Genomic DNA, 144,179 nt, shown 5'->3' with positions numbered 1-144,179 from the left:
CAAGCCATGGGAGGGTAATCAAATGGGCTCTTAACCACTGACATTGAACGTCAGGGTGAGCAGATCAAAAGGGTAATGAGGATAGGACCTCATAGCTCTTAACCCTGGACAGGGTGAGCTCATGAAAAAAAGTGGGGGTTCAGAAAGATGGAACCCTCTCCACTGACCGACCGGACAAGAGATCTGGGGTTTTTGTTCTGAAGCATCGACGCGTAGTGTGATCTTAAAGAACGACGCACTGAATAACGGGGGATTGACTATTGATCCCTTTTATCCGTCAATTGCCTCTTCATGGAGGTCTTTAGGCAAAAAGTAGTAAAATGCGGGAAAGATAAAGGGGGTTAAGAGATCTACCACACAGATAAAGATCCGAAGCAACAGCAAATAAAGGGGTAAGAAACCCAGAGATCTCTCAAGCTGACTGGAGAGATCGAATGAAATTGAATTGCCCGGTTGGGTTTGCAAAGCAATCTGAGGGTTTATATGAGATTGACTTGGCTCTTTGCAGATGAGTTCCCTTCAGTCTCTGGAGGTTGCTCTGAACTCTGTTAGCTCTTCTCTCACTATCTTTTTCCCAACCAGGGTAATAGGAATAGAATGAAATTTTGTTTCACTGAAACTCTAAATTTATAACCTGATTTTTGTGGACCTGTGGGCTCAAATGAGAGAGGCCCAAGTCCAAAAAATTTCGGTTATATTTTTTTTATTTATTTTTTCCTTTTTTCTTTTTTCTTTTTTTTTAAGGTTTTTTTTTCGTTTTTATTTATTTATTTATTTATTTATTTATTTATTTATTAACACGTGGGCTTCGCCTAGAGAGCATGACAGTTCAAGAAATTCCCCTGAGCGTAGGTGATTCTGGTGGCTTTTCTTGGGAGTCACTAGGCGACCCGTTCTACTCGCCTAGAGAGCATGACAGCTCATGAACAAACTTTTGCTCCTTCAAGATAGCGCTTTGACTGACGAATAGACCCCATTTGAACCTGTTGGAAGTAACTCAAGTCTTTCCCTTGTGTTGACTGATCATCTAAATAGAACCCACAAAGTGTCCTGGATGACGTTCAAGCTTCTTGGAGCTAATCCCGATTGACATGATGAAATGCAATGTATCTAATTCTGATTGATAATGATGAAATGCAATGTGAAATGTTAAATGACCTAAAAATGAATGCATGAATGAGGAGGGCAAATTTTGGGGTGTTACAGCTGGCCTTATTCAGTCATCAGCTAACCCGAGCAGGATGAAAGCGAACAGCTTATCAGACAAACAGGGTGAGCTGTGATTGAATACCAAAGACAAACCAAAAATTTACGCTCTAAGAACACCACAAAAATACTGAAATACACTGCGCTGTTTATTTCTCTTCCGATCCTCTGGTTGAATCTGAATCAGTCTTCTGACTTAATCTGGAGTTTCGATCCTCTGGCTGAATCTATACTCAATTTAGTCCTCTGGTTGGATGTTAATTTTGATCCTCGGGCTGGATACGATTTTGATCCTCGGGCTGGATACGATTTCGATCCTCGGGCTGGATCTACTTCGATCTTCAGGCTAGATCTACTCTTTGATTCTCTGGCTTAATCTATTCTCGGTCTTCGGGCTAGACCTGACTTCGATCTTCTGGCTAGATCTACTTCGATCTTCTGGCTAGATCTACTTTGTTGCGATTCTCTGGCTGAATCTATTTTTGGGCTTCGAGCTAGACCTGACTTTGATCTTCTGGCTAGATCTGGATTGATCTTCTGGCTAGATCTGTTCTTGGTTTCGATTCTCTGGCTGAATCTATTCTCGGTCTTCGGGCTAGACCTGACTTCGATCTTTTGGCTAGATCTGGATTGATCTTCTGGCTAGATCTGTTCTTGGTTTCGATTCTCTGGTTGAATCTATTCTCGGTCTTCGGGCTAGACCTGACTTCGATCTTCTGGCTATATCTACTTCTATCTTCTGGCTAGATCTGGATTGTTTTAATTATAAATTCCCATCATCAGGATCTCGCATCTGAGGCATGCGCTGGTTGACCCTCTTTCGAAATCTACACCCAATCTTCATGTTAGATGTGCAGCTCCGAGAATACTCCACTTTTGGGCTTCGTACATATTCTTCAGGCTAGAACATGCTGTAACGACCCTTCAATTAGACTTTTGTTTTTAAATTACGATCCGCGGGCTGGATCCTCTTGTAAATTGATTTTCTGTTGAACTGTCAATCTACTCCTCTAGCTGGTTTGCTGGGGAAATAACGCTTGTAGGCGATTCTCTGGCTGAATCTTCAAATTGAACCTCAGGCTGGCTCATTGGAAAACGATTCTCAGGCTGAATCTTCGAATTGACCCTCATGCTGGATCACACACACTTGATCCTCTGGCTGAATCTCATGACTTTGGTTGTAAAGCAATTCTTCGGTCTGCTTTGAAGAACCTGTTTATCAGCTTATGTGTATGCTTGATATGCATGCAAATGCAAATGCAAATGTTATGCATGGTGCAAAAAAGAAATCTGCTTGGGGAAGCAAGCTCCGGATCAATCCTTGAATGCGCTGTGGGGAACGATCCGTCTGCCGGGACCGGGGAGCCACCGAAAATAAATCGGCTTTTTTCTGGAAAGTTGACCTTGCTGGGGAAGTATCAACTATGGAAACTTTGTTTGGCGAGGCTCTGTGAGGAGAGTCTGTGGGGAAAGCACTTCCTGGGGAAATGTCGTAGGAATCGACCTTTGCTGGGGATATGAACTTGCTAATCGTCCTCAAGCTGGGGATTAAAACAAATCTGTTAAGAATATCTGCTGGGGAATGAGATGAACACTGGGAGCACCACCCTCTTGACTGTTGGGTATGCAACTACTCCGCTGTTGCCGGTGATACAAGGTGCAACTCTACTGGGGGACATGCTCTGCTGAGGAGAGACTTTATCAACCGCTTGGGGATGAGGATTCATGACTTGGCATCCGGTTCCTGTGACCAGCAACCAAAAAATACATGTATGCCCCGGGGGAATCACTCGGTTTGAATTCACCATCCGGGATTAAGCACATTCAAAGCAATTTTAAATGTTTTCCTATGCAAATCATCTGCAAAAACCACCATTATATTCATATGCAATATGTTTCATCAAGAATTCAAACATCTTCTGCAAACAAACTGATAAATGAAAAATAAAAAGGCTCTTTAACTGAAAAATTTGTGCCAGGAATAGGCGAGTACATCCGGAAGCTGATCCCTGAAAAGAGGCGATCGCTATAAATTGAACGAAAGAAACTATCCTAATGGCGATGTGGATACGGGGTCCCACTGGGTTTCGGCTTTGCTATGGATCGTATGACCTCAAGACGCTCTGCTCATCTTGCTTTCTGAAGTGGATGATTAGTCGCTCTTTAACCTTCGAAGATTGTCGGATTGAATGAAACGGTGATATAACACGGATGAACTCAGATCGCAGTCATTCGCTTATTCCCTCTTTTGCGTGGATCGCCCTTTTGGGTTTTCAATCCATCGGGATACCCTTTTTTGCCTGAGCCGCCCTTTCGGGTTTTCGACTCACCGGGTGTACATTTTTTATTTTTATATCCCTAATTTTTGCCCGAACCTCTTTATTCTATTTTTTGGTTCGTCGGGATGCCCTTTTTTGCCTGGACTATTCTTTTTACTGTCCAGCGGGTCTATTTTATGCGAAGTATTTTTTAACTGCGTCTGAGTTGACAAGGGATGGGAAGTCTTCGCCATCCATGGTTGTTAGCATCAGAGCTCCGCCAGAGAAAACTCTTTTAACCACGTATGGACCCTCATAGTTCGGTGTCCATTTGCCCATGTGATCTGTGTTGGGAGGAAGAATTCTTTTGAGTACCAATTCACCAACTTGATACTCCTGAGGGCGCACTTTCTGATCAAACGCTCTCTTCATTCGTCTCTGATATAGTTGGCCATGGCATATAGCTGCTAGTCTCTTTTCCTCAACTACATCCAGGGTTTAAATCCGTAGGTTGATGGCTTCCTCAAGTCCTAGGAAACAAGCTTCGTATTCGGCTTCATTGTTGGTGCAGGGAAAAGTTATTCTGGCACAAAATGGCATATGAACCCCCTCCGGCGTGATCAACACTGCACCAACTCCGCGACCATTGACGTTGACCGCCCCATCAAACATCATAATCCATTTGGATTCAGGGTCAGGCCCCTCCTCCGGGAGTGGTTCCTCACAATCTTTCGATTTGAGAAACATGATGTCCTCATCAGGAAAGTCAAACCTCATAGGTTGGTAATCATCAATCGGTTGCTCTGCAAGATAGTCTGACAGGACACTTCCTTTAATGGCCTTCTGTGAAGTGTATTGGATGTCATACTCTGTCAGTATCATTTGCCACCTAGCAACCCTTCAAGTAAGCGCTGGCTTTTCAAAAATATACTTGACTGGATCCATCTTTGATATCAATAGACTTGTGTGAGTCAACATATACTGTCTTAGTCGGCGAGCAGCCCATGCCAAAGCGCAGCAAGTTTTCTCGAGCAGTGAGTATCTTTGTTCACAGTTGGTAAACTTTTTGCTAAGGTAGTATATTGCATGCTCTTTTCGACCTGACTCATCATGCTGACCGAGCACACAACCCATTGACCTTTCTAACACAGTTAAGTACATGATCAACGGTCTTCCCTTTACTGGAGGCATTAGAATCGGGGCTCCTGCAAATACTCTTTTATTCTTTCAAAGGCTTTTTGACAATCATCATTCCAACTGACCTCTTGCTCTTTTCTCAGCATTTTGAACAATGGCTCGCATGTGGCAGTAAGATTAGATATGAACCTTGAAATGTAGTTCAATCTTCCCAGGAAGCCACGAACCTCTCTTTCTGCCGTCTTCGGTACCAATGTTGATAGTCTCAATCACCTCCTGATAAGGTGTAAAAGCTCGGTCCTCCTGTTTCAACAACCTGGCTAACTCTTCAGGCAATTCACAATCTTTCTAAACCCCTTCTCCGGCTTGATAGATAGGACTGTCGAAGTCATACTTGGCCATAGCAGTGTCGTTAGCGGTGAGATCCCGGTGATCATGCTTTACTTTAGAACGAGATTTTTTGGAAAGAAGAAAAAACGAAAAAGAAACATTGCCATTTTCTGTAAAAGTAAAAATAATTGAAAGAAAGAGAACACAAAATTGTTTGCAAAAGCTGTCCTTTATTGATGATGAAAATAATTGTGAAATGTAAGTAAATGGATGGCCCTACAGATGAGTCATTACACCTTGGGCAAAGTGTAAGAATTTATTATGCATGTAATAAAAGGAAAAAAATAAAAATTACTCTTTCAGTAGAGTAACCTGGACGACTTTTTCGGACGACCAATAGTTGAGCTTTTCTCCCGGGACACACGGGAGAATCTAGCGATCTAAGTCACAGTCGCTGTCAGCCTTGTCCTCATCTGCAGCATTGACGATGTGGGGAGAAACCAAACCCCCACTGGAGAAAGTACCAGCTTCATTCTTCTGAGACCCCGGAGTAAACCCCAATCCAAACTTGTCTTCTTTGATGATTGGCTCCACAAGTTTGCCCCAGCCTTGGGCATTACCAGCTTTAACCACTTCAACGGCTTGCTTGTATGAAGAGATAGAAGTCCCGACCTTCTCAGGTTTAGGTGAAAAGACAGCTTCGGGCGCGACCTCACTGATGTTTATGGCTTTGAAGCCCTGACACAGCATCTCATGCATCTCGCCATCCATCTCCACATACTTAAATGTAGACAGGTGGCTAACAAAAATATCCTCTTCGCCACAGACAGTGACGACTTGACCTTCTAGCCCATATTTGAGCTTCTGGTGGAGAGTAGAAGTAACAGCGCCGACAGCATGAATCCAGGGCCGACCTAGCAGACAGCTATAGGCAGGCTGGATATCCATCACATAAAAGGTACTCTTGAACACCTGCGGTCCAATCTTAACTGGCAACTCAACTTCGCCACAGACAGCTCTCTTAGAGCCATCAACAGCCCTCACAACTAAATTACTTGGCTTCAGGATGGTGTCATCGCACTCCAACTTCATTAAGGCTTTCTTTGGAAGAACATTCAGAGAAGAGCCTGTATCAACCAAAACATGGGAAAGCATCGTCCCTTTGCATTCCATTGTGATGTGCAAGGCTTTGTTGTGATTCCTGCCCTCAGATGTCAGGTCATAATCGGTGAAACCTAACCCATGGCTAGCGTTTACATTTGAAACTACCGACTCCATCTGGTTAACGGTTATCTCTAGTGGAACATAGGCCATATTCAGTACTTTCAACAAGGCTGCTTTGTGCGCCTCAGAGCACATCAATAATGAGAGAATGGAGATCTTTGAGGGTGTCTGATTTAGCTGGTCGACTACCTTGTAGTCACTTTTCTTGATAATCCTCATAAACTCATCCACTTCCTTCTCGAATGCGGTCTTAGGAGGAGCTTCCTCAGTAGTAACCTCTTCGGTGGCTACCTGTTTTCCTTTAGCCTTGGAAGCTGCCTCAGCTTCAGTATTCGTGCGCAATATTGATGGTGCAAATAGGCGTCCACTGCGAGTGAAGCCACCGAATCCTCCAACATTGTCTACAGCGGAGCTACCAATGTCAAAGTCTTCTTCATTAACTTTCTGCCCCTGGAAATAGATATCAGCCCCATAGTACCACGGGATAGCACTGTCTTTCTCATACGGAACAGGTCCTGGTACCGTGATGGTGACCGAACTAACCAAAACCGGTTGAGGGCTGTCAAAGTGAAATGTAACTGGTGTTGGACTTTCGATGTTCACCGTCGCTGGTTCTGTACTTTCTGGGAAATATATTGTTGTCGGAGCGGGTCTCTCGGGAACATATATTTCTTCAGGAGTGAAATAAAACGTCACTGTCGACACATCATTCTTCACTCGACGGGTTTGATCGAATTGAAGACAACCTTCATCTATCAGTTGCTGGATACCCCTTCTCAAACTGTCACATCCGTTCTCGGCAGCTTGACAATTTCTGCACTCTTCCCCACAGCCCGGGAAAATCCGTCCTTTCAAAAGTCGGTCTTTAACCACCGCTAGCGAAGTCTTCACTTCAGTCACATCAGAAACCAAATTCAAAGTTTCCCCACCATCAACAGCGTTAATCCTCTGCCCGCTGTGGGCTGGCATCGGGTTTTGGATAAGATTAGGCGCTGGAGAAAAATTGATAGCCTGGGCATCTCTCAAATCTTGTACCTTTAGCTGGAGAGCCTTGCAATTATCTGTGGTATGGCCAGGTGCGTTGGAGTGAAAAGCACATCTGGCGTTGACATCATAACCTCTAGGCAAATTATTGGGATCGTTTGGTGGAGCCAGAGTTCTCAATGTAACCAGATTCATGTCAATCAGCTTGGTAAGTAATACAGAATAAGGCATTTGGATTGGCTCAATGACCCGGTCCGTCTACCTTGGACGTTGTTGATAGTGTCTCTATTGACCCGGATTACCTCCTTGTTGTTGATTGTTGTACCTGGGTTGTTGTTGCAGATGATACTGCGGTTGTTGTTGTTGTTGAGGAGCAGGTGTTGGAATAGTGATTGCGGCCACTTGATCTTGATAATAATTAGGGCGTCCTCTGCCCTTGCCTCTGCCGGCATACACAGCGCTTGTCTCGCCTTCTCTTCTTCACTGACCGTTACCAGTAAATGGTTTCTTGGAAGCACTATTGTCTTGAATTCGGCCCATCTTCAATAGACTCTCGATTCTTTCTCCAGCAATTACTATCTCTACAAAGCTGATTGACGGGCAAGCAGCCAATCTCTCAATATAATTGCCTTGAAGAGTGTTCATGAACATGTTCGCCATCTCCCTTTCAGACATAGGGGGTTGGACGGACGCAACAATTTGTCTCCAACGCTGAGCATATTCTCTAAAGGTCTCCTTGGCAGTCTGAGACATTCCTTGCAACAAGGTCCGATTCGGAGCCAAGTCCAAGTTGTATTGATATTGCTTGACAAAAGCCTCTGCGAAGTCTTTCCAGCTCTTGATGGTAGTACGAGACAAATGAGAAAACCATTCGCGAGAAGCTCCAGTTAGACTGTCTTCAAAATAGTACATCCACAGCTTTTCATCTTCAGTGTGAGCTCCCAACCTTCCCAGATAAGATTAGAGATGAGTGTGTGTGCAAGAAGCCCCATTGTATTTCTCAAAAGTAGGGGGTTTGAACTTGTGAGGGATCCTTACTCCCTGAACCAAGCCAAGATTTGTGACATCAAAACCTAAGGATTTTTGAGACTCCAAAGATTTGAGCTTCTCAGCAAGCTCATCCATACGGTGAGTGGTCTCGTGAGCTTCTTCGTGCACAGAGAATTGATCATACTGATAATCTTCAGTAACAGGGCGGCCGTTAATCCGAATTCCTTGATTCACATTGTACCTTTCGCCAATACCATTTCCAACATTCCCCGTGTTGCCAACATCACCCGGGTTTCCATCAGCATTTGCGTTACCCGCGTTACCAGTGTTCACAGGGTTATCAGCATTCTCAGGGTTACCAGGGTTCCCCTCAGCATTTGGTATCTCTACCTCTGGATCGGGCCTTGGTTGCTCAACCAAAACCCTCAGCTTTTCCTGGCCTTCTGCCATACCAGTCATCAGTGTCATGAACCGATCCATCCTTTCACGCATATCAGCCAGATCTTTCTGTACCTGGTCCATCGCTAGTCGCGGACGATTTTCCTTGGTCGGGTACCTGTGGACTCGCTTGGGACCAATACTGCCTGAAACAGGGAACAAACATTAGACACTGCGGTGACACCTGCAAAACAAACAAGGGTTAGTATGCATGGTATGCGATGCACTGCTTATTCAATTTTAAGGCACCCCCCTTTTGAAAGGGAATACCCTGCAAATGAATAAGCATGAGATGTTGGATGCAAATATGCAGATGATGTTATACAATGCAAAGGCATGTCAATCAGGATTGCTGGACCCGCTTGAACATTTGTCAGGTTGCACTATCTGAAGAGAAACCCACTGAGTAATATAATACAGGATCGACACTTCGGCATGAATTCAGATCCGGGAACCATAGAACACAGTCATCAACTCAGAACCAACGGTCACCAATAAGAACCGAATAATAGTCACCAACATAACAAGTCACCATCAGTACCTGTAAATGATTCATTCCCACCCCACTCGCGGGTGTAGTCTAGGTCAGGGTAAGGTCAAGAGAAACGCAGGATAAACAATCCTTTCAAGAATATCATCATATGCACACCAGGTGTATGCAACGATAATACCCCATCAGAATCTGAACTGCTCGTGATACCATGTTCCGCTAAGTGGCGCCATACCACCCGCTTCCCATGAATCACTCTATTCCTAGGTGTCCTAAAGTTCACTCATAGCCTGTGTATTGGGCCTTTTACCTCTTGTAGAACATCCCATCCCAACAAACAAACCAACAGAGCCAACAGATACAGCAATGATATGTACACAATGCAATAAAGCAGGTAAATGCTGAAAAATAAATAACTGTACAAAAGAATGAACACCCAAGAAACAAGCAACCTACAAAAGCTAGGAGGGACTCGCTTAAGGAAACCGGGTCCCCAGCAGAGTCGCCAATTGTCGTAACCTGAAAAATACAGTGTGCGAAAAAACACCCGGCGAAGAAGGAAATGACAGAAGAGTCGCCACCGTGCGTTATTTATCCTAAAGGAGAGAAAGGAAACGCTCGAAGTAAACCTGAAAAGAGGAAAGGAAAGGACAAGGTCTCGCAACCAAATCTTGGGTTCGGGAGTCGGTTATGCGAAGGGAAGGTATTAGCACCCCTACGCATCCGTAGTACTCTACGGGATCCACTTTTGTTGTTCTTGTCTAAAGGGTGTGGGTTTATCTAATGTGCTATTTACTAAAAAGGGTCAAAAGAAAATGACTCGCACGGATGTCGCATCCACTACATACGTATCTCATCTGAACATGAGAATCAGAGTCTTCGTAGCTCGGCTGACCTATGGGTTTGGAGGATGTATGCTCGCTAAGACATCGCGTCTTATGCCTACGTATCTCATCTGGAATGAGAATCAGAGCAAGCCGTAGTTCGGCTAACTACGGGTTAAGGGTTGTGTTTTGGGCGAACGACGTTACTACGCAATCTACCGGATGCTCGACCTTTGGAGACTTACTCGTCTGTAGTAGAAGGAGTAAACGTGTGTTTAGGAGAAGAAAAATCAATGAGTGTGTGTTTTGGGGATGCTCATGCAAGAGGGCAGTCCTATGGGGAGAAGATCACATCACACAAAACATGCATCTTGAAGTAAACACACCAACAAGGGGGGCTCAAACATACATAGGTAGGGCTTTAGTCAAGAGGGGTCATATCAACCTCGACAAACAAGCCATGGGAGGGTAATCAAATGAGCTCTTAACCACTGACATTGAACGTCAGGGTGAGCAGATCAAAAGGGTAATGAGGATAGGACCTCATAGCTCTTAACCCTGGACAGGGTGAGCTCATGACAAAAAGTGGGGGTTCAGAAAGATGGAACCCTCTCCACTGACCGACCGGACAAGAGATCTGGGGTTTTTGTTCTGAAGCATCGATGCGTAGTGTGATCTTAAAGAATGACGCACTGAATAACGGGGGATTGACTATTGATCCCTTTTATCCGTCAATTGCCTCTTCATGGAGGTCTTTAGGCAAAAAGTAGTAAAATGCGGGAAAGATAAAGGGGGTTAAGAGATCTACCACACGGATAAAGATCCGAAGCAACAGCAAATAAAGGGGTAAGAAATCCAGAGATCTCTCAAGCTGACTGGAGAGATCGAATGAAATTGAATTGCCCGGTTGGGTTTGCAAAGCAATCTGAGGGTTTATATGATATGGAATTGGCTCTTTGCAGATGAGTTCCCTTCAGTCTCTGGAGGTTGCTCTGAACTCTGTTAGCTCTTCTCTCACTATCTTTTTCCCAGCCAGGGTAATAGGAATAGAATGAAATTTTGTTTCACTGAAACTCTGAATTTATAACCTGATTTTTGTGGACCTGTAGGCTCAAATTAGAGAGGCCCAAGTCCAAAAAATTTCTGTTATATTTTATTTATTTATTTATTTATTTTATTTTTTTAACACGTGGGCTTCGCCTAGCGAGCATGACAGTTCAAGAAATTGATTCTGGTGGCTTTTCTTTGGACTCACTAGGCGACCCGTTCTGCTCGCCTAGAGAGCATGACAGCTCATGAACAAACTTTTGCTCCTTCAAGATTAGCGTTTTGACTGACGAATAGACCCCATTTGAACCTGTTGGAAGTAACTCAAGTCTTTCCCTTGTGTTGACTGATCATCTAAATAGAACCCACAAAGTGTCCTGGATGACGTTCAAGCTTCTTGGAGCTAATCCCGATTGACATGATGAAATGCAATGTATCAAATTCTGATTGATAATGATGAAATGCAACGTGAAATGTTAAATGACCTAAAAATGAATGCATGAATGAGGAGGGAAAATTTTGGGGTGTTACACCCAATAATACATAACCAATAAAACACCAGACAATAATTATGACGGAATAATAATAACAGAATAAATAACAAACAAATAAACAAGATTAACACACAATACATCAACTGAACTAAATTAGGCTTCACTCTCTTTTGCTTGGAGCTAGTCCCCAACAGAGTCGCCATCTGTCGCATCTCGAAAAATACGATTCCTCGCAATGGTCGGGGAAATAATTACGTTCAAACAGAGTCGCCATCGAACTTTATTTATTCCAAAGAAGGAATAGAAAAATATCGATAAAACCTTTGGAAAATAGAATAATGGTCGTCGCAACCATATTCGGGTTCGGGAGTTAATTACGCAAGGGGAAGGTATTAGCACCCCTCACGTCCGTTGTACTCAACGGAAACCTTTTAGTTCTAATTTGAGATTGAATGCTAGTTAATGTTGTTCGTTATCTTCGGGTTATAAATATATTGTAAATAGAAATTGATGGGAACCTTAGAAGGGGGAAAAGGGAGGTTTTTTATTAGTGTGCTCGCGAAGATACAACAATCTTTTGCCTACGTATCCTTATGGTGTAATAAGGAAATCAGAGCATTCGTAGTTCGGGGAACTACGGTTGGTTGATGTCTTTAAATGAACAACTGTTTAGATCGCGTTCTAAAGGCTAAATGTTGGCTTGTCTACTCTCGGCGGAGGCTTAAGCACTAGTTTGTTATGCGCCTTAGAAAGGATTAAACAATGTTCTTTTTGAAAAGAGTTTTGGTCACACGGGGTGACAAGTTCGATTAATGTGTTGGATGTTTTTGATTGGTTGAGATGTTTTGTTAGATGATGATTACTCGGATATTCGAGTAAGACAACTCGTATCCTAACAGTCGGGAAAGGGAATAGAAGACTCTAGACCGCTTTCTTTTTCATCCTTAATTCTAAAAGGATTTAATAATGATTAAGGTGTTTTGACTGGATGACGATTACTCGGATAGTCGAGTAAGACAACTCGTATCCTAATAGTCGGGAAAGAGAATAGAAGACTCTAGACCGCTTTCCTTTTTTATCTGAAAAATAGGTTTATGTATGGTCGATGTATTTTAGATAACCGACAAGTACTTGAATGGCTGAGTAAGACAACTCATACCCAAGCATTTGAGAAGAGGAATTGAAAACTCAAGAACATCTCCCTTTTCGTATAGTTTGATAATGATTTGACTTACGATATAAGTTGGAGAAATAATGACAATTGTTCGACTGACCGAGTAATAGAACTCGTATTCAAACAATTGAGGAGAGAAGTTGAAAACTCAAAGTCATCTCCTTTTTCATTTACCTTATTATGAAAGTGTTTTGATTTAATCGGGGCTTGGAAGTTTGTGGAAGAACGACAATCATTTGACTAACCAAGTATGAGAACTTGTATTCAAATAATCGAGGAGAGAAATTGAAGACTCAAAGTCATCTCCCTTTTCGTTTCTTATTATAAAATGATTTGATTTGTTTGTGCTTAGGTTAATAGAAGTGACGACCATTTGACTAACCGAGTAAGAGAACTCGTATTCAAATAATCGAGGAGAGGAATTGAAAACTCAAAGCCATCTCCCTTTTCATTTCCAAATGAAACAGTATTTGATTGTGATTAAGTGTTTTGAATTGATTTGGAAAAGGCGCACTCGATATTGACCGAGGTTTGTATTTACATGTGCATATGAATTGAATTATGAAAATGGTCTCGAAATGAGATTGATTATGAATGAAATCGAATTGATGGTTTGCAAATGATTTGTGAAACTGATAGTGGAATAAATCGATGCTTATCTAATTAAGGAAATTAATTAATAAAAATTTGGTTAAATCGATTAAAGAAGTTAATTAAGATTAATTCTCAGAAATTATTTAATTAAGTCAAATAATCAAATAAATTAAAATTAATTAATCAAAATTATCTAATTAGACAAAACTTTAATTAATTTAATTAAAACATAAAAAATGAAATAAACAACAAAATAAATACAAAATGGTTGAATCAAAGAATTGATCGTAAAACAAAACAACCTATGATACTTTATCAATAGCAACATATATAAAAACTAATTTGTCTGCATAAGAAAAAAAATTGTGAAACCTTGGAGTACTTATGCACCTTGGAATAACTTGAATGTATTTAGAAAAACAAATTTTTATACTTTCAAATTCTATACTTTATAACTTTGAATGTATTTAAAAATATATATATTTCCATACTTTATAACTTGAATGCTTTAAAATTAAAAAATTTATATACTTTATAACAACAAGCAAGAAAAGAAAAAAATTATATATTTTAAAATTCTCTATTATATGATTTAAATATATTTAGAAAAGAATAACTTCTATACTTTTAAAATTGAACAACAGCAGCATGTATGCATTTAGAAAAGGATCACTTTCTATACACTTAAAGATCCAACAGCAGCAACATGTATGTATGATTTAGAAAAGATCACTTTATATGCATTTAAAATCCAGTAGCAGCAACATGTATGCATTGCTACAGTGCTCAAAGCAACAAATTCAGTACCACAAAATTCAAACATACACAATGTAAAACAGAGATTCCAATGTAAATAAATTGAGAATTTAATTATAATACACATCAATCATGTAAACAATACAATTTCAAAAAGATCGAAAAGATTTGAAGTCATTAACTTTATCATACCAGATTACATAGCTATTATTGCTATTGCTAATGCTCATTAACACCATGAGTTCAAACGTGACACACTCTCACTTTTAGGATACTTTTTCCTCAACAGAATAAATCATCATAATAAAAGAAATCCAAATGATAAGCCTCTCTCTTTCAATAACTTCATGAACACAAACTAATCTTCATGTTTTAGTCATCAATTTTGCAAAATAGGAACAAAAATGCTAATCTCTATAATAACCCAAACATAATTAGAAAATACAGCACAAACGAAACTCAATCAAACCGAAACCGCATAAACAATCAACAATAATTCACGCACTAGAGTTCAAAAAGCGGAAATTGCCGAAACCAGATTGCTGTCAATTCTAATACTGTTGCGAAATTAGAGTATCATCACTTCCCCTCTCTTTAGAAGAAGACTTGAATTCCGACAAGAAATCCCTCTTGACATTTAGACAGCCTCTCCGCTTCAGCATTCCTCACTGCTTTTTTTCTGAAAACCTGCATAACACAAACGAAATCCAAACGAAATATCAAAAACGAAATTCACAATTTCGAAACCGATAAAAACAGAATAGAAATGGAGGCGCGAATTCGGCCGTTTGTTGTCGGTACAGTAGAGGTTTGGACAAAGGATGAGGTGTTGATGGTTGAAACGGTATTTCACGGCAAGTTAAAATCGAACGGTTTTAGAGGAAAGGTATGAAGTGGTTTGGATGTGTGACCGGGTTGAGCGGCGGCTGCATGACGGTGAAGGAGGACGCTTTTGGTGGTGTTTCGGTGTTTGGTTGTCGTGCACTGTGTAGAAGAGGAAGGGTTGTGGTCGGTGAACAGTGAGACGGCGTGGAGATGTTTGGGGGTTGGGTCGCGGTGAGGATGGGTTTTTGCCGGTGAAAGGAACTTTTCGGCGGAAAACAGAGGGAGTACCGTGAGAGGTTTGGCGTTGGAAAGAAGAAGAGTAAATAAATCATTCATTTTTTATTTTCCTCTGTCTTTTGAGAGACAGAAGGGAGAGTTTATTACTTTTTCTTTTCTTTTTTTAATGCCTATTTTTTTAGAGAGAAATTGATAGAGTGGAGTGTGATGATGGAAATGAGGGTAACGTGTTTCCGAAAAATGGGGCGGCCATTTACTGTTGTTAGTAGTGATGGAAAATGAGTGTGGTAGGTGAGTGTGTAGGTACCAGCTGTAAAAAATAGGAATCCAATGCTAATTTCATTTTTTTTTGTTGAAAATAATTATTATTATTTAAAATTTCCTATTTAAAATTTCTAATAAATATTTTGATTTGAATAAATTCTAATTATTTTAGTTGAATAAAACCTAACAAAAATAGTGATCGATTATAAATATAAGTCGGATAAAAATTTGCTCGAAAAATTAAATCAGGCACACTAAAATGATCAGCACAAAATATACTTATTGAAAAAATACAGCGTTTCTTCAAATTCTGAAATAAATTTGCACCGGTTAAAAGGCTCAGGCGGGCCAAAATGCAACCGAACAGTCGCTGAAAAATATAATGGCCACACTAGTTTAAACTACATGAACCGTAGATTAATAATACTGGCGTCTGCAATTTTAATTTCGAAACTTTTTATCTGTTGATTTTGTCCGTACTTGAGGAAAGATTCAACCGATTTGTCTGTATTTTCAATAAGTTTATCCTGACTGAGATTTCAGGTATTATTAATGATAAAATGCATGTTATGCGGTACATATGATGTAAATTAAAAATTAAATCGAATTTATGAAAATTTAAAATGCCCGGACAAAATTGGGGTTTGACAGCGCCTGAACTCATATCTTAAGGCATAAAGTTTGGTTTTTAGTTAAGTTGTAAAACTTTGTTCCAAGATACTAACTATATAAGCTTGAGAACACAATATTTGTGTTAATTGTACACCACGTTATTGCTTCATTCATAAGGCATAATAATTTGTTTGCTTAGTTGATCTGTATTTAACTTTCATCATTGTGTTTATTGATGTTGATCACTTGGATTAGTGATTGAGAGAAAGTGAGACGGGGTTCTCATATTTATGGGGATCCTAAAAATAAATGCACTAGGGTAGAATTAAGAAGAGAGACATTGAATAATGGATTTGTTCATCTAAGAAACTTTGTACTAATTCTATAAAATAATGGATTTTCTTTCTTGGGTAGAGTGCCCCCTAGATGTAGATGTGGTTTACACTTAACTGGGGTAACAATTATTGTGTTATTTATTACTTTTTTGCTTCATCATCTTGTATAAGTTAATCTATTATAACATGGTTGTGTAACTGGTTTTTACTATCTGGTATACAATATCCCAGACATCATGTTTGACATTTGTCACCGGAATCTGTTATCTGTCATAAACTGGTTGTACACGTTGTCCCAGGTATCTGGTCCAACATTTATCCTCCTTAGAACATAATTTCATATCCCTTCTTATCGCCTTATTATTTATGACATAAACATTATACACTTTCTTGATATTTGAAATATTTTTGGGTCTTTTAAGTTTCAAAGTTGAAAGTATGTTTTTGGGCTACACCATGTTCAATGTCATGTCAAAAACGATTTCCTTCTCTTCGAGCATAAGACAACATGCGATTGGATGACCGACTAACTTGTGACACATGTCATGATTATATGTACCACAAATCATATTAAATCTCAATTTATTATTTGTCAAAAGATATTCACACAATTTAAAAGGACAGACACATTTCCTCGAACCATTATCATCTTGTTTCAATTTCAGGAGAGGAGTTGTGTAATTGCCACTTCTTTGCATCTCAGTGTCAAAAATGCAAGTCTTATATCTAAACCATTATTTGACCTTCCGATTATAACGTTGAACCTCAATTTGGATGCCTCTGTTCGAATCCATTGGATCATATGATCATGAGCATCAAACTTTTGTCCATTCGTAAATTCGTTGCCAACATCTACCTTGACATCAACAGGTTTTGCATTCTTAGACACAATAGGTTCAGGATAACATCATGGTACACCATATCTAAGGCAAACAATAATAGAAAATATTCAACAGCAACAACAAAATTGTCCAAACTATATTCTGAACTATTATGAAAATACACTTCAATATGAACTCACCTAGAATCCGGAAGTGTATTTTTGAACGCAACATATATTTTTTTCATCTCAAAAACCAGATTAATGTGAGCAATGAGGAATGAAATCCATGAACTTTACCTTAAGTTCCAACTTCTTTTAATCTTTTTGATGTGATGAAACACAAAAACGAAGTTTTTGAATGCAAAATTTGATTGAGAACGGAATGATGTTTTTAAGGGTTTTGAGAGAGAAAAATGGTATTTTATCATTAGTAAGAAGAACACGCATGATCTTGTTTTATTAAATTTTCCTCTTTGACATTTTCGAAAATGAACTTTCGAAATTGTGACTGACATGCAAATGTGGTATTTTTCAAATTCCTATCTAACAAATCCATAAATATACATTATCTTTATTAATAGACATTTCCGAACTTAGTGGTATTTTTCTGACTGTCACTAAGTTGTTAAATCAGAAAAATCATTCGTGTGGTGGATCCGAGAAAACATTTCCGAACTAAATTTTTTATTAATAGACATTATCTTTATTTGAGTTTCATCCTTCCATCTACCGGGTACTAACGGTTCTAGAACCAAATCATATGACAAATAAACCGAATCGAAACTGAAACCGAGTCAAATCAAAACTAAAAATAAATAAAAAAATATTAAAACAAGGTTTAATTTTTTTTTATTTTTAAATTTAACGGTTCAGTTCTTTAACAAATGATTCGATTTAAAAAAAAATATTTTCTAATGATTCAATACGGTTCATAATTTTTAAATGGTATATCAAACCAATAATTTTGATTCGATTTAATTCTGAATAAATTGAAATAGTTTGATTCAATTCGAACGAACTTTAAGTTCAATTCAGTTTGATTTTAAAAAAAAACACCATGATCGGCCATACATGTGTTCAACCTAGTATTTGTATTCATAGATATCATGCTATCAAGATCTTCATTACATAAGCCTTCATGATTTTGTGATTGACTTTATCTCTTTCTTCGTTAGATATACTGTTGGTACATATAGATATTTTTTTACTATAAATGAAAGTATCCATTCCTTCTTTAAATGACATGCTAGTTGTTTGAGTTATGTTGTTGGGATACTTTATATCCTTGGTTCTTTTTTCTTGTTGTGACTTAAAGTGTTATTTCTATGGGCTTTATTGTTGTTTTGATTACTTTTATAATTTTTGTTGCCTTCATTCGGCCCATCTATATGACAGTATGAGTATGACTGTATATGACATGTCATATGGAGATGTCAATAGGGACAGTATTTCCATCATAGATTTCTTTATATCAAGTCTACCATATACTAGAAATAACAACAATAATATGGTTTATAGTGTTCGCCATTTCCTTAGTAATAATATCCCAAGAACAATCCCTTATAACATGTGAGTTCTATATGTTCCTAAAAATTTAAGTTTAAAAAAAAAATCGGATTAAAATTAAAGTTTAAAATCATTTTAAAAATAATTTAAATATTAAGTAATAGAAAATAAATTGCAGTCGCAGAAAATAAAGAATTGAGGGAAAGAGGAAAACACCAAAAATTATACAGGTTCAATTAAGAAATGACTTAATTATGTCAACAAGAATCGATCTTGAGAGTATTTAATAAATTTTGAGAGATTTTATAATAGGTAATATTCACGAACCCTCTTATATAAGGAAAATGGTTGACTTCCAACCTAAACACTAAGGCTTGGAGTTTAGTAGTTTGAGTATTATCTTCCAAACGGTGAATTGGTGTGGTTAGTCCTCTTTCCACATAGTAGATCGAAGTGGTTAATCTTATTTCCATGAGAATCTTGGAGCGGTTATTCTTTAAACTTCTAAACAAACTTTGCAAGTTTTTACCACGGGGTGAGCTCACGAACCTTAAACCATAGTTTTAGACGGGCTAGCCAATAACCTAAGAGATTTTAATATCGGACTAATCTCAAACATTATCTAAAAATTTATCATTGACTAAGCTTTAACCTAACCTTGATTTTACCATGATCTAACTAAGAACCTATAAGATTTTACCATGGGTTGATCTCGTACCTATCAAACTTTTAATGTCGGGTTGAGTTTGAGTCTGGACAATGTTTGATCACACAATCCCCAAGTCAAAAAAAAATTTGGGTTTAATTTCTAACCTAAACAATCTCTAAATGGATAATATTCAACCAAGGTGTAAACAAAAATTCCCTTTGTGAATTTTATAATTCTACCCTTCCAGATTTACAAGTTATCCTCACTCACAAAAAAAATTCTCGCATAAGCACTTAGGCTAAAATATTAAGGAGATAAAGTAAAATAAAGTTTAGAGAGACAGGGAGAAAGTGAGAGGTTTTAAAACACGATCCTGGATGTTTTGAAATGAGGGAAGAGACCTCTATTTATAGGCTATATGTTGGCTCAAAAAGGAAATTTATTTTAATGCTTTTTAAGACAATTTAATTGATTAGAACTTAATTCCAATCGATTAGATACTTAAAATACAAACGACTATAAGTTCAAAATAGGAAATAATAGATATCTAGTTGTTGCACATCATTAAGATGTTGTCCTAATTGTTCAAGAGTCAATTTTGAATTGAGCTAACCGATTAGACAAATGTCCCAATCGATTAGAAAAGACAAAACTTTGCCCATAACAATTCTGACAGCTCCCAATTCATCTGAAACAAATTCAAGACATTTTTGAGAAAATTTAGTTTAAAATATGTTTTAGTGTGTGTGTGTGTGTGTGTGATTTAGCCATGCACTTTACGAGAATGCCCTTATGTTTTACAAAATACTCACTCGGACTAATCAGGGTAGGGCTTTCTTGTACTTCAAGACTTTGTCAGATGCTTTCTTTTATAGACACTTGCTTAAGTTCACTTGAGATGGGGCTTGAGCTTATATTCTATTTAATTTCCATCATTAAATAGTTAAGACCATCAAACCTTAATACTTAGGTTTGCATCTTTATCTGCTTAATCGCTTATGTTTGACTTTTCATAAGACATTAGTTGTTATCATTAGTTATCATCGTCAAAAGTTGATGTCATTGTTAAAAATATAGCACTTGTAAAACAAGGTTCCACAATTAGGATTATGAGAGAAATTGATGGATAGGCTCGAGCCAAATCAGATATATACCGACCAAATGCAATTTTTGAAAATGTGATCTAACATTTTAACATTTTAGAATATATGGAAATTAATACCCTTTTTCTTAGTTCAGTTCTAGAAGGGACCGCCTCATTTAGGGTACGCCAAATCAGAGCCTTAATTCTCGGTTGCATCTTGATCTTCCAAAACTTGTTCCGCGTCTTATCATTAAGATTTCTTTTTTTTTATGATTTTGGATATGTATTAAATTTTATTTCATGGATAAAGTGGTATCTAGCTTTAATAATATATATTCCATCTTTAGTTCCCATCCATACGAGGGAGTCATCTTCATTAGGGCTACCTATAGGCATTTGGTTTTTCTTTATGGCATCATATGAACCGAAAAAATACCATTAATAAGGTATTAGTGAAGGTAGAGAAAAACAAGAAAGGGGATTTGAATTATTTTAGGAAAATAAAAACTTTTGAGAACTAAGACACACGCAGAATAAAATGAATTCAACACAGAATTTTATATTGGTTCGCTTGAAATTCAAAGCTACTCCAGTCCACCCGGCCAAAGTGATTTCACCTTCAAAAAGGACTTAATCCACTAATCTTGAAAGATTACACAAACAACCGTCTAAGAGAAAAATAATCCCTTAGCCCTCTCAAGTAATCAGACTTCACATAGTCACTTGAGGAAATATCTAAGCAATGATATGATTATAATAATGAATAGTGCTTCTAACAATAAGCAGATATTGCACAAGATAACAACAAGAGATGTTCTCACGTTATAGCAGCAGCTCGTGAGAGAATAAAGAGTGATGGAAGTATTGTATTCTCGTGTGTTTCAGGTTATTCTTAGGGAAGCGTTTCACCCTTTTTATAAGAGGGCGAGAAGACCGTTGGGTGATGTTAATGTCAGAATCTTGGGCATTGAAGAATGATTAACGTCATTAATCTCCGTGTTCTTTCCAAAGCAGTATTTGGAGCGCCTTAACTTCCTTCTAAAAAAGTTTCTTTCCATAAGTAGGTTTCTTCAACGTTAAGCTTTCTTGAATGAGCGGATCTTAGTCAGAGTCTTCGTTTAGCAATTTGCGACTTCAGAGGATGCTTGTTTCTGACTGTCTTCAGAGTTTCTCTTTAATTGACTTCTTCAGAGCGCACGTCTTCAGAGTCTAGAGTCATTCTTCTCCTTCAGAGTGTCTGACTTCTTTGGTTTTGCTAGCGCCTGTGTTGGATCAGAGTCAGAGCTTCTGGTTACGTATCTTTTAAGTAGCATCTTAGCGCTTGATTCTGTATCTGATGATTGTCTATCTGATTGTTTTGATCAGAGTCTTGCACACTTAGAAAAAATTTGTTAGGGTACCATTTTTGTTTCATCCTTTATTATCATCAAAATCTTAGAGATACATTGTAGAACTAAGTTTGTTCTTACAATCTCCCCCTTTTTGATGATGACAAAACAAGTCAGAGTAATGATGAAACAACACGTAATATCTAAGAAACAGATAAAGGGAATGGACTCCCCTTGAGTTAGATCATCAGATTTAATAGAAGTTCTTACCGGACCTTCCTTGTGTGGAGTTGGTTTTGTACCTTAGTTATTATCCTGCATAACTTTAGTTGTCATAAGTCATTAAGATTTTATAATGTTCGTAGTGCCTTGAGAGTTTTTAGATATATGTTTTCATCAGAGTTGTTTTAATTCTCCCATTTTTTGTCATAATAAAAAAGACATAGAAAATTAAGCTGGAAATGGATATTCATATATATAAGAGAAAAATAGGTACAGATAGGCAGCAATGAAAGCATAGATCAGAAAGCATAAAAAAACATCAGAGGAAAAACAACAAACAAAGAGCCTAAGTGCCTAAGGGTTTAGGGGTGGAGGCATCCTTTGGAGCAGCTGAGTCAACAGGTTCTGAATGTTGGTGTTGACGGAATCCTGGTGATCCAACCTAGCTCGTACCACTTGTTGTTCCTTTTGCAGTTCCTCCAGAGTCTTTAATACCAGAGGGGCAAAACCGGAGGGAGATTGCTCCTCATGAGTCAAAGCATCAGCATTTCCCTTGGCAACTTCCTCTGCAGCAATGTGTGTTGCTTCTTCCACTTCAGCTTTTTCTTTTGCCTCAGCCTCAGCAGCAACCGCAACAGCAACAGCTTCAGCAACAACCTTTTCTTCAGCTTCTCTGATCCTTTTCTCTTCTTCCAGACGAACTTTCTCTTTTGCTTCCTTCCTAGCCTTTTCCTCAGCCTCTCTGGCCAAGCGAGCCTGTAGCCTAATTCCAACATCTTTGATGAAGTCGTTGCGGACTTGTTCAGAGAGGCCTTTCAGTTTGAAGGCTTCAGAGGTCATCCATCCGATCACTCTGTTCCAGTGGATCCTTACTGCAGAGGGATCATCACTGATGCCAGAGTTGACAGACAGAGACTTGATCTTCTCTACTGAAGACTCTGCAAAAACAGTTATTACTTATTCTAATATGGGAAAGGCAGTTTCTGGTTCAGAGTTAGAGGCTGGAGAGGATGGTGGAGTTTAATTGGTGTCATCTAGATTTTGAATATGAGTGATGACGGCAGCGGAGGCTGGTGGTGGGGGAATATCAGAGGGAGATGGCGTTGTTTGTTCAGGTTGTGGATTTGGTTGAGGTTCAGATGGTGAGGGTATTGGTTATTCAGAAGGTGGATTAGTTTATTCTGCAGGTGGTGGTGTTTGAGGTTGATCAGATGGAGGTGGATTTTGTTGTTCAGGGGTGGGGAAGTGACTTCAGGTTCAGGTTCAGTTTGTGATGGTTATTGAGAGACCACTAGACGTGCTTGAAGCTTAGCTAGAGTGGGGGATTAGGGGTCAGAAGGTTCGTTGTCAGATGAAAGAATATAGTATGGTGGGGATGAAGGTGAGGAAGAGGATGGTGAGGTAGTTTCGTTCAACATTTCTGCTTCAGAAACTAGTAGTGTAGTGGTTGCGAGGTTGAATTTGAGAGATGGTGTGTTTGAGGTTCTGGTGGTTTAGGGGGGTGTTTCGGATGAGACGTAGACGGGAGTGGTTTGGGGAAGAGAAGAAGCAATAGACTTAAGTTTTACAGAGCGGGAATGAGGTATAGACTTACTTGGAGAATCAGCCAGAGGGACTAGAGGTCTTGACCCAGAAGTTTCTCCCAGCTTTGCCTTCTTCGCCTTCTTGGACTTGCCAGATGGATCTCATTGTCTCTTCGTGAAATTTGGTGGATGCTCAGGTATCCAGTCCACTGAGGACTCAGAAATGTACACCCCTTGGTTTGCCAAATCCTGCAAATAGTGAGCCACCACTTCTGGAGGGTCAATCTTGGAGAACAGATAGAGACCGTTGGGGATATTCCTTCAGTCCTTTAATGCTTCCCAGGAAGTGTCTAGAGTGGGTTTAGCTTTGGCCTGCTCAATCATCCCCATACTCTTTAGATTTCGAGCATTCATAGGTCTTCCAATGTCAACAGTGACATCCTCCATCATATTATGATGGATCAGATGATCCACCAAACCACTCTCGATCAGAACATCCGAGATAAGTCTTCCTAGAGGAATGTAGTTTCTGGTCTTCATGTTATTTCTGGTATCTTTGACAGAGTCTCTAAGATACTTGAAGAGCAGTGCTGGCAGATTCAGTTTCATCCCCTTGTGGATGCAGTAAAGGGTGCACTTCTGATCTGTGTTGATGTAGTCAGAAGAGTTTGATGTTGGACGGTGATGAATGGTGCCCAGGATGAGCTTCAGCCAGACGCGGAGATTCTGATGAAGTTCTTTGTTCTTGGAGTGTTTGCCCTCAGCGTTCTATTGAAAGATGGTGGGGGCTATTTCCTGGGACAAGTATTTTTCCCTAGGATTGATGTTGTAGATCCTTCTTCCTCCTGTCTTTTCCATATTCAAAAGGGAGGCTATTGATTTCTCAGTGATGACTATTTTAACTCCCAGAACGTCAGAGACGATATAGTGATCATCTGAGTCTGCGAAACGCCAGAACTCCTTCACCATATATGTGTACACATGGCCATAGAGTCTTTGAAAGTAGGTCTCCCACCCTTACATTCTTAACTCCTCAGTGAGGTCGACGCCATTTCTCTTCATATTTTCGAAATCCACCAGCGATTCGCACAGTACCTCAAGCTTCTCAAATGGTGTTGCAAGATGGATGTGAGGTTCACGGTCAAGAATATGGGGTTCCCTGTAGATGGGGGTTGAGACAATGTCCGTAGTTGCAGTTGTTTGTTGAAAATAAATGGGTGTTTGATCCGTTGAATCCATTTGTTGTGAGTAGTTGTAGACAGATTGTTGTTGAGCATCCATGTAGAACAATGTTGAAGAAGGTTTGAATGATGAAGAACTTGTTGAAGATGAAGAAAACCTTGATGAAGATGATGAAGAACTGAGAGAGAAAAAGGGTTTGTGTAGGGCGTGAGTGTAAAGTGTGAGCTTGTGATGAGTGAAAAGTATATCTACCCAAATAGATGCATGCAAAATGACGGTGTTAGAGGTAGTTTAGAGGTTATGAATTAAATGATGCACGTTATCCAAGTTTACAAGCTTAGGGGAGAAATGATTACAGCCCATGATGGAGGTCTAATCCCCAAAACAGCATATTGCTCTAGGAGATTTCAAGAGTCGGTCTCTTGATTTCTGCTAGACAGTTATCTAGAAGATTCAAGGTCAGACGCATGATGCCCCACGTGTTGATCTATCTGATCTTCAAGAATACCAAAGGGTTGGATCCTGAGGATTTCTGATTTAGATGACTCCTAACTAGTAGAAGTATCAGAGTCAAATCCAGATACCAGGTGTTTAATTCAGAGTCTTATTTGCTATTACAGAGAAACACATGTATTCTGGACAAGCTTGAATGTTTAAAATTTTCAAAATAAAAGAGAATTTGTCTTCAGCGAAGGGTTTAGTAAAGATGTCGGCCCATTGATGGTTTGTATCAATAAATTTTAATGATATTACCCCTTTCTGAACATAGTCTCTAATGAAATGATGTTTTATTTCTATGTGCTTAGCTCTGGAATGCAAAATAGGATTCTTACTTAAACAGATGGCATCAGTATTATCACAGAAGATAGGAATGTTACTCTCAAAGATCAGAAGGTCTTCAAGTTGATTTTTCATCCAGAGCATTTGAGTAGTGCAGAGTGACGCTGATATATATTCTGCTTCTGCAATGGACAGGGCTATGGTTGACTATCTTTTGCTGGCCCACGACATAAGATTATTTCCTAAGAACTGACAGTTCCCAGATGTACTTTTACATTCCATTTTGCCCCCTGCATAATCTGCATCACAATAACCAGAAAGCCTATACTATGATGTTTTCTCATACATCAGGCCAAGGTTAGGGTTCCTTTCAGATACATGGGGATTCTTTTAACAGCTGTTAAATGAGATTCCCTAGGGTCTGTTTGGAATCTGGCACAGAGACACACACTAAAAAGAATATCAGAGCATGTGGCTGTCAGATAGAGAAGATAGCCTATCATACCACGATAGAGCTTCTGACAAACCTTCTGGCTGGTTTCTTCCTTCTCTAGAAAGCAGGTTGGATGCATTGGTGTCTTAGAAGGTTTGCATTTAGCCATTTCAAATTTCTTCAGAATGTCTTTTATGTACTTACTTTGATATACGTAGGTAGCTTCTGAAGCTTGATTGATTTGAATTCCCAAAAAGAACTTTAGTTCTTGCATTAAGCTCATTTCAAATTCTGCCTGCATTAGCTCAGAGAATTCTTGACATACATAGGGGTTAGCTGAACCAAAAATAATGTCATCAACATATCTCTGGCATATCATGAGATAATTTCTAATGTTTTTACAGAAGAGTGTAGAGTCAACATTTCCTCTAATAAAATCATGTTCCAGAAGAAAGTTACTTAATCTTTCATACCAAGCTCTAGGAGCTTGTTTTAGTACATACAGTAATTTCTTTAGTTTAAAAACGTGTTCTGGACATTTAGAGTTTTCAAATCTTGGAGGTTGATTGACATATACTTCTTCTGATATATAACCATTAAGGAATGCACTCTTGACATCCATTTGATATAGTTTGATGGAATGATTTACAGCAAATGAAACAAGTAAGCGAATAGACTCTAACCTGGAGACTGGGGAAAAGGTTTCATTTTAGTCAATGCCTTCTTATTGATTATAACCCTGTGTCACCAGTCGTGCTTTGTTTCTGACTACTTCTCCCTTTTCGTTCAGTTTGTTTCTGAACAACCATCTGGTTCCAATAATGTGAGTTCCTTTAGGCTTTGGGACGAGATCCCAGACGTCATTCTTTGAGAATTGATCTAGCTCTTCTTTCATAGTTAGAACCCAGTCATTATCTTGAAGTGCCTCATCACAGGAAGTGGGCTCGATTAGAGATACTAATCTTAGAGGAGTTTCTTCAGATACTTTGAATGTTGACCTAGTTCTGACAGGTTCATCCTTGTTTCCCAGAATCAAATCTTCAGAGATGTTAGGGCGACTTTTTGATCTTTTCTGGGTAGTTGAGACTTCAGTTGCATTTGGACTTTGTTTCTTAAATTCTTCTGATGCTTTAGTCTTTTCGTCAGAGCCTGCAAGAGTTATCTCCCAATCTGCAAGTTTCTCAACTAACTTTGACTTTTTAGGGTCAAGCTTATCATCAAATATAACATGTATTGATTCTTCCACAATTTTTGTTTTTGTGTTGTATACTCTGTAGCCTTTAGAGCGTTCTGAGTATCCTAACATAATACGTTTTTGTGCTTTTGAATCAAACTTGTTCAGATGTTCTTTAGTATTGAGAATAAAACAAGAGCATCCTAAAGGATGGAAATAAGAAATGTTGGGTTTTCTTCCCTTACACAGTTCATAGGGAGTCTTTTCCAAAATAGGTCTTATAGAGATTCTGTTCTGAATATAACACGTTGTATTTACTGCTTCTGCCCAAAAGTGCTTGGCCATGTTTGTTTCATTGATCATGGTTCTGGCCATTTCTTGGAGTGTCCTATTCTTCCTTTCTACAACTCCATTTTGTTGTGGAGTTCTAGAGCAGGAGAAATCATGGGATATTCCATTAGAGTCAAACAGTTCTTCAAAGAACTTATTTTCGAATTCGCCACCATGATCACTTCTAACTCTGACAATTTTAGAGTTAAATTCATTTTGCACTTTAGAACAGAAGCTAGTGAATACAGAGTGAGACTTACTCTTGTGCTTTAGGAATTCTACCCATGTCCAGCGACTAAAATCATCAACAATGACTAGTCCATACTTCTTTCCATTGACTGACGTTGTCTTAACAGGCCCAAAAAGGTCAATGTGAAGAAGTTCTAGAGGCTTTGAGGTGGAAACAACATTTTTCTTTTAAAAAGATGTTTTAGAAAATTTTCCTTTCTGACATGCCTCACACAGAGCATCTAAAGAAAACTTCAGTTTAGGTAGACCTCTGACTAACTCGTGTTTATTTAGCTGAGAAAGTTTTCTCATGCTAATGTGGCCCAGACGTCTATGCCATGCCCATTGCTCTTCGTGAACAGACGTCAAACATTTTACATTTTGATCTTTTAGATCTGAAAGATTTATTTTGTAAATGTTGTTTTTCCTCTTGCCAGTGAATAGAACTGTTCCATTGTTCTGATTAATTGTTTTACATGTTTTTTGATTGAAGATTACATCATAACCGTTATCAGTTAATTGACTTATTGATAACAAGTTATGCATTAATCCTTCTACATAGAGAACATCAGATATAGAGGGAAGAGTTCCATTACCAATAGTTCTGGAGCCTCTGATTCTTCCTTTATGAGTTCCTCCAAGACCTACGAAGCCAACATCTTTAAGTTTCAGGCTTTGGAACATATACTTTCTTCCCATCATGTGTCGCGAGCATCCAGAGTCCAGGTACCATAATTGGTGTCTTAACTCTGCTGCATAAGATACCTGCAACATAAACAAGCTTATCCTTTGGTACCCATAATCTTTTGGGTCCTTTGTGATTCGTTTTCCCAGAGTTTCTTAGAACTTTGGGTTTTCTAGCATTGTCAAAACGTTGGGCTTGTGCATATGTATAATGATAAGAAAAAGGAGATTTGGGTTTGTCATCTGTGGAAGTTTTATCTTCACTAGGATCATACCTTATTCCTCTTTTATTATTCTGACTGACTCCATAAATCATGGATGCGATTCTGCTTCTTTCTATCCCATTTTTCAGAAACTTTTGAAAAGATTTTTCATATTTATATATGATTGTGTTAGAAGTTTGTGGGGCTTGAGATAAAGCTTCTTCAAGTTTTAAACATTGTTTATTTGTGGAGTCTCTTTCTTTTGTCAAAGTTAGATTTTCATCTTTCAGTTCTGAAACTGTTATTTCAAGCTTATCACATTCTTCGATGGTTCCTTCAAGAACCCTTTTTAGTGCTTTAAATTTTTGTTTAAGTTTCTGATATGAGTTCAAAGATTCAGAAAGGCATGATTCAAGTTCAGAGCGATAAAGATCAGAAAATACCTCTTCAGGATCAGATTCTGCATCTGATGTGTTTCTAGAGGTGGGAGCCATGAATGCAACATTTTCCTGTTCTTCAGAGTCTGATTCAGAGGAATCAGATCCACTGTCGTCCCAGGTGGCCATCAGTCCCTTTTGGGTCTTGAAGAAGCTTTTCTTGAAACTTTCTCTTCTGGAGCTTTCCTTCATCAGCTTTGGACATTCGTTTTTGTAATGACTTGTTTCCTTACATTCATAGGATGTTATTTCTTTGTTAGATTTACCTCTGGAAGTTTATTCTGAGCGATCTCCATTGGGTCTTGGTCTTCTGAAGTTGTTGTTCCTTTTTCTCCAGAGTTGTTTTACTCTTCTGGTCAAAAGGGATAACTCTTCTTCATCTTCAGAGTCTTCCTCTTCAAAGTCGTCATTGTCTTCCTCTTTAGCTTGGAAGGCTTTTTTCCTTTCTGGTTTGCGTCTTTCAGATCTGGACTTTGGTGCTACATATTTGATCTTCCTTTGAGGCTCATCTTCCTCAAGTTCTATCTCGTGACTTCTGAGTGAACTAACAAGTTCTTCAAGGCTAATATTGTTCAGATCCTTTGATAATTTTAATGTTGTGACCATGGGTCTCCACTTATTTGGCAAGCTTCTGACTATCTTTTTGACATGATCTGCAGTTGTGTAGCCTTTGTCTAGAACCTTGAGTCCTACAATTAAAGTTTGAAATCTAGAGAACATTACCTCTATAGCTTCATCATCCTCCATCTTGAAGTCTTCGTACTTCTGAATTAGAGCCAGAGCCTTTGTCTCTTTGACTTGAGAATTTCCTTCGTAAGTCATCCTCAGAGAGTCAAGTATTTCTTTATTTGTTTCCCTATTGGTGATCTTTTCATATTCATTGTAGGAAATGGCATTCAGCAGTATTGTTCTGGATTTGTGATGGTTTTTGAAGTCGCGCTTCTGATCATCTATCATTTTGCTTCTGGTAATGGCAACGCCAGTGTCAGACATAAGAGGTGTGTAGCCGATTGTGCCTATGTCCCATAAATCAGCATCATAGCCCAGAAAGAAACTCTCAATTCTATCTTTCCAGTAATTAATTTTTTCTCCACCAAAGATTGGAGGTTTAGCATTGTAACTATCTCTTTCATTGGTGTTGGCCATAGTGTTTTTCTCACGCTGGATCTCTCTACAATGTTAAGTGTTTGATTAGAAAATCAACAACATAGCCGAAGTTCTAATAACAACTAAAGATAGAGAAAAACAAGAAAGGGGGTTTGAATTGTTTTAGGAAAATAAAAACTTTTAAGAACTAAGACACACGCAGAATAAAAATGAATTCAACACAGAATTTTATATTGGTTCGCTTGAAATTCAAAGCTACTCCAGTCCACCCAGCCAAGGTGATTTTGCCTTCAAAAAGGACTTAATCCACTAATCTTGAAAGATCACACAAACAATCGTCTAAGAGAAAAATAATCCCTTAGCCCTCTCAAGTAATCAAACTTCACAGAGTCACTTGAGGAAATATCTAAGCAATGATATGATTATAGTAATGAATAGTGCTTCTAACAATAAGCAGATATTACACAAGATAACAACAAGAGATGTTCTCACGTTATAGCAGTAACTCGTGAGAGAATAAAGAGTGATGGAAGTATTGTATTCTTGTGTGTTTTAGGTTCTTCTTAGGGAAGCGTTTCACCCTTTTTATAGGAGGGTGAGAAGACCGTTGGGTGATGTTAATGTCAGAATCTTGGACATTGAAGAATGATTAATGTCATTAATCTCCGTGTTCTTTTCAAAGCAGTATTTGGAGCGCCTTAACTTCCTTCTAAAAAAGTTTCTTTCCATAAGTAGGTTTCTTCAACGTTAAGCTTTCTTGAATGAGCGAATCTTAGTCAGAGTCTTCGTTTAGCAATTTGCGACTTCAGAGGATGCTTATTTCTGACTGTCTTCAGAGTTTCTCTTTAATTGACTTCTTCAAAGCGCACGTCTTCAGAGTCTAGAGTCATTCTTCTCCTTCAGAGTGTCTGACTTCTTTGGTTTTGCTAGCGCCTCCGTTGGATCAGAGTCAGAGCTTCTGGTTACGTATCTTCTAAGTAGCATCTTAGCGCTTGATTTTGTATCTGATGATTGTCTATCTGATTGTTTTGATCAGAGTCCTGCACACTTAGAAAATTTTTGTTAGGGTACCATTTTTGTTTCATCCTTTGTTATCATCAGAATCTTAGAGATACATTGTAGAACTAAGTTTGTTCTTGCAATGAGTTCCACTTATTACTACTTTGATAAATTAGGTCCCCTAACCCAAAATATATTAGATTCCAAAGGTTTCCAAGATACGAATTTAAACCAAACTTGATAGGATAGCCACTGTTTATCCTAATCTTTAGTAGACTCGCCATTGTCAATCTTCCAAAAAATATTCTTTCGTAAGGATCTATTTATAATGCTCAATACTTTTTCATAGGTAGCTCGTTAGGCTTGCAGCTAGCTTCAAGCAAAGAGGAATTGGGAAAGTGTTTAGTTTTGATACATTTTTGGATTAAAGTTTCTTAGTTAATCAGTAAGCTCCATAATTGTTCAGTAGATAAAAACTTAGTAAAGTCCTTAGTGTTTAGAAAGCTTAGTCCATCCCCGATTTTTTATTTGGAACAAGTTGTCCCAAATGATCCAATGGATATGTCTATCCTTTTCCTTATGATCCATCCAATAGCTTTTGATCAGTTTTTCAATGTCGTTACATAAAGTTTTCGGAAATCTAAAGTACCTCATAGCATATTAATGAATATCTTGGACAACAGATTTTATAATAATAGTTGTACATGTATAAGAAAGTTTTTTCTCATTCCAACCACTAAGTTTTTTTCCAGATCTTGTCTTTGATGTATCAGAACTCGTTATTCTTAGATATCCCCATGCGAGTAGGAAGGCCTAACAATACTTAATCTTGTTAGTAGTTGACAAAGGCATCAAATGCATAAAAATCATCTCTATCGTGATCGATAAACCTGCCATTGAAAACCATCTTTAATTTTTCATAGTTGATAAGTTAGCCAGGCGTTTTTTTTAAAAATGGTAAAAAATATTATGAACCACTTTTGATTCCCCTTCTTAGCTCAATAATAAATCAAACTATAGTTAACAAAAAAAAAATAGGCGAGTTAAAGTTAAGGCCTTCTCGAGTAATGCAAAACCATGGATATGGTCCAGTTCTTGGCTTATGCTAAGCATGCCTGAAAGCACCTCAACATGTAATATAAAAAGATAAAAGGATACAGTCCCTTTGTCTCATCCCCCTCGGTGGATCATCTCATGTTATTTCTCTAATGTTGTTCGCTATAATGTATTTTTCAAGTGCTCGAATTTTAAAATTAGTATAAATATCGAAAGTTTAAAAAATATGATATTGGTTCTACAATTCGAATAATATTTTTAATAAAATGTAAAGTCTCTCTCTCTCTCTCTCTCTCTCTCTCTCTCTCTCTCTCTCTCTCTCTCTCTCTCTCTCTCTCTCTCTCTCTCTCTCTCTCTCTCTCTCTCTCTCTCTCTCTCTCTCTCTCTCTCTCTCTCTCTCTATCTCTATATATATATATATATAATATATATATATATATATATATATATATATATATATATATATATATTATATATATATATATATATATATATATATATATATATATATATATATATATATATATATATATATATATATATATATATATATATTCCCCCTAAAATTAATGAGTCCCCAGATATATAAGCTTTCTAAATTAAAGTTGGGTCAATAGACTCTAATTTTTTCACTCAAATTTTTGGTTAAAAATAATTTTGTTTTAAAAAAAATATTTTTCAAAACAAAATAATTTAAAAATTTATTTTCCCCCCAAAGAAGTGAACATCATAAACACCCGAGTGTCATCCTTCAAGGACTCTTCCACTTGCTTAGCAGACATAAATAGCAGATATTCACCTTCTCCGAACTCTAGAAATAACACAGACTTGTCAAAATACTCGATATGAACACAGTTGAACTCCAACTAGTTTATCCCCAGGATAACATCAAGTTGACTTAACGGTAAGCAAACTAAGTCAAAACCAAAGTCCTTACCTTAGATAGTCAGAGGGAAATTCAAACAAACGCATGAAGCAATCACCGAACCATTAGTTAGGGTATCAATGACCATACTCCCAACCATAGAAAAATACACTTCAATATTCAACTTTCTAGCACAATCAAGAGATATGAACGAATTTGTCACACCCGTGCCAATCATAGCAATCAGGGAAACACCATTAATAAAGCACGAACCTCGAATCAAGTTATTAGATCTAGTAGTCTCCGCTCTACTCAAAACAAAAACTTTCCTCCAGAGTGAGCTTTCATTGGTTTTTGGAAGTGGGTACTAATGAGACTTGGTTCACCATAGTTTAAGAAATTCAAAACATTGATTTTACAATCAGTAATATGATTCCTGGCTTCCCAGACTTGAAACATTTCTAACCATAACTCTTGCATTAATTATCATGATCACTCATTCCTCCACAACTAAAACATATGATAAAAGCAGGAATGCCTCCCCACTTGTCTCTTTCCCACCTGAAGCATTTTGATTCCCTTTATCGGCTGGAAACCTCTAAGGTTTTCCCAGGTTTTTATTTCCATTTTTCTTCTCACTAATACTCTTATAGTGAGAAAATATAGCATGATTATCTTCATTGTGGATTCTACACTTATTAACCAACACGTACAACTGACGAATCTTGTGGTACGTGGTGAATTATTTGATCTCTGGACGCAAGACACTTTCAAACTTGATACACTTGGAACATTCAGCTCCTACCCCATTGTAATGCAAGCAGAACCAAGACAACTACTCAAATTTTGCAGCATAATCTTCGTGTTTCCTTATTTCAACCCAAGGAACTCAATCTCCTTTCTACTACGGACATCAGCAGGAAAGTACTTCTCAAGGAACTCATTCTTGAAATTTTCCCAGGTAACCTCAGTACCTGCAACTTCAAGCCTTTTACGAGCATTATCCCATCAATACTTTGCTTACTCTACCAGCATATAAGTACCAAACAGAACCTTATATGCATCGATGCAAGCCATCACCTTGAAGATCTTTTCAATCTCTTGAAACCAAATTTGAACACCCTCTGGGTCATACCTCCCCTTAAAATTCGGAGATTTGTTCCTATGAAACTTACCCATCCCACGAAATTCATCTTCCATCCCATGTTGGTTCTACAAAGCCTAGGTCTCCTAACCCAGCACGTGAGCTATATCCTCAAAATCACCATAAATTGCACAATAATTCCTTTCATTCATTTCTATGCACACCAGTAAATAATAATTAGAAGAAACATTGCATCGACATTGTTTATACATCTGTCACATACTAGGGAATAAATGTTATCTCAAAACCTGCCCGGATAGACCGACCTACTCTAATACCACTATTGTAACACCCTAACAATCCTGACTCATAATTAAAAAATAAAGCCATCATTTTAGGATGTTACTCAAACATAACATGCGTATTTTTCAATTTAATTTTTCAAAACTCGCAGTGGAATTCAAAATAATTAACATAAACTTCCAATATCTCTTCAAATGAAGTACTTAACGAAATTAACAAAATTCAACCATGACTCAAAACAACTCAAATGAATTGTTCCCCGATGTTACAGATCAGAGCAATAATTTCGACTAAATGACGATAAAACAAAAAAGAAAATGAAGAGCTTCATAGTTCTCTTCCAACTCACAGCAACACTTACTCCTCATGAGTATTTGTACAATAATGTACACAAAAACACAAAACAAACAACAAAGGGGTATAATACGCTCAAATATATTAATGGTGTAAAAGAATGAAAGGTAGCTTAAATTACACACTTAACATCACACATTCAATTTGCATAACAACACAACAATTCAACTCACATAGCCTTTATGTATGCAATGTGACTCACAACTCGAATCAATGCATGTGGTGTCAATTTGGACATTGAAGGTTTGTTACTGATCTCATCCACTCACTAATGGTTCTCCATTCGAACCGAGTCCCCACTTTTAAACCTGAGATAATCATTGATCCCCAATTCTGAACCCGTGACTTGCCTCTTTCAACACACTGACACAAAATGATGCATTACATACAAATTAATGCAACAATAACAACATGTATGGTTCCACTTCTAATCATAAAGAACATGCAATACATCATTCACAATAGTTCCCGCTCCCCTTCACAACCCGTCACCCATGTGACGATCAGTAGGAGAAATACCGCCTAGAGACCATGACGGTCTCCCCACCACCATGCTTCCGAACATCAGTTGCCTCAAACGCATGACGGACAGCCTGTCATGCTCATGATGACCGTCACGCTGTTGTAGAAACCAAAACCTGCGTTTTTACCGAGCTCATTCAAAGCTTCAATTTCTACCTCCAACATCCCAAATCACACCGAAAATAATAGATACATATTATACAACAACCAAAACGTCATATATACACCAATTACATCCAAGTCCATTAATTAACCATGAATTCAAGACTTTATTCATAAAATCAAATACACAACAATGGTGATCATAACATTCAGATTCATATTCATTCATCAAACATAAAATTCAGCAACGCACATGGCACAAATTTTATATCACATGCATTGATTACCATAGATTTCACATGATTATATTTCAAAAACTTATCAAACACATCAATAGAGATAATCTAGAGGGGGTGAGGATCCGTCTCTATCCTTCATGCAATAACACCTACATATTCAAGTAGCCCCCTACCTGAATTTCTAGCTGCTAATCAAATTTTGTTATGGTGTTTTTCTTCTCCCTCAAGCCCTTGTTCTCCTTCTCTCACGCTTGCCTCTTTTGTATAATTCTATGTACTGACAAGTTTGGCTATCCTCACTTCACTCTTTATTTTAACCTAAATATATAATTAACTCACTTACAGGCTTTTGCCCCTCCACTCATCTCTATCACAATTTCCCTTATTTTTTTTAATAATTCTAATTTATGCCCCAATATCACTACTCCTCCTATTTTATTATTATTCTATTATTTTAATCATTTAAATTAACTAAAATTTTATTTAATTCTTACTACTCTCTATCACTCCCACCAAATCACTCACAATGTGCCAAATGATCTCACATATCACATATTATTACTAAAATAAATAATTTAAAAGTATTTTAGATCACTTAAACAGTTAAATAAAAGCAACAAAATTCAATTAAGTAAATTAATTGAATTTGGAGTGTTACAGAATGCATCCCATAGGACGGAAAGAGCATTTTCCTATTTTTTTTAAAGAATATAATCCATATTTTATTAACACAATATTTTGTATCATACAAATAACACCGGACCTTTGATTGATGGCTATTAAAACAATGCTCTTCGTTCTCTGAGTATAATAGCAAGATAGACTAATTAGCTTTGATAATAATAATATACACTTATGTCTATTTGGTTCAAACGAAAGGGAGGGGAGGGAGGGGGAGGTGAGGATTTTTTTTTAATTATAGATATGTTTGGTTCAAAAGAGGAGAGGGGAGAAAAATGGATGAATTTTAATTAAAAATATGTTTGGTTCAGAAGGGGATGAGAGAAATTTTATTAATAATTTATATTTTTATCCTTATGATCTTATATAAGTGATATGATATTCAAAATGTAAAAAATTTAAACATCTTTGTATAATAAATTTTTTAACATCGACTGATTAAAAAAGTTATAATTTATCAAATAATATTTAAAAAATTGACTACACTTGATCCAGATTAAAACTCTCTGACACAAATTATATTATTTGTTGATAACAACTTTTAAATCGGGATGAATTATCTAACAAAATAAATACATGAAATAATTTATTATTAAATATTAATGATTTGAATTTTTTAATAAAATGAATAAATAATACGAATGATCTAAAATTTGATATAAAAAAAAGAATAGAATACATAACAAAAATAGAAATTAAAAAAGAGAACATAAATAAGCATAAAAAATTATTTAAAGAAACAAAAAAAAATGCAGTATTATAATTATATTTAGGATAAAAATTCAAAAATAATTTAAAGATGAAGAGCAATTATATTAAGTTGATGAAAACAATAAAAAAAATTACATAAAACATAAACAATAAGTAGAAAGTAAATGAATAATTTTAAAATACTAAAATTAAATTAAGTATATTTTAGTAAATATAATATATTTTTTAAATATAAAAAATCATATTTTCTCTCCTTCCCTCTAAATTCTCTCAATTCGGAAGAACCCAAATAATATGTTTTGTAGGGGTGTTGTTCCCCTGGTCCCCCTTCTTAAAATTTGAATCAAACACATCCCCCTTCTTAAAATTTGAATCAAACACATTTAATTAGATATTTTTTCTGCCCTCCATTCGATCTACTCCAAACCAAACATATTTGGATAATGCACGATTAAATAATCCAATTGTAATTTTTTTTATAAAGTATGCAGGGAGAAATAACCTTCATATATGAAAATCCACCATAAATTTGACGGAAAAAATCTATTTTTGATTTTTTTTTTCAATTACAACACATGAAGATTGTTTGGGTAATAAGGATATTAATAGTTTAATACTCATCTCGAATCCGTCACATTTATTATATTATATACTTTATTAATTAATTTTAATAATTTAGAATATTAAATATCAATGTTTTAATATTTTTATTAGTATTTATTATTTAAAATATTTAAAATATATGTATGAAATTTTTTTAAATTATTTTATTTTATTATTTGTAATGTAATTTAATATTGAAAAAAATGTACAGATTTTTGAAAAAATTTATATACGATTTTTGCTATTTTTTCAAAATAATCGATAAAAATACTCGGATTTTTAAATTATCTAATAAAAATGCACTAGAAACATTTTTACCGAATTTTTTAAATATCAAATAAAAATTATACTAACTAATTTGAATTGATTTCATTTCAAGGTATATAAAGTATACATTAGACTTAGAAAACTTTTACTACTCTCAACACTCAAATTAGTTTGACAGCTATTGAATTAAACCAAGGATAAATACTTCATCAATCGTCAAATATGAATATCACATTTTATTTTATATCATGTTACAGTGAAAGTATAATTAAAAAAAAAAACATTTATCTTTTATATAGTCGTAAAAAGAATATCACATTTTACACTTGTATTCATGTGAACAAATTCAAACATTCTTTTTATCAACAATGATAAAAACTAACATTCAACTTGGACCAAATTTAATTTATTGGGCCTAAACATATATACAAACTAGATAAGCCCATCTTTTCTTTAGGAATATATGGACTCCCACGAGACTTTTACCTGCACCCCATTATCCATACTTGCCACTCCCCAAGCGATGTAATTTTTTTTATATTATCCTTGCCTATTAAAAATCCATTTTCCTATTTATTAGTAACATTTCAAAAAATTTAAAAAGTTGTGTGTATAAAATTAGATTTTTCGAACTAGCTACGGCATGTTTCCAAGTAAGAATACAATTTACCCAACATTTTAGTTTTTCCATTGGATTTTTCGAAGAAAAAAAAGATGTATTTTTAATGACATTTTTAAAAAAATCGATAAAAATGCATGTTTCTCTTGCATTTTTATTGGATATTTTGAAATTTTCAGTAAAAATGCATGCGTTTCTACTTATCATTTCAAAAAAATTGGTAAAATTGCATACAAGCATACCAAATTTTTCAACAAAAAAAAAGGTAGAAGAAAAATTGAGATGGATAACTAGATATTTCGAAAAATCAGGGAAAACCATGTTGATTTCCATAATTTTAAAAAACCTGATAGTTCATATTTCATCATTTTTATTTTTATAGTGAGGACCAGAGGATCAGAGGATGATTGCTTCTAAGTAGCGTGACAGAACTGCAGCGAGAGCTCATGCGAGGACCGAGAACGTCGAGGTTTAGCATATCCGGGGGGAGAGAGTAGTCTCGGTTGGTTCTCATAGGAGGTAGATGGCCGAGCAGGCTCGCATACCCCGTAGTATCCGACATATAGGAGCTGAAGTTGATGGATGGACAAGAGATCTTGCTGATGAGCCTGATGTTATAGTTGTTGATGATGTCTAGATTGCAACTGAGGAGGGGGAGGGCCAGAATGAAATGCAGATGGTGGTCGAGATAGAGGTGGCCCATCATATTGAGACATGGGATGTGGATAATAAGGAGGTGACTCCTACAGTTGATACATAGGTAACTCCTCAGACCGATACGGAGGTGTGCTCAGGCATATACAGAGGCACCTGATATGGGTGATATAGAGGTTACTCATTTGGCGGATACGAAGGTAATTGCTCCAACTTTAATAGAGTCGTCTGTACACGCTGATGGAGGGCTACCTGTAGGGCTCACTCACTGTTCCGTGCTCATTGGATATGCTTATCATGCAATACTGAGATCATGGCAGTGATATATATATATATATATATATATATATATATATATATATATATATATATATATATATATATATATATATATATATATATATTATGTTGAACTTGCTTTTATTTATTATTGATACGTTGAAATAACTAATACTTTCTACTTTGTTTGTTACATGACCTCCTGCAGTTGAAGATGCCCATTTATGGGGTGAAGCTGAAAAAGTTCTTAGATGTCCTGATGCCAGGGAGGCTAGGGAGATTATGGATGATTGAAGTCTCTTTTCATTGGTGCACTGTTCGCTGAAGATGCTTGACATTGCACTACTGTCAACATTTATTGAGCAATGGCATAAGAATACATATTTCTTTCATCTTTCATTTGGTGAGATGATGATTACTTTGGATGATGTCTCCTATCTATTCCATTTCCCCCTACCAAGTAGTTTCTTCACCGCTCCTCTCATTATCCAGGAGCTTTGCATGTATTTCTGCTATACATGACTTGGGGCTTACTAAGGCGCATGTAAGAAATGAATTTAAGGTTAATAAGGGTGCTCACTTTCTCGTATCTTGGCTCTATGATAAGTATGCAGAGCTTATGCACCAGTCTATGTATGAGGTAGCCGCTAAGGTATACATGATACATCTTGTAGGATGTACTATCTTAGCGGATAAGTCTCATGTATATATCAATGTGACGTAAATGTGGTTGTTTAATAACCTTGACCATGTCATTTGGGCATGAGGGTGTGTTGCATTGACAATTCCATATTCTGCACTGGGAGAGGTGATTGTATTTGAGACGAGGCAACTTGTCAGTTATATGAGTTTATTTCAAGTATTAAAATTTATCATTTCTAATTAATTTAGTTCTTATTTATGAAATTTGATGATTTACCAATGTTCTTGTACAATGTTGGATGTATGAGTGCTTCTCGTTCATTTGTGACAAGCGGGTTACTTCTACCACTACTGGCTCCACATAGACCAAGATATGGAAGTCTAAGCATGCACACCAGACGGTCTTTTGGAGTACATGAAGAGGATTAATGCGTTGACTATAAACAATGTCATTTGGACACCATATGCAAACCATATAGTGTATCGAGAGTTTGATGACACTTCCTTTTTCTTATTATATGTGATGGCATACCTTAGTGGCTACACACTTACTTGAGAGGTGCATGCGCCATTTTGGGTATGTCTAGGACATCCCACGACCAGTCCCTCCTGTGCCAACTGAAGGCATTCATATATGGTTTATGGATAATGTTGTCAGCTTTGTCTGTGCCATTACAGATCATGCAATGGAGGTTCAGTTCTTTGCGCAGTGTGTGGATGGTTATTTAGAGTGGTATCTTACTGTATCACACCTTCACATTATTCCACCAGTTGAACATGCAATTGATGAGGGACCTTCTGATGACGTACCACCGCCTCCATGGCCTCCATCTGTTGTGGTTGACCAATAATGTCTTCAAATAATAGCAGTAATTATGGATAACCTCATGGGTTTAGTAATCCCAAATGATGGGGTTTATACTTTGGCATCACAAACAGCCCATATACCCCGTGGGAGACCTGTGTAGACATTATTATTGTTTTTGCATTATTTGTATATTATTTGTATTATTACTCATATATTTTCATCGTGCATTTTACTAGATAACATTTTTTCTCTTTTATTATTGTATGATTAACATAACTTAATATTTAGTAACAATAACATAACTTAACACATCACCATTAACATAACTTAACACAGACAATTACCTAACTTAACAAAACAATAACAAATAAACAAAACTTAGATACTACTATATGATTCTAGATGTTTCAACATCTTGATTATATCATCGATAGATCTAGCAATTGTCACGTCAAACTCGACCAATCCCTTTATTTGCCTACAATGATATGTTATCCGCGTAACCTTCAAATATTTATCAGTCTTTAGTTCAATATTGTTGTACTTCACATTTCCTTAAGTATCAATCTGTAGTGCCCGAAAGTCGATCTTACCCACCTTCTATTTTCAGCGTAGGGTAACAAATTATCCAATAAGGACCTTTGAATAGAGAGACTGGTGGGGTCCTCGGGTAGTCAAAAATCAACACGAGATTTCACACCGTTGAAGGACACAACTTCCATAAAAAATATTGAGTCATTCTAAGATGTTTTTTTAAACAACATAAGATCCCTATCTATACAAGTTTAGATTTATTATGGACCACACACAAGTGTTAGTGCAATCACAATCGTACAAAACTGTCAGAAAAGTCTCAACCATTGAAAATAACACTACCAAATTTTTTGAAGCCCATCTAAAAGTGTGACAAATGCATGAGCTTTTTTTAAAATGGTGATTTTACTCTACCGTAGATCTACTTAGAGAAGACATTGTTCATCATCCTTTAATAGGTCGCTCTGATGTTCTTTAGGTCGAACAACATGAATTCATAATAGAAGTTGTTAAGGTTGGTCATGAAATTCATTTTTGGTGCACCATTAGGGTTCATATTATATTTTATTATAACCCAAGTATGCATTCATGAAACAAGTTGAGTATTTGATTTCTTATATAAATACAGTATCTTTCAATTTCTTTATCTTCTCGGCAATAGTTGCTTTACCGCCTTCTCTATCTTTGCGCTTCCTCTAGGTAATGAGTTTGAACCCAGGATTGATTACAAGATGATGGAATTCTATGTCAGGGTCTATATTTGCGCTTCCTCTTGAGAAATTAATCATAATCAATACAATTGTTTTTTCCATGAGTGGGGTGATGGCGATGTGCATTACTTGACTATAATATATCTTTCTTGATGAACTCGACTCTCTACCTCTTGCCAAGACTCCTACAATCACATTCAATGTGTGATTTTCTTGGATATGATCATGCTTTTCTTCATAGATCTGACCCCTTATGGGTTAGGGGGTTCTTTCGAAATCTGTTATAGTATATGGTACTCTCCTTTTTTATCTCTCAGAATTTCCCCGCATGTATATCTTTAGGCGGCCTTTCTGGATTACCCGTTTAATCTCTCTTTTCAAATAGTGGCATTCATCTGTGTGATTGCCTCTAATTCTATGATACTTACACCATTTAATTTTATCATTCCTCATTATGTCTCCCTTGGGGGCCAAAGGTTCGAGAATGGCCTTAGTATGATAAATCTCTTGAAGAATTTGATCTCTCGTTTTTAATGGTGTAAACTACTTTCAAGGTATAGTGGCAGGTTTGAATAGGGCCTTCTCTCAAACTTGTATCGTGTTATGGTTCCTTTGTTGGCCAGATACTTAAGATTTTTTACTACCCCGTTCTCTTATATCTTAGGTAATCTTTTCTACATTGTTTTTTTTCTCCTTTAACATAACATTCCTTTCTTGCCATGATCTCTTCAATCGAGAATGTCGACTTCTGAGCCACAAACTCATTGAAGTTCTCCCCCTTAAGGTTGTTCTAGAAATTCTCAATGAATATCTCTTGGTTTGGGTTAGCGACTTTGATAGTCTCTTCGTTAAACCTAGCCAAATATTCACGCAAGGACCCATAATAGCCTTGGCGAACATTGTACATGCTCTTCGTGGAAACATTTATGTGTTTGTTGTCCCAGAAGTGTTGGCTCATATATCCCGAGGGATGCCTCCTTTAAAGTCATGGCCATCAATTTGCACTTCACCGAGTCAGTTTTCCTAATGATATCCATCTGAGTGTTGATGGAGATTATATGCCCACGGGGGTTGTTTTTGCTTTCAAATGATACTAGAAATCTTGGTTTGAGATTGTCGGAGACTGAAGCGTCCCAGATTTCAGTAATGAAAGGTTAAGGATATACAGACTCTTCATGTTTGATTACATTTGGATGTGCTTGTTGTTGCTGCATGTCACATATATTATCCTGCAACGATTCATTTTGGCGACGTAATTCTTACATGGTGGCTAGCATCTTCTCTATGACATCTCGATGATCGTTGCAACTACTGGTGACAACCCTCACCATTGTGAGATCGGATCAGTCTATTATTGGGAATTGTTTGGACTATCCACATTAATTTTACCGGCCCCAAGATGGGTGTCAAATGTACTAGAAAAGTACATCAATGTAACTTAACTAGAGAAGACTAGTAAAGTCTCAGTCGTTTATCAATAAATTGTGTATGAATTACCTGGTTATTCTTCAAGGGTCACCCCTTTATATATTCCTTTCAATGTCCCGAACATTTAAGACACATTAAGAGCCATTAAAATAGTTATCCCCATATTGATCACTGCCTTTAATTACTATATAAATGGCAAGTCTCGTTCATATGTACTTGACCCATAACACTTAGCAATCTGCCCTAAATCTATACATTTAAGTCTCTTTATTAGATTATACTTATGCCTGTTTCTGGTGGGATTGACCGAAGTGTTCTTCTATCTCGTTTGATTCACCCTTGTTATCTAGGACAAATCTATAATTAACTCGGAACGGGAACTTCGTTAATCCGGATCAGACACTATTTTATGTGGACCAGCCTCTCAATAATTAATCAAAGTTGAACATTCGATAAACTATATTAATTATCTACTAATCCATTAACCCGTTGGTCCCCGAAATAGGCCTTAATATTACATATTTATTGTGTAAAACTAAAGCGAAAGAAAATAGTAAATACTTTCGAATTCCTATTCATGTTATATAAATGTTTAACCTTATTATAATGTAACATACCTAGGGAGGGTATAAATTTGTAATAAAATTGGATACAAATTTTTTTTATCCATCATGGACCAATACATGAATTTGACCATTCTAAAACGACCCTTAATTAATTATGACGACAAGTAGGAAACATTCCACGAGAGAGAGAGAGGCTGCACCTAACACAGTCAATTAAATTCTCATGGAAGATGCTCTAAGATATTATACAGTCAATGGTTTCAATTAAGCCATCAATGAGTCTTTCCTTATCACATTATGGTTTTAGAGTGATATCATAAGCTTGTGGTTCCATTCCAAAATGTTGTTGAAACCAACTACACACATAAATAAATGATGATTATATAAAAAAAATTGTTTTTCTAATATAAATTAAATATTTTCATGAATAACAACGTGTTCATTTTTAATTAGGAATGTCACCTTGAATTTGTTAGCGGAGATTTTCAAAAAAATCATTCCTAAAATATTATATTATTAATTAATATATAATTTTAAATTTATTTATAAATTTATCTCTCATTTCATATAATTTATTTATAAAAAATATTTTTTTTAATATATATAAAATGCTCATCTAAATCATTTATTACGAAACAAATTAAATATTAAATTAGCCAACGAATCTCTGGTTTCAATATAAAAAAATATGGGCAATAAGCTCTTCAATCAAGAATTTATCATTGTGGAAATTGATTCAAACTCAATACTATTGAGTAATATACAAGGGTCTTCGACTATGTTGAGTAAAATAAAATTAAGGTTGTGTAAGCAATAAACAAACAAAACAAAGATATTAGTAATAAAGATCTCCACATATATTGACTCAACTATTGAAAAAGGTACTATGGCATATTCCGAGTATCAGATCACATTAGTCTATTTATTCTCATTTTCTTTTTATCTTCCACTATAACTAATTATTTAACATCATTATTAATCATTTGACAGTGACTAAAATTCTTCAACAATTAAAAAAGATATGATGTAAAATATAATAGATAATATATCAAAAATTAATATTAGAGAATGAGTATTATGGATTACGTTTAAAGTATATGAAATGGTAAAAAATTATTTAGTTAAAATTAAAAGTAATATTAAGAAAAAATTAAAAACTAACAAAGACTAAATTAATGTGATGTATTATACTAATAAAAAAATTATTAAAATATGTATGTAATTTGATTCTGTTTTTAAATTTTAATTTGATTAACATTCAAAATACATTTAATAATATTTGATTTTTAATTTTTTTAAGGATTAATCTAAACTTAAGCTCATATGTATATGAATGGTTATGATTTACCAAAATAAAATAAAATTTACCATGATAATTTTGAAAATGCCTCATATTTATATATATTATTATTGTATAAGAATATTTAATATACATATGTTTCTAAATATTTGTGATAAGCATGTTGAGACATATAATATAATCTAAGTTGTGTGAGGCCCAAACTCAAAGATAATTAGGGTTCATGATTTTTTATTTAATTTATTATATTTGTTACTTAATAGTCAAGCAAATTTGTATATAAATATATATATATATATATATATATATATATATATATATATATATATATATATATATATATAAAAATCAGTTTCTAACATAATCATTCTTCAATAATAGAATCCTTATTTTCATATTCTCTCTCTTTTATCTCCTCATAAAAGTGTCTCACACACTAACAAATTGGTATCTAAAACTCCGGTTAGATTCTTGATCGTGTTTTCAAGAATCACACGTCAGTGATCGTGTTTCCGGGATTGTGGATTGTTAATCGTGTTTGTTGCAAAGATGAATGGCACCGACGATATTCTGGATTCTCTTCCAATTCTTGACGGCAATAATTGAATTCAATGGAGAAAACAGATGCAGTCCTTGTTCGACTTTCATGAAACCCTAGAAGTGGTTACTGATGACGTCCCTGAGCTTGCTGAGAATTCAACTGATGTTGAGAGTGTTGTGCACAAGAAGGCTAAAAAGAAAGATTACAAGGCTGCATTTTGCATTCAATCGACAGTAGATTCGACAAATTTTGACAAAATATCTCATGCTGAATCGGCGAAGGAGACATGAGATATTCTTGCCAAGTACTATGAAGAAGGTGAGAAAGTCAAATTCTTCAAATTGTAGACTTTGCAATGACAATATGAATTGTTGTAGATGGGAGAAGATGAAAAGATTGAAGGTTATGTGTCAAAGGTGCAAAATCTCGTCCATATCATGAAGAGTTGTGGTGAAACCCTAAATAATAAGATGATAGTTGAGAAGGTAAGCCATACGTTGACCTCTCACTTTAATCTCGTTATCGTAGCTATTCAAGAATCCAACAATATTGAAACCATAAAATTGGAAGATTTGGTTGGTTCATTGGAGGCACATGAGATTAGGATTGTCGAAAGGAAAGGGGTTCAAGATTCGATACAAGCACTGCAGGCTCAGGCTTGGAAGAAGCATGATGGTTCCGAAAAGTTCAAAGGCAAAGGAGACGAGACTCAGAGCAAAAATTCTTAGTTGAACCTTCAAAAGCACATGGTCGATGATATGGCTTATGAATCCTCGAAAAGAGGAGGAGGAAACTCATATCAGAAAGACAAAGAGAAAAAAGGTGTGCGGTGTTATAACTTTGAAAAATGGGGTCACTTGGCCAAGCGTTATTGGTACAATAAAGACAAGGGATCGACAAAAGGAAAAGAGGAAGAAACGAACCTTACACGCCAGGATTCAAATGATTCTGAAGATATGATGGTTATGTATGTAGTTGCAGATGACCATATCAAATCCAAGATCTTATTCCTCGACTCGGGTTACTCGAATCACATAATTGGTCAAAAAGTGTGGTTAGCAGATTTCGACTCGTCAAAGAAGAGCAAGGTCAAACTTACTGATAATAATTCATTGCAAGCAGAAGGTACTGGCGACATAGTTATTCAAAGGAGAAATTGAGGAAAAGCTACGATAAAAAATGTACTCTACGTACCTCGAATGAAGTGCAATTTGCTAAGTGTTGGAAAATTGGTCGAAAAAGGTTTCTCAATGATTATGAAATATAGAGCCTTGGAACGGTTCGACACTCAAAATAATTTGATTTTGAAATCCCCTTTGTCGAAGAATAGGACATTCAAGACCATGATCAGTTCGACTGAAGTACAATGTCTAAAAACTATTGTTAACCACAAGCGTAGTTAGATGTGGCATTTAAGGTTTTGACATTTGAACTTTAGATCACTCAAGGTATGGTAATTTCTATACCAAGTCTTAAGATGCCCGACAAATTCTGTGAAGGCTGTCTAGTTGGGAAGCAATCTGTAAAGTCTTTCGTTTTGACTATGCCAATGAGATCCTCCTGCATACTCGAAGTTGTACATTCAAATGTATGTGAACCTTTTGAAGAGCATACCATTGGTGGAAACATGTATTTTGTTTCATTTGTTAATGAGATTCAAGATGGTTGTCAAAAACCAGAGTGAAAAGAAGATCAAGGTTCTATGAATAGATGGAGGTGGCGAATACACATCCAAGATGTTTGAAAAGTTATGTGCAAAACATGGTATTGATCATGAGGTAATTGTCCTTATACACCTCATCATAATGTAGTAGCAGAAAAAAGAAACAGAACCATATTAAACATGGCGAGATGCATACTAAAGCAAAAGAATTTGCCAAAATCCTTATGGGATGAAGTTATTTCCACTACTGTTTATATTCTGAATAGGTGCCCTACCAAGAAGTTGAAGAACAAGGTTCCTGAAGAAGTTTGGAGTGGCAATTGACCATCAGTGAGTCATCTGAAGGTGTTTGGCTCTATTTCTTACAAGCATGTTCCTGATGCTAGAAGAAGGAAGCTTGATAACAAGAATGAACCTATGATTCTGGTAGGATATTATAAAACAGGTGCATACAAATTGTTCAATCCAATTAATAAGAAGATTGTGATAAGTCGAGATATTGTGATTGATGAAAAATCTTCCTGGGATTGGAAGTCTAGTGATGCAATTGATAAGCCATTGATGAATTATGATTTCGACGAAGCAAGTAATAATGTCGATGTAGAAGATATTATCGATATTCCATACAAAGTCGAAGCATTTGCTGACATGCACGGCACAGTCGAAGTCGAAGATAGTGTAGTTAGTATTATTTAAAGACCTCAAAGAACTAGATCTCGCCCATCAAGACTTCAAGACTATGAAGTGACTGGTGATGATGAAGTCACACCAGATGGATAATTAGTTCATTTCGCCTTACTTGCAGGTGTTAAACCAATCAACTATATCGAAACCTAAAACGATAAACAATGGAAGTCAGTTATGTTCGAAGAGTTACAAGCAATCAAAAGAAATAACACATGGGAGTTAGTCTAATTTCCAGCATATACAAAAGCTATTAAAGTGAAATGGGTGTTCAAGTTGAAGCACAATGTTGATGGATCGATAGCAAGACATAAGGCGAGATTGTTAGCTCTGGGTTTTCTTCATAGATCAAGAGTCGACTATTCTGAAGTATACACACCAACATCAGTATTGAAGACTATTTGACTAGTAAAGAAGCTATGATTACTAGTTATTCAAATGCTGATTGGTATGGAGATAAGGAAGATTGAAGAAGCACACATTGTTATTTTTTTTCAAGTATTTGGTGCCCCAATCTCATTGTGCTCGAGAAAGCAACATGTGGTGGCATTATTATCGTGTGAGACTGAATATATAACAGGATCTTATACTGTGTGTCAAACAATTTGGATCAGATATGTGCTTGAAGAAATGGAGGTCGAAGTGAAGAAACCCCTAGTGTTGCAGACCGACAATAAGTCAACCATAAATCTTGCAAAGAATCCAGTTTTGCATTGAAGGAGTAAGCATATCGAAGCTAGATTTCACTTTCTTAGGGAGAAGGTAAATCGAGGTGAACTCGAAGTGAGACATTGCTCAAGTGAAGCACAGTTGACCGATATTTTCATCAAAGGGTTAAAGATCGACAAATTCCTAAATTTGAGAAAGAAATTAAGAATAGTTTAGATCGACTATGATTAATGTATGTTCGATAACTTAGATTATTTGGGGTATGTTGAGATATAAGATATAATTCAAGTTGTGCGAGACGCAAGTTCAAAGATAATTAGAGTTTAGAATTTGTTACTTAGTTTGTTATATTTATTACTTAGTAGTCAAATAAATTTGTATATAGATGCATATACATATGTATATCAGTTTGTAACACAATCATTCTTCAATAATAGAATCCTTACTTTCATATTCTCTCTTTTCTCTTCTCACAAAAATGTCCCACACACTAACAACTAATCTATTATTTGAATTATTTGAAGTAATGATTAGGTATTAGTTTATTATGATAAGTGTTAAGAGTGGTTTAAAAGTATTTAATTTAAGAAATAAAAATATCAAATTAAAATGAAGTTACAAACCACTTTAATGTAACAATATTATACTTTTCATATATTTAATGCTTTCAATTTTTAATTTAAAATTTGAAATTCAAGTAGAAGTTAAACACTCTCAATGATGATTTATTTACAGTAATTATATTTTAAAAAATTGTATAACTTAATTATGAGTTTTTTTACGGGTCATGCTAACGAGTGCTAGAAGGGTATTCTTTATAAATAAAAAATATTTTTAAAATATTTTTTTTTCAATTTTAATATATAATATTTAAAAAATACCTTTTTTAAATTTTTAAAGAGTGTTACACTTGTTAATATATATATATATATATATATATATATATATATATATATATATATATATATATATATATATATATATATATTAAAACTATCTTTAAATTGATGGTATGTAATGAAATTAAATGAAGTGAGAAATATTTAGATTAAAGTGGTTTGTAACTTCAATTGTATTTAAATTAAAGTGGTTTGACTTGAGATTAAAGTGGTTTGTAACTTCAATTATAATATTGTTATAATATTTAGATTAAAGTGGTTTGTAACTTCATTTTATTTCATCAAATATTCTATTTTTTTGTCTTATTGATTTCCGCAATAAAATAATATTTTATAAATAAAATATTTAAAAATAGAATGAAATTTCAATTTTGTACATCTATATTTTCTCAATTATGTTTAATCCACCTCAAGTCATTTATGGTCCATTCATTCAAAATTCATAAAAATTAAGTAAAATAAAACAATAAAACTTAAAAGATGTGTACAAAATTGATTTTATCGGTTGTTTGTGTTTTTTACAAAATTCAAAAGTGTAGTATTTGTAGCCGAACATTAGTTTTATTGAAAAAAAAGTGATCTATAGAATTTAATCTTGCTTACTTACTGTACTTATTATGGCGTCTCATTTTTAGCTTATACTAATTGTTTGACCAATATCTCAAGTCAAAGATACAAGATAAATAAGACAGAATCATCGTTAGGGGTGTTCAAAACCAAACCAACCCAATAGAAAACCGCAAACCAAACCAAACCAAACCGAAACCGCAAAAAATCGCATTTGGTTCGGATTCGTTTGGGTCATTTTTTAACAAAACCGCACGGTTTGGTTTGGTTTGCGGTTTGTATTTTGCAAACCGAACTAAACCAAACCAAACCGCATTATGTTACAATCCAAATTTTACTTATCTCACATCCAACCAAAACATCAAACCTAGTATGCCTTAACCTTACAATTACAAACGATTTTCTCTTACTCACGCTTAGGGTTTCAATTTCAACCTTCTTAAATCTCTCGTAGTAGTATCACACATTCTTCTCATCTTCTTTTTCATGTAGGTTTCGCCTATTCTACTCTAATAAGTCATCTCTTATGTTCTTTCTTTTTCATCTTTTATGTTACTATTTTCTCTTTTAATTACATTTTTATCGCACATTTCTTCTCAATCTCGCATCTCTTATGTTCTTTTTTTCATCTTCTCTAATCTCTCATCTCATATGTTTTTTTATGTTTTATTATAGTGTCTTCGATATTATTTTATGCTACTATTTATATATGTATTTTATTCCACTTTTGTCTAATCTAATTTTTTGTATATTGAATGAAACATTTTTTTCTAAATATGATGAGTTTTGATGTTATTTAGTCATGTATGAATGACTAAATATAAAGTTATGTTGTTCTCTATAGGTGTATGTATGGCACAATAAAAATATTATAAAAAACCGAATCAACCGAACCAACCCAAACCGCATTGGTTTGGTTTGGTTTGGTTTTATTTCTAAAAGTCAACTGAACCAAACCAAACCACATGTTTTTTTCTCTTGCGGTTCGGATGATTTTTATCGCCAAAACCGCCCAAACCGCACCGCGAGCACCCCTAATCATCGTTACTCTCTCCGTCCAAATAAATGATTCAGTTGACCATTTCACACATATTAAAAAAATTGAATAACTGAAAGAGAGAAAATGGTATTTTACTAAAGTACCCTTATTATGTATTGGAAATGATAAAAATAATATTAATTAGAGGGTAAAATTGGAAAATATGTTTTGGAGATTGAAATAGATCATTCATTTTGGGGCATTGTTTTATTCCAAATAAGTCACTCATTCTGGGACGGATGAAGTACAATGTAATGACTATCTCCTTAATTATTGCAATCATCAATTTATTTTATTTTCTCATTCATTATAATTACTAATGTTAATTTTTGTTACCTAATTTCTGTCAAACAGATCCACTCTTGTACAACCTTAATTCATACTCCATCCGTTCCTTTTTAAGTGTTATTTTTTATATTTTTTATGTATATCAAGAAAGTTAATCATTATTATTACTTTTCAAATAATAATTCTACTTTTATCTATAATACCCTTAATTATTTTTTTTATTTTTTTTTATTTTTTTTCTCTATGTAATAATTACCTAGGGGTAATTTTGACAAAAGTGTATTTAATGCTACTTTAAATTTTGTAAGTGACAATTAAAAAATAACAATTTTTTCTTCAAGAAAGTGACACTTAAAAATGAATGGAGGGAGTACTTATTGTTAGTATAAATGTAAATCTTATCATATCAAATAAATCAAGCATTCAGTATAGTTGTCTTTACATGATATCATCCTTTGCCTTTGCCTAACAACATCTGTCGATCTAAAATTCTTTTACCATGGCAGTCACCACAAATCCATAAAAAACAACTCTTCTTATCCATGCTTCCATCACTCTTAAGCTCTCTCGAGCCAGTTATCATGCCTGAAAACATTATGCTATCTTTCTTCTCTCTGACATCTAAGTCACTGGTCATATTGATGGAACTACACCCTCTCAAACTCCCACCATTATTATAGATGGTGTCTCAAAGCCAAATCTAAATAATAAACCACAAGATGTTTGTCGTCTAAGAAAATCCATATATGGTTTTAAACAAGCACCACATGCTTGGTATCAAACTTTGCGTAAGTTTCTTTGTAATTATGGCTTTGTTAATTCAAAATCTGATACATCTCTCTTTTTTCTCCAAAACCATGGCACAATATTATATATACCTGTGTATGTAAATGATATAATTGTTATAGGAAACTCTAATGTCATGGTTAGTGAATGCATCAAAATGGATTTATTTGTTGAAATAACAAAATAAATGGTCAGAAGTTACACCTGCCAACAATTTAACTTGAGACCTCTTTTGGTTATGGTTAGATGGGCGTAGGCTGCATCTATTACCACCAGACCATCACTGCATTTCGTGAAGTAATATACTTATATTGATAAATAATTGTTTACAAATGACCATGTTGAAACCCCTTCAAACATTATTTCTCTCCGTCAATTAATACAAGTTTTTCTATAAATAGAAATACTTGTTAGACATAAAATGACACAAGAGAAATTATTTGTTTCAAGTGCTAAAAATCATATTTAAGTCATTCTTTTATTTTTCTAGTGCACGAGAATAAATGAGAGAACTCTATTATATCGTTGATCGATATGTTTAATATGAATGTGTGCTTAATATGAATATGATTAATATGAATATGATTAATATGAATATGCTTGATATGCTTAACATACGCTTTGGAATTTACTCGTGCCACTTTTATCATACCATTTTCATCTTCTTCTTATTCATGTTTTGCAGCAGACCTTCAAAACAAGATCTAACAATCTTTAGGTACAATTTTCAATTTTCAATTTTTTATTTTGATTCATACTTTATTTATGGTTAATATTAAAGTATGCAACTTTAAAGAAGATGATAACAATTAATTTATGTATTGTTAAAATTATGAAATATTGATTTATGATTTTTTGTGATTAATTTATTATTGAAACTTTGATAGAGAGATAAACATAGCTGTTTATTTATTTATAACCATAGTGAAAGTTATATTATTATTTTAAATAAATATATATTATATCATGTTCTAAATCTTTGTAAAATAAGTTGAAAATAATATTTATTTATGTTAAGTTTAACATGTGCAACAAATTTATATATGCATGATTTATAAATTATTTAAGTATATGAATTTGAATCATTAATAATATATTTGATTTATGGTGTTTACTTGAATGTAAATTACATATTAAATATTATTTTTTGGTGGAAGTAATTTATTTTAATTAATAATGCATTATTTCTAGATGAAATGATTTGATACAAAAAAAATCATGAATTTAAATTTTTGGTGCATTTATTGGTAGTAAAATGATGTAAATAAAATGTTAAAAACATCAAGGACATGTTTACAATGTATTTTAGTTTGTGCAAGAGTATATTAAATTTAAAATGATTTATCTCATATTATGTGTATTATAATATAAAAATATTATTTCTTGTTCATCTTGATATTAAAAGTACTTTGAGTATATTTTAGATTATTGTAAGTTGAAGGATATTTATGGAGAATATTAATGATATGAATTCATTATTTATTTTATATTGTGATTTTTGTTAAATATGAAACATGAATTTATCACATGGTGTTATATTTATAATTTATATGGAGTTTATGAGTTACATGTTTGAACTCACTTCGTGAAATAAAAATTAGTCTTGATAAATTTGTATGATCAATGTAATCAATTGCTATAAATGTTTAATGCATTAAATATATTTTGGATATATTTAATTGGAAGTAAAATTTCAAATTAAAAAGGTTAGCAAATGAAGAATGACATAAACTCTGTGAATGTGACAAAATGAATGACAAAAGTGTCATGATAAGAGTTTATCGAAACTATCAAGCATATATAATATATTTTGTATATGATGATTGCATATGACAAAAGTGTCATGGTTTGATGATAGATGATCAATACTATCAAGAGTCCATAAAGTAATCATGTGCATGATTAGTTGAAAACCTGAATATTCAAAATTTATTAAAGTTTGGAAACTCTTGTCATTCTTTGACGAAATGATTGAAAATGATATGATGTCTTTGGATATATTTAAAGACAATGAAGACATTATTAGGGATGTGGAACAAGCTCATATCTAATCATTCATCGATAGTGGAAACTCAACTCACACTCGATTAACATTAAGTCTTGAGTTTAATGATGAAAGTACATTATTAGAGTGATTGAAGTACTTGACGATAGATACATCCCAAGGAGTAAAAGTACTTGGACCATAAGAATAAATGTGGTAGGATGATGTTTTTCTCTTAATAGACACATAACATATGCTTGCTGGAATGCATAATTATAGGTGCATTTTTGATAAAGTCTACCTACATGAGAATGAAGTGGTGCTGCTTCATAGAGTTCAAGGGCTTGACTCTTAAATTCTCATGGAAAGGATATGAGACACATTGCCTTATTAAATGTGTCATATTAATAATTCGACCAATGGTACCGAGATTTCATGTGTGAGTTATGCACACTTGTTCTAATGAATAATTGGTTCAAATCTTGTCTATCAATCTATTCGGAGATGAGTGAAAACTTAACTTACTAAGTAATGATTCAAATGTAAGATACCTTTATCTGAACCGTGAAATTTCCTGAATAATAGATTTAGATATATTTTGAAAATTGTTGGGGATTGTTGGAGGATTTCCAAAATATGCTAAATATATATTTATATATGTTTTGATGAATGAGAAAGAAAAATATATGTGGTGTAGTGGTTGTGACTTTTGTTATAGAGTTAAAGGTCATAAGTTAGAATTTTTTGGATTTATTTGTTGAAATAACAAAATAAATGGCCAAAAGTTGCACCCGTCAAGAATTGAACTAAGACCTCTTAGTTAGGGGGTGCAAATTGCTTATATTACCACAAAACTATTACAACATTTCATGAAACAATATATAGATAGTTGTTCACGAATGACCATGTTGAAACCATTCAAACGTTGTTTCTCCCTATCAATTGGTACAAGTTTTTTTATATATAGCTATAATTGTTAGGCTAAAATGACACACGGAAAATTACTTGTTTCAAGTGCCAAAAATTATATCTAAGTCATTCTTTTATTTTTCTAATGCACGAGAATAAATGAGAGAACTTCATTATGTAAAATATCGTTGATCGATATGTTTAATGTGAATGTGCGATTCATGTTAAAGTTATTAAAGTATCCCTAAGGGGATTCACCAATTTGCATCCAATTTGCCTAAATTGGTGGGAGTGGAGGAAATCGAACCTAAAGTTTACTGTAAACACGCGCTTTGAAATTTATTTTGTGCAACTTTCATCATATCATTTTCTAACACAAAATCTAACAGGTTGCTAATAATGTAAGTAAACCAAAGTTGTTAGCAGGTAGTGTTGACCTCATCGACTCTAATGTTATTTATAAAATAGGTAATGTCAGTCTAATCGTGTATAACTAATAGAATAAAAATAATTTAAAAATGAGAAAAAACGTAGCGTTGGCTAAATCAAATCTATATAATCATCTGAAAATAATTTTAAAAAGGAAGAATATGTAGACTTGGCTAGATCTTGTCTAATTAATCAAATAAAATTAATCTAAAAAATGAAAATGAAAAATAACTTCTAGCATGGGCGTAGCATAGGTTAGCTTACGTTACATATATAGCATTGGTGTCAGTGGTCGACGTTAAATTAAAAGCTAAAATATAATTTTCTAGTAATTGATATTCATTTTCTCAGTGACTTAATGCAACAAAGTCAAATAAAAGATCAACATGTTATTACTACGTATCAACTTGTGGATTCTATGACCAAACCCCTCTCTAAAACTTGTTAGAAAATTCGGTAAAATTAAATGGATCCAGGACTGAATCGTGATTGAGAATCACTTTCCTTAAAAGTATTTCAAGCACTCTTTTATTATGTCTTAGAGTTGGAAAATGCAAGAACACTCAGGATAATGTCAGCCTTATTTCGAGTCTGCACAAGACAAGTGAAGAACCCGAAATGCAAGGAAGGTTTTCTGGAATTTGGAAGAGAAATTCGTTTTTAGTTCTTGTATTATTTTTCTGAATAGAATCATATATTTATAGGAGATATGGATGTTGTTTCAAAAGTTTGCAACCTTTGATGAAACAACACCATTTCACCATAAAACACAATGTTTCATATATGACACTATTTCATGAAAAGATATGAAAATTGAATTCAAAATTCAAACAAAACAATAACTAAAAAATTGAATTCAAAGCATTAAATGCTATTTAACTCTTTTGTCATTTTGGAACTAATATTGCAAAACAATTTCCAACAATCCCCCACTAGTTCTAATAATGACAAAAATCATTCCAGATAGTGAAATATAAAAAGTGTTAATACAGTTAGGTATCTTTCGATTTTAAACTTAACCTTAGTGAGGATAACGCAAAGTTTAATCGGAATGTTTGGTAGCAAAGCTTTTAAACCATTAATCCATGGGATTAGACCGGCGTTACCTTACACACACTCTTTAAAGGTTCTTCCTTTACATATCTCGCTTAGCACTTATTTATGGCCATATGCTATCCTTTTCATGAATTTTTCATGAGAGAAACTCCAACTCTCACTTTGAGACGGCACCATCTCAAAATTCACATAGGTGAGGTTCATATAGCATCCTATCCAATAGATACTCTTCTTCGTTAATGAACTTCATTAAGAGGTTTTGGAAACCTCAACCCTCAATTCAACACAGTCAACCTTATTTCCCAAATTCTTGACTTACATCCAATTCAACGACTTGTTGTTACCCATTGAATCTTGAAGTTAATGTTTTGTTAACATAAGATTGGGTTGCTGCCGCTGTCGGAACCTTTATTTAAGGAGTTTCAACCCCATTCCTCTCGAGGTTGTTCGTACTAAGTCTCTGGCCAGTGGCTTAGTAAACGGATCTGCTAAGTTATAGCATGTTCGTATGTAGGTGAGTGAAATGATTCCATCCTTAATCAATTTTCTTACGAACGAATGTCTAAGTCCTATATGTCTAGACTTTCCATTATACACTTCGCTGAATGCTCTTGCTAATGTGGCTTGGCTATCGCAATGTATCATCACTTTTGAGACATTGTCTTTAGCCAATGGAACTTCCAACAGAAGATCCCTCAACCATTCCGCTTCTTGACCGGCGGAAGCGAGAGCCACAAACTCTGATTCCATGGTCGAAAGTGTAATGCATGTTTGTTTCTTGCTCTTCCAAGAAATTGCTCCACCAGCAAGTGTAAATATCCATCCAGTTGTAGATTTATGGTCTCCAATATTAGATATCCAACTCGCATCAGTGTATCCTTCTAATATGGCAGGGAACCTTCCATAGTGAAGACCAAGGTCCTTGGTTTTCAGTAGATAGCCAAAAATCCTTGTAATTGCCTTCCAATGTTCATTACTTGGATTACTAGTAAATCGACTCATTTTACTGACTGCAAATGATATGTCGGGTCTGGTACATTGCATTAGGTACATTAGACACCCTATTGCACTTGCATATTCCAATTGAGCCACTGATCTTCCATTATTCTTTTGAAGTTTGTTGGCATGATCAAATGGAGTGGTTACTTCCTTAAAGTTTAGATGTTTAAACTTATCAAGCATTTTCTCAATATAGTAGGTTTGACTAAGTTCATAACCCCCACTATTTCGCTTAACCTTAATCCCTAAAATTGTGTCAACAAGTCCAAGATCTTTCATCTTGAAAGTGGATGTTAGAAACTTCTTTGTTTCTAAGATTCCTTTTAAATCATTACTAATGATCAACATATCGTCGACATAGAGACAAAGGAATATTACAGTGGTTTTGCACGTCTTTGTGTATAAACACTTGTCACAAGAATTAGGAATAAATCCATTTGAGAGTATTACAGAGTCAAATTTTTGATGCCACTGTTTTGGTGCTTGTTTTAGTCCGTATAAGGATTTGACAAGTTTACACACCTTTTGTTCATTTCCAGGAAGCAGGTAGCCTTCCGGTTGTTCCATGTAGATTTCCTCATCGAGATCTCCATTTAGGAACGCTGTTTTAACATCCATCTGATGGATTATAAGATCATTCAAAGATGCTAAGGCAAACAACAATCTAATAGTAGTTGTTCTTGCTACTGGTGCGTATGTGTCGAAGTAATCTATGCCTTCTTTCTGTCTAAATCCCTTTGCCACTAATCTGGCTTTATAAGTGTTTAGAGTACCATCGCTATGGTATTTCTTCTTAAACACCCACTTGCATCCAATGGGCCTTGATCCCTTAGGTAAGTCAACAAGTTCCCAAGTGTGGTTTGATACAATTGAATCCATTTCATCTTGGATAGCATCTTTCCAAAAAGTGGAGTCCCTTGAAGTTATTTCTTCCTTATAAGTTTTTGGATCATCTTCCACTTGAAGAATAATCGGAATGCGTTGAACAAAGTTCTTACAATTTCCCTCAACAAGATAAAAGGAAATAGATTGAGAATCAATCTCATCTGGTCCTAGATTCTTTGTTTTCCGAATTCTCTTGCTTATCCTAGGCTCGGGTTGTGGTTCAATGATTATAGGAGTGCCTTCAGTTTGTATTTCTACAATCCGAGAAGAGTTATCTTCATGAGATTCTTTATTAGTGGCCGACTCCGATCCTTTATCCTTTGTGATAAGGTTTTCAAAGAATTCTACATCCCGGGATTCAACAATTACATTAGATTCTAGATTTAAGAGTCTATATGCTTTACTGTGTTGTGCATATCCTACAAAAGCACATCTTATTCCTCGAGGACCCAACTTGGTTCTTTTAGGGTCCATGTTTTTGTAGTATGCCACACACCCCCACACTTTAAAGTAATCGATATTTGGCGCTCTGCCTTTCCATGACTCATATGGAGATATACCAGTTTTCTTTAACGGAATTCTATTGATTATATGACAGGCGCACAATAATGCCTCACCCCACAAGTTAAGGGGTAATTTAGAATGCATCAACATGGCATTCATCATCTCTTGATATGTTCGATTCTTTCTTTCTGCCATGCCATTTTGTTGCGGTGTTCGTGGTGCCGAACATTCATGTATTATACCGTGCTCTTCACAGAATGCATCAAATTCAATTGAAAAATATTCGCCGCCCCTATCACTTCTAAGGACCTTTATACTTTTATTTAATTGATTTTCGACTTCTGCTTTATAAGTCTTAAAGGCATTAAATGCATCATCTTTATGCTTTAAGAGATATACATGAGTGTATCTAGAGGAATCGTCTATGAATGTAATAAAGTATCTATTCCCTCCACGTGTCAACATGCCATTAAATTCGCACAAATCTGAGTGCACAAGATCAAGTAATTTCGTTTTCCTTTCAACACTTTTGAAAGGCTTCTTAATCATTTTTGATTCAACACATAATTCACATTTTTTGAAATCCTTTATATTACATGAAATTAGTCCAGATTTAATTAGTCTCTTCATAGAACTAATACCACAATGTGCTAATCTATTATGCCATAAAGAAACGGAATCAAGCATGTAAACGGAATTAGAAATTTCATTAATAATATTATCATTAGTACATAGTTTGATCATTCCCTCTGCGGAATATCCTTTTCCAATGAATACACCATTACGGGTCAAAATAAGTTTGCCCGATTCATATACAGATTTAATACCCGGTTTTCCCAATAAATCCCCACTAACAAGATTCCTATTCATGTCTGGAACATGAAGCACATTTACAAGTGTAACTTTCTTTCCAGAAGTGAAGTTAAGTTCGACCGAACCGGTTCCAACAACTTTAGAGCGGACTTCATTTCCCATTTGTACCTCTTGTCCATCAATTGCTTCAGAATAGGTTTTGAATGCAGCCTTGTCATAAGTAACATGCACTGTAGCACAAGTGTCATACCACCAACCTTGAACTTTTCCTTTGATTGCCATAATTTCGCTCACTGTAGCAATTATGTCATCATCTGATCGAATTGCATTGATCTCATTTTTTGCTTTATTTTGTCTGCAATCTCGAGCATAGTGTCCAGGTTTACCGCATACGAAACATCCGTTCTTTGGACCTTTATGACCGCCAGAGTTCTTGAACTTGTTATGTTCTTTCTTTGGTCCAAGATGACTCTTTATGCCATCATGTCTCTTCTTTCCCTTGTTGGTCACAGCGTTTGTTTTGAAATGAGTAGGGGGTTCTGATTTCTCCCTCTCCTTCGATTCCTCCTCGATTCGAAGATGTTTCTGAATTTTCTCCAAGGAGAAGTCCTCGGAACTGTGCAACAATTTCTTTCGGTAGCCTTTCCATGAAGGTGGTAATTTTGCAATAATTGCACCGACTTGGAAGGTCTCAGGGATGTCTATTTTTACTGCCTTTATTTTATTGACCAGAACTTGCAATTCATGCACTTGGGGAAGAATGGGCTTAGAATCTAAGAATTTAAAATCGAAATATTTAGATATTAAGAACTTCTTCGTACCTTCCTCTTCAGCCTTGAACTTGAATTCTAGTGCCTTCCATATTTTTGTTGCCGATGGATTGTCTGTGTAGAGGTCGTAGAGACGATCAGATAAAGTATTCAGAATGTGTCCACGGCAAAGCAGTTCGTCCTCCTTGCGTTTCTTGCGCTCCTTCTTGAGTTCTTCCGAATCATTTTCTGTTGGTTCAGGTATTGGTTGTAGGTCGGGATCAAGAACATAGTGAACCTTCAGGGCAGTCAATAGGAATGTCATCTTGTCTTGCCATCTTGTGTAATTTGTTCCATCAAATCGATCTAACTTGACAAGATCCTGGTTCATCACTTTGATGCTTGAAACAACAGCGTCTGAAGCCATTATGTTACTAATACTTTTAAGATTGTTAGAAAATTCGGTAAAATTAAATGGATCCAGGACTGAATCGTGATTGAGAATCACTTTCCTTAAAAGTATTTCAAGCACTCTTTTATTATGTCTTAGAGTTGGAAAATGCAAGAACACTCAGGATAATGTCAGCCTTATTTCGAGTCTGCACAAGACAAGTGAAGAACCCGAAATGCAAGGAAGGTTTTCTGGAATTTGGAAGAGAAATTCGTTTTTAGTTCTTGTATTATTTTTCTGAATAGAATCATATATTTATAGGAGATATGGATGTTGTTTCAAAAGTTTGCAACCTTTGATGAAACAACACCATTTCACCATAAAACACAATGTTTCATATATGACACTATTTCATGAAAAGATATGAAAATTGAATTCAAAATTCAAACAAAACAATAACTAAAAAATTGAATTCAAAGCATTAAATGCTATTTAACTCTTTTGTCATTTTGGAACTAATATTGCAAAACAATTTCCAACAAAACTTGTCATAATTATCTAAGAAATAATATTGACATTTCTGATAGCACCCCAATCTTGCGTGGGCATGTTAGACCAATATCTCAAGTCTAAGCAGTTTCATCATTATAATGCAAAGCTAATTTCCTTAATTATTACAATCCATTCGTTATAATTACTAGTATTGGTTTTCGTTTCTTAATTTATGTCAAATGGATAAACTCTTATACAATCTTAATATATACTTATTGTTAGTATAAATGTAAACCTTGACATATCAAAAGAAACAAATACTGTTAATATATATTAGTATTTTTTTAAAGGAAATTGTTGGTAATACTTTATGTATTTAGTCAATATAAAAAAGCAAAACTTTACGTAGTTTAGATTAGAGAGATTAGAAGAAGTAACATTTGATTAATTTATAATGTAGGAGGTACATCACATCAAGAAATTGGAGTGTATACAGCAGTATGATCTGGATTCATTGCTGGCATAATAAAATGGCAGGTTACTCAAACAAGTATATAATTAATTGGAATAAAAGGCTATCAGCACGTGAATATTGGAGTGATTTTGGCCTTGAAATGAAAGCATTTTCCATAATATATGACAGCTTTTCTGGGTCATGTGCAGGGGACGTTTAATTGCACATTATTTCCACACCAACCCCAAATCACACTATGCTCACATAACAGGCAGATTGATAACAGGACATTATATTCAGGTTTTTATGTTGAAATATTATACCACTCTTAACGATAATTTTAACATGATAGCCCGGAAATGTAATATATATATATATATATATATATATATATATATATATATATATATATATATATATATATATATATATATATAAAACAAGATCAAATTTTATTGATTTAAGTTGTTTGTGAGATCGATAACGAAAGGTCTAAGAGCAACATCAACGGAAAGAGAGTATGGAGTAGGTGGTCCTTCATTCGATCAAGGACGGCTGATTACATCCTCCTGATGCATCAATCAACGTCTAATTAGATCCAACGGTCGTCCGCACAATGAGTTTCCACTCACACGAACAATTTTAACTGCTCACATTATATAAGAAAGAAAGTGTGTCATTTCAGATATTCAAATTCATTACCATTCTCACATAACTTCTTATTTCTCTCACTTACTTGGTCGTTGAAGTGCTAACATTGTAGGTCAGTCCTCTCTCCGCTGCATTCGAGGTACAAATTCACTGCAAAAAGACATTACCTCATCCTTTCACCGATCATTTCTAGTTCTGATTTTAACAGTGTCGGCGTATGTGAGATTCGACTTCTAATTTCTACGAATTCCACAAAGAACCTTCATTTATCTATCATATATTTAGATCTCCAATCCTCTTCCCTCAAACAGTGATTTCTTCCCCAACAATATAATACTAAACTCCTAAAGCAATGGTGATTTTGAAAATCACTCGATCTACCAAAGCTGCTACTGAAGGTACCAAAGCTTATCCTCCTCCACCGGAGATGGGAGATACAATCTTAGACACCTCCCCCTCTATTTCAAAGTTGTGGGATTTAGCGCATCTGATAGTCAACGAAAGAGCATTCCAAGCTTTTCCTACCCAACCTTCTCATTCTCCTTATTAAGGAGAACCTTCGAATCGACCTCACTTGCAAGCTTTGGTACAAGGACAAGAGATGATTCCAAGTCTCCAACAAGTGCAAGTCAATCTAAGCATGCACAAAGCCATTAAATTATTGAACAACGGGTAATACTTGGTTCACTAGTAAAACTCATAATTCCTTGTAGGCAAGATCTTTAGAATTGAAGAAAACTTATAATATGCCTCTCCCAAATATAGCAACATACGATAAGTGGTTTCACACGAAACCCCTGCTGCGATACCAGAGCCAATCCCCAGCAGAGCAACCAAGCCACATGAAGTTACTCCATGATCTCCAAGTTGTCACTGAAGTAGGGGATACCATATTCCTCCTCCCAGCTATGAGGGAATTTGAGGGAGTCCTAATCCACTTGAGGCTCACAACTGTTGTCGGTCACTGACACACTATTCTCGAAGGAGAGAAAGGAACAACGCACATGCTCCTACTGTAGGACGAAAAAGGAACATGTTATCTACGCGCAGGGTCGGTCCTGTGCATGTGCTGCAGCATATGCCTCCAAATTTTAGAGGCCCCAAAATTTGGTTTTTTTTTCATAAATGTTAATAAAAATAAATAAAATGTTATTAAAAAAACTCTATAATTGAAAGAAATGTTATCATAAATGTTATCATAAAAACTCAATACATACAAAAGTCAAGATTGATCAAAACTCAAAATAATTATAATTAAATTTATTTTTAATTAATACATAATTATATTTTTAATATATTTTTTTAATTATTATAATTGTGTTTTTTTAAAATTTGGGCCCATTTTTAAAATTAGAACGTGGCCTCCTATATGATTGGGTCGGCCCTATCTACACGCATCCTTGATAGCATAATCCCTAGGTTCTTGGAGATACCATTGAAAGTGGCAAACTATGATGGAACTAAGGACCCTGGAGAACATGTAGAGCACGTCGATAACATGTTGGACTACTACCACGCGCATGAGGTTGTAAAGTGTAAGATATTTTCGCTAACCCTCACTAGAGTTTCCATGACGTGGTATAAGACTCTTCCGCGTGGAAGCATTAACTCATGGAAGATACGTAGGAGTAAGTTTCATCATCTTGTCAAGCACCCTAATAAAAAAAACTTATTTTTATTCCTTTTCCTTTTCAGATCAACATTTTAATAAGTAGAAGAAAACAAATAACTTAACCTAACACTCTTATTCTCAAAACTAACTAAACAGTTTCCGTTGAGTACAATAGATGTGAAGGGTGTTAATACCTTCGCCTCACATAACCGACTCCCGAACCCGAATTTGGTTGCGATGACCATATTTTTGTTCTTTTAAGGTTTTATCCATGTTTTCCTAATAAAAAATAAACTTTAGTGGCGACTCTGTTGTTATTTCGAATGTTCGTATGCTCAGATATATTTTGTGCTGCGAAAATAATGTGTAAAGATATGATAGTATATCATCATGTGAGAATGCAGAAGATCAATCGAATTCGGTAAAGATGTGAAGCCCAAGGTACTAGTAAGAGACGATCACAAAGGAACAAGGAGGTAAAACACGTTTAACTTTTGACTTTATTTGAGTTAGTATGCTAAAATATTTTCTTTTAAAAGTTGTTTGAGGACAAGAAACAAGTTAAGTTTGAGTTGTGATTAATCATTATTTTACTATACTTTATCCTTAAGTTTACATTGAAATTGTTAACCATTTAGTGTTTTTGAATAATAAATTTAGTAAGTTTTGAAAGTTTATCAACATATTAGTTTTATAAGAATTCAGAAATATCATCTTAATAATATGATGTTTTGGGAAAGGATTAAAGTGTTTTGTAAGTCGGAGGAAGTCAAAAAAATGAACAGAAAAGAAACGTGACAAATGTTCAGAAGGATTCAGGAAGTCTATTTTCAACATATTTTACATGATGATGTATGTGTGATATTTTGATCATATCTATAACATCATAACTCAGAAGAACGTGGGACTATCGCAAAATAAAAGGCTAAATATGAGATTTTCATGTCTGTCCAAACATGTTTCCAAACGCGTATGCCATAGTCAAATTTCCAAAAACGTATAAATTCGTTTTTAAATGAAGGAAACCTAATTTTCTTGGGCATATGGATTTTGACGGCAAGTTGCTAATTAAGAGCTAAAGAACATAATAGGAGCAAAGTGGAACATCAAATTAAAGGGATTTCTCTATTGAAGATTCTCCATTTGTGATCGTTGTGTAATATTAAACATCTTTGTAATGTTTTTGCAAGGAACCACCAAAAAAGGTTTATAGTTGGGTCAACTATAGATGTTTTTGCAAGGAACTACCAAAATTGTAAGTTGACCATCGTGGTGTCTCTTCCTTCGCTTAGGATGACATTCAGTTTAACATACCCTCATAGGTGGCTTATTGTGCCATTTAAATCTTATAACTAAAATCCTCCATAGGGTTGTAACTTTTCCTTCTTCAGCCCAAACTTTTCAAAGAGGTATGAGTACATGATATCGTAAGAGCTTCCGCCATCAATGATTCAAGAGAGATCAAAATTGGCGATGGTAGCCGTTATCGCCAGAGGAAAGATCTCGTCTAAATTTATTCTACCTTTTCATTATCACAGAATCTAAGGACAAGACTTTCTAGTTCATCAATTGAAGTTTCCCCCTCTTATTTGTTTACAACCATCAACTTAATAATTTTTTTCTTCATTGTCCCTTTTGAGGGATTACTTGCTCTTGGAAGACCACCTATAATGGATGCGATGTATTGGTGTTTCCCTTTCTTGTCTACCTCTTCTTCAATACTAGTGTATTTTTCTCCTTTAGCTCCAATGATAACTTCAATATCCTTCTTGGAGGATTCTTCTATGCGAGGGGAGAATTTCTTCTTTGGAGAATATTCTCGGCTTCTACCTCCTCTCTTATTTTCTCGTCCTTCCTTCCGATCACCATCCCGGGTGTACCTTAATAAGGCTCCCTTTCTTAACCAACCCCTCTATTACATCCTTCATATGGATGCAATCATCTGTGTTATGATTGCGTCTCTTGTGGAAATGATAGTATTTATACTTGTCTGTCTTGGATGATTGTTTGATTGGGTAGGGATCCTTGATCTTGGCTTCCTTGAACTTAGTGTTCGAACATTTTCTAGATATTCTCCCATGAAGTATTCATGGGAGTGTAAGTTTTGAAGCTGGAACAGGGTCTGGGATCATTGTCCACTCTACGACAATTGTTATCTCTTTCTAGTTTCCGATTGTGTCTAATGTTCCATGTTTCTCGACATCTCTCTCTTTCTTTGCCCAGGAGCTCTTCTTCCTAATTTATATAGAATTTTGCCATATTCAAAAAATCACTTAAGTTATAAACTCCCTGAACCTTAGCTTTTCTAGGAACATGCATTCCGACCTTAATCCCTTTTTAAATATTCATCACTTATATCCGATATGTGCACCTTTAACTCGAAATGTACCTTTACCAAATAAATTATCTTAAGTTCATTAAAGTTTTGTTAAAAAAATCGAGGAAAAAGAATAAAAAGATTTAAGTAGGAAGGGTTTTTAGAATTTATTTTTTTTCAAAAATTTAAATTTTTTAAAAGTTATATTAAAAAAATAATTTAGAGGACTTTAAAAGATTTAAACCAATAGTTCAAATATAATTTTATTTATTATAATATTTCAAAAATTAAAAATAAACACTATTTTATCATTCTAAAAAAAATCTAAAAAAATATTTTTTAAAGTAAATTATTTTTTGAAATCTTCTATTTCCTCTTCAAACTCTCAAATAAAGCTTGCCAAAAAAGAGTATTTAAAACATGAAATTCAGAAAGCCCATGAAATGCTAAAGCTAGGAAGGCAATATGCACTTCCATTAATTTGTTATTTTCTTGGAAACTTAATAGGATATACCATTTGAGTAACTTTCCTATTTGCACGAGTATCATAGTCTATGATATTGTGTCCTACTTAATTTGGTAAACAAATAAAATAAAACATTTTCTTACAGTAAATAAATAAACTAAAACTAGAAAGAAAAAAAAAAGGAAATTTCGAGCACAACTGTATTGTACTACTACCAATCTGTTCACGCAAGAGAGAGAGGCAAAGAAATCACACTTTTTGTGACATGACATGTGTAGCACAATCGTAATAGGTAAGTGAAAAAAGGAGCAAACACAAGAAGTGGCCACAATCAGAAACAACGTAGGAAGCATCACCGACACCGTAATATATGGGAAAACTCTTTGCCCACAGATTCTTATTTGAATAATACCAAATTCATTTATGTCAAAATCCACTCATAATGAATAAATAACTCATATTCTCTAAAGTTGTTCAATTTTTTAATTAAAAAAAAGTTATTCAATTTTTTTAATATTATTACTATTCTAATACGTCCAAATATAATACTTGTATGTCAAACTTTTCTTCTTATTTATGACACTTTTAAATTATTTGTATGTCTTAGAAATTATCCCAAAATAGGAAAATAAATTTTTTATTCACGTTTATAAAATATTATTCGAAATATAAAAAATAAAAATTTAAAAATGTACATTTGCATATATTATTTAAATAATTATTAAAAAAATTATTTCAACAAATAATTATTATCAGTGTCGTCTTCGAAACTACGACATATTATCATACAAGATTTAAAAATTAATATAATTAATCTATAATTAAATAAAAATTTAAAAAATATTTGTCACAGACAAATCGTGTTAAAATAAATATTTATTTATTTTTTTATAGTTAAATCGTGATTAATTTGATATTCTAAAATTTTAAAGCAGTTTTATTTATGGATTAATTTTAAAAATATTAAATAGAAATTTAATATGTGTTTAATTTTGTGATAACATAAATTATTTTTAAATATATTAATTGTATAAAATTTATTTTGACTAATAGTTAATGTAAAGTAATTTATATTAAAATATATTTATGTAAAAGTGAGTTCAACATAAATTTTATTATAAAAGCTAATTTTAAAATTAAAATATTAGTTTCTAATTTTAAATAGAACTAGTTTTAATAATAAAATCAATTATATCTTAAAAAGAACTAAATATATAAAAAACAATTTCTACATTTATACTTTCTTTTTGACTTCTTTAAAATAAAATTAAACATAAACTTGATTTGTATATATTAAAGTAGAATTGATTTAATATATACTTTTAATACAAATATATTTTACATTGTCTATTATAACTTCTGATTTTTTAAAATATTTTAGTTTTTATTTTATTTTTTAAAATTAACACATTTGAATAAATACAATTGATTGATGATGTAAATTTTTTTACATTAATTATATTTAACAATTAAATCTATTAAAAATAAAGAATTTAATGTAAAATAATAATACTCTGTATTGTATATACAATTAATCAAAAAATTTATATTTATTATTTTATATTAATATTTTAACAATAAAAATGTAATTTATTAAAAGACACGACCTTCATTTATTAGTGTAAATTTTTACACTTTAAGTGCATATTTCATTTCTTTAAAGTAAATTACATGGTATAATATTTATAAAAATATTTTAAAAATAACAATAAGAAAAATATATTAAAGTGTAAATTGACTGGAAGAATGAGTAACAAATTATTACTACACTTTTAGAGGATAAATTAAAAAATAAATAAAAAATTAATCTCTTTAATGAATGGATAAATAAGAAAAGGTAGTTAATAAAATGGTTGGCGCGTGCGTTTTGTTGTATATAAAAAGACAATGATGTATCAGACGAAATTGAGGGATTTTCTTCGAAATCTAATTCTTCTTCTTCTTCTTCTAGTTCTAGATTCCGACTCGCCGTGTTGACTCGGTCCGGGTCGGGGTTTTACTACGACTCATTTCTGAATCTTGATTTTCAATTCTCACGCGGATCTAACTCCTCCACAACCGAGGTAATTCTCATGATTCTCATTATGTAATTTTCGTTTTGCTTCGTGTTACACACTTTCCCGCAAATTTTCGAATTCGGATTACGTAATCACAATGGTTGAGTTGACGATTTTTTTTTGGTTTTTTTTTATAGAAGTGTGATCTAACTTGGATTTTCTTTAGATCTGATTCTGTGCTGTGTTGTTGAAGTCTCTGTTTTTTTTTTTTTTGCTTTATGTTTATTGATTTATTTACCTGTTTAGTAGTTTCGTACTTCAATGTTCATGGATTTGTATTTTGATTTTCTACTGAAAATTATGAATGAAGTCCCTATACATGTAATGAAAAAATTGAACTTATGTGTAGGATCAATTTGTGCTTTTTCCAGAAGTTTAATTGATTCTCTTAAAGACTATGTTTGGATTACCTTAATAGTTTATGGAGTTTTCTCAATTGAAGAAATAATTATGGTTTATAGGTGTGTATAGGTGTTTTTACCAATGAAACACAAACACCCCGAACACGACCTGACAGTGACACGGCGGCACTGATAATAATTTGAGAAAATGAATAAATTAAACATAATCACAAAGATTGGTGCAGGTGTCGGTGCTACATATGTGTTTACAGGTTAAATGAGAAACCTTGCGAAAAGTTGAGGTTCACATGTTAATTTCAACTTATAGAAGAAGTCATTGGTTTAGTACTTTTATTTATTACAAGATTCTTTTAATATTTCTTCCCCTGCACGTTTGTGGAGAAATTTATTCAAACTGACTTGAAGCAATGTGATTTACTTAAAGGATTGTGAAACAATTTTTGAAGTAAAGAAGATATATGAAATGTTTCTTCATTTTGAAAGAAGGAAACAGATGGATATATACTTTAAATTGCGTGTAGATTACGGTATGTTTATCTTACCGTGCACCTTAATTGATGCATTTATTTGACACCAATTATGGTGCAATAACCTGCGTCAGAATTCAATCCTCTTTTGTTTTTCTCATTGAAAACTTGTGGCTTATATTAGCTGGATTGTCTTTGTTTTTCATATCTAGATAAATTTTGTTATTAGTGAGGTGACGCATAACTTGATCCGTGTCACACTCAATAGGACACCCGTCTGCTCATGATCAACTTACTTTCCAGTTGTTTTGTTTAAGTATTATGTGCAAGTCATTCTTTCTATACTGGAATTGGTATATATAGGACTTGGTAGAATCTATCTGCTCATATTTCAGATTGCATTCTCCGTTGGTTTATATTGATTTGCATCTAATTTTATAAACTTGCAGGAAAACAAAGGACTTATCACAATGAAGGCATTGATTCTGGTTGGAGGGTTTGGAACTAGGTTGAGGCCATTGACACTCAGTGTCCCTAAGCCTCTTGTTGATTTTGCTAACAAACCCATGATTTTGCATCAGGTAAAGCTATTCTTAACTTTCTTTTCCTATAAATTTTATACATGTTATGTTTTAGAATACATTAGGGATATGCTTTATTGTTGAATGCTTTCTTAATGCAGCATATGATGCCTTTCTTTTTACATGACAGGGACGCGTCAAATTTTATATAACTCCTTAGTTTCATACATTAGGAAAACCACTTTTTTATTTGTGCATGTATGAGCATGCTGCATTTATATATGAGCATATTTTATTTCGCCTTCCCTCAATATGGCATAATAAACTATCTTACTGATTTGCATTCTTAATTTTTGATCTGGCTTGCTTTTCAGATAGAGGCTCTTAAGGCCACTGGAGTTACTGAAGTGGTACTGGCCATCAATTACCAACCAGAGGTAAAAAGGACTGCGCCTCTTTTTAAAACATTGTTCTAATCAATGCTTCATGAGATTTTTGTGTGGCTCAAGTTTCTTTATTCTGACTTTGGTAATACTTCTTACTTCAGGTTATGTTGAATTTCTTGAAGGATTTTGAAGCAAAGCTAGGCATTAAGATTAGTTGTTCACAAGAAACTGAACCACTAGGAACTGCAGGTCCCCTGGCTCTTGCTAGGGATAAGCTGATAGATGAATCTGGAGAGCCATTTTTTGTTCTCAACAGTGATGTTATCAGTGAGTACCCACTTAAAGAAATGATTGAATTCCACAAATCCCATGGAGGGGAGGCTTCCATAATGGTTACAAAGGTAAATAAGTTAACAAAAAAGTTATTGCAAATATGTGATACTGTATATGGTAGACTAGTTAGATCATCTAATCATATTGTTTTTCATTAACTTTTGTAGGTTGACGAGCCATCAAAATATGGTGTTGTTGTAACAGAGGAGACCACGGGACAGGTTGAGAAATTTGTTGAAAAACCTAAGTTGTTTGTTGGTAACAAAATCAATGCTGGAATTTACCTATTGAACCCATCTGTTTTGGATCGAATTGAACTGAGGCCCACCTCTATCGAAAAAGAAATTTTTCCAAAGATTGCTGCAGAGAAAAAGCTATATGCAATGGTCCTTCCTGGATTCTGGATGGACATCGGACAACCGAGGGACTATATTACTGGCTTGAGGCTTTACCTGGACTCATTGAGGAAGAAGTCTTCTTCTAAGCTGGCCATTGGCTCTAACATTGTGGGGAATGTCATTGTTGATGAAACAGCCAAAATTGGCGAGGGATGTCTCATTGGACCTGATGTCGCCATCGGTCCCGGCTGCATTGTTGAGTCTGGTGTGAGGCTCTCACGCTGCACAGTAATGCGAGGAGTCCGGATTAAGAAACATGCTTGCATTTCCAGCAGTATCATTGGGTGGCATTCCACCGTTGGTCAATGGGCTCGAGTGGAGAATATGACTATCCTTGGAGAAGATGTTCATGTTTGTGATGAGATTTACAGCAATGGAGGTGTTGTTTTGCCCCACAAGGAGATTAAGACAAATATTCTGAAACCCGAAATTGTCATGTGAGGTCAATGTTTCCTCGGCATGTGGTATGGAGGTAGCAACTAGTAACTTATTGAGTCTGAAATATGTTTGTTCTGTTCACTTCATTTTTTCTTCATCCCATTGCTTTTCTTTCTCCTTGTAGTGTACAAGTCAGTTTTTGGATTAGAATGAGTGATGCCATTACAATGTTGAAAGGTCATAATCGTTGTAAAGGGCATAAGTTTGATCTTCTGTGCAATAGTTGTGTAATTTAAAGTTATGTATAGAAATAAATTATCAATTGTAGTTGTTTCTCTCAAGTCTTTGCAACTCACTAGCAAGAAACCAAGTTTTTCTATTTAAATTTATTGGGCATTATTTAATTCATGAATAATTGTTTGATACATGTTGTTGCTACTCTCTGGTATCAACAGGATTCAAAATCCTGAGATCTCCTACCCTCTTTTTATTATCTATACTAATTTGCTAAATTAAGGACTATTAGACTAACAAAATCAAAGTGGCTTGATGCAATAATCAAGATGTGTGCTTCCTATCAAAAACTCAGCTAGTGTTTGAATGATGTATGCTTCCCATCAAGTCCACGTCTTTAGGCAATTATTGTACATTACTTCTATTTAAATTTTATGGTCGAATGATGTATTCTAAGACAATTAGATGAGTTTGCATAGTATTATGGGTTGATGATTGGGATGACAATTTGTCCCATATTCAATGTTACCCACAAAATATTTACACCAGATAGGATTAGATTAAAACATGGTCTTAGTCTTGAATAAAATATTATAATAAAAATTGATTTATATCAAAACAACGCAATTACACAATGAAATAAGTTGACAGTCTATTGGTTAAGAATTATTTTTTGGATATATATTTAAATTTAACAAAAATATTGAAATGGTCTTTTCAATAGTGCATTTAAATAGAACAATCCTTCTTATAGTCCCTCCATAGTTTTAGAGAGTAGATTGAAAATTTTCCAAAACTTTCTTTACTCTTCACATTTCTAAAAATTCATATATGACTAAGAAGTGATTTAGCTGTAAAAAAAGCTGTTGCAAAATATTTATGAGCTACTTTTTGCTGTTTCTAATGACTAGACCTTGTGACTAAGGTCTCCATTACACAACAAAAATTGGTTACTTTCCAACCACTACAAAGAAATAATTGGAGATAGTGGATAACATATCATAATAGAGTACTAAATACCAATCACCCTTATCTTCAAGTTTTATCCGTTAGCTTGAACTGATTTTTTTTTGGGAAATTGTGATGGATTTATTGGGATTATAATTTTTTTATTATAATGACATAGTAGTAAGTTATCCTAAAATCTAATATAGGATCAATTAAGATATTTGCGATACGGTTTGAACGATTTTGATGTTAAAAGTCATTCGAATCCTAAGAGAAAAAAGTGTGTAGTTTATTCGATTGACTTTTATAAATAAAATCGAATCAACCCTTGACGCTAAAAGTCATCCGAACCGTAAGAGAAAAAACGTATGGTTTGTTCGATTGACTTTTATAAATAAAGCCGAATCAAACTAAACCAAATCAATACGGTTTGATTCGGTTAGGTTGGTTTGATTTTTTACAAAAAAAATATTGGGTCATACATACACATATATATGACAATATAACTTTGTATTTAGTCATTCATACACTACCAAATAATAACAAAACTCATCATATTTAAATAACAACCTCTCATTTAATATGTAAAAATCAAATTAGACAAAAGTGGAATAATAAACATAAAATAAAGTATCAAATTAGACAAAAGTGGAATAATAAACATAAAATAATAGCATAAAACAATGTCAAAAAAAATTAAAATAAAGAAGAAAAAAATAGAGGAGATGAGAGATTAGTGAAGATGAAAAATAAAGAACAAAAGAGAGTAGAAATTAGAGAAGAAGAAGTGTGATAAAAACGAAATTGAAAGAGAGAATAGTAACATAAACTGAGAAAGTGAAAAAGAAAGAATATAAGAGAGTAGAGATTAGAGAAGAAGAGAAAAGATGTATCTGAAAAAGAAGGCGCGATACTTCTAAAAGATATTTGAGAAGTCTGAAAATGAAACACTAAGTGTGATGAAGAAAAAAAATCGTTCATAATCGTAAGGTTAATGCATACTAGGTTAAGTTTGGGTTGGATGTGACTTATGTGAGAATAGTTTCTAACATTGAGGTGATAATTTGAGAACATATCATCAAATTTTTTATATGAAATGCACCTGATTCGCTGTCGCGCACGGGTCAAAATGAGTAATTAGAAAGCTGTAATTTAGCGGAAGCGATAACTCGAGTATTGTATCGCAAGGATTCTTGAATTATTATTAACCTACTGAAATCGATTTGGGGGGTTTTATGGTTTAGGATCGATTAAGAAAACAAAATAAATAAGTGATTAAAATAAGCGATTATAAAATAAGTCAATCTACTATTTTCGGTTTTCGGCTAATCACTGGTTTTTACCTACCAATTTTCTAAGCGGCTTCGATATCTATTCGATTCAATCTCGATTGACAAGCGCAATAGATATATGATAGATTGATATTCCTATATTCCGAATTAAGCAAACAGATTAATACAATCGTGAATTAAGCAAACACGATTTACAAACGCGATTTAACAACAAAGCGACGTAAGCGGTGATTAACCATTAGGAATGCAATCATACGAATTTAATTAAAACAATTCCATAAAATACAGATTAAGCAAATGAATTTTCATAGAATACAATTGAAAGAGAACAAAATTTAATTGATAGGATAAAAACCTTAAAGCCTTGGAAACTCGATTACAGTAGATCAACCCTGGAAGATTAGTTTCTCTTCATAATCGTATAGAGCAAAAAGTTATCATGAATGACGTGTAATGTGCTACAATACATAGACTGCTCCTTTTAAACAAAATAAGGATTGCACTTATAATTCAAACTGGGCCGAAAAACATAAACTCGACCCAAAAATGACTCAAAACAAATTATTTCCTAAAGTACGGAACTTAACGTATTATGTGAGACTCTTTTACTCTGAATCTGATTTTGGCTTCAACACGAAAGTTATAGCTCTTTCTCTTAGCTTTCGAGCGCATATCAGAACGCGTAAAACGACATCCCTTAGCTCTAGTTATGATCCGAACAGTGAACTGGTATCAAATAACCACTAAAACTGAAAATCAACAAACGAAAATAGATTAAAGACAAACATGAACTTAAATCTTAAAACATTCTAAAATAGTAAAATAAGCTAAACAAACTAGGGAAATACCTAAGTACAGTTATAGAAGAATGTGCATCAAATGCACTGATCAAATTTCCCCACACTTAAACTTTTACACCTCAAGCAAAATTACAATTTCAAAACAAAAGGAAAAAAATAAAGCATGGACTTCCAAAAGTTTTCAAGATACAAGGTACAAGTAGAATTATAAGTCTAAGCTTCAAAATCTGATGTTAGTGAGCAAATTTTTTGTGACATTCAAAGCAGATAGGAAAAAAATTACCAAAGAGTACATCAAAAGCAGTAAGATCCCCACAGGATAAAATTAACTCAACTCTCAAGTGTTTGGTTTAACTGTTTACACTCAAAATACAATATGGAAGTTAGTACTATCATAAACTTGAAAAGACTCTAACATCCACAATTGAAATACATGCACACAAAGATCAAAATAACTTTTATTTGATTGTAACGTGGTCAACGTAAGGGTGAGATAAATTCTAAGGGGGTACTAGGATAAAATTCAAATAGATAAAAGAGACTTGAAAGAAACTACAAAAGTTGAGTTTACAAAATATTTAATTCACTTGAACAACTCTATAGCAATTATTTTCTCTTCTCATTTCTCTTTTTATTCTTTTTATTTTTATTTTTCAGAAGGAGTATGTATTGAAATCCCTCTATTTTTTTTCATTCATTTTTTTTATTTTCTATTTTTCTTTTCTTTTTCTATTTTTCTTTTCTTTTTCTGCCAACTTCTGAAATATTACAAACATAATTATTCAACCCCATACAATTCCAAACAAGACTCTTTCAACCCTTTGAATAGGGTGATAACATTGTTTTTCACTTTTCAGCTTGTAATGAGTTTTAAACAAAAAAAAGGATAATAGGCTCAATGAGGTTTCAAATAAGAGATGAAATTATTTCAGGGTTGACTTTTTGGCTAACTGGCTAAAAAACAAAAAAAAAACCGTCTTTATCATATCAGTGTGCACAAGTAAACAACAACATCAACAAGAGTCAATTCAAGTTCTAGAGACTAACAGACATGAGTAAATCACACAAGAAATAAAGAGATGAAGTTTTGTATGTTATCCATATAAGACTCAAAGCTCACCAGGGTTAATGATCTACTGCTAAAGATGTACAATTTAGAGTTTAGTCATAACTATCATACTAAAAATGCACATCAAATTCTTCATATCACACCACAAGACTTTAGTCAAGATAACTAAGAAAAATACTCATAAATGTAAATAAAAAACCAAAGGAAAAAGCATGCATTTATTTTAGGGTTAAATACACTTTTCCCCCCTGTAATGTTAGCGAGTTTAGGATTACCCCCCTGTAAAAATATTTTTTGTAAACCCCCCCTTATGTTATGTAGATTCCTTCATAGAACCCCCTAATATCCAGGTGGCATGGAATCTAATAAGAGGTCCTACACCTGGCATATTTTTAATTTTGTTAAAGTGATTATGTGTCATTTTACACTTTTTAATTTCAAATACCCCCTTAGAAAATTAGGGTTCTGAACATAGCAGGGAAGACGAAGACGAAATTTCCAAGGGAAGACGAAGACGAAGAAGAAGAATGCAGGGAACGAAGCAAACGAGAAAGACGACCGCAGTGAAGACGAAGATGAAGACAACCTCAGCGAATACGAAGAAGCGATCCAGCTCAGTGAAGACGAGCTCAGTGAAGTGTCCAAAGTCCGAGGTTAGTAAAAATTTGAAGTTCATCAATGTCGTAGGGTAAAATTTTGAAATCAACAATCTTTGACATGTGGGTATAATATATTGACAGGATTCACAACACTTTAGTGTTACACTCCACCATGGGGGTGAATTTTACAGGGTTTTTGAAGAAGAAATTATATACAGAGGGGGTACGGATACGACAGTTAATGGGATACATGTTTCAAATTGGAACATGGATAACATTGAGAAGTTGTTGAGTAGGTTAGGGTATAAGGCTGATTGTGTTAGGGTATGGACAAAAGTTTTAGAAATTCAAGATGGTTTTTTTCTGATTAGGAAAGATGATGCTGTTGATGATTTTGCTCTATACTTTAGTGCAATGAATGTGAAAGGAGATTTGTATGTTGAACATAGTACTGGGAACATGGACCCTGCTGATAGGGAACCTAAATGTGTGAATGATGATGACCACCCCCCTGATAATGGAATTGATGGGTTAGATGAGGAGAAGGTAGAGGGGTTAGATGACAGTGAAGATGAAAGAGCTACTGCTTACTTTGATGATTTTGAAGGAATAGATGTTACTAAGCCTATTAGGTGGGAGCCCAATAACAGTATGGAGGAGCCCAATAAGAGTATGGATTCAGATGATGTATACTATAGTGATGAGTTGAATAGTTCTGACCCAAATGATTCTTGTGATGAAGAAAGGCCCAAGTATGCTAGGTTTAGGAAAGAGCATCTAAACAAAGACTTTATATTCAAGTGGGGTATGGAATTCAACACACTTGATGACTTTAGGGCAGCTATCCGTGAGTGGTCAGTGCTTAATGGGAGGGAAATTTCTTTTGTGAAAAATGAGGGAGATAGGGTAAGGGTGGTGTGTAAGCATAAATGTGGGTTTTTAGTCTTATGCTCTAAGGTGGGCCACAAGGAGACTTTTGCTATAAAAACACTTGTACATAAGCACACATGTGCTAGGGTTTTGAGCAACAAGTCTGCTAGCTCAAAGTGGGTGGCCAAGCATGTGGTAAAGAGGATGCAAACTTCTGATACAGTCAGGATAAGAGACATCATCCAAGATATGAGGCAAACATATTCTGTGGGTATTACTGTTGCAAAAGCATGGAGGGCTAAGCTAATTGCCAAGAAGATAATTGAAGGTGATGCTGACAATCAGTATGCTTCCATTTGGAGGTATGCAGAAGAACTAAGAAGGGTAAACCATGGCAACACTGTGAAGATAAATGTAGAAAGACCTAGTCCATCCATACAACCAAGGTTTGGGTCATTTTATTTCTGTTTTGATGGCTGTAAGAAAGGCTTTATTCATGGATGCAGACCATTTGTGGGGGTTGATGGATGTCACTTAAAGACCAAGTATGGTGGACAGTTACTTATTGCTGTAGGCAGGGATGGTAATGATCAATACTTCCCTTTGGCATTTGGTGTGGTTGAAAATGAAACAAAGGAGAGTTGGAGATGGTTTATACAACTACTAATGGAGGACATTGGTCAGGATAGAAGATATGTATTTATCTCTGATCAACAGAAGGTATGTATTTAACTCTATCTTTCTGTTGCAAATTATTCTATTCTCTAAATGTTGAAAAAATTTCTATTTTGTATCAGGGACTTGTGGCTGTATTTGAAGAATTGTCTGATACTATTGAGCATAGATTATGTCTTAGGCACTGTCGCATCACGCGAAAAACCGGCGGGAAAAGAAAGAAACAACAGAGCCGCCACCGTGCGTTATTTATCCCAAAAGAGGGAAAGGAAACGCTCAGAGTAAACCTAGGAAAAGAACATGGTCTCGCGACCAAAGAGAATGGGTTCGGGAGTCGGTTATGCGAAGGGAAGGTATTAGCACCCCTACGCATCCGTAGTACTCTACGGGATCCACGCACAAAAGGAAGGAAAATTGGTTGCTAAAATGCTGCTCACACTCACACACACACTGGCTGAAAGAGACACAAGGAAACAGACTGAAACGGACTCGGCAGGATGTCGCATCCTGGGCCTACTTAGTCTATCAGGCATAGACATCAGAGTCGAAGTAGTTCGGACTGGGGAAACGACACATGCTCGCTAGGATATCGCATCCTATGCATACGTATCTTCTCGGACGAGAGAAGAATCAGAGCATTCGTAGCTCGGCTGACACGCACACAAACAAAACAAGACACAGGCAAACGTGGAGCCCGACTGCCAATCTCTGGACTTACATCAGCATCCGAACCAACACACACAAGAAAGCAAACATGGAGCCTGAATGCCAATCACTGGGCTTACATCAGCATCCGAACCTAAACACACACAAAGAAGGCAAACACGGAGCCTGAATGCCAATCACTGGGCTTACATCAGCATCCGAACCTAAACACACACAAGGGTGGTTAAGACACAAAGGTGGAAAAAGAAAAAGGGCGCCCGGAGAGATCAGCTCAATCTCCTGCCTACATACTTCATCTGGTATGAAGATCAGGGCGATGTAGTTCCCCTACGCAGGGATAAAGGGCTAGCCTAACCAGATAACAGAGGGAGACACAACTAGGGAGACTACGACTCGAGCCTAGATGTTATCATGCAAATTCATCCCTAAGTTAAGGTTTCTAGCTAAATGGCACAAGGGCCAACCTATCCTAAGTATGGCTCACACAGGGAGCAAGCCACACATACTTAACTTGCACAGGAAGCAAGCCAAGCAAAACCTAACTTGCACAGGAAGCAAGTCTAAACTAATCCTAACTTGCACAGGAAGCAAGTCAAACTATCCTAACTTGCACGGGAAGCAAGTCAAACAATCCTATCTTGCACAGGAAGCAAGTCAAACTATCCTAACTTGCACAGGAAGCAAGTCAAACTATCCTAACTTGCACAGGAAGCAAGTCAAACTATCCTAACTTGCACAGGAAGCAAGTCAAACTATCCTATCTTGCACAGGAAGCAAGTCAAACTATCCTAACTTGCACAGGAAGCAAGTCAAACTATCCTAACTTGCACAGGAAGCAAGTCAAACTATCCTAACTTGCACAGGAAGCAAGTCAAACTATCCTACAAGCATAGATAACACACACTATACACAAGCAAGTGGCTCAAACAAGGGTTAGGTTTTAGTCAAGGGGTCATATCAACCTCAACAAACAAACCTCTGGAATGGGGTGAGTGTTGCTCTTAACCTTGGCATTGAGGGGATAAGGTGAAGCAGATGAAAGGATGAAGTGAGGATGAGACCTCACAGCTCTTATCCCTGGCCTGGGAGAGCTCAAGACAAGAATGTGTGGGTTCAGAAAGTGGGAACCCTTCTACACATTTGAAACTGACTCAACTGTACAATTGTACAAGATCTTGGGTTTGTATCTGCAATGCATCAACACAGTGGTGTGAGCAAAGCAAATGACACACTGAATAGTGGGGGATAGATTGCATATCCCTACCTTCCACCAATTGCCTCTTCACTTAGGAGGTCTTTGACTCTATGCAAGGACAAAAGTAAACACCCACAAACATTGCCTCTTAAGGAGGACTTCAGACAGTTGCCTGGCCAAGTAACAGGCCAGGTCTTCCAGACTACATGAAGTAGAAGAGACATACCTCAATGCAAATTGCTTATACAAGCAAAGCAAAGCAAAAAGTTCACAAGGAATTAAGCAACTAAAGCACCTGAAACAGTCAAGCAGATGTTAGTATGCAACTTCAAACAAAACAAACAAAAACAAGCACCAACAGTCAATTGGAGGCACATGGATGTGCAAGGCACAAGGCTTAAGGCATGTGAGCCAAGCCCCCTACAAAACACACAAGGTTAGACAATGATATTTGAGCAAGCTCAATCAAAAAGAATTGGTCACAATGGCCATTTGGTGGTCAACCTGAAAACATAAGCTCAAAAGTGAGTACCAGGATCACTAGGGCAAGCCTAGGGTCAAAAGTGAATGAGAAAGTCAAGACAGCAAGGGATATCCAATCAAAGTCAAGTTTAAACATTCAAGAAACACAACCAATTGGGTTCACATTCATATCAATCATCATCATCATTTCATGAACCATTTAGGTCAAAGTATGGCAAACAGAAGCTCACAGAAGTCAACAGCAAGACTTAACTCAAAAGCAATCTAAACATTTTTCAAAAATCACCAAATAAATCATGATCAACCCTAACACATAGCATGGTAAGCATGTCAAATTTCATCCCATTTGGACAAGTGGAAGGCAGTCAATGAAAATCAGAAAGGCAAGGCAATTTTGAACATGCTCAATGAAGTCAACCAAACATGCATCAACTTAGAAAAATCATAAGTCAAGAATGGTGTATAATAAATGAATGGGACTAAAGCCATGGCAAAGATGAGGATGTCTAGTTATCTCATGTAAAATTTCATGTCCATCTAATAAAGTATGAGAATTTCACAAATGAAATGGGAACATGTGTCACACAAAGTCAACATTTGACTAGGCAGGGAAGGAAAATCTCAAACAAATGGAAAATAGTTCAAATAAATCCAAGAAAATTCACAAGTCAACTAGACATTCAAGAGTAAGCTCATGCAAAAAATCAAGTCATTTGGAGGCCAAGAAGCATGGCAATGAAAATCATGAAGTTGGTCATCAATGGTGTGACACAAATTGTCACACCCTAATTCAAAAAATCATAACTCACAAACCACAAATGATAAATTCACAAACTCTACACCAAAATCACCATGAGTGTGTCTAGTTTAAACACAAAAAATTTGGGAGCCATTGGATAAAGTATCACCATTTCACAAATGATTTGGCAAAGTGCACAAAATTTGGTCACATGTCCCAAACCCTAAGGCCATTTAAAAACCACTCATCCAAAAATTCTGGAAAAATAATGATAAAAAAGTAGAGATCATGATGAACACAACACAAAAAATCCCATTGAATTTGGATCAAGAATGAGCAAGTTATGATTTTTTACAAGATGGGCATCAAAAATGAAATAATTATTGAAATTAACATTGAAAGAATGGCATTTGGGTAATATTGGAATCCACTAATCAAAACACAGTCGTTTTGGGCAAGGATTGGAATGTTTCTATTGGTTGTTGGGGGAAAAAACCATGCACGTGAGAAATGGGACAGAAAATTCTGGAAAAATACAATTGGGGATTAGGGTTCATGTCCAAAAATCATGATTTCACAATCTTGCCCAGAAATCAAAATTGTATACATGGAAATGATCAGCAAGCAGTGGCAAACAAGAATCTACCATTGATTTTCATTAAAACACTACACAAGTCAAGAATCGAGCAAAAACAACTTTCAAAACCAAACTTGTTTTCCAAACAACTTCATGCACACACAACCATTTTCAAAAATAGGGACATCATGATGCTCAGCATAGAAGGACCTTTTAAAATCATATATCAATTTGACAAAAGGGGAGGGTCGAAATCCATACCTATTTTGAAGGGCAATTGTGTTCTTGGAGTTGTTTGATGTTACTGAAGTGAGACAGTTGCTCAATGGCCCTCCTGATGATGAATGGATGAAAAATCCTTTGACTTGTGGAGGCTTTCAATGTTCAACTTTGATGTTTTGGACTGGTTTGGTAAAATGCCAAAAGCAAAGTGGATAGGTGATTTGCATCAGTGAAGTTTTCTTGGTTTTTCTGTTTGGATGTGGTGACAGGATTTTTGAAATGCAAAGCAAAATGGCCAGGTGAGGTTTTGGAGTGAGTGTGCATCCATGAAGTTCTACTGGTTTGGTTGGTTTAACATGATGAAAATGATGGTGACATAACAATGCCAGGTCTAAGTTTGGTTCATGGTGAGTTTGGACTGAGAGATTTGGAATGCCAAAGCAGCAAGGTGATTTGAGAGAGTGTATGAAGTTGGTTTTGGTTTTGGTAAATGCAAGTGGGAGGGGCTTTTGTTGGTCTGCTACTGCAGGGTTTGACAGGAAATGTAGTTGTTTGATGTTCCTTGTTTAAAGCCAGGCCAGAGTTAGGTTACCTTGGAAGCCTGGGCAGAAAAGTGGAAAATGCAAAGCAAGGCCAAAAAAAACAGTTCTTTGGATCAGTGCTTTTTTCTGCAATATGTTTGATTGTGTTTGATGCTGCTAGTTTGGGGGCAGAAAATGGTGAGGAAACGTTGGGTTGAGCAGGGCCAGGCTAGGTTATTTCACTTGGTGTTTTTTTTTGAATAGGTCTTGAAGAAGTGCAAGAAGAGTTTTGAGAATACAAGGTTTTGTTGGTTAGCAGGTTTTATGTCATGTTAGCAAGGCAAGGTAAGGTTGGCTCTGCTACTGGTTTTTCATGGCAGGGTTAGTGAGCAAAATCAATTTCCATATGCCAATCCCTTTTCTGATGGATGCTGTTGTCTACCAATGGTAGGAAAATGATACCGGATCTTTTTTAAGCCAGCCTTAGTTTGTTATGTTTTTTGACAGCAAAGTGAGGGCAAGGTTTATCCTTTTGACCGAAATTGCAAACAAAATGCCAACCCTGTCTCAATGAATGTGTTCTGTTATGTAGTTGTGGTCAGGCCATTGCCATTCCAAAAAAGGACAGCAGGAACATGTACAAGGTATGGTTGGTTTGTGGCTGCCACTGCCTTTTGTTGACAGGAAAATGGGAATGGCCAATGTGCTGTTCTATGTGATTTTGCCAGATTTTGTTCTTTTGGTATTTTGGACCAGGTTTTGACAGAAAAATGCAAGGCAAGGTTTGGTGCTGCTTGAGTTTAGACAGATGAATCTTGGCCAAGAATGAAGTGTTTTAGAGAATGGAAAGTCTGTTGGTCTTTTGCTGCAGTTGGAGGTGGTTAGTTGTTGCTATTGGCTTTTTCATGACAGAAAAATGAATGTATCATTTACTGTTTCTTTGTATTGTTTGTAATGGCCAAAGTGGTTTTTTGAGCATGAGTCAATTTTTGTTTTTTGTGTGATGGCTGCTCTTAGAATTGTTTTGACAGAAAAAGATCAAGTTCCTGCTGTCTTGTGGTAACAACATGGCTTATGGGATGTGTTGGTTACATTTTGTCCTTTTTCTTCCCAATTCCAAGCAAACAAGCATGGCCTTGGTTTTTGCTGATTTTTGGCTGCAAAATGAGGCTCTAAATGACAGAGAATGGCCTCTAAAAACTCTGTTTTGATGAGTACAAGGCATGGCTAAAATGCAAGTATGGATGGCATGGTGTAATTGTACTTTTATCCAAATTTCAAGCAAGTTGAAGAATGGCTTCATGTACTGCATAATTGAGCTTGCAAACACACTTAAAATGATATTTCTGAGCTGTCCCAATTGGCCAAATGTTGAAAAAATGTTTAAATCAAAAAGTCAACTCTTGGTCAAACTTACATTTAAATGAGAAATGTCAAAATATGCCATTTTGATTGGTGAAGTTTTGGCTCATGAAATTTATATTTTTGGAAAGAGGGGATCAAATGTGACTTGTAGGAAAAAACCCCACCAAAATTGGCCAAACGGTTTGAGAGATATGGCCCTTTGAAGTTCAAGATTTTCTGAAATCGATTCGATCATAACTTGCCAACCACACATGGGAATTGAGAGTTCTAGGACTTTTTGGAAATGGGAGAACAAGATCTTCAACTTTCATGTTGGGCAAAAATTCATTTGAGGCTTGTATCAAAATGTAAGTTTGAGGATCAAGACTTTCCATTTATGGCAGGTTTCAGTTACAGGCCCAGTTTCCATTTTGGGAAATTTATGATCTGGCTTCAAATTCTTCCATGATGGTGTTTGGCATGATATATGATGACTATTTGGCCATGAATGAACTCTCACAAACCAATTCCAATCATCCAATCACTGATTAAATGGACAGTTGACCAACAGTTGACTTTTAGGGTTTCTGACTGATTATGCATTGACTGATGACTTCCAAACCCTAATTCCTTGAGGACTTGAATTCAAATGATGTCCCAAGTTGCATGAACTCTTGATTATTGATCATGGTGCCCAAATTCCACAAGAATGACCACCATCCACTGCTTTGACTGACAGTTGACTTTTTTAGGGTTTTTGACTGCCTGTGTATGAGCTGCTGACTTCTGAGCCTTCAACCCTTGACCAAAATACTTCAAATAGACCTCCAAGCCATGTGAACTTGTTGGACAAACCCCAAGGCCTTGGTTCAATGAGAAATTCCTTTGCTTGCTTGGTTGACTGATCAGGAGATTAGTTTGACCTGATTCTTGATTGCTTGCTCTTGAGGCAACTGAGGGACAATGCAAATGCTATGCAATGGATCATGATATGCTATGACCTAATATGAAAATGTATGCATAATGATAGGTGCAAATTTGAGGTGCTACAGCTGCCCCTATTCAATCAGCTGGGAACCCGAACGGATGATAGCAACGGCTGTCAGACTTTCAGGGTAAACAGGGATTGAATACCAAAGAACCGTAGAATTTGCACAGTACTGGATATGATACAAGAGGAACCACGTCATTTACCGATGACGCCTGCAATTGACAACTTCAGAAAAGCGAAACCATTTACCGATGGTTGAAGAACTGGAATCTTGATATTTACCGATATCAACTTCAACACGACCATTTACCGATGGCGGCTGGGGAAAACAAACTTCCGAAAAAACAAAACCATTTACCGATGGTTAGAACTGGAACCTTGATATTTACCGATATCAACTTCAGCAGGACCATTTACCGATGGCTGCTGGGAAACAGATTTTGAAAAGCAAAACCATTTACCGATGGTTAGAACTTGATATTTACCGATATCAACTTCAGCCAGACCATTTACCGATGGCTGCTGGGAAACAGATTTGATGTAGAAAGGAAACCAGACCATTTACCGATGGTGGCTTTAAAGAAACTCGACATTTACCGATGTCAACCCTAGCAAGACCATTTACCGATGGCATGCTGCAACTGGGAATTCGATATTTACCGATATCGAAGAAAACTGGGCCATTTACCGATGGCATCTCCACTTGGGGAGGAACAAAATCTTTGTGGTGTAATCAGATAAGACGTTTACCGACGACTTCTAGGGATTTTGATTTTATTGACCAGACATTTACCGATGACTGGGATGAGACTCGATGTTTACCGACATCGAAAGATGATGTTTACCGACATCAAAAGAAATGACCAGACATTTACCGATGACTGGGAATGAGAAATTAATTGGGGAGATACAAACAAATATTCGCAACTGGAAACCAGATAGGACATTTACAGATGACTCTACTGGGGATTGCTAGCTGGGAATTATCAGACATTTACCGATGACTGAGGAAAAGACTCGATGTTTACCGACATCGAAAGATGATGTTTACCGATATCAAAAATGACCAGACATTTACCGATGACTGGAGTGAGACTCGATGTTTACAGACACCGAAACAATGGTGTTTACCGACACCAAGAATGATGACCAGACATTTACTGATGACTGGAGAGAATACTCGATGTTTACAGACACCGAAACAATGGTGTTTACCGACACCAAGAATGATGACCAGACATTTACTGATGACTGGGGAGAATACCGATGTTTACAGACACCGAAATAATGGTGTTTACCGACACCAAAAATGATGACCAGACATTTACTGATGACTGGAGAAAATACTCGATGTTTACCGACACCGAAACAATGGTGTTTACCGACACCAAATGAAGAAGCACACGCGGGTGCTGGCATGACACTTACTGGTATCACAAGAACGACATCTGAGATATGTCAAGGCAAGGTTGACCACTTGCTGGGGGTCTTACTGAGGAGAAACAAACTTTCTGTCACCATCGGGTGAGGAAATAAACCTCTGTGGGGAATAAACAATTCTGAATGCTGTCAAGAGCAACTGTAGCAGTCTTGCTGTGCTGATGTTGAATGAAATGATCCGCCTCTGCCGGGGATACGGTCTGGTGAAGTTAACACATGAATGCATATGTTTGAATTTTTCTATGGCGTAATGCTCCATATTGGATGGGAATGCTACGCAATTTTTGAGGATGCAATGATTACTACATGCAAAATGCAAATGAACCCTGACTAGGGAGCCGAAATGATCAGATACTCTGACTCTGTGGGGAGACTCTTCTTGGGGAAATATTCTGCGGAGAACTCTGCTTGGGGAATGGTAAAGCGACTTCTCTGGGAGGAAGACTCAACCAATCTTCAGGTAGGATAAACCCTGCTTGGAGAATATCTGTTACTTCGCTGGGGATAACCCATGCAGTCCATAGGTAGAATCAACTCAGCTGGGGATGCAGATACCAGTCTGCTACAGAAACTCGTCCAATCCACTGGTAGGATGAACTCTGCTGGAGAAATAAATGCTACTCCATTAGGGACGACCCAACCAATCCATATGTAGGAGAATCACTGCTTGGAGATGTATTTCATGAGACCCGCTCCACTCGGGGAACTTGCTGAGGAAAAAAAAACCAACACCATTCTGCTGAGGAGAACGATCCTGGTGGAGAGAACAACAACCGTAGCAGTGAGAGTAACAACTCTGTCGAGGATGATAGCACGTCATATCATACTGGAGATGAATTCCCACAAACCTGCTTGGGATAAGCACTCACGGCCACACTGGAGATGATAGTATCACAAAACCAATTGTTGGGGAACACACCAACGGTCTACAGATAAACTCCACTAGGGGGATCTATCTGAGGGAATGTCGGATTACGGGGATGTCGATCCACCAGGTACTGAATCTTCAAAGAAAAACACCCACGTTGGGGGAGAGAGGAAGACTGCTCTGCTGGAGAGGCGAAAGTTGAAGTCTTCAGTAAACACTCTGCTAGGGGAGCTGCCCCACAATAATGTCCGAAACAGCAAACTTGCTGGGGATGTCCCACGATAGGGCTAACAGGGATTTGGAGGAAGAATATGTACTGCCGGGAACATGAAGATGAACAACTTCAAACGACACTGCATCGGGCAAATTCACTGAGGAGAGACCATACGAGGTTCTGCAGGACAAAGATACAGTCATGCTCGAGATACGAACAATTGTCTTACCTGTTGGTAATCATACCACCCCCGGGAGAGCACTGTGGGTCTCCTAAGTATCCTTCCATCATTGTGAACGTTCACTTTGTTTAAGAACAATTTTTTTGAAAAATTTGTTTACTTTGAAAACAATGATACTTTATCAATTAAAAACATGCAAAACATTTGTTGAGTTGAAACAAATAAGAATGCAAATAATTGGATAAAAGCTCAAATTGATGTGATGGAATGGTAGTCTGCAAAGTGCGAGACTCCATAGATCTGTACAAGTTTGAAATCGGTGATATATATTGGAGAGGGCTACATTGAACATAATGACCTTTCCTCTACCATTCTGCATTTTCGATGTATTCAGAGCTTCAGTCGACGACGAATCGAGAATTCCTGACGGATGACATATATAGAGCATAGTCTTGTCAAGGTGCAGTTACTTGCCAAATCCCTAATTTTTGCCTAGATTGCCCCAGTGTGAGGTGTTCAATCTAGCGGGATGCAAATTCTTTTTTTTTTTTTTTTTTTTTTTTCAATGTCTCTAACTTTTGCCTGGATCGCCCTTTCGGGTTTTCAATCCACCGAGACGCTCCTTTTTGCCTAAGTCGCCCTTTGGGGTGTTCAACTTAGCGAGCTGTTTGATTTTTTTTCTTTTTGTTTAGGCGAAGTATTTCTTGACTGCACCAGGATTCACAGGACGAGTGAACTTCTTCATCCATTGTAGTAAGTGTCAGAACACTGCCTGAAGAGGCTCTTTTGACAACATATGGACATTCATAGCTTGGGGGTTCACTTGCCCCTGGAATCGGGTACAAAAGACAAGACTTTCTTGAGCACAAGGTTCCTCGGAACACACGAGGCTTGATCTTCTTGTTGAATGCTTTCTTCACTCTCTGCTGATATGACTGACCATGACACATGGCAGTTGATCTCTTCTTTCCGATCGAATTCAGCATCAGTCAACTTGGGACTTCGAGGGTGCTATTTTTTGTTTCTTTCTTTGTTTCTTTTTCTTTTGATTTGGATTTCTTTTGATTTGGTTTTTGCACCCTCCTCTTTTCTTTTTTTCTTTTTTTTTCTTCCTTTTTTGTTTTTGATAATGCCCCAGTTGGCTGTTCTGCTGATTCTCGAGATGCAGCTGAGTGATCTTCTTCTCTTGCTCAAGAAGTCGGGAAATCTCGTCAGGAATCCCTTCAACATCATCTTCGTCCGCTTCGAATACAGGGAATTCAAAATTGGGAGATGACGTCCGATCATTATATTCAATGGGTTTGAGAAACAACCTGCATAATGATTTCGATATGAAAAACTTTTTGGAAAACAAACAAGACAATCGTTATGCAGATGAAAAGATTGCTTTTATTCCTGTTTTTAGGGTTTTTTGTGATCACCAATTTCATGCAAAAAGCGAAAAGGGAAAACAAATGGAAAACAAATGTTTTAACATGAATTATTTGAATGAAAATATCATTGCACAAAATGTTGCCAATAATGTCATCACTTCTCCTTTTGGCATGGGAGAAGGGTTTTTAAACAAAGTGATTGTTACTCTGACTTATGAACAACTGTGGGAACGCCCACAGTGACCCAATTGCGATAGATCCCTCCAGGGATGACAACTGTCAGTATCCTTTGCATCAGCAGCTTCTGTTTTCTGAACAACCCTTCTGAAGAAAAAGTCGGCGCCAGCCCAGGACTTGTTATCTTCAGACTTGATTATCACAGGGACCCAAGTCTTCAAAGTTCGAAATACCTGACCTCACGAGGTCTTGAACCTTCATCTTCAGCTGGAAACAACTATCCACATCATGACCAGGAGCACCCGAGTGATACACACAATGTTGTTCAGGCCTATACCACCACCGAGGGTTGACGGGTATGGGTGGCGGGTCTCTGGGAGTAATCAAGTTCCGCTCTATCAACGAGGGATACAGCTCGGCGTAGGACATGGGGATTGGATCAAAAAGGATCTTCTTCCTCTCATTACTTGTATTGGCTTGTTGGGAAGCCTGCTGCTGAGGACGACGTTGTTGATGCCGATATTGCTGAGTTGACCTTCTCTGCTGTTGTTGAGGTTGAGTTGCTGGAATAGTCACACCAACAGCCTGACGATACTGTCCTCTGTTCACACTCCTCCGTCGGTGCACAGCATCTGTTTCAATCTCTCCCCTTTTGGGTGCCCCAGAGTATGTCTTCTTAGAACTGGAAGAACTTGAAGAACCAGGATGGCGAACCGGAGCGCGGGTTGCTCTGACATTAACAGTCTCTGCAGCAAGAGGTTGTTCACTGATTCTGATCCCCTTCAATTCATCACTCACGGCACAATCATCAACGAGAATAGTGACCGCAGCATTCTCATGAACGGGTACACCCACTGGTGGAGCATGGTGGACTGGTGGAATCATGGCTTCCAGTCTCTGGGCTAAGGCACGCAGCTCCTCTTGCCCCTGAACAACTCCTTGCATCGTCGTCATAAACTGGGCCATGTTTGCCCTCATCTCAGCCAACTCTGTCTGAACTTGGTCCATAATCCTCTGATGATTGAGTCTGGTTGAGTAGCGGTGTGGACGACAATCAGCAATCCTGTCTCAGTCAAAGTGAGAACTCTCTCCCAAACATGTCTGCAATGCAAGGATGTGCATGATATGCATGATATGCATGATATGGGTACTATTTTGTCATGAATGATCCTGATAAAGGATATGCGTATGCGAGTTAACTTTTCTTTTTCATGCATTACTATTTTTTGGAAAATAAACATGCTATGATGCAAACGATGCAACATGACTGGTCAGGCTGTGCGTTTCAAGGCACAGGGTCAAAGCTTCGGCTTGAACTCTGATCACAAACATCTGAAACCCAAAGTCAATCTGATCAACCGGTATCTGAAACCAATCTGAGGAACCAAGTCACCATAAATCCGACTTGGGGAGTTCCGAAATAAACGAAACTGGAGATTACATCACTATCATCACAGGAACATCCATTGAACGGATGACAGCCAGCTCCTCTGAACAGGTACTTTCAAATTCAACCCGGGGATCCGAAATAAACGGAACCCACTGATAAACCACGGACAGAACTCCGGCGTCCCAGAAATAAATGTCCATAATTCACAGTCACCATCTGTACCGAGAGTCACCAACTGTACCTGTTAAAATGATCAATCCCCTCCCACTCACGGGTGTCGTCTAGGCCAGGGTAAGGTCGAGAGAAACGCAGCATAAATAACCTTTCGCAGAATATCATCCTGTGCACACCCGATGTATGCACCGATAATATCCCACCAGGGTCTGAACTGCTCGTGATATCAATGTTCCGCTAAGTGGCGCCATACCACCCGCTTCCCATGAATCACTCTATTCCTAGGTTTCCTAGATTTCACTCATGGTCTGGGTATTGGACCTTTTACCTCAAGTAACTCCCACCCCAACAGAGAGAAACAGACAACCAGCCAGGTGAACAGATGAATAAATGCAAACATTAATGCAAACATAAATGCAAACAATAGACAATGAATGCAAACAGTAAATAATGAATGCAATAAATAAACACAGCACAAAGCAACCAAAACCCTAACCAGAGATTCTGGGTTCGATCCCCAGTAGAGTCGCCAGCTGTCGCATCGCGCGAAAAACCGGCGGGAAAAGAAAGAAACAACAGAGCCGCCACCGTGCGTTATTTATCCCAAAAGAGGGAAAGGAAACGCTCAGAGTAAACCTAGGAAAAGAACATGGTCTCGCGACCAAAGAGAATGGGTTCGGGAGTCGGTTATGCGAAGGGAAGGTATTAGCACCCCTACGCATCCGTAGTACTCTACGGGATCCACGCACAAAAGGAAGGAAAATTGGTTGCTAAAATGCTGCTCACACTCACACACACACTGGCTGAAAGAGACACAAGGAAACAGACTGAAACGGACTCGGCAGGATGTCGCATCCTGGGCCTACTTAGTCTATCAGGCATAGACATCAGAGTCGAAGTAGTTCGGACTGGGGAAACGACACATGCTCGCTAGGATATCGCATCCTATGCATACGTATCTTCTCGGACGAGAGAAGAATCAGAGCATTCGTAGCTCGGCTGACACGCACACAAACAAAACAAGACACAGGCAAACGTGGAGCCCGACTGCCAATCTCTGGACTTACATCAGCATCCGAACCAACACACACAAGAAAGCAAACATGGAGCCTGAATGCCAATCACTGGGCTTACATCAGCATCCGAACCTAAACACACACAAAGAAGGCAAACACGGAGCCTGAATGCCAATCACTGGGCTTACATCAGCATCCGAACCTAAACACACACAAGGGTGGTTAAGACACAAAGGTGGAAAAAGAAAAAGGGCGCCCGGAGAGATCAGCTCAATCTCCTGCCTACATACTTCATCTGGTATGAAGATCAGGGCGATGTAGTTCCCCTACGCAGGGATAAAGGGCTAGCCTAACCAGATAACAGAGGGAGACACAACTAGGGAGACTACGACTCGAGCCTAGATGTTATCATGCAAATTCATCCCTAAGTTAAGGTTTCTAGCTAAATGGCACAAGGGCCAACCTATCCTAAGTATGGCTCACACAGGGAGCAAGCCACACATACTTAACTTGCACAGGAAGCAAGCCAAGCAAAACCTAACTTGCACAGGAAGCAAGTCTAAACTAATCCTAACTTGCACAGGAAGCAAGTCAAACTATCCTAACTTGCACGGGAAGCAAGTCAAACAATCCTATCTTGCACAGGAAGCAAGTCAAACTATCCTAACTTGCACAGGAAGCAAGTCAAACTATCCTAACTTGCACAGGAAGCAAGTCAAACCATCCTAACTTGCACAGGAAGCAAGTCAAACTATCCTACAAGCACAGATAGCACACACTATACACAAGCAAGTGGCTCAAACAAGGGTTAGGTTTTAGTCAAGGGGTCATATCAACCTCAACAAACAAACCTCTGGAATGGGGTGAGTGTTGCTCTTAACCTTGCCATTGAGGGGCTAAGGTGAAGCAGATGAAAGGATGAAGTGAGGATGAGACCTCACAGCTCTTATCCCTGGCCTGGGAGAGCTCAAGACAAGAATGTGTGGGTTCAGAAAGTGGGAACCCTTCTACACATTTGAAACTGACTCAACTGTACAATTGTACAAGATCTTGGGTTTGTATCTGCAATGCATCAACACAGTGGTGTGAGCAAAGCAAATGACACACTGAATAGTGGGGGATAGATTGCATATCCCTACCTTCCACCAATTGCCTCTTCACTTAGGAGGTCTTTGACTCTATGCAAGGACAAAAGTAAACACCCACAAACATTGCCTCTTAAGGAGGACTTCAGACAGTTGCCTGGCCAAGTAACAGGCCAGGTCTTCCAGACTACATGAAGTAGAAGAGACATACCTCAATGCAAATTGCTTATACAAGCAAAGCAAAGCAAAAAGTTCACAAGGAATTAAGCAACTAAAGCACCTGAAACAGTCAAGCAGATGTTAGTATGCAACTTCAAACAAAACAAACAGAAACAAGCACCAACAGTCAATTGGAGGCACATGGATGTGCAAGGCACAAGGCTTAAGGCATGTGAGCCAAGCCCCCTACAAAACACACAAGGTTAGACAATGATATTTGAGCAAGCTCAATCAAAAAGAATTGGTCACAATGGCCATTTGGTGGTCAACCTGAAAACATAAGCTCAAAAGTGAGTACCAGGACCACTAGGGCAAGCCTAGGGTCAAAAGTGAATGAGAAAGTCAAGACAGCAAGGGATATCCAATCAAAGTCAAGTTTAAACATTCAAGAAACACAACCAATTGGGTTCACATTCATATCAATCATCATCATCATTTCATGAACCATTTAGGTCAAAGTATGGCAAACAGAAGCTCACAGAAGTCAACAGCAAGACTTAACTCAAAAGCAATCTAAACATTTTTCAAAAATCACCAAATAAATCATGATCAACCCTAACACATAGCATGGTAAGCATGTCAAATTTCATCCCATTTGGACAAGTGGAAGGCAGTCAATGAAAATCAGAAAGGCAAGGCAATTTTGAACATGCTCAATGAAGTCAACCAAACATGCATCAACTTAGAAAAATCATAAGTCAAGAATGGTGTATAATAAATGAATGGGACTAAAGCCATGGCAAAGATGAGGATGTCTAGTTATCTCATGTAAAATTTCATGTCCATCTAATAAAGTATGAGAATTTCACAAATGAAATGGGAACATGTGTCACACAAAGTCAACATTTGACTAGGCAGGGAAGGAAAATCTCAAACAAATGGAAAATAGTTCAAATAAATCCAAGAAAATTCACAAGTCAACTAGACATTCAAGAGTAAGCTCATGCAAAAAATCAAGTCATTTGGAGGCCAAGAAGCATGGCAATGAAAATCATGAAGTTGGTCATCAATGGTGTGACACAAATTGTCACACCCTAATTCAAAAAATCATAACTCACAAACCACAAATGATAAATTCACAAACTCTACACCAAAATCACCATGAGTGTGTCTAGTTTAAACACAAAAAATTTGGGAGCCATTGGATAAAGTATCACCATTTCACAAATGATTTGGCAAAGTGCACAAAATTTGGTCACATGTCACAAACCCTAAGGCCATTTAAAAACCACTCATCCAAAAATTCTGGAAAAATAATGATAAAAAAGTAGAGATCATGATGAACACAACACAAAAAATCCCATTGAATTTGGATCAAGAATGAGCAAGTTATGATTTTTTACAAGATGGGCATCAAAAATGAAATAATTATTGAAATTAACATTGAAAGAATGGCATTTGGGTAATATTGGAATCCACTAATCAAAACACAGTCGTTTTGGGCAAGGATTGGAATGTTTCTATTGGTTGTTGGGGGAAAAAACCATGCACGTGAGAAATGGGACAGAAAATTCTGGAAAAATACAATTGGGGATTAGGGTTCATGTCCAAAAATCATGATTTCACAATCTTGCCCAGAAATCAAAATTGTATACATGGAAATGATCAGCAAGCAGTGGCAAACAAGAATCTACCATTGATTTTCATTAAAACACTACACAAGTCAAGAATCGAGCAAAAACAACTTTCAAAACCAAACTTGTTTTCCAAACAACTTCATGCACACACAACCATTTTCAAAAATAGGGACATCATGATGCTCAGCATAGAAGGACCTTTTAAAATCATATATCAATTTGACAAAAGGGGAGGGTCGAAATCCATACCTATTTTGAAGGGCAATTGTGTTCTTGGAGTTGTTTGATGTTACTGAAGTGAGACAGTTGCTCAATGGCCCTCCTGATGATGAATGGATGAAAAATCCTTTGACTTGTGGAGGCTTTCAATGTTCAACTTTGATGTTTTGGACTGGTTTGGTAAAATGCCAAAAGCAAAGTGGATAGGTGATTTGCATCAGTGAAGTTTTCTTGGTTTTTCTGTTTGGATGTGGTGACAGGATTTTTGAAATGCAAAGCAAAATGGCCAGGTGAGGTTTTGGAGTGAGTGTGCATCCATGAAGTTCTACTGGTTTGGTTGGTTTAACATGATGAAAATGATGGTGACATAACAGTGCCAGGTCTAAGTTTGGTTCATGGTGAGTTTGGACTGAGAGATTTGGAATGCCAAAGCAGCAAGGTGATTTGAGAGAGTGTATGAAGTTGGTTTTGGTTTTGGTAAATGCAAGTGGGAGGGGCTTTTGTTGGTCTGCTACTGCAGGGTTTGACAGGAAATGTAGTTGTTTGATGTTCCTTGTTTAAAGCCAGGCCAGAGTTAGGTTACCTTGGAAGCCTGGGCAGAAAAGTGGAAAATGCAAAGCAAGGCCAAAAAAAACAGTTCTTTGGATCAGTGCTTTTTTCTGCAATATGTTTGATTGTGTTTGATGCTGCTAGTTTGGGGGCAGAAAATGGTGAGGAAACGTTGGGTTGAGCAGGGCCAGGCTAGGTTATTTCACTTGGTGTTTTTTTTTAAATAGGTCTTGAAGAAGTGCAAGAAGAGTTTTGAGAATACAAGGTTTTGTTGGTTAGCAGGTTTTATGTCATGTTAGCAAGGCAAGGTAAGGTTGGCTCTGCTACTGGTTTTTCATGGCAGGGTTAGTGAGCAAAATCAATTTCCATATGCCAATCCCTTTTCTGATGGATGCTGTTGTCTACCAATGGTAGGAAAATGATACCGGATCTTTTTTAAGCCAGCCTTAGTTTGTTATGTTTTTTGACAGCAAAGTGAGGGCAAGGTTTATCCTTTTGACCGAAATTGCAAACAAAATGCCAACCCTGTCTCAATGAATGTGTTCTGTTATGTAGTTGTGGTCAGGCCATTGCCATTCCAAAAAAGGACAGCAGGAACATGTACAAGGTATGGTTGGTTTGTGGCTGCCACTGCCTTTTATTGACAGGAAAATGGGAATGGCCAATGTGCTGTTCTATGTGATTTTGCCAGATTTTGTTCTTTTGGTATTTTGGACCAGGTTTTGACAGAAAAATGCAAGGCAAGGTTTGGTGCTGCTTGAGTTTAGACAGATGAATCTTGGCCAAGAATGAAGTGTTTTAGAGAATGGAAAGTCTGTTGGTCTTTTGCTGCAGTTGGAGGTGGTTAGTTGTTGCTATTGGCTTTTTCATGACAGAAAAATGAATGTATCATTTACTGTTTCTTTGTATTGTTTGTAATGGCCAAAGTGGTTTTTTGAGCATGAGTCAATTTTTGTTTTTTGTGTGATGGCTGCTCTTAGAATTGTTTTGACAGAAAAAGATCAAGTTCCTGCTGTCTTGTGGTAACAACATGGCTTATGGGATGTGTTGGTTACATTTTGTCCTTTTTCTTCCCAATTCCAAGCAAACAAGCATGGCCTTGGTTTTTGCTGATTTTTGGCTGCAAAATGAGGCTCTAAATGACAGAGAATGGCCTCTAAAAACTCTGTTTTGATGAGTACAAGGCATGGCTAAAATGCAAGTATGGATGGCATGGTGTAATTGTACTTTTATCCAAATTTCAAGCAAGTTGAAGAATGGCTTCATGTACTGCATAATTGAGCTTGCAAACACACTTAAAATGATATTTCTGAGCTGTCCCAATTGGCCAAATGTTGAAAAAATGTTTAAATCAAAAAGTCAACTCTTGGTCAAACTTACATTTAAATGAGAAATGTCAAAATATGCCATTTTGATTGGTGAAGTTTTGGCTCATGAAATTTATATTTTTGGAAAGAGGGGATCAAATGTGACTTGTAGGAAAAAACCCCACCAAAATTGGCCAAACGGTTTGAGAGATATGGCCCTTTGAAGTTCAAGATTTTCTGAAATCGATTCGATCATAACTTGCCAACCACACATGGGAATTGAGAGTTCTAGGACTTTTTGGAAATGGGAGAACAAGATCTTCAACTTTCATGTTGGGCAAAAATTCATTTGAGGCTTGTATCAAAATGTAAGTTTGAGGATCAAGACTTTCCATTTATGGCAGGTTTCAGTTACAGGCCCAGTTTCCATTTTGGGAAATTTATGATCTGGCTTCAAATTCTTCCATGATGGTGTTTGGCATGATATATGATGACTATTTGGCCATGAATGAACTCTCACAAACCAATTCCAATCATCCAATCACTGATTAAATGGACAGTTGACCAACAGTTGACTTTTAGGGTTTCTGACTGATTATGCATTGACTGATGACTTCCAAACCCTAATTCCTTGAGGACTTGAATTCAAATGATGTCCCAAGTTGCATGAACTCTTGATTATTGATCATGGTGCCCAAATTCCACAAGAATGACCACCATCCACTGCTTTGACTGACAGTTGACTTTTTTAGGGTTTTTGACTGCCTGTGTATGAGCTGCTGACTTCTGAGCCTTCAACCCTTGACCAAAATACTTCAAATAGACCTCCAAGCCATGTGAACTTGTTGGACAAACCCCAAGGCCTTGGTTCAATGAGAAATTCCTTTGCTTGCTTGGTTGACTGATCAGGAGATTAGTTTGACCTGATTCTTGATTGCTTGCTCTTGAGGCAACTGAGGGACAATGCAAATGCTATGCAATGGATCATGATATGCTATGACCTAATATGAAAATGTATGCATAATGATAGGTGCAAATTTGAGGTGCTACAGGCACTTGTATGCTAATTTCAAGAAAAGGTTTGGTGGAGGAGCCCTTATTAGAGATTTAATGATGGGAGCTGCTAAAGCCACATACTATCAGGCATGGGTCCAAAAGATGAATGAATTGAAGAATGCAGATCCCAATGCTTGGACTTGGTTGATGGCTGTTCCTACCAAAAGCTGGTGTAAGCATGCCTTTTCTTTTTACCCTAAATGTGATACATTGATGAATAATATCTCAGAGTCTTTTAATGCTACCATTCTAGCTGCTAGGGACAAACCTATACTCACAATGTGTGAGTGGATAAGAAAATATCTGATGAATAGGTTATCCACCTCTGCAAGTAAACTAGAAAATTGGCCACATAAGGTGATGCCAATACCTAGGAGAAGGTTAGATAATGAGGTGTTCAGGAGTGGTCATTGGTTGCCAACATGGTCAATTGCTGAGACTTTTCAGGTTACACATAGTTACAACACACATGAATTTATTGTTGACATTGCTAAAAGGTCATGTAGTTGTAATTTTTGGGAATTAGTAGGAATTCCATGTAGGCATGTTGTAGCTGCTCTGAGTTATAGAAAGCAAAACCCTGATGAATTTGTTGATGCTTGTTACACAAGAGAAAAGTTTGCACTATGTTATGGATTTTCAGTAAGTCCAATCAATGGTCAAGATATGTGGCCAGAAGTTGAGATGGAACCACCTCTACCACCTACATATAAAAATGGTCCTGGTAGACCTAAGAAGATTAGGATAAGAGAAAGTGGAGAGGATGGTGCAAGGAAGAGAAGATCTGGTGTTGCATATAAGTGCACCAAATGTGATAATTTTGGTCACAATGCTATGACTTGTAAGGCTACCACTCAGGATCCCAATGCACTTAAAAGAAAGGTAATTCATTGTGATATACATTTTGTCTTACATTCTACATTCTGTCTTACATTCTTCATTGTGATATGCATTGTGATGACAACCATACATTGTGTCTTACATTGTAGAGAAAACCTAAAAAATGACATGTGCCAACTGCAACTGATATGCCAACTGCAAATGATATGCCAACTGCATCTGATATGCCTGCCCCAACTGCAACTGATATGACTGTTCCAACAAATGTGCCTGTTCCAACTGCAACTGATATGACTGTTCCAACTGCAACTGATATGACTGTTCCAACTGCAACTGATGTGCCTATTCCAACTGCAACTGATATGCCTGCCCCAACTGCAACTGATATGACTGTTCCAACAAATGTGCCTGTTCCAACTGATCCACAGCCTCCAACTGATATGCCTGTTCCAACTATTATGAGTCAAACAGGATCTAGTGTGGCTGCCTCAATCACAAAACAATCCAGAAAAAGGGTTGAAAAAAAACCTATCATCAAAAGAAGGCAAAGTGAGAGGATCAAGTTGAGTTGGTTTAAAAGACCCATAACAGGTGAAGGAATATCTAGTGACAAACCAATTACCCTACCAGAAAATGAAGACATACCCACTTCAAAATGAGGGACTGATTATTATGTTTCTGCTATGTATTTTGTAATCCTTTTGGAAAACTCTTTTGTAATGCCAACTGATCTTTGAAGACATGTATTTTGTAATCCTTTTGTAACAAACATATGCACTTACTGTGATGATCAATTCTAATGTATCAGTTTAACATTATTGGTGTGTATTGTCTATAAAACACAATGGCTAGTCTGTCACATTTTTTTCTTGTTTTTCATAAACCATGAATTCTGCAGAGAGCCATGGCTAGTCTGTGCACTAATCTTACAACAAAACCATGAATTCTGCAGGACCTAAAGAAAAAGCCAAAGTATTTAATTACATTCACCTTGAATTCTGCACTGAAAAAGTTTAAGAGATAGACTACATTAATATATTTCAATTTATTTATATGTTTACTATGTCATATTTTCTTTAGAATTACTGACTATAAAATTGTTCTGTAGTTTTCTGATGATTTTGCAATTTTGCTCTTTCATTATGATATAACTTTTTTCGGTCATTATTGGTAGATTGAATGCTGAAAGTTTAATCAAATAATGATGCTGCACTGACAGTTTAAGATTGATGAACAGATTACATTTCATTGATGAACACATTACAAGTTCAACATTACATTGCTGAAAAACACTAATGACATAACAATTACATGACAGACTCATTAGACTAACTTAACCATAGCTGCTATCAACATCCATGACAGACCAATTACAAACATTAACCATAAATTTTTCCTCTTTTCCATTGCAATCTTTTTCTTCAGTTTTTCTAACTTGTTAAGCTTTCCGACTCTGCAATCTATCTCCTCAACAATCTCTTTAGCAAATTCAATCAAATAAGCCTTGTTGACTTCACATTGGCGGCATCCGGACGGATTGGTTTCTTTCACTGCAAACTCACTGACCAAATCATCCCACAAAAATAAACCGCACCCATTCTGCAATTTGAGACAAACACCACCAACAATTAATTTCGAAATCAAACTCAAAATAATAAAATGCTTCAAAATTGCTCACCATATTATTCCTGCATTTCCAAAATTTGCGACCGGGGTTTTCAATTGACTTGGAGACCAACAACTTCATGGTTTCATTGCATCCACATCTTGGTAAGCCGTTTCCAACTTCACTCGTGGAAGATGCCTTGCTGCCACCCATAACCCAGATGAAGGGGACACGGACGAAGATGAAGAGAGGGATGGATTTGGGGTAGGGATGGATTTCACGAAGAGAGAGAGGGATGGATTTGGGATAGGGATGGATTTCACGAAGAGAGAGAGGGATGGATTTGGAACCCTAATTTCTAGTTTATGCCATGCTGGAGACCTAATGAAGATTCACATGTGAAAATAAAAAAATTAAAAAGCCACGTCTGAAATAAAAAACCAAGATTCCATGCCACCTGGATATTAGGGGGTTCTATGAAGGAATCTACATAACATAAGGGGGGTATTGAAAAAATAACTTTACCAGGGGGGTAACCCTAAACTCGCTAACATTACAGGGGGGTAAAGTGTATTTAACCCTTTATTTTATTTTATTTAAGGAAGCAAACAAAAACCAAAAACAGAGGAAAACTGAAAACAAAATAAAGAAAACAAAATAAATAAATGGTTATCTCTCCCACACTTAAAACATGCATTTTCCTCAATGAAAAGGCACAACTATTAAATAAGAGTGAGAGAAAAGGAAAAGGTGCTCCCTGGTCAAGTTGCAGAGTAATTGGGCTTTTTCAAGGAAAGCTCTTCTAAGGGTGCATCTTCAGGCACCGAACTTTCATGGAATATCTTCAGGCGCTGCACATTGACCTTAAAGGTTTTGTCAGTACCTGCACTTTTAATTTCTATTGCATCATGAGGGTAAATATTAGTAACAATAAAAGGGTCAATCCACTTGGATCGAAGTTTCCCAGCCATAAGCTTAAGGTGAGAGTTAAATAGTAAGACTTGTTGGCCCACAGAGAATTCCTTCCTAGAAATCATCTTATCATGGAAGTGATTAGTTTTCTCTTTATAAATCTTAGATCTCTCATAAGCCTCTAGCCTAAGTTCTTCAAGTTGTTGTAATTGGAATTTTCTTTCAATACCTGCTTGTTGCATCTCCAAATTACAATTTTTTACCGTTCAATAAGCACGGTGTTCTATCTCTACAGGAAGGTGACACGCCTTACCAAAAATAAGTCGATAGGGAGACATCCCTATTGGTGTCTTAAAAGCTGTTCTTTGAGCCCAAAGTGCGTATTTTAGACGGCGGCTCTAGTGCTTCTTGTTTGATTGTACCATTTTCTCTAAAACTTGTTTGATCTCCCTGTTTGAGATCCCAGCTTGCCCATTAGTTTGTGGGTGATATACGGTATACACTCTATGCATAATTCCAGACTTACGGAGCAAAGCTTCCATTGTGTGGTTACAGAAATGAGTGACTTGGTCACTTATGATAGCTCGGGGGATTCCAAACCTGCAAAAAATATTGGACCTGACAAAATCTGCAACAACTCTAGAATCATTAGTCCTAGTGTGGATAGCTTCTACACACTTTGAAACATAATCAACAGTAAGTAAAATGTAGAGAAAACCAAATGATATAGGAAAGGGACCCATGAAGTCGATTCCCCATACATCAAATACCTTGTAGAAAAGAATAGGTTGCTAAGGCATTTCACTCTTACGAGTGATGGTTGTACCTGCTATTTGGCACTCTTTACAAGTTTGATAGGTATCATAGGCATCTTTAAAAATAGTGGGCCAATAGAAACCTGAGTCTAAGACTTTTATTGTAGTCCTTTAAGGACCAATGTTCCCCCTACTTAAGAAGCATGGGAAAGATACAAAATAGATTCAATCTCATAGTTGGGGACACATCTCCCAATTACCTGATCACTACCAATCTTCCAAAGATATGGATCATCCCAAACATAATATTTGTCATCACTCTTGAGTTTGTGAATTTGTGTCATAGAGGCACCTGTAGGAAAAATACCAACAACAAGATGATTAACAATATCAGCAAACTAATGAGTAACCCCATGCAAAAGTAAAAGCTGCTCATCAGGAAAGTCATCCTGAATGGAAAAAGGATCTTCATCCTTCTCTATCCTACTCAAATGATCAACCACCAAGTTCTCAGGTCCACTTTTATCTTTAATCTTTGCATTAAACTCTTGGAACAACAACATCCACCGAATCAATCTCGGTTTTGCTTTTGGCTTCTTTAACAAGTAGTTTAAAGATGCATGGTCAGTAAAAACAACAACCTTGGAACCTAGCAAATATGATCTGAATTTATCAAGAGCAAAAACAATAGCCAGAAATTCCTTTTTAGTGGTGGTGTAATTAGACTATGCAGAATCTAAGGTCCTAGAAGCATAAAAAATAACATGGGCAGCCTTGTCAACTCTTTGTGCAAGGACTGCCCCAACAGCGTAGTCAGAAGCATCACACGTAATCTCAAAATGGAGGATCCAGTCAGGGGGCTGGATAATGGGAGCGGAGGTCAATACTTTCTTCAAGAAGTCAAATGTTTTTTTGCAATTGTCATCGAAGTTGAAAGTGACGTCATTCTTCAACAAGTTTGACAGCGGAAGAGCTATCTTGTTGAAATCCTTTATGAAGCGCATGTAAAAACCTGCATGACCCAGAAAAGAATGAATCTCGCGAATGCAATATGGGTAAGGCAATATAGAAATAATATCAACCTTAATAGGGTCTACTGAAATTCCTTTTTCAGAAATTATGTGACCCAAGACAATTCCATGTTCGACCATAAAATGGCATTTTTCATAAAACAAGGTCAGTTTCGATGCATCTCTCTAAAACCAAATTTAAATTGTTCAAACATGCATCAAATGAAGAACCATAAACAGTGAAATCATCCATAAACACTTCCATGCAATTTTCAATAAAATCAGCAAAAATGCTAATCATGCATCTCTGAAATATGCCAGGAGCATTGCAAAGACCAAAAGGCATCCTCCTGTAAGAAAATGTACTGAATGGGCACGTAAAAGTGATCTTTTCTTGATCTTCTAGTGCAATATGAATCTGAAAGTAACCTGAAAAATCTTTAAGAAAACAATAGTGTGATTTACCGGCTAGCTGTTCAAGCATTTGGTCAATGAACGACAAAGGGAAATGATCCTTTCTAGTAGCCTGATTCAATCTCCTGTAATCAATACAAACTCTCCAGCTATTTTGAACTCTAGTGAGAACAAGTTCATTTTTTTCATTTTTGACCACTGTGAGTCCAGATTTCTTAGGTACAACCTGGACTGGGCTTACTCATTTACTGTCAGAGATAGGATAAATGATACATGATTGCAAGAGTTTGGTTAAGTCTTTCTTCATAACATCGAGAATCAAAGGATTAAGCCTCCTTTGGGGATGCCTCAATGTTTTACAACCATCCTCAAGTAAAATCATGTGCATACACATTGAGTGACTAATGCCTGGTATGTCAGCCAATGTCCATCTAATCACCTTTTTATGCTTCTTCAAAACCTGCAAAATCTTATTTTCTTGATCGAAATCAAGGTAAGAAGAAATTATAGCCAAAATTTTTTCATTACTCTCTAAATAAGCATATTTCAGATTTTCAGGGAGTTGTTTTAGCTTTAGGGAAGGTGGTTGCTCAATGGATGGGGTGTTTGGGGAAGCCGGGATGTCGAGAGCTTCAATTGCATAAACAACTTCATCGACAACTTCACCTGTAGGAGAAATGTTACCCTGCAAGGAAGCATCAGTCTCAGCACATACAACACAAAGGTTAGTGTCAGTACAATCATCACATGAATAAACATCATCAAACCCAGATAGAGATGGAAAATCAAGTGAAAACAATTCAGAAAAAGTGTCATCAACCAACTCAAAGATCAATTCAATATGAAAAATGGAATTCTCTTCCAAGGGATGTTTCATGGCACAAAAAATGTTAAATTTCGCGACAATGTCACCAAATTCCATGGACATGGTTCCATCGTCAACATCAATTTTTGTTTTCGCCATTTTCATGAACGATCTGTCTAAACTGATGTTCTGCTTGGATTTGTTTCTCCATACATGTCCAGAATGTAAAAATCTGCAGGAAAAATCAAGTCATTAACTTGAACAAGCACATCTTCCACTACTCCAATAGGGCGAGCGTTGCTTCTGTTTGTTAGTTGAATGATTAAACATGTATGCTGCAATGGACCAAGATCAAGGTTATTATAAACAGAAGTAGGCATAATATTAATGCCCACTCCCAAATCAAGCATGCAATTTTCGAATTTACTATCCTTAATGGTACATGGAAAAGCAAAAGTTCCTGGATCCTTGCATTTTTGGGGTATTGCCTGATTAGGGCTGAAATAGTAGCTTTTTCAGGTGAATGTTTAGGCTGGATAAGGGCTAAAATGTTACGTCCCAAATTTACTCTCTCATTTCCCTTCAACCTCCTCTTACTTGTGCACAAGTCTTTCAGAAATTTTACATACTTTGGAACCTACTTAATCACATCAAGAAGCAGAATGTTTACCGCAACTTTTCTGAATACATCTAAAATCTCTCCCTCTTTGTCTCTATTATCAGTCCTTTTAATTTTCAGTATTCTATGTGGGAAAGGAACTGGTGGCACATACTCCTTCTCTTTTTCTTTTTCAGTTTCTACCACAAAAGAGGGTTCAGTTTCTATCACAACAGAAAAAGGTTTAGGTGTTACCTCGAGAATTTTTTTATTTTTTTCTAGGGTTGGTTCGGTAACCTTCCCGGATCTCAAGTAAATTACACTCACAATAGCATTAGGGCCTTTTAGATTCACAACTATTTGGGTAGGAAGTTGGTTTGATTCTTGGGCTTATTGCATGGAATTCATTGAAGTGGCAAGTTGTCCAATCTGTGTTTGCAAAGTCTGAATACTGGAATTTGTTCGTTGCTGAAATTGGAGATTATTCACCACCATTTGCTTGACAAGATCCTCTAATGAAGGCCTGGAAGGTGCATAGGTGGAGACTTGGGGAGTGGTTTGTGGTTGTGGCAAGGGTATGACTAACTGTTGTTGCGTGGGCTGTTGGTTTCCATATCGAAGGTTTGAATGGTTCCTCCAATTGGGATGGTATTTGTTGGTGGACAGGTCAGGAATGTTGCACCCTTCATGATTGTTGCTTTGGTTGAAAAAGTTAGCTGCATATGCTTGAGGCAACTCAGTGACCGACTCATCTAGAAGAATAGGACATGTGTCGGTTGGATGTTCAGTAGAAGTACAAATACCATACATTTTTGTTGTTTGAGATTTACTCACTTCTATTTGTTTCACTAAAGAAGTAAGCTCTTCAATTCTGGTTTCTAGAGCCTTGTTGGAAGAGGAAACATGAATCTCATTCACACCTTTTGTTTGGACCATAGAATTATTTCTGGTTGTGAACTATTGGGAGTTGAGTGACATGTTTTCAATCAAGGCTTTGGCAACAGCTGGAGTTTTATCGACAAGTGCTCCACCATTAGCAACATCAAGAATGTTTCTATCCATTGGTAACAATCCCTCATAGAAATAATGAATAAGCAGTTGTTCGGTAATCTGATGTTGAGGGCAACTGGATACTAATTGTTTGAATCTCTCCCAATACTTAGCTAATGACTCATTTCCCTGTCTAATACCATATATTTCTTTTTGAATTGATGCAACTCTGGAGGCAGGAAAGTATCTCTCAAGGAAGACTTTCTTCAAATCATTCCAAGTTGTGACAGAATTCGGCTCAAGATAATATAACCAATCATTGGCAGCACCCTGTAGTGAAAACGGGAAGGCTTTCAGCTTGATGTGATCTTCGGTGATTCCTTTAGGCCTCAATGGTGTATAGTAAACAACCTGAAATTCCTTCAGATGCTTATGAGGATCATCACCTGTAAGACCACTAAACCTTGGCAACAAGTGTATTAAATCAGATTTCAACTCAAAAGAAATAGTAACATCTGCATATTCAATACATAAACCATAGTAATTCATATAAGGAGCAACAAATTTCCTTAGTGTTCTTTGTTCAACCATGTTATTAAAAGCAAGTTCAGAATCGGAATCAAATAAGTTGTGCAAATAGTCAGAATCAGAATCGCTAATGGGTGGTGAACTAGTGCTAGCCTGATTGGCTCTACGGCAAGGCTCTCTCAACCTCAAGATCAAAATCAAAAAGATCAGAACAACCAGAACTAATGCAACAACAAATCTGAAAATGCCAACAATGTCCCTATTAGGCAGAAACAAAACGAAAGAAGAAATATGATCAAAATAAATTTAGAAAAATACAAAAACACAAAATTTAATCTAATTAAGTGAAATAAGAATTTTGGAAAAATTTTGGAATTTTTTCGAGATTATGAAAATAGTAAAAAAATCATAAAAAATAGAAAAAAGATGAATTTGGAATTTGAGGGTGGTATCCCATAACTCTTTCCAAGAGTATGGGATTAATGATCGCATGGTTTTTCTTCTCCCATGACACAACATATTTTAAATTAGACACAATTTTTCAAAAAAACGGGATTTCGGACCAGGTCGGACGCACGGACCCGAATTGGCCAAAACAGCAAATTGGAGGGGCCAAAACACTACAATCGACACCTATGACTCAACTAACGATTAAAAACAACAAGAATTCCCGGCAACAACGCCAATTTGATTTGCTGTCGTGCACAGGTCAAAACGAGTCATTAGAAAATTGTAATTTAGCGGAAGCGACAACTCGAGTATTGTATCGCAAGGATTCTTGAATTATTATTAACCTATTGAAATCTATTTGGGGGGTTTTATGGTTTAGGGATTATAAAATAAGTCAATCTACTATTTTTGATTTCCGGCTAATCACTGGTTTTTACCTACCAATTCCCTAAGCGGATAAAAACCTCAAAGCCCTGGAAACTCGGCTACAGTAGATCAACCCTGGAAGATTAGTTCCTCTTGTAACGGTTTCTTATTTTTATTATAATAATTATTAATAATAAAAAATCAATTTTAATATGGCTAGGTATTGAACCCAGGTCCTGATCCATGGCATTCATGAGTGTTATCATTGAGCTACTTTATTAAACATGTATTTTGATTCTGTTCATATCCATATGATTTCATTTTTTCTGATCATTATGCCTTATTATTTAATCTTTGAATTAAATTTATGTATAAATTAAAATTGATTTATAATGTTATTATTTTGTTAAGCAATTGTATAAAGAGATCTTATTTATTTAATTTTGTTCTCTCATATAATTGAGTTACTATGTCTAGTGATCGTTATAATTTTGATTAATTTGGATTAGCCACAACATCCTTAAATTAATCGAGATTATTTTTTTAAAGTTTTGAGATCACATAAATTATTAGACATAAAATTGTAATTAATTATACGTGGTATAATGAATTTTATCCTACAGGAATTTTTATTACATTTGTATGATTAATTGGGATAAAATGTCAAAATATTTTCATAACTTGCCCACAGGAATTATGAATTGTTACATAATTTGATAGTTTTATCATAAAATATTAATTTTGGATAGAAAAACAAAATTATATCATGCACGTAAAGTGTGAGGTTTGAAAAATCTATCGCAATTTTTAAAAAAAAATCTTATTACATTAAAATTTAGCCCACAGATAATTTTTATGTTGCAAGATTTATTTTATGATATGTTTATATTGATAATACATACAATTTGGATAATATTTATGCCTCAAATTTTGACATCAATTTTGTTTGTCTTTTTTGCTTCTCAACCTGCTAATTTTTCTGATATCCGATGTGATATTCCCGAGCTCAAAGGAGATAACTATAAGGTGCGGAAGGAAAGAATTCTCCTCCATCTAGGATGGATGGACATAGATTATGCTATTAGGAAAGACGAACCACATGCAATTACAAATGAAAGTACTCCAGCTGCAATCGCACTATATGAGCGGTGGGAGAGATCCAACCGGCTCGGTGTGATGTTCATTAAGACTAAGGTCACAGGTGGAATACGTGGTTCTGTCGATCAACATGGGAATGTCTCTGATTTGCTGAAAGCCATTGACGATCAGTTCGTCACTTCTGAAAAGGCTTTGGCAAGCACATTAATTATGAAATTTTCCTCCTACCGACTCACCAGTGTGAAAGGTGTGCGTGAGCACATAATGAAAACGCGTGACATTTCAGCTCAACTTAAGAAACTTGAGGTTGATATGTCTGACTCCTTTCTGGTGCACTATATTCTGAACTCTCTTTCATCTAAGTATGTGCCTTTCAAGATCTCCTACAATACACATAAAGACAAATGGTCAATCAATGAATTAATGACCATGTGTGTTCAGGAAGAAGAAAGGCTTGTAATGGAACAGAGTGAGAGTGCATTGCTGACAAGCACTCACGGGAAGAACAGAGCTTTCAAAACTGACAAGTCACAAGCCAATCAGAAATGGAAATTCAAAATACCACCGCAAGGTGATATCAAGAAAGAAGCAAAGTGTCACTTCTGTAAAAAGGGAGGACACATGAAGAAGGAATGCCCTGGATTCAAAGAATGGCTTGAGAAGAAAGGTAATTTATTCTCATTTGTTTGTTATGAATCTAATATGACCGATGTTAATATTAACACTTGGTGGATTGATTCTGGATCAATAATCCATAAAACAAATTCCTTACAGGGTATGCAAAACCTAAGGAAGCCAGTGGGAAGTGAGCGGACTGTCCTATCAGGAAGCATGATGGGCTCACATGTGGAAGGTATTGGAACTTGCAATTTAATTTTGAATAATGGTTTTGTTTTGAAATTAGAAAGGACCTTTTATGTACCAAGTTTCTCACGAAACTTGATTTCAGTTTCTAGACTTGTACCTTTTGGATATTCCTTTAATTTTAAAGACACCTTGTTTGAATTATTTTATAATTCGGAATGTGTTGGGAATGGTATATTGTCTCATGGTCTTTATCGTATTAATTTACAAATCGAATCCATTTATAGTTCAATGCATATTCAAACTGGCACTAAGAGGTGTAATATTAATGAGAATTCTTATATGTTATGGCATCAGAGATCAGGACATATCTCCATAGAGAGAATTAAAAGGTTAGTAAAAGATGGGTTACTTAATACTCTAGATTTTGCTGACTTTGAAACTTGTGTTGACTGCATTAAGGGAAAGCATACCGACATGTCTAAGAAAGGTGCCAATAGAAGTTCAAGTATATTAGGAATAATTCATACAGACATATGTTGTCCTGATATGGATGCACATGGTCAGAAATATTTCATCACTTTCATAGATGATTACTCACGATATATGAATATTTATCTGCTTAACAATAAATATGAAGCATTGGATGCCTTCAAAGTCTTTAAGGCTGAAGTTGAGAACCAGTGTGGAAAACAAATAAAGATAGTGAGATCAGATCGTGGTGGTGAATACTATGGTATATACACTGAGAGTGGATAAGCACCTGGTCCATTTGCTAAGTTTCTTCAAGAACATGGGATTGTTGCCCAATACACCATGCTCGGTTCTCCGAACCAAAATGGTGTTACAGAAAGAAGGAACTAGATCCGAGGACCATTAGTGGGTATTTCATTGGATATGCCGAAAGGTCTAAAGGTTATAGATTTTATTGTCCATCTCATACAACTAGGATTGTGGAGTCAAAAAATGCAAAGTTTCTTGAAAATCATTTGACTAGTGGGAGCGATCAAATAAAAAATTCAATTTTTGTGCATGATCATATAGAGTATGAACCTTCCACTTTAAGTAATAGATTGGTTACTATTTACAACATCCCTCAAGTTCAAATGGATGTTGATCAACCAATCATCGAGACTCCACAAGCTACTGATGATCCAGTAAATCAAGTTGGTCATCAAGATGATGAACAATTAGTTGAACAACAAGATCCACAAGAAAATGTTGATCAAACATTAAGAAGATCTACTAGGACAAGAAAATCAACTATTCCTAATGATTACATTGTGTATCTACAAGAATCTGACTATAATGTTGGAGCTGAAAATGATCCTGAGAGCTTTAGACAAGCCATGAGTTACAAAGAGTCAAATTTGTGGTATGATGCCATGAATGATGAAATGAATTCCATGAAAAACAACTACATATGGGATCTTGTAGAGTTACCTAATGGGGCAAAGGCCATTGGTTGTAGATGGGTCTTTAAAACCAAGAAAGGTTCATTAGGCAACATTGAGAGATACAAGGCCAGACTCGTTGCTAAGGGATTTACTCAAAAGGAGGGAATCGATTACACTGATACTTTTTCTCCTGTATCTAAGAAAGATTCTCTTCGTGTCATCTTGGCATTAGTTTCACATTTTGACCTTGAGTTGCATCAAATGGATGTGAAAACAACCTTTCTTAATGGTGATTTAGAGGAGGAGGTTTATATGAAACAACCTGAAGGTTTCTCTTCTAATAGTGGTGAGCATTTGGTTTGCAAGCTTAAGAGATTCATATATGGGTTAAAACAAGCCTCTCGTCAATGTTATCTTAAATTCCATGAAACTATATCCTCATTTATGTTTATTGAAAACCCCATGGATCAATGTATATACCAGAAGGTCAGTGGGAGTAAAATTTGTTTTCTCACTTTGTATGTGGATGACATACTACTTGCAACCAATGATAAAGGTTTTCTACATGAGGTGAAACAATTCCTCTCTAAAAACTTTGATATGAAGGATATGGGTGAGGCATCTTATGTCATTGGCATTAAGATCCACAGAGATAGACTTCGAGGAATTTTGGGTCTATCACAAGAAACCTACATCAATAAAGTTTTAGAGAGATTTAGAATGAAAGATTGTTCACCAAGTATTGCACCTATTGTCAAGGGCGATAGATTTAATTTGAATCAATGCCCTAAGAATGATTTTGAGCGGGAACAAATGAAGAACATTCCATATGCTTTTGTTGTTAGAAGTCTTATGTATGCTCAAGTATGCACAAGGCCCGACATTGCATTTGCTGTTGGAATCTTAGGAAGATATCAGAGTAATCCAGGTATGGATCACTGGAAAGCTGCAAAGAAGGTGTTGAGATATCTTAAAGGAACAAAAGATTACATGTTAATGTATAGGCAGACGGACAATCTTGATGTGATCGGCTATTCAGACTCCGACTTTGCTGGTTGTGTTGATTCTCGCAAACCAACATCATGATATATTTTTATGATGGCGGATGGAGCTATTTCATGGAGAAGTACTAAGCAAACCTTGGTTGCTACTTCTACTTTGGAAGCCAAGTTTGTCTTCTGTTTTGAGGCTACTTCTCATGGTGTATGACTTAAGAGTTTTATTTCTGGGCTTAGAATCATGGATTCTATTTCTAAACCTCTGAAGATTTTTTGCGATAATTCAGCAGCTGTCTTTATGGCTAAGAACAGTAAAAGTGGAAGTCGAAGCAAGCACATCGACATAAAGTATTTAACCATTAGAGAAATAGTTAAAGATAAAATAGTAGTTATTAATCACATTAGTACTGATTTAATGATCGTTGATCCTTTGACTAAGGGCATGCCACCAATAAAATTTAAGGATCATGTAGAGAACATGGTACTTGGGTCATCCTTATGATTGTATACATACAGTTTATTAATAAAACTCTTATATTGTGATGTTTTCTCATTTTCATGCGCACATCAGTTTGAGAAAATATGTTACATCTGGACCAAGAGTAAACATTGGTTTATTCATCAAGTTAGTTACCACATTACAAATATATACTTGAAAATAGACATGTTGTAATACATAGATGAGACTACTCGCTTTAAGAGGGATTATCTCTATGATTCACATATTTATTTCTTGAGTAAGTTTTCCATGACTCATTTATGCCAATAATCAGTTCTATGGACCAAGTGGGAGAATGTAACGGTTTCTTATTTTTATTATAATAATTATTAATAATAAAAAACCAATTTTAATGTGGTCCATAGTTTTAGGATTTTGGTTTTGAAAAGGGTATGATTTATTTTGGTTTATGTAAATTGATATGACCATTTAATTGGGTGGTAATGAGTTTTAATGGTTTTAAATTCTTGATGGTAGAATCAAGCCTATAAATAGTCTTTGGTCCCCAAAGCTTTCTCTCATCATAAAATAAATACACCATCTATATTGTGAGAGCAAGAGCTTGGAAGAATCAAAGGCAGTGCACTCACAACACTGCAACAATGGTTGGAGGTAAAACCTCTAATTCTATTTCCGCATTTTGTTTTATTGATCTTGTTGTTCTTTTGTTATCAGGAACATAGGATCAATATATATATATATATATATATATATATATATATATATATATATATATATATATATATATATATATATATATATATATATATATATATATATATATATATATATATATATATATATAAATCTAACACCTCTTTATAATCGTATAGAGAAAAAAGTTATCGTGAATGATGTGGAATGTGCTACAGTACATCGGCTGCTCCTTTTAAACAAAATAAGGACTGCACTTATAATTCAAAATGGGTCGAAAAATATAAACTCGGCCCAAAAATGACCCAAACCAATTTATTTCCTAAAGTACGAAATTTTAACGAATTGTGTGAGACTCTTGCACTCCGAATCAGATTTTGACTTCAAAATAAGAGTTGTATCTCTTTCTCTTAGCTTTTCCAACGCATATCAGAACGTGCAAAATGACATTCCTTAGCTCCAGTTATGATTCGAATAGTGAACAGGTTCAAATAACCACTAAAACCGAAAAACAACAAACGAAAATAGATTAAAGGCAAACATGAATTTAAATCTAAAAACATAATAAAATATTAAAATAAGCAAAACAAACTAGGAAAATGCCTAAGTAAAATGATAGAAGAATATGCATCAAAATACACTGATCAACACCACTCAAGCATAAAGAATTTTTTTATTGGACAACCGTAAGAGCTACAATGTTGTATGAGACATAATGTTGGACGATTAAAAATCAACACAGGAATAAAGTAAGTGTAGCATATATAAGAATGTTGTATTTAATATGTGGTAAGACTAGACAAAAATAAGACTGGAAATGACAATATTATAGAGTGTGATGCGGTAACACTTATACTAGAAAAGATAGTGAAAAATATAAGTAGGTGGTTTGAGAATGTAGAATGAAGACCTATATAAAGAGAGTAAATCAAATAGAGAAGAATCCAAACCCTGTGTCATCTTGGAGCTTCAATCTCTCAACAACTTCAAAACCCTCAGTGGAGTACAACTTTCCTCAACAATCAGCCATCTGACTCATTCCCATAAGCATCTTTGGGAATTTGCCTCAACAACTTGTTAGCCTTTGACCAGGCTTGCATGCCATGAGCCTTAATCAATAGAGAATGACGAGAGGGGGTCTTACCTACCCTTGTCTAGAATATCTCTGAGTACGAGACAAATGACCCAGTTGCTCAGAGTATTTGTCTCTGTTCATAGACTTTAGTACAATTCCAATCGATTCATTGTTATGTTTGAACCTAGCCTTTGTGGATCCTCTTTTCAGATCCTTTTGGATTAAATACCATTGCAATTTCCTTATCTTCAGGGACACACCTTTATGGTTAACCCCCTACCTTTTCAGTGACACACCTTTATGGTTAACCCCCTACCTTTTCAGGGACAAACCTTTATAGTTAACCCCCTATCTTTTTAGAAATACGCCTTTATGGTTAACCGTCTACCTTTTCAGGGACACACCTTTATAGTTAACCCCCTATCTTTTTAGGAATGCACCTTTATGGTTAACCCCCTACCTTTTCAGGAACACACCTTTATGGTTAACCCCCTACCTTTTCAGGGACACACCTTTATAGTTAACCCCCTACCTTTTAAGGAACACACCTTTATGGTTAACCCCCTACCTTTTCAGGGACACACCTTTATAGTTAACCCCTAACTTTTTAGGGACACACCTTTATGGTTAACCTCTTACCTTTTCAGGAAGACACCTTTATGGTTAACCCCTTATCCTTTTCAGGGACACACCTTTATGGTTAACTCCCTACCTTTTCAGGGAAACACCTTTATGGTTAACCTATTCCCTTTTCAGGGACACACCTTTATGGTTAACCCCTATCCTTTTCAAGGATACACCTTTATGGTTAACCCCCTACATTTTTAGGGACACGCCTTTATGGTTAACCCCCTACCTTTTCAGGGAAACACCTCTATGGTTAACCCCCTATACTTTTCAGGGACACACCCTTATGGTTAGCCCTTACCTTTTCAGGGACACATCTTTATGGTTAACCCCCTACATTTTCAGGGACACACTTATATGGTTAACCCATTTTCTTGGTTTTGACACCATTTTTTTCCTTTGGTTTAAACACCACTCCCAATCTTATCTTTTTCTCAGTCTTTGTCCTTCGAAATACGGAGCTCTGACTTCCTTATTGCACTATGAGGATACGTAGGTATGAGGATGTGAATCCTTGGCGAGCACCCTTCTCCATCATTCTCTCCTCTCCCTCCCTTTTCAGTCCTTGTCCCACAAACTACGAGGCTCTGACTTTCTCATTGAACCATGAGAATACGTAGGCATGAGGCCACAATCCTCCTCGAGCACTCTTTTCCTAACCCTTTTATTTCCTGCATGCATGTGAAGATTATAACATCCATATAAGCAAGAACATTTGGAATGGTTCCCATGGAGTACCATGGATGTGAGGGATGTTAATACTTTCCCCTTGCATAACCGACTCCCTTACTTGTTTCTCTGTTTTCTCTTGGTTTTTATCGATGTTTTCCCTTCCCTCTCTTGGGATAAATAAATTTCGGTAGCGACTATGTTTTACCTCCGAGCGTGCGATGCGTTCGGTGGACATATTTCAGCTAGCTTCAGGTACCACATGCATAGTGTCATATTCTGTCGTGGGTCGCAATTACATATATTTGCATATTGTTGTGAATGGTTTTAAGATTATGGTTATGTTGGTTGTGTATTGAATGTATGACATGTTGCGTGTTGCATTCTCTATACCGTTTATATCGAGGTTTATTTCTCACCCATTTGCTTGATGTTGTCCATCATTAATATCTTGCAGATACTCAGGAGTAAAGTTGTTGTTGTGTGTGGAATGTGACTTGTTGGAGTTATTCTTCGTTTTATGTATCATTTATCACAATTTAGTGGTTTAGTGCTCTGATCTTGTAACATTGGGAACAATGCGTTTGTTATGTCTTGAGTCAATGTTAAATTTGGTGATTTGAAGTTTAATACTTTATTGGTGAAGTTTAATTTGAAGTTGTTAGTATGTTAATTTCATTGCACATTGATAAATGTTTTAAAAGTTTATTGTTGGATTATGGAGGTGACACCTTAAATTGTCGAGTAATTCTTTTTATATAAATTTCAGGGTTTAGGGTATTACACTTGGCGCTCAAATTATCCAGCTGCAACATATTGCAAGTATCATCGCACTAGACTTGACTTCTTTTCTGGTGCAAAAGCTAATTAAGATGAGAGGTCGAGACAAATATGTCCTCATTATTAAAAGAAAAACCGTGTGAAACATGGTGTTGTCGAACCCGAAAATCACCAACGTACAAGATGAGGCAAATTGGCTATATCAAGTGGATACTGATGTCCACTCTGATGCTGATGTGGGTGATGCAGACACTGATGTAGAGATGGACCAGAGATAGCAGTTCTCTCCACCCCATCTGTCACCATCCATATCTTACCTGCATTTATCCCCCTCTCCTCCTACACACCACCCCTAAACCCCTCCCCATATGCATTATAATTTTCTTATAGGTACCTAGTAGGATTATTAGAGCAATGTCGAGTATGAACTTAATGTTGTCTGAGACGAAGTAGCGGACTTGTCGGATGAGCAACAAGCACACAATAATAGGGAGGTAGAAAGGGATCATCGAGAGCGCCTCAAACATTATTTGATATGGCGTATGCATTCATGTATGGTCAGAAACGTATGCATGCCTCCTGATGACTCAGATAATGATTGATCTCATTCCAGCTACTATCTTTCCTTTCTCTTCCTTTTATCCTTTAACATTGAGGATAACGTAGGATTTAAGAGTGAGGGGAATTTCCCATTTTCTAGTTAGATTTATTGTTTTCTGGTTTAGGATTTCCCCGCTTTCCAGTTTGGGACTTTATGCTTTATGTAGTTTAATTGTGCATTAGTTTGAGTCATTTGCATGTGTTGTCGAGTCATATATGCGTATGATTTCTGCTTGTTTTGTCTTCTTGCCCATTTCTTGAACCAATTTAAATTTTTTGAAAAATATTATGATCGATATTTAAATAAGAAAGTATATCAATTCCAAATGAGGAAAGGCTAAGGTTAAGGACATTGGAATTTTTTTAACAAAATCGGTATTGTCCCAACACATAAGGCCTCTCAAATTGGATATTAATTTAAATTTTCCTTGTATCATAGTCTCTAGATCCTTTTTGAAATAATCTCCGAGTAATTTATTTTTACAGTCAGACATTCTTTTGATTCACATACTATGTTTGGTTAGCCAAGAAAATTTTGAAAATTTTGAAGAAAAAAAAGCAATAAAAGACAACTGTGCCTACTAAGTTTTGGCAACCTTCACCCGGTTACTTAACCCAACGGTGGTTGAATCCCAATGTCCACATAAAAAATATTAAAAATTCGTGATTGATGTGTTTATGATAAAAAATCAATATGCAAGTCCGAACAAATAAAGAAATAAAACTCTTCAGTTTTTTCTTACGTGTGTGCGATGATTATCTTTATATTAAATGCCTTGATGTGATTGTCTCAAATGAAAGGATATGAAAAAAAAAATTGGATAATGAGACTTAGGTACAAAACCATGGTTTGAATTGGTATTTTAAGCGGAAGTGTTTAGTCTGTAGTATGCGGTTTGTGTTTATACAATACCCTCGGTGTTAAGTTGAGTACCGATAGAATTGACCTTTAACCGGTCCGAATTTTGGAGCACGTATGAGTATTAGTGTTAGTATTTTTGATGGACTCTTTTTACGTGTGTCGTTGCATTTACATTCCTTTAATGCAAGTTAAGTTGCTTGAGGACAAGCAAGAGTTCAAATGTGTGGGAGTTTGATAACAAACATTTTTACCTTATTAATTAACTTTATTTTAGTAAGTTTTAGTGTCATTTTATGTTCCCTTTACTTCAATAAGCTGACTTTTTACTTTGCATTGCAGGTACAAAATGATCGGCACTAAATACGAAGAAAAAAAATAGAGAATGCAAGAAATATGCAAAAATACATGCAGTGACGGGGACCATGACGATCGTCATGCTCCAGGAGGAGCTAGCCGTCATGGCTCCTAAAGGAAAGGAAAGAGCAAGCACGCGAAGACCATGACGGACAGACGTCAGTGTGGTCTGTCATGGATCTAAGATTCAAAAATTCAGCTTCAACACGTCATGATGAGCAGATTGTCATGCACCATGACATCCAGTCCAGATTTTTCCTGCATTTTTGTTGTTTAAACCCCACTTTCTCCACGTCTTACCCACGATTTCTGGGACTTTATGTGTGAGATTTTCTCTATAAATAGGCTTGTAATGAATTGTAATGGATCCGAGCATTGTTGCATTATAGTTACATTTAAATTTAACATAAAAAAATTTGCATTGCTGTTTTTATGCAATTAATCTTTACAAGTTTTGTTTTTGTTAATTTTTGCTTACCATCTGTTCAATTTCTACAGTATCGTAATTGAATCAAAGTCTCTCTTCTGAACATCTTTAATTCAAGTCCATATTCCATTATTTCCATATTCTATTTCTTTATTGATTTTCATTATGAACTCAATAAAAACATGTTTTGTATCTTTATTAATATGTCTGAGTAGTGTGTTTTGAGTCAAAAACGTGAGATCGTCGAACCGACAAAACTCGTACAAATTACGTAATTATTCAATCGTAATGAGTATGAAAATATTATTCTAAAATTTCTGTTTTGAAAATAATAGTTTTGCTATGAAAATAGAAGTATTGAAATACTGTTTACGCGTCGAAAGAGCGAAAGTAATATTTGACTTAGAAATTCATATTTTTAATTTCTAGACTATGAAAGCATTTTTTAATTAATTAAGATATTGTTGTATTTTAAAAAGGAAAATTAAAACTTGGGGTTTAGTTGCGAAAGTAGACAATTACGAGTTTAAAGTCTGATAATGCAACAACGGAAGTGTTTGTGTACATCTAATTTAATATTTTCTACAATAATATATTTTTAGTTATGATTAAATGCTACAATTTATATATATAGACAAAAATCATCATTTTGGTCTCTTATTATTATTATTAAATTAAATTTATTATTTTCAAAATAGACTACAGACTATTTACATTCATGTGACTGAGAAAATGGACGTTTTAGTACTGGATAAACATGCCTTCCACAGAAAAAGCAGCAAATTGAAAACTTAGATATACATTGGGCATTAAGTAAACGGTTACCTTAATATATCCTTGATTGTACCAAACTAGTGCATGCATGAGAATAAAACAAGATTACATTACTTGCATGTCGACAATCAATTTCACTGCAATTAATCATAAGAATGAACCAAAATACAGTACGGAATGTGACTCCAATGAGTCTTCTTAGTTTACTCTTTGCCAGCGTCAGAAATGCGTGACAAGATAACAATTTATATGATTGTACAACTAACTGCAAATGGTTTTAGCAATCAAAGACAAATTTATTTAACAGCCACCTCTGAACTCTCAAGTTGCGAGGTTACCTTTTTGGCAATCAACTGAATTTCTTTCACCCTATCCTGAACTAGCTTCTGGAGTTGCTCTTCTTGGTTTGTCTGATTGTCATCCAACTGCGCAGTAATAATATCTTCACCCGCCCCTGATTTGAACATGACAAAAGATGCCTCTGGATTAACTTCACAAGGTATTTCAATAAGTTGCTTCCCAGAAGTCCCAGAATCTTTCCCCAAAATATCGTACTTCACACGTTCAGAAATAACGCTGACAAAGTTATCCATGTACTTGTTAGTAGGATTGAGGCCAATGTAGATCAAAACCTCCCAGCACTTGAGAAACTGTGTCTTGGTAATTTTCAAAATTTTCCTTACCTCCTCAACATCACTGGGAGGTGGCGTGAGTCGAGGAGAATGCGTTTTCTTTGATAGTCTTCCACCCTTTAGAAATGTAACAGCCTTGGTAACTAAATGCTGGATTGGCTCAAAACCAAGTAGGCGTTGTGTGTCAATACAAGAACGAACATGTTGAAAGTTATCTAACGGCTCTTCTACAGTGAGGTCATACACGTTTTCAGATATGGCAACATCATTTAGCACTTCAAGAAGGAAACGACCATAACCCTTGTGCTGATACGGAGGCAATACCAGAATCTGCAATCAACTCAAGAATATAACTCGAGTATTCTAATGTGATACAAGTCAAAAGTTAAAACTGATTTTGTGAGAAAAAAAGCTATTAATGAATATCCTGTATATAACAGACCTGACCCAGCCGCAATCGGGAGTTACCACGATAGTGGTAAAAGCGATAAACAGCAGTAAATCCAAGTAGCAAACATTGGATCTCTCCCTGCTGATCAGTTTTCTTCTGAACCATGACATACAACTCCCATTGTGGATCAGTAACATCAATGGGACTGCTACCTATATAACACGAAGAGTTTAAAAGAAAAACTACAGCAGCATGCAATCTAAACATTGCATAAAACAGGGTTACAGAGTAGTGAAATAAGTGAAAAGTAGTGAAATAAGTGAAAATTACCATCAACAAGGAGAAGAACAAGGGGTATAATATGACAGTAAAGTTGTCCAGTGGGCATGTTGCCTGCTACCAAACGAACAACCTGGGATCCAGGAGATATACATCAAAATGGTATTCTTAAAATATGCATATACAGAGAAAATACATCCAAGGGAAGTTCAAAGGATAACAAAGACAAACTTTTAAACTTGTTTTATTAAAAAAGAAACTCCTTTAGCTGTATATTTTCCATAAAGCAACGTTCAAACTTAAGTTAATTATATTTGTTATATTTAAATTTGAACACTGAACACCATATAAGAGTTTACTAGAAGATTCAATGATATCATGTATTTAACAGCTGAAGAATTAAAAGAAAAAAAGATGACTTGTCACAGACAAATGGGTATCAGCCTACTCTGTAATGTTTGCTTAACAAAAATCAGTCTGGCATAATCTACTCATGCCAATAGGGTTGAGTAAGAAATTAGCAGACACAGAAATATTGTCAAATATAGCATGTTTTCCTTTAGAATAATAATATTTATAAATAATAATAGCAGCACTACATGACATTCATATACATGCATGCAGAGAACAGATAACCAATAGGGAACAGTACACATTATGATAATAGATCTATTCTATCACTCTATTTCTCTTCACGTATCTTGAAATAGCATTTCAATTAGATGGTTGCTCAACACATATGACATGCAACATGTATAAGAATAAGGATTTTTAAATTAAAGTTTTAAATCAGGCCTTTACACTAACAACCCTATCTCTTTACAAAAGTGCATTATATTGAGCTTAAATGCAAATTAACAACCTCAACATTAGAAGCGTCTGAATCAGCCTGCTTGAAAGCTTTGTTCTTCAAAACCTCCCCGTTCGAGATGTTTGTTCTGCAAACCAAATAAAATAACAATCAACAGTTTATACAGTATTATATATTATAAAACCAAGTAAAGGTATTCTTATTACTATAGAAAAAGCAGCAAAGACTTCATACCTAACAAAATTGTTGTCCGCCAAATACTTCTGAAGGAATTCATCCTTGCTTTTAACAAGAGTCTCAGCAAAAATCGACTGCACAAAATAAAAACCAAATTAAAGGGTATCATGTTAAAGGTACTCAGCATAACAGTTGTCCAAACAGTAGATGTCAGTGCATACCTGAAGAGCTTCGTGAAGATCTGTGACCCCTTTGCCTCGCTTAAACAATCAAACAAACACACATTCAAATAAAATGCCAGGCCACAAATAAATATGAATTAAGCAATACTGTAAATAAAGAATATAAACCATTTTTCCATTAGTTGTAAGACTAAACAAATCCAGAACCTACATCAGACAAACTCTCAAATACAATATCAGCATATGCATAGAATGATATGCTGCTAATCCAGATGTTAATCTGCAAAAAAAGTCCAAACAAGTTGAAGTTAAAAAACACCATACACCATGTAACATCATCACACAGCATAAATAAGCATATACATAAAAATAATTTCCTATTTATTATTCAAATGAATCCAACCTTCAAACCCTCATAACCAAAAATCTTCCCATCATTATCAAAATAGCTATTCAAATCCACTGGATGTATGACAAAACTTTCCGGACCCTCGAACTCTTCTTTGCTAGAAACTGTACAAAATAATAATAACAAACCCAATAAAATCCATGCCAATTGCAAAATCACAGCAAAAGTGACAACATTTTCAATTTTTATCATACCAAGAAAGATTCTGATGCAGTCTTTAGCTTCAACTCCAACATCTTCATAACCTTAACAAAAGAAAAAATTTGTAGAACTCAGCAGCAGAATGAAGAAATAAGATTTCCCAAACAAAAAAAAAAACTCACCTATACCGGTAAATGCAACACGGCGTCGCTTGGAGGTTTCGTTATCGGGATCCGATTGCAAAACCTGCTTCTGTTTCTGTCCCATTTCGCTTTTCTGTGTTCTGTGGATTCTTCTCAGTTCAACTCAGTCGAAAAAAGGGGTTTTAGGGTTTTTACATAGAGCGGGAAATGAAATGCGAGGGAGGGGAAATTAGATTTGGGCTTATAAATAATAAACATTTTGGGCCGGCCCAATAACTATAATGGGCCCAAAAGTGAACAACCAGGCCCAATAACTATAGGTTCGTAAAAATCTACCTGTATTTCTAAAACCCTAGTAAAACCCTTCCTCTGTTTTTTTCTTGAAACTAAGCAAAAATGGCGTTCAATTCAATTCTTCGCAACAGGTCGAGTACTTTCGTGAGGGCTTTTGCTTCTGCGGGTCAATTGATAAGAAAAACCCAACCGGGTCATCGCGCCGCTCTTTCCGCCGCCGTCAACAGAATCGACGATTCCTTTATTCCTAGGTCTCACTTTTCTTCTGTAGCTGTCAAGAGCAAGCCTACCTCCGATGAGAATCTCCTCCGTGTCATCGAATCGGAAATCACATGTGCTCAGGAAACGGATGAATCCGGCGATGTAAGTTTCATTTTCTCATGTATTAGATTGATGATAGTAGTAGTAGTTGATGTTGTTTTATGATGGTTGTTATTGTTTATGTTGTGAAATGTTGAAATTTTGATTTTGGTTTGGTTGATATAGGCTGAGGAGGTTCCGAGTAATTTTCCGTTTAAGATAATCGATAGTCCAGGACAACAGACAATAACACTTGAAAGGAGTTATCAAGGTGAGGAAATTAAGGTTGAGGTTCATATGCCTGATTTGGTTACTGGTGATGAACATGGGAATGAGGATGATGATAAGGATGATGAGAGCGAGAAAGCAACTCAATCAAGCATTCCACTTTCAGTGAGTGTTGCTAAGAAGGGTGGACCTTCATTGGAGTTCAGTTGTGTTGCGTATCCGGATGAGATTGTTATTGATAGCTTGTCTGTTAAGAATCCCGATGTTTCTGACGATCAGATTCCTTATGAAGGACCAGATTTTCAGTAGGTTTTTCTTTCTGTTTTTTTTTTGTTTTGCTTATAAAATATGTGCATTCAATGTTTTAAACCAGGGTTGTGTTCTTGTGTCACTGTTTTTGAATAGAGTTTGTAGTGGCATTATAGCATAGCGGCATAGTGGAATTTGAACCAAAATGTTATTTTCTGCTATCTGTGGTTGACAATACTGGTTTGTGTTTGTAGCTCCTGTTGCATTGTCGAGAGACATTAACAATATTGATATGTTGTTCGATCAATGTTCTAGGTAAGGAATGGTTCGTTTGTTGAGGTTTTGCCTTTTTTTTACAGGGATTTGGATGAGAGTCTGCAAAAGACATTCCACAAGTACTTGGAAATAAGGGGAATCAAACCAAGCACGACAAATTTCTTGCATGAGTACATGATCAACAAGGATAGCAGAGAATACTTGGTGTGGTTGAATAAGCTCAAGAGTTTCATTCAAGCGTGAGCGTTGATGGCGTACTCAATTTCTGTCGAATCGTCTGCGTACACATTTGAATGGAAAGATTAATAGTGTATGGTATCATTGTGGTTTCATTTGAAGGAGGAAAATAATCAGAAACAATATATTATGTTAATGTGGTTTAGTGGTAGTTCCTACTTCCTATTGCGACTTTACATTTGGTTGAAAATGTTTGCAGCTATATCCTTAGTAAGCTGATTCTCAGGCTTTATTACAGAATCTTTGTATTATTAAGTCATTATGGAATTAATTTTTGCACTATATATCTTTAAATTATTCTACATTGGAGTTTGTTCTTTTAAAACTTCACTAGTAAAAGATCCGTGTGTCTGCACGGGTAAGTTCATTCTTAAATTCCATAAAAAACTTTTTAGAAAAAAATCTTAGTAAAATTTGTTGACATATAACAGTTAGATGGAGATGTTTAGAATGCTAAACTAAAATTCAAACTCAAAATTACTCGGACAACATGATAGATAAGATTAATGTCCAGAAAAGAGTATGAACAAATGTGTTGACTTTTCTGTTAAAAAAAAGAGTCAATAGCAATGTTACATCAAATTTGAATTTCCTTTCCCCCACAGAATAGGAACTAAAAACAAACCAAAATAGTTGAAACTAAATTGGTAGTTTGGTTGGAAACATAATCTGACACATCATAGACTGAAATGGCAGTTGGTGTAGACATTGTATGAAAGACAGCATGAGCTACACGCAAAAGATGTTTGAAACAAATAGCAACAAAGTAGAGTAACTTGCTGCTTGAAACCTGCGAAAGTTTCATAAGCTGAAATGGTGGCTACTATTATGGGATTGAGTATGGCATAATACTAAGCCCAGGTTTCTCTTAATAGAATCTCTAGATCATGAATTGATATTAAGCATGAATTTTAATAAGTTGAAATGGTGGCTACTATTATGGGATTGAGTATGGCATAATACTGAGATTCTGACATGATGGGGCTGTTACAAGAACAAATTATGTAATAGCTAACATTCATAGCAAGTACATACTATAAACTTATAACAAATTGCGAATATTACTCTAAAACATAGGCATTTAGTTAACATTAGGAAGAGTGATCTTCATAAATTATGTTAATGTCAATTCATTACCAATACTAATAGATTACAAAAAGCCATGCTCCATATTGTAGACAGTCACAAAAGTCATGGACAAAAACATCTAAATGTCAATCAATTAGGAATAACATTATAATACAAAATGTTGTGATCCATAGTCAAGGGTTGATGTTGAGCATTCACAAAAAAAGAGCAACAAAAAAGGAACTTATAACAAACAAACAGATCATTGTTGTACCAAAATAAGTCAATATAAAGTTCTTGAATCATTCCTTTTTGGCATGCTTCACACTCTTCGTTGCAGATTGTTTGGGTGACAACATAGTTGAAGTTGCAAGTTCCTCTTTGTCGCTCCAATTTTGGGAAGCAGACATGGTTGGCTGAAAATGGGAAAATCAATAACTGCGATCTAAGGGACAATATATATCATACATACTTAATAGCTTAACACATCAATGGTTACTAAACAAACTTACTGTCGAAAGGAAAGTAGGAGTGACTGCCTCGTTGTCGGCTATGAGCTGGTTACAAACAACTTCTTTTCCTTTAGTATGTGGGGCATTCATGACAATATTAGAAGTTTGCTACACAAAAATATATTGTATGTTCAACCTACATGTGTTTAAGATGAATATTTCAATTAAATTTCAATTCAACAATACATAGACATACATCATTTGGATGCATAGCATATTTGATCATTTGAATTACTTGTACATCCTCAGTTATCTTGACAACATATGACTGCTTAAAGTTCCGTTGAAATTTCACATGAAAATCAAATTCCTTCCCTAAAAATTTGTCGAGGTGTGCTGGATAAGTTTGCGGATGATCTTTATCGGTCTTGTAATATAGTATGTAAATAAGAAAGAGTAATTGTTTAAGAAACTTCAAAGCATGAACCTTTACACATGAATTTTTAAACTTTCAATAGCTGAAACATGAAAATCCAAAGGTCAAAAATGGAAAGCGAAATAGGATGAAACATGAAACATGATAACTTCAAACGATGAAAACATGAACTTGCACACATTAAAAAATGTAAAGCGAAATAGGATCAAAACAAAATTATTCAGGACAATTAAAAATGGAAGAAACATGAAAGCTTGGACGGAAAATGGAAGGTTAACCTTGTTTTTGCTGGTCTTCGATTGCGGTGAGGAGAACAGATGTCGAGAGAAAGCTGGAATCAGTGACTGGACTTAATATTTTATCCACATGAAATTTGTTATGTCATTTTTTTCTTTTTCTCCTTTCACACTATCACATGATCATTCTTCTCTTCTCCTACCAACACAATAAAAAAAATTATTTTTAATTAATTAGCAAGAATGATATGATATTTTATTAATTAATATGTTTTTAACTAATTTAATAGTTAATAATAGTTTTAATTAAGTTAATAATTTTAATTAAATTTTTTTAAAAGAAATGTTTCGGCTTGAGACCCAAGCCCATACAATATACTCAAAATGCACAAATAGATGTTAGTAGTTGTCTACATGAGTTATATAAAGACTAAAACTATTTGTGAATAAATCAATGTGAGACTTCAATAACATTTTTCTTATATTTTCTTTGACGGTTGCTTCTAGTTATGCATCATTCTAGTTGAGGAAGAATGATGGTGTTCTAATGAAGAGAATGATGCATAGCTAGAGGCAGCACTGAAAGAAACTAGAAGCAAATTGTTATTGAATTTTTACATTGGCTTATTCACAAATAATTTTAGTCTTTATATAGCTCATACAAACACCTACTATCATATATTTGTGGATTTGAAATATATTGTATGGGCTTGGGCCTCAAGCCCAAACACTTCTTTTCAAAAAACTTAATTAAAATTATTAAATATATTAATTTAGCTAAAACCATTATTAAATATTAAATTAGTTAAAAACATATTAATTAATAAAATATCATATCATAATTGTTAATTATGTAAAAATGATTTTTTTATTCTAATCATCATTGCCACATATGCAAAAGTGGAGGGGGACCACAAAAATCCAAAGACCATCAAAATTAAGAGACTAGAATAGTTGGTTTTGTAATAAGGGGACCAATTGTTTAAAACGCTTAAGTTAGAGGGACCAAAAGTGTATTGAAGCCGAAAAAAACTTGGAGCAACAATGACAGATCTTCTCTTCCCATACAAACACAATAAAAAAAACTCTAAGAAAAAATGGCAGAACCATCGCTCATAATTGCCAACACGACACACTTAATTCTTGATTCATGCATCCTAGTGATAATTTATTTTTCGCTCATAATTGCCAACACGACACACTTATTTGCCTTATGAAGGTCACTTGGAAGATTGAGGTGGTCATGTACGATACACCATAAAAAAATTTCTCCTTTTGAGAAAAAGTGTTTTCTCATTTTTAGAAGGAGCCAAAAAGAATGTTTTATGTTGGAGAACGACCATGTTTTTACCTTGAGATGCCTCATTTTCCAAGTCAATTGAGGCACCGGTCTCTAGATCGATATGATTTTCCCTTTGACAATCATCTTCTATTTGGACTTCGGGGAGGATTGAACCTCTACCATCGAGGATGGCTTTACAGTGGAAAGTTATGTCTCTTGGTTGAGTCCCACCTCATCCATTGTCTTCCTTTTCTGTACAATTCAAGTCAACAATTCGAAAGTGTCTCTCTTCTGATTGGCGTCCCTCACCTCCCCTCGCTCGGATTTATTCCTCTATAGTAGAGCTCTCCTCTCTAAGACTAACAAGGGATCCGTCCTCTTTTCAAAAGAATTAGGAAAATAGAAAAAATAACGTGTTAGGTCAAAACATGCATATCGGTGACACTTACGTAAGTTTCGTTGAGTGCTTTATTACCATCCTCATTACCCATTATCTTTCTTACATTTAAACCATAAAATCTCCCTAAGAAATTGACTTCTCCACCTCATTGAGGCTATCATAGTTGAAGTTGTTTATTAGCACATGGCCACTCATCCAATATAAAGGAAATCAACACTCTTCGATTTCTTCAAATATGACCATCGAGCACTCTATTCTAGTTTTTACTTGTAACCCTAAATCCCGAAATTTCTATAAAAATATTTAATCGGCTATTTAAGGTGTCACCAACGACCACCATCCAAAACTAATAAAAAAACATGTGACAACATGCAACAGAAAATCATTTCATAACAACTTCATTTTAAACTTTATAAATAAAGTATTGAACTTTAAAACACCAAATTCAACATTAACTCAAAACATAACAAACACCATGTTCCCGATGTTACAAGACAAGAGCACTAAAACCACTAAATTGTGATAAAACGCTAAATAAAGCGAAGAATAGCTCCAATAAGTCCTTCCACACACAATAATAGTTTTACTTCTGAGTATTTGCAAGATGTCCATGGTGGACAATGTCATACCCCAGCTTTGTCCGGATATTTTAAATTTATTTGATACATGTCAATTTGTCAAGTTTTGTATTTTTAGCCATATGTATTTTTATCATCAAATAAAGTCACCATAATTATGCATATATTCATTATAGTAAAAAAGTCAACATAAAGTCAACAATTTATATGTTGGAGAAATTGACTAAAATTGCATTTTTTTTATTATGCATTTTGAAAAAATAAATTCATGATCATTTGATTTATCATCAAAATATTCATTTGAATTTTATTAAACATTTTCCTGCATCAAAATGGAGTTGATGTTGATCAAAGTCTCTACAAAAGTATGATAGGAAGTTTGTTGTATCTCATAGTTGGCATATCTCATATCACATTTGTTGTAGGTGTATGTCCCAGGTACCAAGACAAGCCTAAAGCTAATCATCTTGCTCAAGTGTAAAGAATCTTGAAGTACATAAATGGGGCCTATGACTATGAAATTTTGTACTCTCATGATACAAATTCCATACTTATAGGGTATTATGATTAAGATTAGGCTAGAAGTGTTGGTGACATAAAAAGTACATCAGGGAGATATTTCTTTCTCGACAACAATTTGATTTCTTGGTTAAGCAAGAAGCAAAATTGTGTTTCATTATCTACTGCTGAAGTTTAGTACATTGATGTTGGAAGTAGTTGTACATAATTACTCTGTATGAAACAAATTCTAAAGGAGTACAATGTCGAACAAGATGTCTTGAAATTGTTATGTAACAACTTAAGTGCTATCAACATTTCAAAAAATCTTGTCCAACACAAGAGAGGAAGCACATTGACATTCTTCATAATTTCATTAGGGATCTTGTGGAGTATAAAGTGGTAAATCTTGAGCACATAACAACTGACAAACAACTGGCAGGTATTTTTAACAAGCCATTGGATGTTGTCCGATTTGAAAATTTAAGAAGTGCACTTGGAGTGTGCATATTGGAAAGCCTATATTAATCAAATATTGGAAAACATGCAAGGATACCAAATCAATATCTCTCTCATATTCTTTATGATCCATGTATATTCAGGGTGATTCATTTTTTTCTTCAAATTTCTCCCCTTATCTGGTAGTTAGATACAAGCAAAAGAAATATTGTCACATCCTTATCTTGCTTTTTCAAAGTGTGTGTGTTGATCATCATGAGTCAAATGCCTAAAGCTTCAAAGAAAAAATACACTAACAAGGGAATTAAGGCTGAAGAAAGGAAGAACAATGGTTATAGTTCCACCTCCTGTACAAATGGATGGAATGCAAAAGGTGCATCATCTGTTGGAGCATCTACAACTAGTAATGTAACAACCTGTATAATATATATCTAGAATAACATCATATAAGTGTTATTATTTGGCACTGACACAACATAAGTTCCTAATGGCATAATTATATACACATGTCCAACTAAAAACATGAATGACACATGTTATACAATAGTGCCTAAAAATAAAAATCTAAGAACTATGTACAATATCTTCATTGTACATAACTCCACAACGGAAGATCACAATAACTGCATCCCTTGAAACATCAGTAGACAGCTTGTCTTGAATTCAACTTGCAAGGAATACTTGAAAAATAACAACGATATTGGGGTTTTAATAATCTCAGTGAGTTCCCATATCCTATGGGTCCACTCGGCTCTACAGGATTTTCTAGTCGAATCCTACCTCAAGTTTTCACTATTTGTTACTTGTGCATCACTCACACCTTGTAATTAGGACTTGACAAGCTAAAGGATATTCACAATGTATGGAAACATGTCACTTGAGTTCATATAACTCAATAAATCACTATTCGGATTCACGAAACATCAATCCCTAAACGGACTTACGTCTAAGTCAGGCTCGGTTCACACATGCTCGTATGATTCGACTTTCACGATGGATATTGGGTCCTCTATAAGGATTAATCTTCAGTTCAAGCGACCCTCACTCATATGGGCCTCTAACCCACTTAGGGTATCTTTCACCGTATGAGCGTCTAACCCACTTAGGTGTCCACCTTTCTCCCATCTCCCCCCTTTTCCCCCTCAAACCCAATTGAGGCACAAATCATTGGTGCCACATCCCCACTTACCGCTTTACCTAAGACCTTGAAGTGGTATATGCACAACCACAACTAATTCTAAACACATGATTAAGTCTCAACAACAAATAGGACTTTTGGAACAAAGGTTCCTCACCAAAAATAGGACTTTTGGAACAAAGGTTCCTAACCAAAAATATCAACTCAATTTTCATGGTATTCATTAAATACTAGGTATTCATATCCACATATTCACATATTATTCCACATTTCTATACAAAGCATATTGATTCGTTATCAGGCGAATACTTGTCTGCGATACACACCTAGGTACCGTTGTGACCAAGCATCACCGTATACCCATTTCCATGACCTAGATTATCTTTCTAAGTTATTAATCAAGTTTTACTCCTAAGGTTTCATCCCTCATCATCATATGTTTTTAACCATTCATGCACACTCACACAATACCAATACTTAACATATATCACAATATTCATAAATTATACACAAAGTAATATAACATGGTACAAGAAACATAGTCAAGCTATTACACTCAATTAATTTATCAATCTATCCTAATCAAGATTTAGGTTAACATTTATTCATTGCACAAGTATTCAACAACAAAATCCTTGGCCTAGTGGTAAGGCTTGTACCATACCAAGGAGGTTTCGGGTTCATCCAGAAGCCCATGACCAATCGATTGGTCCCCTGCTATTTTCCTAAGACTTTTGTGTAACATTCAATTTTCCCAAACCTGAATAATTTGTTTCCTTTCCAACAACCAAAACTACCAATACATTCACCAACACATATCATGATTTCATCATATAACATATATTTATTCTATAGGTTTCTCTTCTTCATGGAACATATAATCAAACAACAACAATAGCACCCAATCATAGAGAAATAGAAGTAAATCATGTATTCATAGAAAGCTTCATAGTCAAGAATGGATATTTATCATGATTCTTACCACTATTCTATGATTCTAACAAAACCCTAACTTCTAATCCATAAAGTTATAACTAGAACTCACCTTAGAAATAGAAGAGGAGAAGTTGTTGAGAATAATGAGATGAAATGAAGATGATGGAAAGGATTTGGTTTGATGGTTGATGTTTTCCACTTTTTCTTCAAGTTTTCTTCTTCCTCCAAGTTTCCCATTCTTTCTTTCTGATATCTCTTTTTTATCTTCCTTCTTATTCTTATCCCTTACTTTTATTCTTTCTTTCTATACCACACAAATATATAGCATATGATTAATATATATTATAACATTGGGTAGTAATACAAAATATCTCAATTGATATTTTATCTTCTAGTACCGATTGACCAATTATTAATGTTACCAAAATGTTGTCTCTTGTACTTATTAATATTGGTTTGTCTCTTTTATTAATAATTAATCTCTTTTGAGTTTACTGGTTACTTTATTGGTCCCAACTAATAAAATTTAGAGCACATATGAGCTCTAATTGTTCCAACTGACAAGAGATAGAGTACATAGGAACTCAATTGGTCTCAACTGACAACTAATTAAGAATTTAAGGGGATATGGGATATTACAAGTAAGAAGTCTATCACTAAGATGAGGGAATTGAAGAAGAGACTTGTTCAATCTCATGATTCAGACTCAGAGGATGATGAACACTATGTTACCTTTCTTGAGTCGGGTGGTTGGTCAATTAATGTAGTTTGAAGGATGTTTCAAGTTTTCTGTTCTAGCTCTAATAGTTGGGCAATCTTTTTTGGATTTGTAAAGGCTTTATAGCCTATTTGAACTTATTCAAAATAAAATAGTTCTAATGCTTGTGCATCTATGGATGTTGTTCTGGTTGTTCTACTCATATTTTTGGATGTGTATGTGCTAACATACTAACATATGCATGACTAAACTCTAGGTGCTATTTGATACTAACCCTTTTAAAAATTATGGTAAAAAGGGGGAGTAGTATTGTTTCTAAGACCTTAGGTAACACATGTTTTTGTTTGGTACTGGCCATCTGGTAAGTACAAATGATGATGTGCTCCATGCTGGAGCATCAGGCAGGGCATTTGACCGTTGTGTCTGTGAAAACAAATTTATGTTATTAGTATTCCTTGCATATTCTGATATCAACTACTAACTTCTTGTGTGTGCATGACTAAGTATGTGAATAATTGCATGCTGATATATGTTAGTTATTAGGATTGTATCTACTAAGTATGAGCTAACTAGATTCATGCATGACTAAGTCTATGAATGATTGCATGATTGTCTATTTGGTTTTGAGCAACTGAATGGATTATGTGTAAGCATATGAATCACTACTACAAAATATACCTTTGGTAACATTATTTTACTATGGTCGTTCAATCCATCATTGTAATATCTCAAATTGGGAGCGCCTGATTTTTTTTTAATTTTATTAGAAGACATTTCATTATGGTTGTGTTAAATAACCGTGGTGATAAATTAAGTGTTACAAACTTTGAATCCCAACAACAACATTTTTCCATTTTTCATATTAAAAAAAGTGCGTGTCCCTTAAATACATAAGATAAACAAAAGTTGAAAAATGGTTAACAACGGTTTTATTTATCCACCGTGGTAACATGTTATGTATTTAACTATGGTTGTTCTTATCAATAGTGATGAAAGGATTTCCTTTCAATTAAAACAAAACAAATTCTTTATTTCCTTCATAACATGCCCTAAGCGAACCAGACGACAACGATAACGAACTCTTCATCTTCACCTTCTTTATTCAATTGGAAAAAAATCTTCACCTTCTTCATTTTGTTTTTACCATATTTATTCATTTAGTTTCTTCCTTTTATTTGAAGTACAGTACGTTACTTTTCATGGATGGTGTTTATTTCTTTTATTCCTTTTTTGTTAATTTTAACGTTACTTTTCATGGTTGGTTTTCATTGCTTTCATTGTGTGGTTTTGAAACCTTGTATTCATATTGTTCCTGGTTCATAGTTCATTATGTTTTTGAAACCTTGTGTTCATATTGTTCTTGGTCCATAGTTTATTGCGTCTTTTATTGTTAAATATTATATTATTGTGATGGATATGCATATGCTTTAGGTTTAGTGTTATATTATTATTATGAATATGCTTTATGTTTGGATATACTTTAGGTTTAGGTTTTGGTGTGTCATTCACATTATTATTTTGATATAAATTTCATAATTTATTATGGATCATAATTGGATGAAAGTTGATAGATTAAGTCCGGTATATGAGAAAGGAGTTCTTGAATTCCTTGAATACTCTAAACAAAATCTTCCCAAAAATGATGGTATCTTTTTATTTTCCTTGTATTATTTAGAAGAATATCAATAAAAGTACAAAGGAAGAAATATTCCATAACCTATGTTGTGATGGTATATATCAAAATTATACTATCTGGACATTGCATGGTGAAGTAGATAAAAAGCAAAACAAGGTGTCACAAATTCACGAAGTTGATGAAGATGGAGATATTGATGATCGACTAGAAGATATGTTATGTGATATTAGAGAATATTCTTTTTGGAAAGGCCATATTTATGGTAATTTATGTAGTGATAAGGACACCCCTTTATATAAGGGGTGCACAAGTTTTATACGATTGTCTGTGATGTTAAAGTTGTTTACTCTGAAGGCAAAAAATGGATCATCGAATAAAAGTTTCACGGAATTGCTAGATTTGCTGAAACAAATGCTACTAGAAGATAACAATTTGTCGGATCGTTGTTATGGTGCCAAGAAATATTGTGTCCAATGGGTTTGGAGTATATCAAAATACAGGTTAATAGTTTCTTCCTTAAGGACTTAAGTAAGAACATTATGAGGTTAGGTGATTGAATGTCTCATATGTATTAAGGAAATCTTGGCTTAATTCATAACCGGTTAACTCAACCATTCACCCTAGCATCTTTTATCTTAATCAATTATTTTTACTCTTTGTGTGTTTACTATTATAAATTTCAAACAAACCAAACCGCTATCTTTTTGTTCTGATAGAATCAAATTAAAATAAGTATTTCCTACGCAATCCTTGAGATCGATACTTGGAAATAAAACTCCTTATTACTACATCGGTAAAAATAGTACACTTGATATTTTTCCGATCAAGTTTTTGGCGTCGTTGCCGGGGATTGCCAAAATACCTATTCTAATTTTTATACTATCGAAATTTTGTTGCTCGTCAACCAAAATTTTATCTGTGACAATTTTGTTATTCAATTCTAATCTTTGTCTAACTTATTTATGCGAGGTAAGGCCTCAGCGGATTTTCCTTTTGACGCAGATCCAGAAAGAACTCTTCGCGCTAGACTCAGACAAGCTAAGAGAAAGAAATTGGAATTAGCAGAGAAAGCGTAGGAAAAAAGTTGTTTTAGTGCACTCAGAGAATTCAGATTCAGACACGGAAACAGTTCCTGAAATCATGGCTGCTAATCCACCACCACCACCAGAGAGACTCCTCGGTGACTATGGTGGAACCAACACCCCGGGTGGTCGTATGACAATTGTCAACCAACCGATTACTGTAGAACAATTCCAGCTGCATCCCAGCACCATTAATCAACTCGAAAGACGGTCCTTCTCTGGAAGAGTGAATGAAGATGCCAACAAGCATCTGCAAAGATTTTTAACCATGAGCACAACACTGAAAATGCCTGGACATAGCGAAGAAGCAGTCTGACTTCGTATGTTCCCATTCACTTTAGCAGATGAGGCTGAAGAGTGGTTCTATTCCTTACCTGCTGGTAGTATCACTACATGGGAGCACATGGAAACAACATTCTTGCAGGAGTATTTTCCCGCATCTGTGTCATTGCGGAAAAGATATGAGATCTTAAACTTCAAACAGAAGGAGGGTGAGTCACTAGGAGATGCCTACAAATGATTCAAGAGAATCCTAGTGGCTTGTCTTACTCACAACATGGATGAAACTGAACAAATGCAAATGTTTGTCAATGGTCTCCGAATTCAAACAAGACAAATCCTTGATTCAGCAGCTGATGGCTCAGCCAACTTTGCAACAGCCACCGGTATGAAGAAGATAATTGAAGCTATTGCCTCGAACGAGCATTTAGAGTTATATGACAGGGTATCAAGCAAATCTGCAATTATTGACTTGAAGTTTGAAACAAATAAACAGGTGAAAATTGAAGAAGCTGTAGCTGCAGAGGTAGAGAGCACTAAACATAGGTGCTCAGAAAGTGGCTCAAGTGCAACAGGCACCGAGTGAAGTGTGTGGCATTTGCAATGGACCACACAATACGGTTCATTGTTTTGCAACACCGCAACAGATCGAAGATATAAAATTTTTAAAGCAGAACAATCCCTACTCCAACACATACAATCCGGGGTGGAAAAATCATCCCAACTTTGCATGGAAAGATCAAAGAGGGAACGTGCAACAGCCGGCACAGGGTCAATATCAAAATCAATATCAGCAGCAGCAACAACAGGTACCTAAGAAGGCAGATTGGGAGATCGCAATTGAAAAGATGGCAGCTCACAACATCCAATTCCAAGAGGAAACTTGAAATAATCATAAGAACACCACATCATCGATAAAAAATCTTGAAATTCAGATGGGTCAAATTGCCCAACAGTTAGCTTCAAATTCCCATGCACCTGACACGCTTCCTAGTGGGACAATCGTTAATCCCCGTGATCAAAGTCACATTAAAGCTGTGGTCACCAGAAAAGGAAAGGCTAAGGAACCACAAGTTGGCGAACAGGTTGAAGAAGAGGGATTGTTGGAAGTTGACTTGGAGATTAGAGAAGAGCCAAAACAAACTGAAGAAGTGGTAGTCAAGCCGACAAGCCAGCAAGAGAAACAAAAACCAAAGATCATTCTTCCTTTTCCGACAAGAACAAAGAAGAAAGATCTCCATGATTTTTTTGTTGAGAAATTCTTAGAATTATTCAAGAAGCTCGAGATCAACATACCTTTTGCTGAAGCTCTGGAACAGATGCCGATCTACGCCAAATTCATGAAAGACATCATATCAAAGAAAAGGTCGATCGACAGCGAACCACTCATGCTAACTGAAACTTGTAGTGCTATTTTGCAGGGCCTAAAAATTCCGATGAAGAAAAAAGATAGAGGTGCAGTCACTATTCCTTGTAGCATTGGAGATAGATCCTTCAAGAAGGCATTGATCGATTTGGGAGCAAGTGTGAGTCTAATGCCCCTCTCAATTTACAAAAAACTTGGGTTAGGGGAGGTGCAGGATACTCGCATGACACTGCAGTTTGCGGATCATTCTATGAAGAGACCCTATGGTATATCAACAAATGTTCTGGTGAAGATTGATAAATTTGTATTTCCGGTGGATTTTGTGATACTCGAGATGCCGGAAGATGAGGAGATTCCTCTCATACTGGGAAGACCTTTCCTGGAAACTGGAAGATGCATGATAGATATTGAGGAAAGAACCATGACCCTCAAAGTTTATGATGAAAAGCTCAAAATTGATGTGAGAGATACTATGAAATTCAAGGATGACGGAGGGGCGAGTAAAAGTATTGAAGTGTTAGATACAGTTTTTGCTCAATTTATGCAGATTACAACACCCAAGCTTACTTTGGAGAGAGTTTTGAGTTTATCTATTGTTGAGGATACTGAAGGAATTGATGAGAAAGAATCCGAAGTGGTAGCAATGTTAAAGGAACAACCGCCTTGGGTTCGTTCCCGACCGAAACGGTGGGAGGAGCTTCGACCTAAAACATCTTCAGAAGCAAAACAGGATATAAAAAAGGGGATAGAGTTGAAACAATTACCAAAACATCTCAAATATGTTTTTCTTGACAATGAGGAAAAATGTCCAACAATCATCAATTCAGGTTTGAGAGAGACCCAAGAAGGAGAGCTAATCAAAGTCCTAAAAAAATATAAGGGTGCTATTGGGTGGGCGATGGACGATTTGAAAGGAATCAGCCCGACAATGTGTATGCACAAGATTTTGATGGAGGATGATCAGAAACTGGTCGTCCAACCTCAAAGAAGACTGAATCCAGCTATGAAAGAGGTTGTTCGCAAGGAGGTTGTGAAACTTTTAGATGCGGGGTTAATTTACCCAATATCTGACAGTTCGTGGGTGAGCCCAGTTCATGTGGTACCAAAGAAGGGAGGGATAAATGTGATAAAAAATGAGAAAAATGAGTTGATCCCCACCCGTACTGTTACAGGATGGAGAGTTTGCATAGACTATAGAAGACTGAACACTGCTACAAGGAAGGACCATTTTCCTTTACCTTTTATCGATCAGATGTTGGAAAGATTGGCAGGTCATGATTTCTACTGTTTTCTGGATGGGTACTCAGGGTACAACGAAATTGCGGTGGCACCTGAGGATCAAGAAAAAACAGCATTCACATGCCCGTACGGAATCTTTGCGTATAGAAGAATGCCATTTGGTTTATGCAACACACCTGCAACATTTCAGAGGTGCATGACATCCATATTTTCCGATATGCTTGAAAAGCATATGGAAGTGTTTATGGATGATTTTTCGGTTTTTGGATCTTCTTTCGAAAATTGTTTGTATAATCTGTCACTTGTGCTGGAAAGATGTCAACAAACCAATCTAATTCTGAATTGGGAAAAGTGTCACTTCATGGTGAGAGAAGGGATCGTACTAGGTCATAAAATTTCCCATCAAGGGATAGAAGTTGACAAGGCAAAAGTGGAAGTGATCGCCAATCTCCCTCATCCTGTGAATGAGAAAGGTATACGGAGTTTCTTGGGACATGCAGGATTCTATCGAAGGTTCATCAAAGATTTCTCCAAGATCGCAAAACCTTTGACTAGCCTGCTTGTGAAGGATACTCCGTTTCTGTTTGACAAAAAGTGTAACGAAGCCTTCGAGACTCTGAAAAATAAATTGGTGTCTGCTCCTATAGTGATCTCGCCTGACTGGTCTCTACCCTTTGAGATAATGTGCGATGCGAGCGATATAGAAGTAGGGGAAGTCTTGGGGCAAAGAAAAGACAAACGCCTCCACGTCATCTACTATGCTAGCCATGTGTTGAATCCGGCCCAGATGAATTATGCAACCACAGAGAAGGAGTTACTGGCTGTGGTTTATGCCTTTGACAAATTTCGGCAATACTTGTTAGGAACAAAGGTAATTGTTTATACTGACCATGCTGCGTTGAAATATCTTTTTTCTAAACAGGACTCGAAGCCAAGGCTGCTCAGATGGATCTTGCTGTTGCAAGAATTTGACCTTGAAATTCGAGACAAAAAGGGGTGTGAAAATACCGTTGCTGACCATCTGTCCCGAATGTCTCCGATTGAAGAGACGGAAGAGGAACATCCAATAAAGGACGAATTTATAGATGAAAGAATCCTCGCGGTGGTGGGTGTTCCTTGGTTTGCTGACTACGCAAACTACCTGGTAGGTGGTATAATTCCTGACGACTTAAAAGAAAAAGTTTCTTCATGATTGCAGGTTTTATTTGTGGGACGAACCATTCTTGTATAAGAAAGGGGTAGACGGACTAATTCGTCGATGTGTCCCTGAGGAAGAACAAAACGAAGTCTTAAAGGCTTGTCATGACTCAGATTATGGGGGACACTTTAGTGGAGACAGGACAGCCGCAAAAGTCCTCCAATCAGGGTTGTACTGGCCCACGTTGTTTAAGGATGCCCAAGTCGTTGTGAAGGAATGTGACAGATGCCAACGGACAGGAAATATTTCTAGAAAGAGTCAGATGCCTCAAAAGGGCATGCTTGAAGTGGAATTATTTGATGTGTGGGGAATAGACTTTATGGGGCCATTTCCACCCTCATTTGGGAAAAATTATATTCTGGTGGCTGTGGACTACGTCTCCAAATGGGTGGAAGCCGTAGCTCTCCCTTCTAATGACGCTAGAGCAGTGGTAAGCTTCCTTAAACAAAATATCTTCTCAAGGTTTGGTGTGCCTAGAGCACTTATCAGTGATGAAGGAACACATTTCTTGAATAATCTCATGGAGAACTTATTGAAGAAATATAATGTGAAACATAAGATTGCCACACCATATCATCCCCAAACGAGTGGGCAAGTCGAAGTGTCTAATCGGAAAATTAAAAAGATTTTGGAAAAGACAGTGAGTGCTTCACGGAAAGACTGGGCAATCAAATTAGATGACGCGTTATGGGCGTACCGAACCGCGTTCAAAACACCAATTGGCATGTCTCCGTATCAGCTGATTTATGGTAAGGCTTGTCATCTTCCTCTGGAATTAGAGCACAAAGCCTTTTGGGCACCCAAGTTCTTAAATTGTGATCTTGCAAAAGCCGGTGAATCCCGAATTCTTCAACTTCACGAGTTAGAAGAATTTCGTAATCAGGCATATGAGAATGCAAAGATGTACAAGGAGCAAACACGAAAGTGGCATGATCAGAGAATCATCAGGAAAGATTTCTGGGAAGGACAACTGGTGTTGTTGTTCAATTCGCGGCTCAAGTTGTTTCCTGGGAAATTAAAGTCAAGATGGTCCGGGCCATTTGTCGTGAATAAGGTTTTTCCCCACGGAGCAATAGAGATTAAGAACCAAAACAATGGAGATATATTCAAGGTGAATGGCCAGAGGCTGAAGCCATATTTCAGAGGCCAACAACCTGGATTGATTGACCATATGCGCCTCGCCTAATGAGGTGGGCAACCGTCGAGCCATGTGACGTTAAACGAAGCGCTTCGTGGGAGGCAACCCACATGTTCGATTGTTAACTTATTTTGCTTTTTCTTTTCTTTTCTGTATGGGTATGAAATGTTGTTGCAGGTAAGGAGAAAGGATGCCATAGTCGTAATCACTTCTCAGCGGAAGGATGCCAGACCAAAGAAGCATTGTCGAATGCAGAAATTGAGAAAACAGGGCATCCACACGGCCACCCGTGTGCTGACACACGGCCGTGTTAATCAAAACAGTGGATTAACACGGGCGCCCGTGTGGTGACACACGACCGTGTTAACTAAAACAGTGGATTAACACGGGCGCCCGTGTGGTGACACACGGTCGTGTTAATTAAAACAGAAGATTAACACGGGTGCCCGTGTGCAGGAACACGGCCGTGTTGTTTGTAACGGGTAAAATTTTCAAATTTTGTGATTTTGGGTATTTTAAGTATTGGGCCCCACTTGCTATTATCTCTCTTCCCCACCACTCATTCTCACTTTTTCTGATTTTGGCAACCTCTCTCTCCCACTTCCTCCATTGTTAACCTAGCCTCCATCAAGCTAAGCTTCACTTTTCTCCTAGCTCCACTCACGTTGACCTCATCTCACCTTCACAAAAATTGTTCCTCTCGCCATCCTCTACACAGTGACGGTTGCATTTTTCACTAACCTGTTCTTTGGATTTTGAGAAAAAATTTCAGGTACCATCATGCCCCCAAAGCGTACAAGCAAGGAGAAGGAGGTAGCCACGTCTTCTCGACCAAAACAACGGGTTAGACGCTCTACAAATCCTCATGGCATCTTGTTCGACCAACCAGATCATCAAGAGAGGTATGTGATTCAAGCTAAACGTAAGCTTATTCCGACCCGATATATGTGTGATGCTACCCTGGATGAGTTAGGTTTGAAAGAAGAGGTGCACTGAATGTTCCACAACATCGGTATGTTGGAATACATGCAATTCGAAGCACCGACATTCGCTCGGATCACCCTTGAATTCTTGAGTACGGTTGAGTTCAAGATGAGTAGAAGGTGGACAGGTTCAGAGATGGAATTTTATGGGCAAATTACTTTCCTCCTGTTTGATGAAGATCATGAATTATCGGTTGAGGAACTTGGGAGTATTCTGAGACTCCCGGTATCTGGACCCGGAACCCCTCTGGACACTTTTTCTGCTATTGATTTCTGGCAAGCTATTACAGGTAAAACTGGATATAACCCTAGCTCGGCAAAAGCTTCTAGAATTCATAACCCGTGCTTCAGGTATGCACAAAAAGGGTTAGCATACACCTTGTTCGGACGGGGTGATAATACCGGGGTTGCAGCTAAGAGAGAGTTATTTTTTATGTATTGCATGGCACACAATGAGCGAATCAATGCAGTGGCTTTCGCCGCTAATCATTTGAAACAGGTTAGCCATGCAACTACTGGGGATATTTCTGTAGGTGGTATGATCATGCAGATTGTGGGCCACTTCGGGTATGATCAACTCTTGATGGAAGAGACTGCGGTAATGGGCAAGACTAAGATTGATATGCACACGCTAGTCAATCAACAAATGATTGCCATCAGGGCGACTCATTACGCTCTGATGATTCACAATATGGAAGTGCTCGCACTACCAGCACCTGGGTCCATTAGCATTGCCAATGCTGCTAACTGGTTGTACACAGGTTCAGCCCAAGCTGTAGGGGAAGATGCACAGGTTGACCATGACCTTTCAGGTGAGGACATGGAAGAAGATGAGACCCACGGTATGCCACCCCTACATGATTCAAGCCTACATGGTGAAGGCTCCTCTTTTATGTCTCAGGACCAGTGGGGTTGGATCTAGACGGAGATGGGAACTCTCCGCACCGAGCAGACCAGACAAGGTGCGGAATTAGACAGACAGAGTGTGGAACTGTTCCGGCAAGGGACAGTCATGGATGACATGCAGGCCATGATGCAACGTCTGATGTTGCATTTCCCACACGATCCCGCGCCTCCTCCTCAACAGTGATCACTGTAAGTCCCCTTCGTGTTTGAATTTAAACATTGAGGTCAATGTTTAGTTCAAGTATGGGGGGGTTTTTCTCCTTTCATGTTTTTATTTTCTTTCAATTTGTTTTGTTTTTATTATGTTATCATTATATTAGTATGTTTGTTTGTTTTGTTTGTTTTCTGTTCTTTTGGACCTACTGTGTGTACAGAGTGATGAGAAACGGTCGGACGAGCCCGGGATCAATGGTAGTGGATGAATGACACCCCTCAAACTTAGGCTGATAAGGCACCCCGGAAGTTGATGCAACCTTGAGAAAAGAAGTCGGACACAATTCGGGGACACCGGACCAAGAAAGCGGTATGGAAAGACCAAGTCAGAAAAGAACCACATAACACGGGGAGACTTCAGAGCTTGCAAGCTAACCAACCCGGTGAGATCATAAAAAGCCAAACACAAATATCAACATGAGAGTTCAGCCAAGTATGACTTTATCACTCTGATTTTGCGTATATCCTGTTGACACGTCACGACATGACAACACACACTGAGGCAAGTTGTTTGTTTAGCCAGGGCCTTTCTAACCATCCCTATATGTATGTTTCCCTTCGTAAACCCCGTTGAGCCTTAGCCATTTTATTCATCGTAAACCCCATGTTAACTTTTAAGCATTATTCATCATAAACCCCCTGTTAACTTGTAATCATTCAATTCCTTTTGTGTCATAACTCGGTATGATTGTGTGAATTGCAAGATGTGCAATAAAACTAAGTTTGGGGTGGAAATCTTGAAAGAGAAGGCAAGTGCATAATATGAGATCATACAAAAAGAAAAATAGTATGTATTTTCTTTAAAAGAAAAAAAAAGAAAAAAAAAGAGAAAAGAAAAACAAAAGAGAAAAATGCACTTGCCGAGACTTGAGACTCTAACAGATATAAACTGCTCGAAAAATTTGAGTAGGAAAAGAGTCAAAAGAGTGAAATTAACCCCCAAAGTATACGTGATGCACGAGAAAAAAAAAGAAAAATCACACAACATGACTACCGAGTTCAAAACCCTTTGTTATCCATTTTTTTGTTTATCCCACTGTACCCAAGCCCCGTTACAACCTAAAAAGACCTCAAAAAGTGTGTGGAATCTGCTGTGGTAGTGACATTAGAATGTATTCAAAGTTAAGAGTTTGGTATTGCATACTGTGCTGTGAGTGTACACACCTAACCCTGAGAGATATTGTGAGTGTGTGAAAAGCTTGCAGGTGAAGAGGTTTCTGATGTGGAAATGTGGTAAACTGCCTGAATCGGAGAGACCTGAAACTCGATTGGAAAGGAAGAACACGAATGGTGAAAGACTAGGTTGCATTGTGGAAGATGAATTCGTGGTTGACCTTTGTTTGGACTCAATACATCACTTGAGGACAAGCAATGAGACAAGTTTGGGGTTGTGACCGATCACCATTTCCATTGAATTCCCGCCGTTCATCCGACATATTTTCATCACTTTGGTAAGATTTATGTTTGTTTTTAGTTGCTTTGGAGTCATTTATCATGTTTTGTTGGTTTGGTATCGCATTGCATTCGATTACAAGTTTATGTCAAAAAGATCTCGTTTATGCTTCGTTTGGTAGTGTCATTGTTACAGGCCATTGCACAGGTTTAAAAGCAAGAATGGTGAAGTTATTGACACTCTGAAAGGCAAAAATATGAAGAAACAGCAGGTTAACACGGGCACCCGTGTGCCATAACACTGCCCGTGTTGTTGATCAGGCAGAGCAAAAGAGGAGGAGAAAAACAGAGATCAACACGGCCACCCGTGTTCCACCACACGGCCGTGTTGATTAAAACAGTGCATTAACACGGGCACCCGTGTGTAGGAACACGGCCCGTGTTGTTGCCTCTGTAGCTTGTGCTGAAAATAATTAATTATGGAGAACAACACGGCCACCCGTGTGGTGACACACGGCCGTGTTGATTGAACGCAGCTTGGAAAACCTAATTTTTGCTTTGTGAATCGATTCTGCTCATTAAGGGTAGTTTGGACCTTTTGCTTGGAAGAGATTCATCTGAAGCTATAACAAGGCTTGGAAGAGAAAGAAGAAAACACTTTTTGACGGACGAAAGAAAACATTGCATTGGAGAAGATAGCGAATACGAAGGATTTGAAGACGGCGAGATTCAAGGACATCACCCATTGAAGATCAAACTCTCCTAATTCATTGTAATGTCTAATCTTTACATTATGAGTTCTTTAAGTACTATGAGAGGCTAAACCCCCTGATGCTAGGGGGGTCGTC

At 36.1% G+C, this 144,179-nt stretch overlaps 7 protein-coding genes across 14 annotated transcripts; 3 read left to right on the top strand and 4 right to left on the bottom strand.

Annotated features, from left to right (window-relative positions):
* Nucleotides 1-21,912: 21,912 nt before the first annotated feature.
* On the bottom strand, nt 21,913-24,635 carry LOC127122049 (eukaryotic translation initiation factor 4 gamma-like). The gene is made up of 3 exons (XM_051052458.1): nt 24,376-24,635; nt 22,327-22,594; nt 21,913-21,924 (listed from the first exon to the last, which is right to left on the bottom strand). The coding sequence occupies exons 1-3, from the start codon at nt 24,633-24,635 to the stop codon at nt 21,913-21,915; spliced, it is 540 nt and encodes a 179-aa protein (XP_050908415.1).
* Nucleotides 24,636-68,941: 44,306 nt separating this feature from the next.
* On the top strand, nt 68,942-72,328 carry LOC127118264 (mannose-1-phosphate guanylyltransferase 1). Of its 2 annotated transcripts, none has more exons than XM_051048424.1 (5): nt 68,942-69,148; nt 70,421-70,552; nt 70,867-70,929; nt 71,040-71,279; nt 71,379-72,328. In XM_051048424.1, the coding sequence occupies exons 2-5, from the start codon at nt 70,442-70,444 to the stop codon at nt 72,048-72,050; spliced, it is 1,086 nt and encodes a 361-aa protein (XP_050904381.1). In that variant the 5' UTR covers nt 68,942-69,148; nt 70,421-70,441; the 3' UTR covers nt 72,051-72,328. The 2 variants fall into 2 exon arrangements, with proteins under 2 accessions (XP_050904381.1, XP_050904382.1); XM_051048425.1 differs by lacking the exon at nt 68,942-69,148 and adding an exon at nt 69,792-70,031.
* Nucleotides 72,329-76,905: 4,577 nt separating this feature from the next.
* LOC127122048 (uncharacterized) lies at nt 76,906-99,064 on the top strand. Its single transcript, XM_051052457.1, has 5 exons — nt 76,906-76,983; nt 77,071-78,519; nt 78,597-78,655; nt 98,054-98,939; nt 99,047-99,064. The coding sequence occupies exons 1-5, from the start codon at nt 76,906-76,908 to the stop codon at nt 99,062-99,064; spliced, it is 2,490 nt and encodes an 829-aa protein (XP_050908414.1).
* Nucleotides 99,065-100,220: 1,156 nt separating this feature from the next.
* LOC127122046 (uncharacterized) lies at nt 100,221-100,945 on the bottom strand. Its single transcript, XM_051052456.1, has 2 exons — nt 100,576-100,945; nt 100,221-100,496 (listed from the first exon to the last, which is right to left on the bottom strand). The coding sequence occupies exons 1-2, from the start codon at nt 100,714-100,716 to the stop codon at nt 100,221-100,223; spliced, it is 417 nt and encodes a 138-aa protein (XP_050908413.1). The 5' UTR covers nt 100,717-100,945.
* Nucleotides 100,946-119,068: 18,123 nt separating this feature from the next.
* LOC127118262 (histone acetyltransferase type B catalytic subunit) lies at nt 119,069-122,351 on the bottom strand. 2 transcript variants are annotated; one of them, XM_051048421.1, is made up of 10 exons: nt 122,154-122,351; nt 122,025-122,075; nt 121,825-121,934; nt 121,633-121,701; nt 121,461-121,499; nt 121,297-121,373; nt 121,114-121,189; nt 120,303-120,384; nt 120,024-120,184; nt 119,069-119,911 (listed from the first exon to the last, which is right to left on the bottom strand). In XM_051048421.1, exons 1-10 carry the CDS (start codon nt 122,236-122,238, stop codon nt 119,246-119,248), a joined length of 1,416 nt encoding a protein of 471 aa, XP_050904378.1. In that variant the 5' UTR covers nt 122,239-122,351; the 3' UTR covers nt 119,069-119,245. The 2 variants fall into 2 exon arrangements, with proteins under 2 accessions (XP_050904378.1, XP_050904379.1); XM_051048422.1 differs by having other exon boundaries at nt 122,160-122,340.
* A 57-nt stretch (nt 122,352-122,408) lies between these two features.
* On the top strand, nt 122,409-124,000 carry LOC127118263 (uncharacterized protein At2g39795, mitochondrial). The gene is made up of 3 exons (XM_051048423.1): nt 122,409-122,771; nt 122,895-123,241; nt 123,545-124,000. Exons 1-3 carry the CDS (start codon nt 122,511-122,513, stop codon nt 123,702-123,704), a joined length of 768 nt encoding a protein of 255 aa, XP_050904380.1. The 5' UTR covers nt 122,409-122,510; the 3' UTR covers nt 123,705-124,000.
* Nucleotides 124,001-124,309: 309 nt separating this feature from the next.
* On the bottom strand, nt 124,310-126,102 carry LOC127118261 (uncharacterized). 6 transcript variants are annotated; one of them, XM_051048420.1, is made up of 5 exons: nt 125,933-126,094; nt 125,706-125,736; nt 125,475-125,593; nt 125,279-125,386; nt 124,907-125,182 (listed from the first exon to the last, which is right to left on the bottom strand). In XM_051048420.1, the coding sequence occupies exons 2-5, from the start codon at nt 125,713-125,715 to the stop codon at nt 125,069-125,071; spliced, it is 351 nt and encodes a 116-aa protein (XP_050904377.1). In that variant the 5' UTR covers nt 125,716-125,736; nt 125,933-126,094; the 3' UTR covers nt 124,907-125,068. The 6 variants fall into 6 exon arrangements, 1 of the variants encoding a protein (XP_050904377.1); XR_007802164.1 differs by lacking the exon at nt 125,933-126,094 and adding an exon at nt 124,310-124,488 and having other exon boundaries at nt 125,041-125,182; nt 125,475-125,926; XR_007802162.1 differs by having other exon boundaries at nt 125,279-125,414; nt 125,514-125,736; nt 125,933-126,102.
* Between the last annotated feature and the right edge of the window lie 18,077 nt (nt 126,103-144,179).

The sequence above is a fragment of the Lathyrus oleraceus genome, chromosome 2, assembly GCF_024323335.1.
Source record: "Lathyrus oleraceus cultivar Zhongwan6 chromosome 2, CAAS_Psat_ZW6_1.0, whole genome shotgun sequence".
Classification (NCBI taxonomy): domain Eukaryota; kingdom Viridiplantae; phylum Streptophyta; class Magnoliopsida; order Fabales; family Fabaceae; genus Lathyrus; species Lathyrus oleraceus.
Note: the sequence above shows the minus strand (reverse complement) of the source record. Positions and strands in the feature narration are given on the sequence as shown.

What these genes read in the sequence shown, in the direction of transcription:
- LOC127118264 (XM_051048424.1), top strand. Translation starts at nt 70,442, where the DNA reads ATGAAGGCATTGATTCTGGTTGGAGGGTTTGGAACTAGGTTGAGGCCA. An exon ending in AACCCATGATTTTGCATCAG is followed by an intron (nt 70,553 to 70,866) that starts GTAAAGCTATTC and finishes CTTGCTTTTCAG; the next exon opens with ATAGAGGCTCTTAAGGCCAC. An exon ending in CCATCAATTACCAACCAGAG is followed by an intron (nt 70,930 to 71,039) that starts GTAAAAAGGACT and finishes TTCTTACTTCAG; the next exon opens with GTTATGTTGAATTTCTTGAA.
- LOC127122049 (XM_051052458.1), bottom strand. Translation starts at nt 24,635, where the DNA reads ATGGATGCTCAACAACAATCTGTCTACAACTACTCACAACAAATGGAT. An exon ending in CTCACTGAGGAGTTAAGAAT is followed by an intron (nt 22,595 to 24,375) that starts GTAAGGGTGGGA and finishes TGTTGGAATTAG; the next exon opens with GCTACAGGCTCGCTTGGCCA.
- LOC127122046 (XM_051052456.1), bottom strand. Translation starts at nt 100,716, where the DNA reads ATGGGTGGCAGCAAGGCATCTTCCACGAGTGAAGTTGGAAACGGCTTA. An exon ending in GGAAATGCAGGAATAATATG is followed by an intron (nt 100,497 to 100,575) that starts GTGAGCAATTTT and finishes CTCAAATTGCAG; the next exon opens with AATGGGTGCGGTTTATTTTT.
- LOC127118262 (XM_051048421.1), bottom strand. Translation starts at nt 122,238, where the DNA reads ATGGGACAGAAACAGAAGCAGGTTTTGCAATCGGATCCCGATAACGAA. An exon ending in CTGCATCAGAATCTTTCTTG is followed by an intron (nt 121,935 to 122,024) that starts GTATGATAAAAA and finishes TATTTTGTACAG; the next exon opens with TTTCTAGCAAAGAAGAGTTC. An exon ending in CCCGATTGCGGCTGGGTCAG is followed by an intron (nt 119,912 to 120,023) that starts GTCTGTTATATA and finishes AGTTGATTGCAG; the next exon opens with ATTCTGGTATTGCCTCCGTA.
- LOC127118263 (XM_051048423.1), top strand. Translation starts at nt 122,511, where the DNA reads ATGGCGTTCAATTCAATTCTTCGCAACAGGTCGAGTACTTTCGTGAGG. An exon ending in AAACGGATGAATCCGGCGAT is followed by an intron (nt 122,772 to 122,894) that starts GTAAGTTTCATT and finishes TGGTTGATATAG; the next exon opens with GCTGAGGAGGTTCCGAGTAA. An exon ending in TATGAAGGACCAGATTTTCA is followed by an intron (nt 123,242 to 123,544) that starts GTAGGTTTTTCT and finishes TTTTTTTTACAG; the next exon opens with GGATTTGGATGAGAGTCTGC.
- LOC127118261 (XM_051048420.1), bottom strand. An exon ending in ATGCTATGCATCCAAATGAT is followed by an intron (nt 125,387 to 125,474) that starts GTATGTCTATGT and finishes ATTTTTGTGTAG; the next exon opens with CAAACTTCTAATATTGTCAT. An exon ending in CTCCTACTTTCCTTTCGACA is followed by an intron (nt 125,183 to 125,278) that starts GTAAGTTTGTTT and finishes TCCCATTTTCAG; the next exon opens with CCAACCATGTCTGCTTCCCA.
- LOC127122048 (XM_051052457.1), top strand. Translation starts at nt 76,906, where the DNA reads ATGAAGACAACCTCAGCGAATACGAAGAAGCGATCCAGCTCAGTGAAG. An exon ending in TGAAGTGTCCAAAGTCCGAG is followed by an intron (nt 76,984 to 77,070) that starts GTTAGTAAAAAT and finishes ATATATTGACAG; the next exon opens with GATTCACAACACTTTAGTGT. An exon ending in TTATCTCTGATCAACAGAAG is followed by an intron (nt 78,520 to 78,596) that starts GTATGTATTTAA and finishes ATTTTGTATCAG; the next exon opens with GGACTTGTGGCTGTATTTGA.